This window comes from Trachypithecus francoisi, unplaced genomic scaffold, assembly GCF_009764315.1.
Source record: "Trachypithecus francoisi isolate TF-2019V2 unplaced genomic scaffold, Tfra_2.0 Lachesis_group2, whole genome shotgun sequence".
Lineage (NCBI taxonomy): Eukaryota > Metazoa > Chordata > Mammalia > Primates > Cercopithecidae > Trachypithecus > Trachypithecus francoisi.
In genome coordinates this window covers 113,335,923-113,480,101 of record NW_022681465.1, presented here as the reverse complement: position 1 = coordinate 113,480,101, position 144,179 = coordinate 113,335,923, and the positions used below count along the sequence as shown (strand labels likewise).

Here is a 144,179-nt window from a genome sequence, read left to right as displayed (position 1 = left end):
TTGGGAATGCTCTGGTTAAGTGAGTTCACCAGGACAAGACCTAGAGCATGGTGAGCATAGGGCTTGCATGCTGAACACCACCACAGTGATTTTCAAGCAAAACCCACCTGGATTGGGAGAAACCAAGACACAGGAATGAGGCAATCCTCTCATAGTGGAAACCAATGTCAGTGCCTAGAAGTCCATATTTTGGGGGAAACTGGCACAAGCAGCCACCAACCAGAGTAGATTCAGCATTCACTCTTTGGTTAATGGATGGAAAGGAGATAGGGGAAGTAGTTCCAAAGCATAGGAGAATTTTACTATTTAAGCAGCTAGTACCACTAACCATGCAGATAAACATAAGTTGAATGTTAACCTCAGAGTCATATTAATGGCCCTGGATGCATAGGAAGAACATGGACAGCCACAATGGTCTTAAGAGATCTGATGTATGTTTTTAACAATGTTTTCTGAATATAATATGAAGAAAAAGTTGAAGGAAATCAAGACTGGAGGCAAGGAAACCAGTTGTGATACCTTTCAGGGGTTCAGGTTGGGATATGAGAGATATTTAATGTGTGTAGTTCTCAAGACTTGGTGATAAATTAGACATGGGAGGTAAGGAGAAAGAGGAGTCAAGGATGACTCCTAGGTTTCTTGCTTGGGAATTTAGAAAGATTAAGTCACCATTTGTCATGCCCCCACAGAAAATCAGGAGACAGGCATGTTTGGAGAGGGGCTATGTTCAGTCTGGTGTTGGATATGTTCAGTTTGAAGTACCTATAACATATCTAAGCAGAGATCCAGTAGGCAGTTGGAGATATGGGTACCGCACAGAAAGAGGCCTGGCTGGAGATGATGATTTTGAAATCCTTACATATTGACTGCATGAAATTGCTGAGAGAGAGAGAATACAAGTGAGAAAGGCAAGGGTCTGAGTCCTGAGTAACAACAGCATTTAAAGAACAGGTAGAAGATAAGGCACCACAGGGTTAGGAGAAAACCAAAATATCATGCTTTAACAGAAGGCAGGAGAAAGGTGTGTTGGGTATGGTGAATGGGCACTTAGCATCCATTCCTACCTTCTCTGCTGTCTATGTTGTCTTCTTGGACAGCTCAAGACTACTTTTCCCAGATTCCTTTGCAACTAGAGGACTGGATGCAAATTAGTTTCCACCAATTACGTGTACATTCAAGATTTTGAAAGTGAAACTAAGGCAGAGGCTATAGTCCCATTGCTTTTGGCTGTTTTCCATTGACAAGCACAATGTTGAAGATGCAGAGCTTTTCCCAAGCATTGTTATGGTATCTAGTCATTAACCTCATGATTACTCAGTTGTCACAGTGGTGGTAGCAGCTTCCTCATCCTAGATTGTAGCCGTAGTAGTGTGTTCTGATTTCTTCCTGTACCTTCCCGAATTTGGCAAAGGTCTCACCCCCTTGGCAGGTCAGTTGTGATGGGCATTCCCAGAGATCCAGCTACATCTCAAAACCTTCCAACTTTTTTGTTTTTGTTTGTTTTGTTTTGTTTTTGAGATGGAGTCTTGCTCTATCACCTAGACTGGAGTGCAGTGGCACGATCTCAGCTCACGGCAACCACTGCCTCCCAGGTTTAAGCGATTCTCCTGCCTCAGCCTCCTGAGTAGCTGGGATTACAGGCGCCTGCCATCACACCCAGCTAAGTTTTGTATTTTTAGTAGAGACGGGGTTTCATCATGTTGGCCAGGATGGTCTTGAACTCCTGACCTCGTGATCTGCCTACCTCGGCCTCCCAAAGTGCTGGGATTACAGGCGGGAGGGCTTAAAATGTCAAGACTGACTTCTTTTTTTTCTTATTGAAGCCTGAATAATACAGAATATTTCAGGGAGGGAACGGTTGACTGTATTAAATACTGCTAAGAGAGCAAGCAACGTAAGGACTGGAAAAGTCCACTGGATTTGGCAATTTAGCTGTTGGTCATTTTGGTAGCAACTAAAGCAGTCTTATCGAAGGTGAAAGAAATATGCACAACATCTAATTCTTCTCCCTACTTCAGAAAAAACCTCAAAACTCTTATAGGTTGACATAGTGATGTTTTGTGGAAGAAGCTCTAGAGTCAGGAGACCCACGTTCTAGTCTTAATCTTGTTGCTATCAAGGTGTGTGAATGCAGTGGAGTCACTTAGCCTCTCATCTCCTCAGCCAGGTGTCCATGCCAGAACGTGCACCATTCTTGCTGCCTCCTAATCCCTTCTCCAAGCTGACTCTTTACATGTTTCCCTTAGCTCTCCAAAGTATAGCAACACTAGGTGGTGGCGTTTGAGAATACTCAAAAGATTTGAGGATAGCAAAACAGAATTACAAGATAGAAATGGTAAACTTAAAATAAGATATCAAACTATACTTCTGGAAAACATCAACTATGCATCTTGCAGTGATTTCCAGTGCACTTATATCATTGCACACCAACCAACTGACCTAGGCAGGAATTCCTTTGACCCTGTTCTAAACCTCTGGGTCCAGAATCCCAGCTCTTCATTTTCCTCAGGAAAAAGGAAGAAATCCTCCCTTAAAATATAATACATTCTGTATCAACATACTTGCCCTCAAAGAAGACGACTCACTTTGTCAGAGCAATTTCTTTCTTCATTATCTCTATGTTGTTGTTCTAGAAAAGGCTTTATGGTTTATCTTGCAATAATCAAAAGGCTCATGGGAAGGTTCTGCTCCCCTGACATTCCCAAAGCAATCTTCTCCCAAATTTGAATTTGAACCTAATTTGCATCCAGTCCTGTAATTGCAAAGGAATCTGGGGAAAGTAGTCTTGAGCTGTCCAAGAAGACAACATAGACAGCAGAGAAGGTAGGAATGGATGCTAAGTGCCCATTCACCATGCCCAACATGCCTGTCTCCTGCCTTCTGTTAAAGCATGATATTTTGGTTTTCTCCTAACCCTGTGGTGCCTTATCTTCTACCTGTTCTTTATATGTTGTTGTTACTCAGGACTCAGACCCATGCCTTTCTCACTTGTATTCTCTCTCTTCCTCTCTCTCAGCAATTTCATGCAGTCAATATGTAAGGATTCCAAAATCATCATCTCCAGCCGGGCCTCTTTCTGTATGGTACCCATATCTCCAACTGCCTACTGGATCTCTGCTTAGATATGTCATAGGTACTTCAAACTGAACATATCCAACACCAGACTGAACATAGCCCCTCTCCAAACAAGCCTGTCTCCTGATTTTCTATGGGGGCATGACAAATGGTGACTTAATCTTTCTAAATTCCCAAGCAAGAAACCTAGGAGTCATCCTTGACTCCTCTTTCTCCTTACCTCCCACGTCTAATTAATCACCAAGTCTTGAGAATTACACACATTAAATATCTCTCATATCCCAACCTGAACCCCTGAAAGGTATCACAACTGGTTTCCTTGCCTCCAGTCTTGACTTCCTTCAATTTGTTCTTCATATTGTGTTCAGAAAACACTGTCAAAACCACATCAGATCTCTTAAGACCATTATGGCTCTCCATGCCCTTCCTATGACATCCAGAGCCATTAGTATGCCTCTGAGGTTAACATTCAACTTATATTTATCTGCATGGTTAGTGGTACTGGCTGCTTAAATAATAAAATTCTCCTGTGCTTTGCAACTACTTCCCCTAACCTGTGCATTTCTCTGGGCATGATAGTGGCTTTCTAAATTTTCCTAGAAATGTGTTTGCCTTTAAATGTTCTAATATTTATATGTCTGGCTTCCAAAAGGAGGAAAAAAAGGAAAATGAAGGGGGCAGAGAAATACACTAGTCTTTTAAATTTCCTAGAAGTTGCTTTAGTCAGAGAAGGTGGGGCTTGCAATAATGGCAGTGAGGGTTGCAATAAGGCTGCTCTCTTATATCTGCACCTCCACAATCATAAATAGCAATCAGCAATCAGGGCACAGATCCTTGATATTTGGAGGAGAGGTTCTTTATTGACCAATCTGGCTCCCACAAGCTGTATGCATGCTCCTGGAACATGTGCACAGCTGCCTGCCACAAAGCTGGGGGTGGCAGGGTGACAGAGGGATGTTCACACCAAAAGCTGAAATTGACCAAAATTAATCACAGTTTACTACCTAAGTCTTCCCATAGAAGTTGCAACCCTTCAAAAAGACTCCAGAGTTTCAAAACAGTTACTCAGATATAGTTTAATAGGAGAACACTATGATTCTTTAGAAATGAATCCTGACATATTTAAGGGTAAAGAACCATGATGCCTATAGCTTTCTTTCATATGGTTCAGCAAGCAAACAATAAAAGTATAGGTATATAAAGAAAAGATGGCAAAAAGTAAATACTTTTTGAATCTATGTGGTAGGTATGTAGGTATTCATTGTCCTACAATTTTTTCTGTATTTCAAATTTTTTATAAAACGTCATAACAACTAGTAGATAGGGGATGTGGGGGAAGCGATTTCCTGTTTGGGTACTAGCTTTGTGGCCAGATGGATGGCAAGAACCATCCAAATTTGCACATGCCTGATTTAAGCATGTCAGAAATAGTGGAGACTGTGTGACTCCATTCACTTAGAGGCCAGAATCTTCAAGGCCTATTGTACCACTCTAAATAGTTTCTAGTTCATCCATGAGCTAGCAAAAGCCCATAAATAGTTTAAACATAAGAATGACAAAAGCATGCTTGCACATATTTGAAACATCATTCAGGCTGGGGAATGGTTGGAAAGGTAGCAAGAGTGGAAGGGGTGGGCATTTTAGGGATTGTTGGTCAGTCTTCTGGGTCAATTATAATGAAGCCTAAACTAGCACAATGACCATGGAAACAGCGAGATAGAACAGATCCAAGAGAACTTCACAAACATGGACCGAAGAATGAGACATCTCAAACTTCTATTAACCTTGGTTCAAACTGAAGTCTTAAGTCGTCTTGATATTTGCTGAAAATCCCTGGAAAGAAGTCATCCTGTTGACCTAAGTACTTTAAGAAATTAAGTGCTAAGTTACTTATTGCCCATCTCAGCAAGATAAGGAGACAAGTTTATAGAATATTTACATCTTAGCAATAATGGGAGTATAATGAAAAAATAATCCAGGCAAGGCAAAGATCTCAAGATTAAAACGTACATGTTCTGAATCATGAATTATTATTTCAGTTCCTCTCTACGCTGAGAAAGAGCAAGGGGTTTGCCAAGTGTTTGTAGCACTTTTATGTAACCTCTCGGAAATATAACCCTTAAAGCCTTGTGATAACCCCAGAGGATAGGAAAATACTTTCTTTTGAGAAATTGCTTATCTGTGTCATAAATATATTTGTTATGGGAAAGTGAATTATTTGTGTAATTGTAGGTGAAGTAATTGTATTAACTAAACTACCATTCAGTGTATTATATTAGACAGAAAGCACCCAACTTTCTAGTTTAATTTTCTTTTTATAAAGTGCTGAAGTTAAAACATGCCTTTGACCAATTCTGATCCAAACACATGGCAAATCTTTATTCTTCTGTATGTGGTACAACAGTCAGGACAAGGAGGTTGGTTTGAAAGAGTGAGCCAGGAAGAATTTTCAAGACTGATGCCCGGGTTGCTGGCTTGGGTAACTAGGTAGATGGTGAAGCTATTCAGTGAGTCAGGGCACACAGGAAGAGGAACAGCAGGTTTCCAAGACAGTGAGTTTGACTTTGAACATAAAGAATTTGAATTACCTGTAGGACATCTGAGTAGAGCTGATTAATGGGCAGATGGAGATATGCATGTGGAACTCAGGAGAAAGATCTGGAAATTTACATTTAAGCCAACTGCACATGACTCAGGTAGAGCCACTCTCAGTTAAATGTGGGACCCTTGTAATATAGCCTGAACCAGGAAAGTGCAAATGTTTTTTGACGCCAGGATGCTTTCCTCATTGAGAATAGAACATGTTGACTTTGAAAGAAAATCAGTATTCACTTTGGTGAAATATTGCCGCTGGGTAATTTAAGAGGAAACCAGCCATAGCATTGATGTTGAATGACCAAAAGGGCACAAAGAACCCTCCATCTTGCCCTTACCATGATTCAGATTATAATAAGTACTCAAAAATTATTTGTTGAATGAACAAATGCTGAAATATCCCCATTCCCCACAGCCTGCTCCCAAATATGTCCCTATTACCTAATGAAACAGAAAATGCACTGGATGGAGGTATTTTCTTAAGTAAAAGATGACCCCCAGGTACTTCTGGGATGAGTAATACTTCAACCACCACCAGTCACACAGTTCTCTGGGGAAACAATTTCTGGAAATGGGAAGAGGAACAGTCATGGGGGAAAGTGGGAGGAATGGGAAGAGAGAAGAGGCCGCAGAGGTCAGGCTGCTTCCTTCACATCTTTTCTTGGGGTGGATCTGGCCTGGGCTGGAGGCCCTTCACCCTGAACTCTTAAAGGAACAAAAAGTATCCTTCCTGCGCTTTCCATTACTTGCTTTCAAATATGTTTCTGGAAACCCTCTGGGGATAGCAACAGAGTTGAGGCCTACTTCCCACCTCCACTTATTTTTTGTTACGTCACAGCATTGATCTTTGTGATTAAGTGGCAACTCAAAAAGCTCAGGAACAGCACGCCTTCCTCAACAGTAATTCTGCAGACTCTCAGGAGAGGAACAAGATCCAGGGTTTGTCAGTGGTGCCACTTGCAATGGCTGTGGAGATGGGAGGGTGGCAGGGAGAGGAAAGCCTTTGCTGCGGCTGCAGAGATCTCATCAAAGGCCTGCAGTTCAGGTGGAGTAAAGGAGTTGCAAACCTTGGGGATGGAATGCCCTCACCCTCCGCTCTGACTTTGACCATTGCTTATTATTATGTTTCAGTTTTTCTCCTTATGTCACTGTTGGCTTCTGTCTTGATAAGCAGCAGCTCAGAAAGCATAAACCTGGGCTGTGTGGAATGTCACCCTTTAGAGACTAAAATGGGATGTTTCTGGAATATGCTTTCCTCTCAGGTCTGCACACAGCCCGAGGCACAGCAACTCTGTAGCTGGGGAGTGCAGAGTGAGGCCACCACCCTATCATTGAGGCTTGCCAATTGCTTTTCCATGATACAAATAGATAATTAACACAAACCTATTTGGGAAGAAGGAAAGTTCTGAATAAATGGGTTAACAGCCTCCATCACAGAGCTCTTCCTCACCAGCTGCTATCCTCAGATGGCAGGTGCTCGGTAAATATTTGCACTATGTACTAGGGGTTGAGTTAGGTTGGCATGATTGACGTGAAATGCCAGTCAATCCATCTTACTAATTCTGCTTTGTTCCGAGAGTTCTAGGGCCCTGTCTTCAACAACAGCTGGGGGAAAGGCTCTACCAGATTTATTCTCCTCATCCTCCAAAATCCTGGTGAATTCATCACCTGAGTTAAAATTACCATCCTCTTGCAAAGCAGACTCTATAGACATGAACCATCCTAACTCCAGCTGTTTGCTACAGGCAAAGCAATCTGAACTTAATTTAAACGGATGAGTGAGTGTTGGTGATGAAAATTACTCTAAGAATGACCAAAGAAACAGGTTCTAAGATTCCCTGAATAGTGCTTTGGTCTCAGAATATGTAGAGGTGTGGGGAAATGTTAGGTGCACCCCATCTGGGCAACATCTGTTGTTTTGGGAGCTGGGAGTTTATTTGCTGAAGCATATCTGAAGGGTGTGATTTGGTTTTCCTCTTTCCATTCTGGGTTCTGGTGCTTAATTTTGCTTCGTGAGGCTCTCAAGGGACAGGTGCATCCCATCTGCTGACTTCCTGTTGGCTCTGAGGTGACATATTCTCATTAAGACGGCTCCTATTTAAATGCTGTGTCTTCTGCTGTTGCTGTCTCCGCATCTTTCTCCTTTTCGGTTTTCTTTCTCTCCAACTGGTCCCAGTGGACTCAAATGGACTATTTGACATTCCCCTGCTTTCAGTCCTCCACCTGTATTCCATCAGTATGTTATATGATAATTACTTCATATTTTAATTCACTGGACTGCAAACAAGAACCAGGGAAAGCCAGAAACTCCATTTTCCACTGGAAAATGTGCAGGGGTTAACAAGAGAAGTGTTCACAGGAAAGGAAATTAATGGCTTGATGAGATTTCAGGGTGTGTACTGGACAGGCTCACCCAACAGGAAACCTCTTCCCTGATGCTGAGACCACGAATACATTCTGTACCAAAGCAGTATCTGAAGTGCAGATACACACGTACCTCATATTTCACTATGAGAGTTCCTTCTTAAGCATGCTGTTAAAAGATGGGTATTTAACCGGGCTAGAGCATTTTGTTTCTCAAGTGAGAGGAGTCGAATAGACTAGAAATTATATCATTACCATCATGATCATTGTTTTTGTATATAAAAGAACATGACTGGCCTTTGTCCATAGTCTCTGTGAGCTAGCCTAAGTTCTTGGATTTTCCTGAGTGATAGGAATGTCTTTGTTATTCATGGTGGGCCCCCTCAGACCATACCTTAGTTTATGCTAATACTATAGCTCAGGATGGGATCTAACTATGCTAGAAAGACTAACCATGTGATGAGAGGGTTGAAGTTTTGAGCCACGTGATATCAACCCAAACTCTGGGGAGGAGAATGGAGCTAGAGATTGACTCCAGCCGTACAGAAATGATATAATCAACCATGCCTATGTAATGAAACGCCAATAAAAACTCTGGACACAAAGGTTTGGTTGAGTTTCCTGGTTGGTGATACACTGATGTGCCAGGAGGGTGACACATCCTGAGGACATGGAAGCTTTGCATGTGAGCCCTTCCAGACTTTGCCCTATGGGTCTTTTGTTTTGGCTGGTCCTGATTTGTATCCTCTATAATAAAACTATAGTCATAAATATAGCACTTTTTTAAGGTCTGTGCATCACTCTAGCGAATTATCAACCCTGAAGAGGTAGCGGGAACTTCTGAATTTGTAGCCAGTTGGTCAAAAGTGCACACGGCCTGGGAGTCCTGGAACTTACAACAGATGTCCAAACTGAATGGAGCCTTGTTAGGTGCATGCCCTTGAACCTGTGGAGTCTATGTTAATTGCCAATAGTTAGTGTCAGAATTGCATTGCAGTCATCATCATCATCATTGCCTCACTTTATTGAGTTATTACCAAATGGTACTTTGTATATGTCATGGGATCCCCAAATTTATGCAGTATACTCAAATATGCAAAGAAAATGTTGCTCTCACAATGGATTTTATCTAACGATCTTCACTTTCTTCCCCAGTCATTGAATAGTAGAAGAAAAACAGAATTTAAACTTGATAATTTATAGCATCAGAGTCTCTTTCATTTTAAATTCTTTTAACTCCATATTTTTAGAGCATGTACTTAGCCTTCCAGATTCCCCTTTCCCACCCCCAATCCTCTTTAGAGTGAAATTTAGAGTTTTGGGCAGAATCATGGCCTAAAGGCTGTCAATGCTGCGTCAGCAAAAGGGACTCAAATCCTTGGAGCCATGCTGCCCTTAGGCTTGAGCAAGAGCTGCCCTTGGCGGGTGGGGGGTGGTTCTTGCTCTGACTTTTCTCTTGTCACAGCCCACACCAAGGGGCAGGGTGTCCAGGCAGCCAAGGGGATGTGCTCACCAGAGTCTGTACCTCCACTACTGCGCCATATTCAGGATACCCAGGACACAGGAATCCCTTCCTTCCCAACTTCTCCAATGCACTTTCAGGGCCTGTGCAGGCTTCCTCCTTAGGTTTATCTCCTGCCGGTGGACCCCACAACAAGTATGCATACCCTTAGGCCAAAGAGGTGGCCAAGGAGAAGCTGTAGCAGAGTGGGATTGGGGTGAAGGAGCCTGGACCTGCAGCCTGGGGGTCTATGTGCCTGTGTAAACCTTCCAGACAAAGTTGGGGTTGGGAAGAGATAGGAGCAGACTGGGGCTGCATTTGTACTCACCTCAGGCCCTGCTCTGGATCCTCATCAGCCTCTGATGCACTGTGACTGCCCTGATCCAGCTCCTGTGCTGGTGACCTCTGAGGTGTCAGGCCTTTGCAATGATGCACTGGCATCCATCACTGGAGTCCATGGTCCTTGATGTTTACCTTCAGTCATGAAGTCCACATATACAGGGTTTATTTGTCTTGACTGCAGGACTTGGCCAGCAAACCAGCCCTCTCATCTTCTCCTATCCCCTCATGGAAGCACAGAGAAACCTCTAGAACTCCTGCATATCATATGTAACTATGGGAAATCAGGAACATTGCCACCTCTCTGCTCCTCCTCTGGCTACCATTTATACTGTACTGGATGTGGCCATATGTGAGGCTTCCCTTAAAGTTTCGTCATTCAATATACAGTTTACATATGGCATGTAGGAGTTCTAGAAGTTTCCTTATGCACTTGAAAAGAGGTTAGTCTGAATTGAGATGTGCTGCACCAAATACACATCGGATTTCAAAGCCTGACCCCCCAAAAGTAAAATATCTCATTAATTTTTTCTATTGATTGCATGTTGAAATGATAATATTTTGGATATATTGAGTTAGATAAAATATATTATTGAAATCAATATTATCGATTTTTGTTTCTTTTTTAGAGACGTGATCTTGCTCTGTTGTCCCAGCCAGAGTGCAATGTCACCATCATAGCTCACTGCAGCCTCTAACTACTGGGCTCAAGCAATCCTCCCTCCTCGACCTTCCAAAGTGCTCAGATTACAGATGTAAGCTACCATGCCTGGCCTATTTCTTTCATTCTTTTTTTCCTTTTTTTGGTAGGATTTTTGTTAATTTACTTATTTGTCCTAGTTTTCTGGCAATCTAAGCAGTTAAAGCAGAAAGCTTTTAGGGCGTTAACCTTGAGCCAATGAAGCTAAATGGATAACTCTTTGTAAATGGCAAAGTAGCTGCAGTACCAAAAAAAAAAAAAAAAAAAAAAAAAATGACCAGATTGGCCTGGTTCAGCAAATGGCCTAGAACCAGGGAGCCAGGACTGGCTAGCCATTGGTTCATTACCTCTTCTGGAAAGCCTTAGGGAGCCTGCCTCACCCACAGTCCCCTTCTGAGGGTGACTAAGAGTGATGGTACATGACCCATGATCCCATCACATTAATAGAACAAGGAAGCTATTGTTGGATTAGCCAGAGCCTGAAGGTGGCCTTCAGCAAGAACTCCTCCACCTGGATGTTGAAGGCTGTCCAACCAGATGCTCTATCAGGGCATTCAATATAGACATACAGAGAAAGTCTGTTGGTAAAGTCAGGGGCAGCAGGTGCAGAGGCAAAATCTATGCATCATCGTCATGGTGGAGCCCCAGAGCAGGGATCCACAGATGTCCAATTCTGAAGAGTTGCCAAACAGATATTGTTGTAACGGTGTCACCAGAGCTACTAGTGGAGTAATGGGGCTACAGCCCCTTCCTGGACCATGTTTTTGTTTCCATGGAGGCCTGACCACATGGTCTGAGACAACTTTCTGTCTCCTTAATTTTCCTAAGTAGGCTGATATAATAATTAACCCTCATTTGTGGAAATAACCTAAGGACACGTCTGTATCTTGAAACCTTGAAACCAGTGAATCTGACATACAGGCACATGCTACAAAAAGAAACAACCGAAAGGATCAGGCCACAGCTTCTTTTCTAATGAAGGACTGGTGGTTCACATCAGCCCCCAAAGTGGTTCTTTCTAGATGTCACCAGTAGGGCAGCTCATTCCTAATCCTCTTCCACGTTGCCAGCCTCCAATTTAGAAACCGGAACAGGGAAATGCTTCTTTCCCAACAATTTTGCAGCTAAGCATCGCCTGTTTCTTTTTGCTTTAAAAACGTGGCCAGCAGAAAAATTGAAATTACATATATGGTTCACATTAGATTTCTACTGAACAGCTCTGTCCTAGAGACTTGGTGGCCCAGCCAAACTGTCTGAGGCAAATGGCATTTGCCTCCCCAGTCTTGTAGTTCCTCATACATGACCTCTTTGCCCTCTTCTTGTCTCTCGTCGCCTTTGTCATTCCATCAGAGAAGAAGGGCAGACTTCCTCCTTCATTTTCCTGTCTCCCGTGAACTTCTCCTGTGTTCTAGCCTCTTTCCTTCCAAAGCCTCTAAGCCAAGCCTCACAGCTCAGCCATAATGATGGAAAGGGAGTCTGCTCTACCCTTTGAAAGAAACTTTATAATCCCTGTCAGTTAGGCTTGTTCTGGATGAGCAATAAACAAAATTTGATTTTTTTTCTTCTTAAAAAAATTTAAAATTTCTTCTCCTTCTGTGATCCCCCTTCCCTCTCCAAAGTCCTACTTCGGATGTCAAAAACTACATATAACCTCCCACTTCCTCCTTGGTTTCCTTTTGTAATACTCCTAACTCTCCATGAGGCATCTCTGGATGAATGGGGTGAATGCAAAATGAGAAAAACATATTCATAAATTTTAAATCTGTATATCTGTTATGTGAATGCAGTCATCCTTCGGTATACACAGGGGATTGATTCCAGAACCCCGTATGTAACCAAATCCAAGCATATTCAAGTCTCGCAGTCAGCCCTGCAGAACCAGCATGTAGGAAAAGTCAGCCCTCCCCATACATGGGTTTCACATCCCAGGAATGCTATACTTTCCATCCATGTTTAGTTGGAGAAAAGCTTCTGTAAGTAGACCTGCACAGTTCAAACTTGAGTTGTTCAGGGGTCAACTGTTATCTCATATCATCATCAACAACATATATACCCAAGAAGTAGGTATAATTAACTATTTTATATATGAAGAAATGAGACTAAAAGGTATCAGTGGCAAAGCCAAAATTTCAACTTAGGCCTTTGGACCTTTAAAGCCTCATTCATTCAATTCAATGAATCTTTATTATCCACTTTATGCTAGGCACTGTTCTAGACACTTGGGCTGTATCGGTGAATGAAAAAAGCTCTCTGAAAGCAATTTTCTAGCAAGTGGGGACAGATTATAAACAATATGGTTGGCAGAATAATGCCTTCCCAAAGATGTTCATGTCCTGATCTCCACAACCTGTGAATATGTTACACTGGATGGCAAAAAGGACTTTGCAGCTATGATTAAGGTTATGAACTTTTTTTTTTTTTTTTTGAGACAGAGTCTCGCTCTGTTGCCCAGGCTGGAGTGCAGTGGCCGGATCTCAGCTCACTGCAAGCTCCACCCCCCGGGTTCACACCATTCTCCTGCCTCAGCCTCCCGAGTAGCTGGGACTACAGGCGCCCACCACTTTGCCTGGCTAGTTTTTCATATTTTTTAGTAGAGATGGGGTTTCACTGTGTTAGCCAGGATGGTTTCGATCTCCTGACCTCGTGATCCACCCGTCTTGGCCTCCCAAAGTGCTGGGATTACAGGCTTGAGCCACCGCGCCCAGCCAAGGTTATGAACCTTGAGATGGGGGAAGTATCCTGGGTTATCCAGTTGGGCTCAATGTAATCACATGGGCCCTTGAAAGTGGAAGAAGAAAGCAGAAGAATCAGTAAAGAGACATGGAATGGAAGAAGAGGCAGGAAAGATTTGAAGCATGAGGCGTACTTGACCTACTGTTGCTGCCTTAGAAGATGAAGGAAGGAGCCATCAGCCAAGGAATATGAGTGGCCTCTGGAAACTGGGAATGCCAACAAGGAAACAGGAACCTGAGTCCATCAATCACAAGGAACTGAATTCTGCCGGCAATCTGCGTAAGCAAGAAGACAGATTCTCCTCTAGATCCTCCAGAAATGAAGGCAGCCCTGCCAACACTTTGACTTTGGCTTTGAGAGACTCTAACCAGAGAAAGCAGCCAAGCCCACCAGACTTTTGACCAATAGAACAATAAGATAATAAATCTCTGTTGTTTTGAACTACCAAGTGTGTGGTAATTTGCTATGACGGTAATATGAAATGAATACAAGCAATACATATAATAAATAAGTGTATCAGTCAGTGTCCAATGAGGAAAAGAAAAACCACTCTCGATAATCAAAGCAAAAAGAGATTTAACGCATGTAACTGGTGGGAAAATTTTGGGAAGGACCGGAAGAACAAAAGAAGGAGGGGAATATTACCTGTATGGCAGACTGATTGCATTTATGTTCCTAATCCTTTATCCTTCCCCGTACCCAGACCCTTTGGCATGTGAGTTTGGGGTCCCTCCCATACAGTGGAGTGCATTTCTCTACCCTGTGTGACTTGTGGCGCAGAAGTGATGATGAGCCACTTCTAAATCCAGGCTCTTGAGGCTCTGCACGTTTTCACTTGCTCTTTCTTGGATGCCTGCCATCACCACAGAACATGCTCAGGCTCTCCTGCTGGAGGACAAGAAAACCATGTCTCAGAGTCTAGCGGCCACAGTCAAGGCCAACCCATCCAAGCCAACAACCTGCAGAGTACACAATCACTCAGTCAACCCCCAGCCAACCCTGGGTAGGCAAACACTACATTCTTTTATTTTTGAATGCTACGAAATTGTTATGGTTGTATGTTTCATGGAACTATTTTGGCAATAGGTAACTTACATCCCTGGAAATCAGGAAATTATCATCACTCTTGACTTAGAGGGTAAAAAGTGGGAAGGGGTGTTACTCAGAGATCAGGAAGCTGCTGCCACCCCTAGCTGATGCCCATAAGCCCAGTATTTATCACTGTACTGCTGCAGAGACTGTCGCTGCTACTAACACTGATGGACACACTATTGCTGACATTGCTGGAAACACTGCCACTAGAATTCAGAAAGTGATTCCCACCCCATGGTTGAAGTTCATGAGTCCACAGTGTTGGAGGCATACTTGTGTTAATGAACAGAAGACAGCCTCTGCCTCCATCTTCTTATCTTCAAATCTCACATTAATGCCTCCCAAGAGCAGATACTAACAAGCACAAAACTGACCAAGGAGTACAGGAAATATAGTTTACAGCCTTTTGGCCCCAACAGTACAAGGGAAATTAGAGAAGAAGCCTGGAGAGAGTTGTGTGCTAAAGGCATTGTCTGACACAATAAATAAATTATATGATAATTTAGAATAATAAGTACTATAGGAATAAAACAGAAAAAAAGCAGGATTTAGGTAAATGAGCATGTCCTTAATCACTGTTTTGCTACCTCCCAGGAAATACATCCAGACTGTTTAGTTTATCTAAACCATTCCCACCCTTGGTAGATAGATAATAACAAAATGGCAAAGTTTTCTTCTGGGAAGGAGGGGCCAGTAGGGAATAGAAATACACGTTAGGAAGAAGTAGGAGAATGGGAGAGGAGTCTTGCCTGGCACATGCAGGCTAAAAAAGAAAAAAGTTGCATAAACTTTGCAGGGATTTAGATACCTATTTAATTCTGTTTAATAAACCATTTCTTCCTACCTATGTGCCACAAGGTACCATACCATGAACTTTGAGGAATTCAAATATAGCCTGGATATCAACAGTCTGATTGTCCCCCAAGTCCTGCAAACTGCAGGTGTCAATTTGTCTGTTAGGATTTGGTTAAGTTGCTTTACCTCCCATTCTATATACTGTGAAAACTCATCAATATCTACCTATCTGTCTGGGTTCTCTTGGGGTGCCTGAGGGTCTGGTCCTGAGTTCTTTCTACCGTATTTTTGGTTTCTGCTTGGAGTTTTGCCTCATGTATACATTATCAACCAACATAAAGCAAACTCTGTAAAATATTCAAAGAGGTTTATTCTGAGCTAATGTAAGTGACCGTGGCCTGGAGACCAGTCTCAGGAGGTCCTGAAAAAGTGTGCTTGAGGTGGTCAGGTTACAGTTTGGTTTTATACATTTTAGGGAGACAGAAGTTACAAGCAAAGGCACAAATTAATACAGTTCAGTCCCAAAAAGTGGAGCACCTCGAAGGGGCAGGGGCATAGGGGCAACTCACAGGTCATAGACGGATTCAAAAATTCTGTGATTGGCCATTGGTTGAAAGAGTTAAGCTAAAGACACAAAGTCAGTAGGAAGAAATGCTTGAGTCAAGATAAGAGGTGGGGAGTCGTGGAAGCCAAGGTTCTGGTTATATCGATGAAGCCTCCAGGTAGCAGGCTTCAGAAAGAATAGTTAGTAAATGTCTCTTTGCGGAACTTAAGAGGGCTTAGGCTTAGTTAATCTCTCCTAGATCTGGGAAAGGCCTAGCTGCATGAATGGAGATTCTCTATAGATACAGAATTTCCCCCACAAAAGACCACTTTGCAGAGCCATTTTAAAATATGTCAAAGGAACATATTTTGGGGTAAAATATTTTGATTTCCTTCAGGGTCTGCTATCTGTCATGGGATGCTATAGTAGAGTCAGGTTGGAATTTGGTAACTTGTTGCCGAAGAGTCTGTTTTGTCAGTCTTATGATCTCTATCTTGCTCAGTTGTGCCTAAACTCCAAAAGAAGGAGTATGAGGAGGCCTGTCTGACCTTCTGCCCTGTCATGGCTGGGAATTTATTCCATTTTTCAGGTTGTTCTGGGGTCCCCTTGGCCAAGGGTGAGGCTAGTTCAGTCACTGGGTGGGGATATAGGATTTTATTTTTGGTTTACAATATAATCCAAATGCCTTTATTATATCAGGTCAATACATCAGACATTGCCACAGTTCCTTGCAGCCCCAAAGTACCCACTGCCTAACGCTGTGTCTGGGCAGATATATCTGGGCGGGCTTAGGGCCATGGAGGGAGCTTGGCAATGCAGAAATGGAAACCTGGTGTATAACAACTTAGACATCCTTATCCCAACTCATCTGTCAGTCTTCTCCCCACCTGGAAGAATTTTCATTTACATCTTGCCGACATTCCCTTTTACTTAGGTTTCCTTCTCCCTATCTCACTTCCTTCCTTCCTCAGCCAGTTATAGTTTGACCTCCCACCAAAATTTCTGTTAAGTGGAGCAATTGAGCTGTCTTTGTTTTACCACGTGACCGTTATCTAGGTAGGCTACCCCACTTTCCCATTAAGGTGTGTTCCTGAACAAACACATAGTTCCCTCCTTAAACAAAATTTTGCAGTCAGCTTTTAAAATCATTTTCCTCCTTCCCATCAAGTCAAAGATAATAAGCCAGTGCTTCCACATTCACAGGTACTTCCTGGTATACACAGAGGAGTTGCCTACAGAAAATGTCCCGCAGAATGTTCCTGGAATTTGATCTCCACGTACTGTTCTGAGAGGCTAGCCTGCAGAGAACAAATGTAAGGAGGTATGTCATAAGATCAAGATATTTTGAAAATATGTGCCCTCATTTCACATGGTAAATGGGAAATTAAGTATTTTCTTTTAAAAATGAACAACGAGGGAACTTTTGTTTCTATAAGAAAGACTAGGTAATTTGCTCTTCTTTATTTTTTAAATGTTTTTATTTTATTTATTTTTATTTTTGTGGGTATATAGTAGGTATGTATCTTTATGGGGTACATGAGATATTTTAATACAGGTGTGCAATGTATAATAATCACATTGGGGTAAATGGGGTACTCATCACCTCAAGCATTCCTTGTGTCACAAACAATCTAACTATACTCTTTTAGTTATTATAAAATGTATAATTAAATTATTTTGGGCTATAACCACTTTGTTGTGCTAATGAATACTAGGTCTTATTCATTCTCTCTTTCTAACCACTTTTTTGTACCTGCTAACCTTCCCCACTTCCCCTTCCCCATTACCCTTCCCAGCCTCTAGTAACCATCCTTCTACTCTCTAGCTCCATGAATTCAATTGTTTTAATTTTTAGCTCTCACAAATAAGTGAGGGCATATGAAGTTTGCCTTTCTGTGCCTGGCTTATTTCATTTAACATACTGACCTCTGGTTCCATCCACGTTGTTGCAAGTGACAGCATCTCATTCTTTTTTATGGCTGAATAGTACTCCATTGTGTATAGGTACCACATTTTCTTTAGAGGACTAGGTAATTTGAGCCAAGCCTTTGACTGAGGGCAAACAGAAAAGCTGGATGAAAAAATACACACACACACACACACACACACACACACACACACACCACACACACACACACACACACTTTAAAATATCAGAGAGCTAATAAGGTAGCTAAGAATTATTTTTCTATGATCTAGGAAAAGACAGAAATATATAGAGTTGAGCCTGGCAAATAGGGCTTTTTTCCTTGGAAGTGTTTGATGACTTCTGAATAGATTGCTGAAAGGCAGAGCAGAATTTTGAGTGGCTTCAGAGGCTAAAAGATGAAAAGTGGAGTCTAGGACCCTCTAAGATAACCTATTTCCATGCTTTGAATTGGAACCATCAAAGTCTGAATTCTAGGAGTAAGGATAAATCAGAAATATAAAACAGATTTATAGAGAGAGTGCTAGAAAAAAGAGAGAATGGTACAGAAAACATAGTTTAAGAGAATTTTGAAGAAAATAGCCTGGTAATTTTCTAAGAATGATGAAATCATCCAGCCACAGATTTAAGAAGTATCATGAACCTCAAGAAAGCTAAATATAAAGGTCATTTAAATTATATATAAATTGTGATAATTTCTGCAAAAGTATGCTGATTTAGATGCATAGAATTTATAGACCAATTTGGGATGATTAACATCTTTTTAATTTTCTTATTTATTTATTTATTTTTTTGAGACAGGGTCTTTCTCTCTGTTGCCCAGGCTGGAGTACAGTGGTGCAATCTTGGCTCCCTGCAACTTCTGCCTCCTGGACTCAAGCAATTCTCCTATCTTAGCCTCCCAAGTTAGCTCAGACTACAGGGCCAAGCCGCTATGCCCAGCTAGTTTTTTTTGTTTTTTGTTTTTTGTTTTTTTGAGGCGGAGTCTCGCTCTGTCGCCCGGACTGGAGTGCAGTGGCCAGATCTCAGCTCACTGCAAGCTCCGCCTCCCGGGTTTATGCCATTCTCCTGCCTCAGCCTCCTGAGTAGCTGGGACTACAGGCGCCCGCCACCGCGCCCGGCTAGTTTTTGTATTTTTAGTAGAGATGGGGTTTCACCGTGTTAGCCAGGATGGTCTCGATCTCCTGACCTCGTGATCCGCCCGTCTCGGCCTCCCAAAGTGCTGGGAGCCCAGCTGATTTTTGTATCTTTCGTAGCGATGGAGTTTCGCCATGTTGCCCAGGCTGGTCTTGAACTCCTGAGTTCAGCTGATCTGCCTACCTCAGTTCAGCTCATCCTGCTTCCCAAAGTGCTAGGATTACAGGCGTGAACCACCGCACTGGGCCAGAGATCATTAACATCTTAACAAAATGAATCTTCCAATCCATGGAGACAGTATATTTTTCCATTTATTTAGTTTTCCTTAAATTTCTCTTATCAGTATGTGCACAATTATTTTTAATCGTATTTTTGCAAAACAAATCACTCACATGTTCATCAATAGGGTAGCTGTTAAGTAAAATTATTACACATACATACAAACAATGAAATTTTATCCGGCTTTTAGAATGATTCAAAACTCGCTTATGAAGATGGTAAAGTAAAGCCATATCACAGAATTTGTCTATTATCTAACAAGGTGATTTTTTGTTGCAAAAACATGGATAAAGAGCCCCAAATTTAACCAAACAAGAAAAGGGGCTCAAACTTATGCTATAAACTTCAAAGAGTACTGGGCAAAGAAAATGCAGAAAGTTCAAGTGCAGGCATCGATTCTAAGGCTACTCCACCTCCATCTGAATCAGTACTGGGGTAATGTTTTGAGTGAGAGAAACCCTGAGAATTTTGAGCAAAATCAACCAATTCAAAGAGAAGTGGACTTACAGTTGATAAGGTTGGCAGATAATACAGCTTCAGGATAATTGGCTCTACTGAATAAAGCAATCCAATAAAGAAGGAGCAAAGGGAGCATTCCAAATTCTCAAAAAGAAAGTACAGAAAATATCCTTGAAGTGAAGGATAAAAAGATGTACACTTAAAGGCATAGTCTCTATCTCAGAAAACTGACATAAAGCAATAGACATCGACACACTGGTTAAGTTGCTAAACATGAAAGAATTCTTCAAATATTCAGCCAGAACAAAGCAAGTCACCAAAAGAAGGAAAATGTGAGATGGTTTCCAAATTCTCTACAGAAACACTTATTACAGAAGACAATGGAGCAACGTATAGACATTTTCCAGGGTTAAAGAATGACTCAAGGATACTTGGCACAACAAAAATTGTTAATCATGTGTCAAGGAAACAGGCATTCATTTTCAAATATGAACAGTGTGTGAGTCATTGAAAACCATTTTGACAATGAAATCTAGCCAATCAAGAACTAAATAAAAATTAATAATCCAGGAATGGAGAAGTCATAGAAAAAGGATTGTTGTAAACAATTAATTCAGTTATGTAGAAAATGAAACTAAACATCTGGGAAAATTCTGGTTGCAATACAGAATTTAATGTTATCAACTTGGGCAAATTAAGAATAACATAATTAACAACAACAACAAAATACAGATGCGGGGCAGGGGGGTGGGGAAGGAAAGAAGAAACAGATGCATACTGACCTATTCACTTTTCACAATCAGGAGTCAACTAATGCTGTTGGGAGAAAAGGCTGGGTGTGATGACTCACACCTGTAATCCCAGCACTTTGGGAGGCTGAAGTGAGTGGATCAGTTGAGGTCAGGAATTTGAGACCAGCCTGGCCAACATGGTAAAACCCCATCTCTACTAAAAAATAATAGTAATATAAAAAAAATTGCAAAAAAAGACAAGTTTGAGACTAATCATTTAATTTTTAAAATATCTTAACCTTAAATTTTATAGGAATTAATAAAATTTCTTGTAGTAAAAGATTATTGATCTAGTATAGCTATTTCTTTCATTTTCCATCAGCATATTTTTCTTCTGTTAAATTTAAATTAGATTTCCAAAACTACACGGATGAATGTCACAGACTCACCTTGTGCAAAAGAAACAGATACAAAGGAATACATACTGTATGTTTCCATTTGTATAAAGATCCAAAAGATGAAACAAATGTACCCCTGCATGGTGAGGGCAAGAGACTAGTGACTGGGCCTAGGCATTAGGGAGCCTTCTGTTGTATTGTGAATGTCTTATATGTGGGTTGCATACCCATGGGTGTGTATATATACATACAAATCCACTGAGGTGTACACTTAACATTTGTGCATGTTGCTGTGCATATATAGGTATTTTAACATTTAAAGTAAATATAATGCTTTTTATTTAAAAATAGCATAGATAGTAAAGTTTAATTTTTTTCTTCTACTTTAAGTTCTGGGGTACATATGCAGGATATGGAGGTTTGTTACATAGGTAAACATGTGCCATGGTGGTTTGCTACACAGATCAATCCATCACCTAGGTGTTAAGCCCAACATCCATTAGCTGTTCTTCCTGATGCTTTCCCTCCCCATGCCCCACTCTTACAGGGCCCAGTATGTGTTATTCCCTCCAATGTGTTCATGTGTTCTCATCATTCGGTTCCCCATTATAAGTAAGAGCGTGCAGTGTTGGGTTTTCTGTTCCTGCATTAGTTTGCTGAGAACAATGGCTGCCAGCTCCATCCATGTCCCTGCAAAGGACATAATCTCATTCCTTTTTATGGCTGTATAGTACTCCATGGTGTACATGTACAACATTTTCTTTATCCAGTCTATTACTGATGGGTATGTTGGTTGATTCCATGTCTTTGCTATTGTAGTTGCAAGGAACATACGTGTGCATGTGTCTTTATAATAGAATGATTTATATTCCTTTGGGTATTCACCCAGTAACGGTATTGCTGGGTCAAATGGTATCTTAGTTCTTTGAGGAATTGCCAAACTGTCTTCCACACTGGCTGAACTAATTTACATTCCCACCAACAGTGTAAAAGCATTCCTTTTACTCCGCATCCTCACCAGCATCTATTGTTTCTTGACTTTTTAATAATTACCATTCTGACTGGTATGAGATTGTATCTCACTGTGGTTTTGATTTGCATTTCTCTAATGATCGGTGATGTCAAGCTTTTTTTCATATGTTTGTTGGCTGCATGAATGTCTTCTTTTGAGAAGTGCCTATTCTTGTCCTTTGCCCAGTAAAGGTTAATTTAAATTTTTTTTTTGAATTTATCTATTCTTCTATCTATGCATATTTTCAATCTGTGCATATTTATATATTCAAAGAGGGAGATCTGGAATAAATGTCCAGTGGTAGAAATCGGTAATTTCAGTGTGAAGGGATTTGGGTGATTTATTGCTTTTTTTTGTACTTTTCTATATTGCTTTGAGTCTTTATAATCAGCATAATTAGTAAACAAAAAAGTTATTTTAAAATAATGGTTCAGATATGTATTTGTGGATCCCAAAGTGTCTCAGACATATTTTTAATGTAAAAAGATTATAGGCCAGGCGTGGTGACTCATGCCTATAATCCCAGCACTTTGGGAGGCTGAGGCTGGCAGATCACTTGAGGTCAGGAGTTCGAGATCAGCCTAAACAACATGGCAAAACCCCATTTCTGCTAAAAATACAAAAATAAGCCGGGTGTGGTGGCGTGCACCTGTAATCCCAGCTGTTAGGGAGGCTGAAGCAGGAGAATCGCATGCACCTGGGAGGCAGAGATTGCAGTGAGCCAAGATCGTGCCATTGCACTCCAGTCTGGGCAACAGAGCATGACTGTCTCACACACACACATAAAGATCATAAAATATTATATTATGATCCATTTTTAATTAAAACAAACAAACATAAACACTTATGTCTATGTGGTTTTTTTTAATGTCTAGAAATAAAGACTCCAAAAGAGTCTGGAAATCCCAATACAAAATTTATTGGCAGCAATAAATTAGATAATTATTTTTCTTTCATCTTTGCACTTCTTTATATCACATTAATTTTTAGATTTTTTCTGATTATTTAAAGTTTTTTATAATAAAATGTATGTGTTACTTGTATAATGAAAAAAATTGCTATTTTCATTGATGGAATAAAGGGAGAAGGGAAAAAAATGGAAAAATAATCCACTAGGAAATAGAATTGAAAGAATCCCATTAAGGAAATGACTAGACTTGGAGTGCTGGTAGGAAAGCCGGGCCACATGTGTGAGAAATTGTTTCTGGAACTGGACTCCTGTGGACTTATAAAGAATCTGACTTTTGCAAAGTATGGCCAAAAGACTAAAGAGAATGAGCGTATGTGTTTGGCACATGTGAAGGCAAGCACGATGCAGTTAAATGGCAAATCTCCAAACAGCTGGGCAGGGTAAGTCTTGACATTTGTAATGTCAAAGTGAGACCCCATCTCTACAAAAAATTTAAAAAATAAAAACATAGCCAGGCCTGGTGGCACACGCCTATAGTCCCAGGTACTTGGGAGGCTAAGGTGGGGGAATCACCTGAGCCCAGGAGTTCAAGACTGCAGTGAGCTGTGACCACACCACTGCACTCCAGCCTGGGTGAAAGCTCAAGACCCTGCCTCTAAAACACACACATGCACACACACTCTCACACATGTACATACATAGATGCAATATGTCTATCAGTAGTTTGTTAAAAGAGATTATGGTACATTCCCTGCATATGGACTAAAATGCAACCATTAAAAGTTAATATGCATATCTGTATTCTTTGTGGCTACAACACATTGATAAATAAGCAAGTAGCAAAAAACATGCATAGCACATTCTCATTTTAATGTTATGTGTGTGGCTATGTGTTTGTGTCTGTGTCTATGTATATATATACAGACACACACAGAAAAGAAAGTTTGGGCAGATATCTGGCCAATGTTAGCAGCTATTCTGTGAGGTGAAATTACCAGTGATATTCACATTTGTGGTGTTTGATTTCTTTTTTTACAATGAATATAGACTTATTTCATAACCTAAAAGAGCTAGTTTCTTTCATTTGTTCTTTTTATTCTTTCTTTTTCTTTTTCTTTTTTATTTTCTTTTCTTTTTCTTTTTTTTTTTTTTTTTGAGACAGGGTCTTATTCTGTCACCCAGGCTAGAGTGCAGTGGCATGATTACAGCTCACTGCAGCCTCCATCCTCCTGGGCTCAAGCAATCCTCCCACCTCAGCCTCTTGAGTAGCTAGGACACAGGTATGCACCACTACACCCAGTTTTTTATTATTTATTTTTGTAGAGATTGGGATGGGTAGGGGTCTACCCAGGCTGGTCTTGAATCCCTGGGCTCAAATGATCCTCCTGCCCTAGCCTCCTAAAGTATTGGGATTACAGGAATGAGCCACTGTACCTGGCTTATTATTATTATTATTTGAGACAGGGTCTCACTGTGTCACCCAGGCTGGAATGCAGTGGCATAACCATAGGTCATCTAAGCATAAATGATCCTCCTGCCTCAGCCTCCCGAGTAGCTAGGACTGCAGGCATGAGCCACTACTACTGGCTTATTTGTTCTTTTTTTGATTTTTCATCCACCACTAAGAGTCATGCAAGCAAATTTCATTTTTGAATTTTAAAAATACAAACCTTTAGAAATTTCAAACAGAGAAGTGACAGTTCTCTGTAATTATTATAAAGGTCCTGATATAAAAATCTACCATTTCAAATTTTTTTAACATGGCACAAAAAAACCAGGAAGATAATGAAAAGTATCAGTGAAGGCTATAGAATGGTGAACACCTAAGTGAGAATAGTTCACATTTTGTTAACCACATGGCTAAGGATTTCACCCTAGCCTCATAAAAAGAGGTAATTGAGGTTAACCTCAAAATCACACTGACCCTTTTTATGGTAGGTTACAAGGATATGTGTGCCTAAATTAATTTTAAAAATATTTGGAGTGTAGAGCCAGCCACTTCCAGATGGATGGAATAAGGACTTCCAATATCTGCTCCTTCATAAAAGCAAGGAAAACTCTGGAAAAAAAAAAAAAAAGTCAAACATTTTCAGAACTCTGAAAATTAATCTATTATGCAAAGCATTTATTGAAGAGAATGGCTGAATCTCAGTAATAACAGTGAGCTTTGTGATGTTTTACTGGCTCCTTCTCATGCTTTTTCCCCAACTCTGTGGCAACCTTAAAAACCAACAGCCTGGTAATGGTGGTAGCCAGGAAACCCAGCAGACTGCCAGCCACTGCAGGGAGCAGAATGGGTTTGGAGCTTCCCAAAAGCTCTATCCCCAGAGAGTTGTCACTATTTGACCTATCTGTCAGTTTCCTGAAAATTCTCATTCGCAAGGCTTCTGATGGTTAATTTTATGTGACAACCTGAATGGGTCATGGTGCCCAGATATTTGGCCAAACATTATTCTAGCTGTTTCTGTAAAGGCATTTGTTAGATGCTATTTAAAGCTGTGGACTTTGAAGAAAGCAGACCACCCTCCATAATGTGAGTGGGACTCTAAAAAGTTGAAGACCTTTATAGAACAAAAACTGATCTCCCCCAAGCAAGAAGAAATTCTGCCAGCAGGTTGCCTTTGGAATTCAGACTGTAATTCTTCCCTGGGTCTCCACCCTGTCAGCCTACCCTGCAGATTTTGTGCTTTGTCCCTCCACCGTTACATTAAGGAATTTAAGCCAATTACTTAACACAATTACAAAATAAATCTCTTTCACTCTCTCTGTCTCTCTCTAACTGTGCACAAATAACAGTTCATGTTAGCACACAACAAGATGGTGCCTTCTGAAAGCCGAGGGCCCTCACCAAGAATTGAATCTTCCAGCACCTTGGTCTTGAACTTTCCAGCCTCCAGAACTGTGAGAAATAAATGTCTGTTGTTAAGTCACCCCATTTATGATATTTTGTTACAGTAACCCAAGTTGACTAAGATACTTATCTCATATCGCATACAAAAATTAATTTGAATCAAAGACCTAAATGTGTGAGCTAAAACTATAAAACTGTTAGAAGAAAACGTAAGCCTAAATCATAATGATCTTGGATTAGGCAATGGTTTCTTAGGTGTGATACCAAAAACATCATCAAAGTTAAAACCTTTTGTACTACAAATAATACTATTAAGAAAGTTAAAAGACAACATATAATTTGGGAAAAAATATTTTCAAATCAACCATTAGATAAGGAAATTATCTGGATCATATAAAGAACTCTTGTCGAGTCACTTCCAAGATGGCCAAATAGGAACAGCTCCGGTCTACAGCTTCCAGCAAGACAGACACAGAAGATAGGCTGCATTTCCAACTGAGATACCTGGTTCATCTCATTGGGACTGGTTGGACAGAGAGTGCAGCCCACAGAGGGCTAGCCAAAGCAGGGTGGGGTGTCACCTCACCAGAGAAGCACAAGGAGTTGGGGGATTTCCCTTTCCCAACCAAGAGAAGCTGAGAGTGACTGTACCTGGAGAAGCTGTACACTCTCGCCCAAATACTGTGCTTTTCCCATGGTCTTCACAACCGGTAGACCAGGAGATCTCCTCTTGTGCCTGGCTTGGCAGGTCCCATGCACATGGAGCCTTGCTTGCTGCTAGCACAGCAGTCTGAAATCAACCTGGGATGTGGGAGCTTGGCAGGGGAGGGGCGTCCACCATTGCTGAGGCTTGAGTAGGTGGTTCTATGCTCACAGTGTAAACAAAGCAGCAGGGAAGTTCGAACTGGGTGGAGCCCACCCCAGCTCAGAAAGGCCTCTCTAGAATCCACCTCTGCGGACAGGGCATATCTGAACAAAAGGCAGCAGACAGCTTTTCCAGACTTAAACGTCCCTGCCTGACAGCTCTGAACAGAGAGCAGTGGTTCTCCCAGCAGGGCATTTGAGCTCTGGTAACGAACAGACTGCCCCCTCAAGTGGGTCCCTGACATCCATGTAGCCTGACTGGGAGACACCTCCCAGTAGGGGCTGACAGACATCTCATACAGGCAGGTGCCCCTCTGGGACAAAGCTTCCAGAGGAAGGATCAGGCAGCAATACTTGCTGTTCCCAGGCAAACTGGGTCTGGAGTGGACCTCCAGCAAACTCCAACAGACATGCAGCTGAAGGGGCTGTTAGAAGGAAGACTAACAAACAGAAAGGAATAGCATCAACATCAAGAAAAAGGACATCCACACCAAAACCCCATCCATAGGTCACCAACATCAAAGACCGAAGATAAAACCACAAAATGGGGAGAACCCAGAGCAGAAAGGCTGAAAATTCCAAAAACCAGAACGTCTCTTCTCCTCCAAATGAACACAACTCCTCACCAGTAAGGGAACAAAACTGGATGGAGAATGAGTTTGAGGAGCTGACAGAAGTAGGCTTCAGAAGGTCAGTAATAACAAACTTCTCCAAGCTAAAGGAGCATGTTCTGACCCATAGCAAGGAAGCTAAAAACCTTGAAAAAAGATTAGACAAATGGCTAACTAGAATAAACAGTGTAGAGAAGACCTTAAATGACCTGATGGAGCTGAAAACCACAGTATGAGAACTGCGTGAAGCATACACAAGTTTCAATAGCTGATTCAATCAGCAGAAGAAAGGATATCAGTGATTGAAGATCAAATTAATGAAATAAAGCAAGACAACAAGATTAGAAAACAAAGAGCGAAAAGAAACAAAGCCTCCAAGAAATATGGAACTATGTGAAAAGTCCAAATCTACGTTTGATTGGTGTACCTGAAAGTGATGGGGAGAATGGAACTAAGCTAGAAAACATGCTTCAGGATATTATCCAGGAGAACTTCCCCAACCTAGCAAGGCAGGCCACCATTCAAATTCAGGAAATACAGAGAACATCACAAAGATACTCCTCGAGAAAAGCAACCCCAAGACAAATAATTGTCAGATTCACCAAGGTTGAAATGAAGGAAACAATGTTAAGGGCAATCAGAGAGAAAGGTCGGGTTATTCACAAAGGGAAGTCCATCAGACTAACAATGGATCTCTCTGCAGAAACCCTACAAGCCAGAAGAGAGTGGGGGCCAATATTCAACATTCTTAAAGAATTTACAGACAAGCAAATGCTGAGAGATTTTGTCACCACCGGGCTTACCTTACAAGAGCTCCTGAAGGAAGCACTAAACATAGAAAGGAACAACCAGTACCAGCCACTGCAAAAACATGCCAAATTGTAAAGACCGTTGACGCTATGAAGAAACTGCATCAATTAATGGGCGAAATAACCAGCTAACATCATAATGACAGGATCAAATTCACACATAACAATATTAACCTTAAATGTAAACAGGCTAAATGCCCCAATTAAAAGACACAGACTGGCAAGTTGGATAAAGAGTCAAGACCCATCAGTGTGCTGTATTCAGGAGACCCATCTCACGTGTAAAGACACACATAGGCTCAAGACAAAGGGATGGAGGAAGATCTACCATGAAAATGGAAAGCAAAAAAAGCAGGGGTTGCAATCCCTGCTTTTGGTCTCTGATAAAACAGACTTTAAACCAGCAAAGATCAAAAGAGACAAAGAAGGCCATTACATAATAGTAAAGGGATCAATTCAACAAGAAGAGCTAACTATCCTAAATATATATGAACCCAATACAGGAGCACCCAGATTCATAAAGCAAGTCCTTAGAGACGTACAAAGAGACTTAGACTCCCACACAATAATAATGGGAGACTTTAACAACCCACTGTCAATATTAGATCAGTGGGACAGAAAATTAACAAGGATATCCAGGACTTGAACTCAGCTCTGGACCACGTGGGCCTAATAGAGATCTATAGAACACCCCAAATCAACAGAATATACATTCTTCTCAGCACCACATCTCACTTATTCTAAAATTGACCACATAATTGAAAGTTAAACACTCCTCAGCAAATGTGAAAGAATAGAAATCATAACAAACTGTCTCTCAGACCACAGTGCAATCAAATTAGAACTCAGGATTAAGAATCTCACTCAAAACCACAGTACTACATGGAAACTGAACAACCTGCTCCTGAATAACTACTGGGTAAATAATGAAATGAAGGCAGAAATAAAGATGTTCTTCGAAACCAATGAAAGCAAAGACGCAATGTACCAGAACCTCTGAGACATTTAAAGCAGTGTGTAGAGGGAAATTTATAGCACTAAATGCCCACAAGAGAAAGCAGGAGAGATCTAAAATTGACACCCTAACATCACAATTAAAAGAACTAGAGAAACAAGAGCAAACAAATTCAAAAGCTAGCAGAAGTCAAGAAATAACAAAGATCAGAGCAGAGCTGAAGGAGATAGAGACACCAAAAGTCCTTCAAAAAATCAATGAATACAGGAGCTGGTTTTTTGAAAAGATCAACAAAATTGATAGACCGCTAGCCAGACTAATAAAGAAGAAAAGAGAGAAGAATAAAATAGATGCAACAAAAAATGATAAAGAGGGTATCACCCCTGATCCCACAGAAATACAAACCATTGTCAGAGAATACTATAAATGCCTCTCTTCAAATAAACTAGAAAATCTAGAAGAAATGGATAAATTCCTGGACACATACACACTCCCAAGACTAAACCAGGAAGAAGTTGAATCTCTGAATAGATCAGTAACAGATTCTGAAATTGAGGCAATAATTAATAGCCTACCAACCAAAAAAAGTCCAGGACCAGATGGATTCACAGCCGAATTCTACCGGAGGTACAAAGAGGAGCTGGTACCATTCCTTCTGAAACTATTCCAGTCAATAGAAAAAGAGGGAATCCTCTCTAACTCACTTTATGAGGCCAGCTTCATCCTGATACTAAAGCCCAGCAGAGACACAACAAAAAAAGAGAATTTTAGACCAATATCCCTGATGAACATCAATGCGAAAATCCTCAATAAAATAATGGCAAACTGAATGCAGTAGCACATCAAAAAATTTATCCACCATGATCAAGTCAGCTTCATCCCTGGGATGCAAGGCTGGTTTAACATGCACAAATCAATAAATATAATCCATCACATAAACAGAACCAATGACAAGAAACACATGATTATCTCAATAGATGCAGAAAAGGCCTTTGACAAAATTCAACAGCTTTTCATGCTAGAAACTCTCAATAAACTAGGTATCAATGGAACCTATCTCAAAATAATAAGAGCTATTTATGACAAACCCACAGCCACTATCATACTGAATGGGCAAAAACTGGAAGCATTCCCTTTGAAAACCGGCACAAGACAAGGATGCCCTCTCTCATCACTCCTATTCGACATAGTATTGGAAGTTCTGGTCAGGACAATCAGGTAAGAGAAAGCAAAAAAGGGTATTCAGATAGGAGAGGAAGTCAAATTGTCTCTGTTTGTAGATGACGTGATTGTATATTTAGAAAACCCCATCATCTCAGCCCAAAATCTCCTTAAGCTGATAAGCAACTTCAGCAAAGTCTCAGGATACGAAATCAATGTGCAAAACTCACAAGCATTCCTATACACCAAGAAGAGACAGAGAGCCAAATCATGAGTGAACTCCCATTCACAGTTGCTACTAAGAGAATAAAGTACCTAGGAATACAGCTTACAAGCGATATGAAGGATCTCTTCAAGGACAACTACAAACCACTGCTCAGGGAAATAAGAGAAGACACAAACAAATGAAAAAACATTCCATGCTCATGGATAGAAAGAATCAATATCGTGAAAATGGCCTTACTGCCCAAAATAATTTATAGATTCAATGCTATCCCCATGAAGCTACAACTGACTTTCTTCACAGAATTGGGGGAAAAGCTACTTTAAAATTCATATGGAACCAAAAAAGAGCCCACATAGCCAAGACAATCCTGGGCAAGAAGAACAAAGCCAGCAGCATCATGCTACCTGACTTCACACTTTACTACAAGGCTACAGTAATCAAACAGCATGGTACTGGTACCAAAACAGATATATAGACCAATGGAGCAGAACGGAGGCCTCAGAAATAACACCACACATTTACCACCATCCGATCTTTGACAAACCTGACACACACAAGCAATGGGGAAAATATTCCCTATTTAATAAATGGTGTTGGCTAGCCATATGCAGAAAACTGAAACTGGACCCCTTCCTTACACCGTATACAAAAAGCCACTCAAGATGGATGAAAGACTTAAATGTAAGACCTATAACCATAAAAGTCCTAGAAGAAAACCTGGGCAATACTATTCAGGACATAGGCAAGGGCAAAGGCTTCATGTCTAAAACACCAAAAGCAATGGCAACAAAAGCCAAAATTCACAAATGGAATCTAATTATACTAAAGAGCTTCTGCACAGCAAAAGAAACTATCCTCAGAGTTAACAGGCAGTAGAACATTTTTGCAATCTATCCATCTGACAAAGGGCTAATATCCATAATCTACAAAGAACTTAAACAAATTTACAAAAAAAAGCAAACAACCACATCAAAAAATAGGCAAAGGATATGAACAGATACTTCTCAAAAGAAGACATTTATGCAGCCAACAGACATATGAAAAATGCTCATCATCACTGGTCATCAGAGAAATGCAAATCAAAACCACAATGAGATACCATCTCATACCAGTTAGAATGGTGGTGATTAAAAAGTCAGGAAGCAACAGATGCTGGAGAGGTTGTGGAAAAATAGGAACACCTTTACACTGTTGTGGGAGTATAAATTAGTTCAACCATTGTGGAAGACAGTGTGGCAATTCCTCAAGGATCTAGAACTAGAAATACCATTTGACCCAGCAATCCCATTACTGGACATACACCCAAAGGATTATAAATCATTCTATGATAGAGACATATGCACACATATGTTTATTGTGGCACTATTCACAATAGCAAAGACTTGGAACCAACCCAAATGTCCATCAATGATAGACTGGATTAAGAAAATGTGGCACATATACACCATGGAATACTATGCAGACATAAAAAAGGATGAGCTCATGTCCTTTGCAGGGACATGGATGAAGCTGGAAACCATTATTTTCAGCAAACTATCACAAGATCAGAAAACCAAACACCACATGCACTCACTTATAAGTGGGAGTTGAACAATAAGAACACATGGACACAGGGAGGGGAACATCACACACCAGGGCCTATAGGGGGTGGGAGGCTAAGGGAGGGATAACATTAGGAGAAATACCTAATGTAGGTGACTGGTTGATGGGTTCAGTAAACCACCATGGCACGTGTATGCCTCTGTAACAAAACTGCACGTTCTGCACATGTAACCCAGAACTTTAAGTATAATAATAATAACAAAGAATTCTTACAACTCAATAGTAAAAACACAACTCAATTTTTAAAATGGGCAAATGGACCAATAATGAGTTCTGAAATTGAGGCAATAATAAATAGCCTGCCAACCAAAAAAAGCCCAGGACCAGATGGATTCACAACTGAATTATACCAGATATACAAAGAAGACCTGGTATCATTCCTACTGAAACTATTCCCGAAAATTGGGAAGGAGGGATTCCTCCCTAATTCATTCTATAAGGCCAGCATTATCCTGATACCAAAACCTGGCAGAGATACAACAAAAAAGAAAACTTCAGGCCAATATCCTTGATGAACATTGATTCAAAAATCCTCAACAAAATACTGGCAAACCAAGTCCAGCAGCATGTCAAAAAGCTTATCCAGCACAATCAAATGGGCTTCATCCCTGGGATGCAAGGTTGGTTCAACATATGCAAATCAATAAATGTGATTCGTCACATAAACAGAACTAAAGACAGAAACCACATGCTTATCTCAATAAATGCAAAAAAGGGTTTTGATAGAATTCAACATCCCTTCATGTTAAAAACTCTCAATAAACTAGATATTGAAAGAACATACCTCAAAATAATAAAAGTTACATATGACAAACCCACAGCCAACACCATACTGAATGGGCAAAAGCTGGAAGCATTCCCCTTGAAAACCAGCACAAGACAAGGATGCCCTCTCTCACCACTCCTGTTCAGTATAGTATTGGAAGTTCTGGCAAGGGCAATCAGGTAAGAGAAAGAAATAAAGGCATTTAGACAGGAAGGGAGGAAGTTAAACCATCCCTGCTTGCGGATGACATGATCCTATGTATACAAAAACCCATCATCTCAGCCCAAAAACTTCTTAAGCTGATAAGCAACTTCAGCAATGTCTCAGAATACAAAACCAATGTGCAAAAATTGCTAGCATTCCTATACACCAACAACAGTCAAGCTGAGAGCCAAATCACAAACAAACTCCCACTCACGATTTCCACAGAAAGAATAAAATACCTAGGAATACAGCTAACTAGGGGAGGGAAAGATATCCACAAGGAGAACTACAAACCACTGCTGAAAGAAATCAGAGATGACACAAACAAATGGAAAACATTGCATATTCATGGATAGCAAGAATCAGTATCATTAAAATGGTCATATTGCCAAATCAATTTATAGATTCATTGCTATGCCCATTAAACAACCATTGACATTCTTCACAGAACTGGAAAATACTATTTTAAAATTCATATGGAAACAAAAAAATGGCCCGAAGAGCCAAGGCAATCCTAAGCAAAAAGAACAAAACTGGAGGCATCACATGACCCAACTTCAAACTATACTACAGGGCTACAGTAATCAAAACAGCATGGTATTGGTACAAGAACAGACACATAGACCAATGATACAAGAACAGACACATAGAACAGACATAATTTCCCTAGAATAGGGAAACCAGAAACAAGAGCACACACCTACAACTATCTGATCTTTGAGAAATCTGACCAAAAAAAAAAAAAAAGCAGTGAGGAGAGGAAAGGATTCCCTATTCAATAAATGGCACTGGGATAACTGGCTAGTCACATGCAGCAGATTGAAACTGAATCCCTTCCTTACACCATATACAAAAATTAACTCAAGATGGATTAAAGACTTAAATGTAAAACCCAAAACTATAAAAACCCTGGAAGACAACCTAGGCAATTCCATTCAGGACATAGGCATGGGCAAAGATTTCATGATGAAGGCACCAAAAGCAATTGCAACAAAAGCAAAAAATTGACAAATGGAATCTAATTAAACTACAGAGTATCTGCACAGCAAAAGAAACTACCAACAGAGTAAACAGACAACCTACAAAATGGGAGAAAATTTTTGCAGACTATGTATCTGACAAAGGCCTAATATCTGGCATCTATAAGGAACTTAAACAAATTTACAAGAAAAAAAAAACAAAAATCCCCCTAAAAAAGTGGACAAATGACATGAACAGACACTATTTAAAAGAAGACATACATGTGGCCAACAATCATATGAAAAAAGGCTCAACAACACTGATCATTAGAGAAATGCAAATCAAAACCACAATGAGATACCATCTAACACCAGTCAGAATGGCTACTATTGAAAAGTCAAAAAATAACAGATGCTGCAGAGATTGTGGAGAAAAAGGAATGCGTATACACTGTTGGAAGGAGTGTAAATTAGTTCAGCCTTGTGGAAGACAATGTTGCATTCCTCAAAGACCTAAAGACAGAAATACTATTCAACCCAGCGATCCCATTACTGGGTACCTACCCAGAGGAATAGAAATCATTCTGTTATCAAGATACATGCATGTGTATGTTCACTGAAGCACTATTCAGCAAATATATGGAATCAACCTAAATGTCCATCAGTGATATATTGGATAAAGAAAATTTGGTATATATATGCCATGGAATACTATGCAGCCATTAAAAAGAACAAGATCATGGCCTTTGCAGGGATGGAGGACGGAGCTGGAGGCCATTATCCTTAGCAAACTACCACAGGAACATAAAACCAAATGCCTCATGTTCTCACTTATAAGTGGGAGCTAATGATAAGAACACATGAACACATGGAGGGAAACAACACGCACTGGGGCCTTTTGGAGAACAGAGGGTGGGAGGAGGGAGAGGATCAAGAAGATCAACTAATGGGTACTAGGTTTAATAGCTGGGTGATGAAATAATCTGTACAACAAATCCCCATGACACGAGTTCACCTATGTGACAAACCTGCACTTGTACCCCTGAACTTAAAAGTTAAAAAAAAAAAATGGGACTTGAATAGAAATTTCTCTGAGAATACACACTAATGGCCAATACATACATGAAAAGAAGCTCAACATCATTAGTTATTAATGGGAAAACAAAACCCAATGGGATACCACTTCTCATCTACTAGGAAGGCTATAATAAAAAAGACAGATAATAAGTGTTGGCAAGAATGTGGAGAAATTGGAACCCTGAAAACATTGCTGGTGGGAGTGTAAAATGATGCACCTGTTTTGGAAGACAGATAGGCAATTCCTTAAAAAGTTAAATGTAGAGGTATCACATGGTCCAGCAATTCTACTGCTCAGTATTTACCCAAGAGAAATGGAAAAGCATATGTCCATACAGAAAACTTGTTCATAGCAGCATTATTCATAATAGCCAAAAACTGAATATAATTTAAATATTCATCAACTGCTTAATGGTGTATAAACAAAATATGGTATATCCATTCAGTGCAATAGTATTCATTTTTGGAAAAATAAAATACTGATACTGACTATAACATGGATGGAACCTTGAAAACTTCATGGCACATGAAAGAAGTCAAACACAAAAGTCATATGTTATATGATTCTATTGACATGAAAAACCCAGAAGAGGCAAATCTGTAGAGACAGAAAGTAGATTAATGGTTCCAGGGATTAGGCTGAGGAATGGGGAGTGACCGCTAAAGGGTACAGGTTTCGTTCTGCAGAGAAGTAAATGTTCTGGAATTAGGTAGTGGTGATAGTTGCATGACTTTGTGAATATACTTTAAAAAGCCACTGAATTGTACACTTAAAAAATAAAAATTTGGGGAATTTTTTAAGAAACCATTTGTTTTTTTAATTGCACAAATACTTTATATCTTTTTAAAAACCCAGAAAATATAGTATGCAAAGAAGTTAATGATCAATTATGCTACCACTCTGAGATAATGGGCTGTTAATATTTTGTCTTATATCCTTCTGTATTTTTAAAATTTCTTTTTACAAAAAATAAGTACACAGAGAATTAAATATCAAATATATCTCTTTAAGCCATTGTTCAATTGTCGTCTAGAACTTCCCTCTGTTGTTATCCTTGCCATTCCCTTTGCCATTTTCATGGCTGTGTTCTCTGTGTTCTTGGTTTCACATCTTCTCTCTTGCTTTAATCACTTTTTTGGAGGGTAGGAGGGAATGGGTGACAGTCTGAGCAACATGCCTGTCTCAGGTCACACTGCTGTAGTTTGGGTTGGTGGCCCTCAGACTCCAGTGCTCAGTGGATGTCCTGGGATCTTGCTTTACCATCATCCTGAAGAGCCCCTTGTTTCTCTCCTGTGGTGGATTTCCAATTTATTTTATACCAAGTCTTCCTCTGTCTGAGTTTAATCCTTTATTTTGGTGTAACAATCCTCCACTACTATCCTGAAAAAAAAGATGCTTGGAAGGTAACTTCTTTGAGGCCTTGCATATTTCAAAATGCGTCTAATCTATGTTCATGCTGAATGCTAGTAAGGATAGATTGCAAATGCTGGTTCAGGGTGGTAAAAGTGCTGCTTATTACTGTCTGGCTTCTAGTGCTGGCATATGATGCGCCATCCAATCTGGAAAATCATGTGCTTCAGTCTGGGAACTTTCCTTGAATCATTTCATTGGCAATTTTCTCCCCTCCCCTCTGTTTTCTCAGTTTTTCTGTTTTTTTTTTTTTTTTTTTTTTTTTCTTTTTGGAATTTCTATTCTTTTGCTTTTGGATCTCCTAGACTAATCCTTTAAACTTTCTCCTTTTTTGTGTGTGTATTTCTGCTGGGGTTCAACTTTATCTTCCAACCCTCCTAATGACTTTTCTTCTTCATTTTGCTGTCACCTTTTTAATTTCCGGGAGCTGCTTTGTTCTCTGAATATTCCTTTGCCAGGAGTGAGGGTGGGGTTGGACACATATAATGTCCTGTTCTAATTTTATGCATGCAGTATCTTCTCTTAGCTCTCTGATATTACTCAAAATTGCTTGTTTTTTAGTATTCAAATTACTTATCAGATACAATATCCACTATTTGGGTAATGGGTACACTAGAAGCCCAGTCCCCATCACTATGCAATATACTCATGTTACAAACATGCACATGCACCCCCTGAATCTAAAATAAAATAAAAAGTATTCTTCTCCCCATTTTTTAAGTTGCTTTTTCTCTTTTTGTTTGTTTGTATCTATATCTTCCAAATTAAGGACTTCCTTAGAAGTCTAGTATTCTTCAATTGACTGCTTATGATTTAGAGATGAGGACTGACCTGGTTTGAATGTGTGTCCCCTCCAAATCTCATGTTGAAATGTAATCCTCAGTGTTGGAATCACTGGTGGGAAGTGATTGGATCACAGGGGTGGATTCCTCATGAATGGCTTGGTGCCATCTCATTGGTGATGAGTGAGTTCTTGCTCTGAGTTCACACAAGATCTGGTTGTTTAAACGAGTCTGGGACCTCTCCCTTCTCTCTCTTCCTGCTGCTCTCACAAGGTGACATGCTGGCTCCCCTTCATCTCCCACCATGATTACAAGTTTCCCGAAGCCCTCACTAGAATCAGATGCCAGCTCTATGCTTCATGTACATCCTGCAGAACTGTGAGCCAATAAACCTCTTTTCTTTATAAATTACTCAGTCTCAGGTATTTCTTTATAGCAACACAAAAACAGACTAACACAAAAACGAAAAGTCTGCTTGGGAGCTCTGAGTACATAGTTTGAACTTGAGAAAACTATACTTTACTGTAGGGTGATGGGAGTAACCCATCTGTTGGGGAAGACCTATCTTAGGTCTTTCCTTTGGACTGGCCAAATAAGCCAAAGAGTTTTCTATCTCCTTCCAAGAAGGTAAAGGTCTGAGTGCCATCATTCTGGCACTGAGTGAGGGAAGGGCTGGGAGTTTCTACGTTCAGCACTGAGAAAATATACAGTCACTTAATTCCCTATTTCAGGTACTCACTGTGCCTGTCAATCCATTAACGCCTCCAGTTCCAGAAGAGTCTGGTACTGCTTGTTCCTGTGACTTTCGGTTTAATTCTAAGCTTATACCAGCTCTGGTTTAAGATTATTCTTTCCTAGGTTTAAGAAGGAAGAGTTATTATGACACAAAAGCTGAGGGCAAGAATCAAATCTTAGCTTTGACATTTCAAAAATATAAACCCTAAAGGACTCAGGACATAAAGTTTATGACACTATGCAGGAAAAACTATCTAAAACTTAGAAATAAGGTAAATGTAATGGCTGCATGCCCTTTCTAAATAGTCTGTGAAGGGTCATCTGATTCACTCAGGGAATGTGCTTTTGATCATGTCTCAATCCTGAAAAGTCAGAAATGAACTTGTAGAAAAATGATACTGTGTGGTGATTTTTGAGGGGAGAGAAGGGAACTTGGTAGAGAAGATAACTCCAATGCCTGCATTCGTGTGTGTGTGTGTGTGTTTTAAATCTATAGAGCATTAACTTCTCTTGTATCTATTTAGCAATCTTATTTCTATATTCCTTTCCCCACTAGCTATATAATCCCTGTTCCTCAAATTTTTTTCAAACTAGCTCTTATTTTGTTACTGGTTCCTTCATGAGCTTGTCATTTATATGTATGAGAATTATGTTTCTTAACAGTTTGAGAATTATGCTTTAATACCATGTCTTAATCCATTTTGTGTAGCTATAATAGAGTACCTGAGACTACATAATTTGTAAACAAGCAATAGAAGTTTGTTTGGCTCATGGTTCTGGAGGCTGGGAAGTCCAACAGCATGGTACTGGCATCTGGCAATGACCTTTGTGCTGTAGCGTCCCATGGCAAAAAATGGAATGGCAAGCATGTGCCCAAGACAGAGAGGGAATGAGGCCAAAAGTTCACAGTAACTAGCCCATTCCTAAGATAATAGCATTAATCCATTCAAGAGGGTGGAGCGCTCATGGCCTAATTACTTCTTAAAGACCCCACCTGTCAACACTGTTATAATAGCAATGAAATTTCAACAAGAGTATTGGAGGGGAAGTAGAAGAGAGATGTCTACATGGAGTGCCTGGGGAAATGGGTCTAACCCAGCATCCCAGAGTTTCTGTGGAGCCCAGTATGCTTAAGGGATCAGTCAAATGTTTCCCATGTATAGAAGTATCTAAAGGAGAGCTGACCTGATGCAGCCTTGTGGTCATAATAAGGAAGACAACCTGTGTGGACCCAACAACTAAGACAAAGCTGGAATAAAGACAAGTCAACACCAGTCTGTGTAGATTAATGATGGGAAACCAGATATCCCCCAACCTGGCCTCATGCCAATATGATCTGTAAGTGTCTGGGAACTTAGATGTGAATCCAGGAAATGAGAAGAAACCATAGATTCACTGTGATGAAGTTTGCTTCAGTCGGAAGAATGGGAGCTTTAAATAGAAATTGAATTACAATATATAAATAATTTACCTTTTTTCAAAAGTGGATTATACTGTACTTACTATTGCATATTTCACTCAATAGTATAGCATGACTAGCTTAATAGGTCAATAAATCATCTATTACATCATTTTTCTCGTCTTTTTCTTTTTATCTTTTGAGACAGAGTTCTTGCTCTCTTGTCCAAACAGGAGTGCAGTGGTGCAAACATGGCTCACTGAGGGCTTGATCTCCTGGGCTCAAGCAGTCCTCCTACCTCAGCCTCCCAAGTAACTTGAAGTACAGGTCATCTCTCTATTTTTTGTAGAGAGGTTGGGGTCTCACCATATTGCCCAGGCTGGTCTCAAACTCCTGTTCTCAAGCAATCCTCCCGTCTTGGCCTCCCAAAGTCTTGGGATTACAGGTGTAAGCCACTGCACCAGGCTGACAACACAATTTTTCATTGCTACATAGCATTCTACCATGCAAACTAGTTTAATAATTTAGAAAAACTATACACATTTCTCCTTCCTACTGGTAGGCACAATCAGTCTCAATTATTTTGGTTATTAAGTACTTAGTTAAAAGAACATAGACTTGGTGGAAAGAATCCTAGACTGGATGGACCCCGCTGTTAGTCAAGGATCTGGTGACCAGAGTTGGCAAAACCAAGTTAACTTCTTTTTCAGAAAGCCCCTTAATGAAGCTGGTCATATTTAATTTTGGCTGGCCATTCCAGAGCAACACTGATTCAGCTCCTTACAAGGAGAGCTCTAGGAGTGGAGAACACCTGTTAGGGGATGTTCCATAATGTGTGTCATAAGTGTAATACCAAAAAGCAACTATCTACCCACCCCAAGTTCTGTGTTCATGCAGCCAGCCACTGGGAGGCAGAGATGTGCCTGCTGGCTGTAGGCTGGTGCTGGGCTCCTTTTAGCCTGTAACACAAACTAGTAAATGGGCTTGCTTTAAAAGACATGGGGGAGGCCGGGCGCGGTGGCTCAAGCCTGTAATCCCAGCACTTTGGGAGGCCGAGATGGGCAGATCATGGTCAGGAGTTCGAGACCATCCTGGCTAATACAGTGAAACCCTGTCTCTACTAAAAAATACAAAAAACTAGCCGGGCGACGAGGTGGGCGCCTGTAGTCCCAGCTACTCGGGAGGCTGAGACAGGAGAATGGCGTGAACCCGGGAGGCGGAGCTTGCAGTGAGCTGAGATCCGGCCACTGCACTCCAGCCTGGGCGACAGAGCAAGACTCCGTCTCAAAAAAAAAAAAAAAAAAAAAAGACATGGGGGAGACTGATGTGGGCTTCCATATTTGATGAAAGTACTTTTCTCGTGATGGGGCAGAGATACCAGTGTCTAAAGAGCTTCCATTCCATGGCGGTACTTGCAATGCTCTCAGCAACCCCTGCAATTACACAGGGGAGCAGAGGTCTCAGAGTTGATCAGTTACCTGTCAATTACCCCAGGATGCTGGTTTTCATCATTTCCTATTTTTTTGCGGGGGGGGGGGGGGCATAGGAGGCTTGTATTTACCACAAATCAAAGCTCCTCCCATTGAGATTTATTATATATTGAGGTATTGTTATTATTGTGTTGTTGTCGTCACTGTTCATTTGCTTGTTTTTGTGCCTGTAGCTTTGAAAAACCATAGTGTGTTTGTGTCAAACAGCAGCATTTTAATCAATATGATCTGGTCAAAACAGATTTTTATTTGTTGTTGCTATTTTGTACATTTTATCCCAAGGATCAAAGAGAGATAATCTATTCAACAAGGTCACAAGAAACTTTTTAAAAGCTTGTTCCAGTGATAGAAACAAAATACAAATGCCTGGTTTCTTTTTACAAGAGAAACAATTGTCATTTTCCCCGCAAGTGTTGAGAGAAAAAAAAAGAGTATTTACAATATAAATTCTGATACTAGACCAATTACAGGCAAAAATGTGGCTATTGCACTGCTATTTTATTGTTTTAATAGTGTTATGTTATATTCAGGGCATATTATCTTCATTAGTTGGAAGAATAAAATTAGAATCATATGCAGACTTTCTCAGTAATTCATGTAATTTCCTGTTTTCTATCTTTTTGGTGACTTCTGTAGAAGGACTACTTAAAAAGTTTCCCCTTTGAAAATGGCCCAACTGGCCGGGCGCGGTGGCTCAAGCCTGTAATCCCAGCACTTTGGGAGGCCGAGACGGGCGGATCACAAGGTCAGGAGATCGAGATCATCCTGGCGAACACGGTGAAACCCCGTCTCTACTAAAAAATACAAAAAATAAAAAACTAGCCGGGTGAGGTGGCGGGCGCCTGTAGTCCCAGCCACTCGGGAGGCTGAGGCAGGAGAATGGCGTGAACCTGGGAGGCGGAGCTTGCAGTGAGCTGAGATCCGGCCACTGCACTCCAGCCTGGGCGACAGAGCGAGACTGTCTCAAAAAAAAAAAAAAAAAAAAAAAAGAAAGAAAGAAAATGGCCCAACTAGTAAAGAAAACTTCTATTTTAATGCTTTGTGAGTCGGTGTGAAGAATGCATTTCATGAAGTCTAACTTCCATTCCAAACAGTGACCAAAGTGGACTGGAGTGAGAGAAGGTAGTAAGGGCAAGGTGGTGGGTGTGAGGGGCAGAGGTTAGGACTCCTGTGCTTCATAAAACATAGTGACAATGTGTTTTCCATGCGTTAAAGGCTAAAATGAGTGAAGTGAAGCCCAGTTGTCTTAACGGGGTCAGAAAAATAGCATCAACTTCAGAAACTGAACAGTAGTAGGCAACTCATACACATCAGAATATGAAAATTATCACGCCACTAAAGATTTTAGAAAACGGGCCGGGCGCGGTGGCTCAAGCCTGTAATCCCAGCGCTTTGGGAGGCCGAGACGGGCGGATCACAAGGTCAGGAGATCGAGACCATCCTGGCGAACACAGTGAAACCCCGTCTCTACTAAATACACAAAAAACTAGCCGGGCGAGGTGGCGGGCGCCTGTAGTCCCAGCTACTTGGGAGGCTGAGGCAGGAGAATGGCGGGAACCCGGGAGACGGAGCTTGCAGTGAGCTGAGATCCGGCCACTGCACTCCAGCCTGGGCGACAGAGCAAGACTCCGCCTCAAAAAAAAAAAAAAAAAAAAAAAAAAGATTTTAGAAAATAAGATAGCTCTTCCCCTGCTTGGAACAGAATACCTAGGCTGGCCAGAGGAACAGATTTCAACTTTCCAATCCTTCCCTTCCTGCCCCGCTGACCACACAGATCCCATAGCCTGGGACAATTGGCATTGGTAACCAAGGGAGTTGAAATGAATAAAACAGTTTTATCTTGGATACCTATGCCAGGCATTCCCAGAAGACTCTGGCCTTTCCAGGCTGTACGACCCACCTCTTTCCCCCTACTTTCCTGCAGGAAAAAAGGAAGAATCCAGATAGGTGAACAGTGGGCTGCTGAGAATATTATCTCCTTTTACAAAGCAGAAACTCTTCAAGAGATGACCTTCGGTGACCTTATTGTTAAATGTATTATACCTTGTGGGAGACATTGGTGGTGTCTGGGTTTGAAGTACAAATGTTGTTGATTCCAAGGGGGCAGGCATCTTTGCTAAGAATAAGACAAGGAGTTATATCTACGCTTCATCCTTACCCCTCCCCCTTAAAAAAGAACTGGAATACAATTAAAGGGTACATCTGGAATACAATTAAAGGGTACATGTCATAAAATCTGATTTGGAGAATACATGATGAAATTTTATCCTCAAGAAAAGAAAATGTTCTGTTTTCCCCATTATAAATGCCTTTAGTTCCTGCCAAACCTCTTCTTTCCTGAATGTCTTAGAATAACTTGGTATAACACAGCACAGATAGGGCAGCACAAACACTGAGTTATAATTTAATTCAATATATACTGATGGAGAAGAGTTATACTAAGAATACCTCCCTCAAATCCCTTCCCCTGCCACCCATGAAATAGCTCATGATATTAGGAATCTTTTAAAAAAATTATCCCATTAAAAATGTTTCCATTTGGACTTTGCCACAGGCACACTGGACTGGAAGTGGAAAATGTGGTCAGTCTTTCTCATGATGGGGCAGATTCTCATGGCCAGTCCGGGGCCTGGAGGTGGTATTAGGGACATGCAGAGGGGCCAGCCTGGCCATGTCACTTCCTGAGGCCAGGTGGTTGTGAAGGACCTAGAGAGCAGGACTATTGGTACCTGCCATGACATAGGCCGTTAATAAATGTTCAATGTTGAGATAAGCCCTTAGGATCTGAAATCTCAAAATCTGAATGATCAATATTCACTTTATTGGCCTATAAAAATAAACTCATGGAGGGGGGTTGGGGAGAGATGGGTCAAAGGATACAAAATTTCAGTTAGGAGGAAAAAGTTCAAGAGCTCTATCGTACAGCATGGTGACTATAGTCAAGAACATGTTGAAAATTGCTAAGAGAGTAGATTTTAAGTGTTCCCACCACAAAAAAATATATAAGTATGTGAGGGAATATATATGTTAATTAGCATGTTTTAGCCACTCCACAAGGTATACGTATTTCAGAACATCATGGTGTTTACCATCCATATATATGTATAATTTTTATTTGTCAATTAGAAAAAAAAAAACTCATCCCTTCATGAACTGGCTCAGAGACATTTGAGGACTTGAATATTCATGTAGTAGAGGAGGTTTAAATCAAGCAAAGCTCTGTTCTTTTTTAAACATGCAGTCCTTTTATTGTGCTGTTCTTTTTTTTTTTTTTTTATGACTTTGATTTCTCCTTGCATTGCCTTAGTCGTTTGAACAGAAGGGCTCCTCTCTGAGGCTCTTTGAGTCTCATGCAGAAGACTCCATTCAGCACCTCTACTTTGCACAGAGGCAAGGGTATCTCTGCCACTCCACGATCCATGTCTGTGTCCAAAATTCTCATAGCAAGTCATGGGAATGGCATTGGTTTCCATTTCTATCTTTCAGGCAACCAAGGAAGAAATTACTTTTTTCCCCCAAACTCATTTTTAATGTTTATACTTTGTCTAGTACTTCTTTACAATGTGCCGTGGGAGGGGGCATATCTACTTCAGCTCAGGCTCTCTTTACTGAAGGAAGTTGTTTCCAACTCCTTTACATCATGAAAGAGATTCCACTGAATTCAGAGATCTTGTAGGTGCAAAGTCTGGTCTTTAAGGAATGAATTGCAACAAAATCAATACACTTAAAGTATAACAGACTAAGTTGATATTGATCATATTAACTCTGTTTCTGCATTCTAGGTTCCAAAAGCTAGATTCTCACATCATCATCATAGGTACCATGACTTCCAGGAAGAATTCTGTTTCTTAGAACCATTAGAAAGACTTTCATCACTGGAAGGGAAACTTAGCAGCCTTCAAGGCCAGACAAGTAACACAGATGAGTGGGTCTGGCCGGGTGTGAGACAACAAGGAGTAGTGCCGACTGTAGTAAAATAGAAACCTCAAGCCCCTTCTAAGAGGTATTCAGATTCCATTTTAAAAATTACTGAGGTCCAAAAAAATCATGTGCAGGCTGAATTCAACACAAAGCACAACAGCTTACCGGCACTAATTAGTCTGATGTTCTTCATTATGTAGGAGGAAATGAAATTTAGACAGAGTGAATAAATTGCTCAAGGTCATACTACGACTTATTAAAAAGCCAGGACTAGCCTGGCCTCAGGTTTCTAATTCCCAGATGCAGTCCTTTCCCCTGCCCCATGCTGTCTCTGGCTCTTAAAACGCCCCTTTAAAAATTAAAAAAAAACCCACTTGCATGTTTCTCTCATTAAATTAAATGTCGTCGAACTCCTTTCCCCCAGATTTCCTTTAACAACAAATTCTGAATAGCATCAAAATATGGATAAGTTGGTCAAAAGCCTGAGCAGAAGGGAAGGCCAGGCCTGTTTGAATGAAAAGGTTGATGGCTGTTACGTAAGTGTGCAGCTCAGATTTCCCCAACTTAGCAATGAACCTGAACAACCACAAAAAGCCTTGTAAATCACTGAGCAAGTCAGAAACTCATACCTGTCTCACTCAGAGAGGGCTCCAGAAGCCCTGACACCATCACTTTGCAGTCACGGCATGGCTAGGGGCCAGACTTTCTCCTACAGAGCACCCTGAGTAATGATTTTGGTCTGATCGGTGAAGCCTGGCCAGAATCACTTCTGACATATAGACCCTAGTTGGCCACGCCATGTGACCTGGTGCAGGGCCAAAATTGACTTTTAGCCTCTCAGAGGCATTACATCTGTCCTGAAAGAGTTTGAGTTGCCAGGAAAGGGTCAGGTGGTGTAGTGGCAAGAACATACTTTTGGAACAAGACAGATGCACTTCTGAATGCCCTGTCTACTGCTTCTTTCAGTCAGTCAACCAACCTTTCCTGTGTGCCCACTGTGTGTCAGGCACTGTTCTATACCCTGAAGAGACAATGATGAACCAAACAGAAAGTCCCTGCCTTCTGGAAATTTACATTTCAGTGGGAAGGGGAGATGGATAATAAATAAATGGTTCAGTGATCTAGTGCGTCAGAGGGTGATGGGTGCAGTGGATGAAACTAAGAAGGGATGGAGAATGGAGAGTGTAGTGTAAATGGTGTGCTCAGGGAAGGCTCACTGAGCAAGGACTTGAAGGAGGTGAAGGAGTGAGCTATGGAGACATGCAGGGGAAGGGCTCCATGGAAAGACCCTGAGGTGGGAGCATCCATGGAGTGTTCAGGGAACCAGGAAGCCAATGTGTCTGGAGGGGGCCAGGTGGCCTGCAAGTGGCAGAAGATAGTTGATAGAGGCAATGAAAGGTGATCAGGCCACTGCAAGCACTTACCTTGAGTGAAATGGGCAGCTGCTGTGGAAAATATCTGGAAGAATTTTCTGATGGATTGAATGAGGGATCAGAGACAAAGAATCACCAAGAATGACCCAAAAATTTTTGGCTTAAGCAACTGGAAGAATGGAGGTGCCATTAACTGAGCTGGGAAGGCAGTGAGAGGAACTGGTTGTGGGGAGGGGTAGAGAGAGGACCAGGAGTTCATTTCTGGAAACATTAAATGAAGATGATGAATAAACAATCATGTATGAGTCTGAAGCACATGAGAGAGGCCTAGATGGAGGATATAAATTTAAATGGTATTTAAAACTGTTGAACTCAATGGCATCACCAAGACTTATGGTAGGCAGGGAAGAGAAGAGGTTCCAGGACCCAACCCTGGGACACTTTACCTTGAAGGTGCAAGCTGCCATGTGGGAGCTGGGTGGCCACAGTGGGTACCCAGGTCAGAACCGAGGCTGAGGTCACAGTCGAACCCCCCTCCAGGGACAGCTCTCAGTAGAAGGGGCTACCTTGTTTCAGGGACAGTATATAGGCAGTGACTGGTCCATCTGGGGTGCAAAGCCTAACCCCCTTATCTCGATTTACAACTCTGAGGGGCTTCCCTAGATCCAGAGTGCCCCATGGTATCAGCTGAGGCCACTGTTTCACCTGCCTTGCTGTTCACCTCTCCCTTGGCCTGCCCCTCACAGGGATGTGTTTTTAAGAGCATTCCCACGCACAGATTTCCATTGCAGTCAATTTCCCAGGGAATCTGTCCTAAACAGTGGCTTTGAGCATAGCACTTACTTTATGGTTTGCTAATTTGTCACATGATAATTCTATCCACCTGGTAGGATTGTTGTAGGGATAAGAGACTGATATGTGGAGTAGCTAGAGCAGGGCCTGGTTAATCATAAGCCTCAAACAGGAGCTAGTCTCTGAGAACCAGATTTTCATTATTCCGCCTTCTCAAACTTGGAAGATGAGAAAAGGTGCCATCATAGTGCTCAGGAGGGCAGCCTGTCTTCTCCCTGACTCTCTTGACTACATGCAGATGCTCCTTGTATGTGCTCTGACGGTACCTTCCACTTCTCATATCATAATTATATGGTATGCTATTCTAAACTGCAGTTGCGTAGTTCATTTTCTTCCACTCCTCTTTCCTGTAAGCTCCTTGCCTGCCTTTTCCGTGGTTGTAGCTCCAGGGACAAGGACATTGTAGGTATTCCACAAATATTTATTGAATTGAACTGACATCTGCCTGAGTGTATGGACTGAGGCCTGGTTTGACTCTGTTCTGGGAATTATGTATAGACTGAGGCCTGACACAGTTTGACTCTCTTCTGGGAATTATGTATAGACTGAGGCCTGGCACAGTTTGACTCTGCTCTGGGAATTATATATAGACTGAGGCCTGGCACAGCTTGACTCTGCTCTGGGAATTATGTATAGACTGAGGCCTGGCACAGTTTGACTCTACTCTGGGAATTATACACGCAAACGACCTAATGAGAAATTTGGTCTGATTTTCTGAAGTCCCAAGAAGACTACACATCTAACAATCCATCCATCTATCCATCACCCCCCAAATTATTATATGATAAAGCATATATTATTATAGAGCATTGCTCTGTCAGGAACTAGAAAGGCAATAGAGAACTAAATTGTGTAGTTAAGCAATAAGATAAGCAATGAACAATAAACCCAAATAATTAAACAACCATCAAACCTTCTGTGGAGAAAAAACAAACAAAAAAAAAAACAGGGAGAGAATGGGCAGGAAACCTCATTTAGGCAGTCATCAGAGACTTCTAGGAAGAGAAGAAACTTAAGATGAGACCTGGAAAATGGGTAGAAGCCAGCCATGGGAAAGGCAAAACTGTTTCACACCAAGAAATATCTTGAGAGGGGGAAAGAGGTTGATGCATTAAGAAAAGGAGAGAAAGCCAGTGTGCACGGAACAGAGTGAGGGAGGTGGCGGCTAAGCTGGTAGGGCAGGAGTAGTTCACGCTGAGCCTTGGACATTCCATGCAGAGCAGACACAGCCTAAGTGAGTCATTCTTGGTCCCGCCTAAGAGAACGAATGATAGGGGAGCAAGGGTGTGGATAGGAGGAACTAGCTAGAGGTTGTTGGAAGAAATGATGACAGTACAGATAGAGGAAAGGACATCTCTTCTATGTGTATTTTGAAGGAGGACATGATGGGGCTTATTAACGTGGGAGATCAGGGAAAAGAATGACTCAAGATTGGCCTTAGGTTTGGGGCTTGGCCAACCAAGTGAATGGTGATGCCAGTTGCAGAACTGGGGGAGGCTGAGAGAAGAGGGCAAGATGTTAGGAGGGAACTAAGAGTTCCTTTTTGGAAATGCTACATTTCGGAAACTCCAAAGCCTGAAATGGGACAGCCGGCTACAGTCATCTCCCTTCCTGGTTCTGTCCCAGACAAGAACAGAGACCAGACTCTCTTGAGATTTCCTGAAGTTCTTGGGGCCCCAGGGAATCCTGAGAAGAAAAGGCCTGCAGTGCTGGTGGTAAGTACCTAGAGAAGAGAGCGTACAGCAGCATAGTCTCCAGCAAAGACCAATACTCAGTGTTCTTGGGAACCAAAGCACAGGAACTTCAGCGCTGATGGCCAATGACCAGGAGGAGAGGTGTTACCCAACCAGGAAAGCAGCACCCATCCAGCTCTTGGCATGTTGCCCTCAGTTCCATGAAGAAGGGTCCTTCATCCCACACGCCACTGGAATGGAAAGCAGATTTAAAAGCAAGCACAGGCCTGCCAGCTGGGTACAATTCAGACATCTGCCTACAATCAGGAGCCTCCCGCTCACGACTGGCTTCATGCTAAGAAAAGCACATTTCTTCAGTGGCCACTGGTGTGTCACATCCACAAAGTATGTGATGGGGCTTGCTGAGCTTGTGGGGTTTTAGGATGGATGAGGAGAATGGCTGGAGCGCTGTCCCCTAGCTCAAGTCTGGCAGATACAAGAGCACTGAGACCACCAGCCACTTGTTTTTAGGCAAGTGTCAGGAGCCACTCACATCCTAAATGCCCTTTGGCTGTGAGCACCAAAGAAATCTTGTCACTGGTCAGCCTGGGTCATAGAGCCCTGGGGGGCTCTCTTCTTACCACTGTGTTTTGGCTGGTTCTCAGTGCAGCTCAAGAGTGCAGGGATAAATGAAATCTTCTATTTATTTCCACTCTACTGTGCTGGTGAGATTGTCTTCAAATACTACCCAACCATCACTGTTTTGCCCCTGTGTTAGGACTGTTCTCATTAGCCATGAGAGACTTCGTGGCAAATGGACAATGGCAAAACTATATATAGAAATCGAACTCTGACCCACAACCTGCAGCAACCTCGCCAAGAAATCTACCCCTTATCTACAATAAACAGCCCAGGAAGCCAGCCTGCTGTAGGTCAAGCCTTACAGGAAGCCAGATTGCTGTCTCAAGTGGTAATCCACGAAGCTAAACAATAACCTCTGTAACAATAAGCCCCAAATGGCTAGGATTTGATGAATAACCAACAGGTTTTCTAATTTGTATCCCTGCTTCCAACTCAGGACCAAACAGGGAAAGCCAAATAGGCGCCCCTAACCAACCGCATAGGATACCTCACTTATAGTTGGCCTACCTGCAGTTTTGCCATGCCAACAGCCTCCAATCATTCCTGCAGCTTTCCCTTTTTTCCACTCTCAAGCTTTCCTACTCCTCTTCCCGCCTTTGAGTCTTTGCCCAAACATAAGTAATGGCTGCTGATTCCCTTGCTATAGCAAACTCTGAGTAAATTGTCTTTGCTTTTCTCATTCGGTTGGTCTGCATTTACTTACACAGCCATTTATTGACTTTTCCTTTATGAATTTCCAAAGATGATTTAATAGTGCATTTGGGCAACCATATTGAGCCCCAGTGTAATGGGTACAAATTAAACTGATGTATCAAAAAGACCCCACACCATGGCCCAAATATAACAGAGGTTCAATTCTCTCCTGCATGCCTGTCTGCAGATAAGGGGTGGTCGAGGGTGGGAAGGGGAACACTGTTCCTGAGGCCAGTTAGGGACACAGACTTCCTTTTCCTGGTTGCTCTACTGCTCCCTGGGATGTTGTGCTCACCCATATGGTGGGAGCTGACTCCACCCCACCACGTCTGTGTTCTGGTTACAGGAAGGAGGAAAAGAGGACGAGCAGCTTCCCTTTGAAAGATGATCTGGAAGTTGTACACGTTGCTTTCTCTTACAACTGGCCAGACTTAGCCAAATGACTTCAACCCGCTGTCATGGAGGCTGGGAAATGGAATCTCTACAGGCGCCTTGCTGAAACTTAGTCTTATTACTAAAGCAGAAGGAGAGAAAGTAGATATCGGCGCGCAGTTGATGGGCTCCGCCACACCCACATGATGCTGGGTACTAAAAGATGCAAATTATACATCCTTTTTGCCCTTGGAGGTTACCAGTCAATGATGATTCATGTGTAGTGTGAAGACTAGCTCTTCTAGCCAGGCATTTGAGGCCTGCCACACTGATTACCACACTTACCCTTTCCCCAAAGATCCCCCTTCCCTCCCATATGCTCCTGCCAAATACAGCCATCCTGCCCTGCCTGCCTCCAACCCAAGCCATCTTGCTCCTTGTGCTGTGGATAAGAGCCACTTCCAAATTCAGATTAACTCTTTCACAACTGTATTCCATCCAATTATTTAAAGAGTTTTAAAGCCCTGCCCCTCCACGCTGGTGAGGAATAGGAAGAGGGTGGCGGAGGATTTCCCCACCATGGCACTGACCGCAAGATGTTGTCATTAACTCTTCATTGTCTGCTCTTTTGCCTAACTGTGAAGTCAGCCAGGAACAACAGCCTGGATTTTCCAGGAGCTGTCATTGGAGAAAAGCCTCTCCATACAATGTGGACTGCTCTTACCTAACCCTATTATTTCACCTGAGGGCAGCCCCTGAGAGTCCAGACAGAGCACTTTGGAGGAATGATGGAGAGGTTTAAAGTCATCACATCACAATCTACGTGAACCAACTAGAATATCACAATCTCCAAGAAGCTCCCGGGGTGCCCATACATGAATTAAAGCTTTTCCCCTATAGAAAGGGGGCAGCTCTCAGGCCTGTGAGGTCTGGCCACTGGCATGTGACTTTGATGTGTTAAGCCTATTCCTTGGAACAGCTTGTTCTGTAGCTTATTTTGACTTGGCACAGACTAATCCCCTCTCTTTAGATCCTGTCTCTGAATTCACAGCCATTCTGGGGATTCAGTGGTCTCTGCTCATCCCACCACCACAGAACCTCAAGCCAGGGCATCCCAGGCCTGTGTGGGTCCTGAGCAGTTTGGGACCTCTTCAAATCAATGAAAGATTTATTCAACATCTATTTAGAGAAGAACACTAATTAGCAGCTCTGTGTGGCAGACTGGTGAATATGAAGGCTTCCTGGTGGTGGCATTCTGCCTCTCATCTCTTGGTGTGAGCAATTCAGCTCTGGCCTCAGCTTGCATCCTCTGCTCAGGCAATAAGCCCTTCATGTAACTTTTACTTGAAAAAGTCCCTTAACTGTCTCAACATCTCCCCTTTAATTACCCTCCAGCAGCTGATCAAGTGATTGTTCCATTTCTCTTCCTGAAAAAGAGCTATGATAAATACCATTTTCTCCATCCCATTCCATTTCCAGGAATCTTTTAACATTTTATAGATTGCTGCCAGACCCCTAACCCAGATCTCACCTCAGACAGCTTAGCTCTGCTACTGTTCCCTCAGCCTGGCTGCGCAACCCTACCCCATCGGCGCCAGCCAGAGCTAATGCCTCTCTGTCTCTCCTACTCTCTCCTACTCTTTCCCCCCAGCCCAGCCTGGGAGCCTAGACTTGCAATTGTCTTCCTTCCATCATGTACTACCGTGGCAGATTGGTGGGAAAACTGAGCAGCAAAAAGTCACCTGTATATTATGCCTTCCGGCCTCCAAAGAAGCAAATTAGGGTTTTAATATAAGACAAACAGGGCTTGAGTAGGAGTGGGAAGACTGCCAATTACAATCTCTCAACTCAAGGTTGCTCGTTAAAAAAAAACACAAAAAAAGACTGGAACTGTTTCCATTTTTAAACAAAGTGAACTTTTGATGTTAATTCTGACCTTAAAAAAAAAAAAAAGGAAAAAGAGATGCCTTTCTCCTCATGATTTCAATTTCAAGAGTTGTGTGAAATCAAGCCCTTCGTAGTGCTAGGGTGTAGGGTGGAGGCATTTTCTGATTCACATCAGCCCCCAGCTGCTTGAGGATTGTGAAACCCTGCATGAGTTTCCACAGCACACCAAATCCATGGACTTCCTCGGCTCTCCCTTCAAGCTCTCCCCAGCTCTATCTATGTAGTCTCAGTAGTCACAATAATTTGGGGTGGAAGTTATTTAGCAGTTTCTTTACAATTAAATAATTACATTGTTCACATTTCCACACCTGCAAATACAGGAGAGAGTCCCAATCTATTTCAGTTATCTCGCTTATTAGCATTTCCAGCTTTTCCCATTTGCTAATAAGAACCAGAACTCTGGGTTGAGGTAATCCCTTCAGAAGTTAAATTATTTTGTGTATTTAGTAACCATTCTGGGATTATGACCACACTCCACTGACATAACAGAAACATAAAGATGATGAATAGAAGTTGCATGCTTTGCAAGTGCAGAAAATAATTTGGCTTATCCCTCTCTCCAAACAGGCTATATATAATTTTTAATATCTGAATTTTAAAGGCAAAGACCAAGACGGTAGAGGATTTGTTAATGACTTAAGATATTTAGTATAAGTACTGCTCTATGAATCACTATACTGGTAGGAGCAGGAAGAAGTGGGGAGATGGATACGAGAGAATTGGGGAGTAGGTGGGAGAAAAAGAGGAATGTGTGGGCTGTTTGAGAATGTTTCAGGCAAGTACCTGGGATAAGGTGCATCTCAAACCCATGCTGATTCTTCATCATGGTGAGTAGGGTGCTAGCATTTCCCCCTTGTCCACCCCCTTCCCCACCCCACCCACCACCACACAGAGATGTCAGACTTCCATCGAGGCGGGGGTGTGCTATGTCTTCTGGCTCTTCCAGGAGCCCATGAAATTATATACCTTTCAATACTAGTGCTGCAGGGATATGCACCCAGCAAAGAGGGAAGGCGGGAGTAGTGACTCATTCATGATGAAATTTTCACAAGTCTAAAGTGAAGTGAGAAAAACAAGAATAATTATTTATATGTGGATAGATAGATGGATAGATGGATGAAAGGATAGGTAGATGGATGGATGGATGGGGGGAAAGAGAGAGAATAAAATTACTAACTCATTTTGGGAAAAAAACAATTGAGGTTATGCTTTTTTCTTTTTCTTTTCTCTCTCTCTCTCTTTTTTTTTTTTTGAGACGGAATCTCATTCCATCACCCAGGCTGGAGTGCAGTAGTGCGATCTCGGCTCACTGCAACCTCTGCCTCCTGGGTTCAAGTGATTCTCCTGCCTCAGCCTCCCGAGTAGCTGGGATTACAGGGGCACACCATACCTGGCTAATTTTTGTATGTTTAGAAGAGATGGGATTTCACCATATTGGCCAGGCTGGTCTTGAACTCATGACCTTGTGATCTACCTGCCTCGGCCTCCAAAAGTGAGATTATGTTTTTATCACTTATTTGGGGTCAACAAGTTCTGCTGTGATAAAGATGTGACAAAGAGGGGCTTTTGGTTTTTGTTTTTAGTTAATCTGTCATTTGGCAAAATTAAAAGTTAACTCCCTATGTAGGTCCCCTCTCGACTTGTTTTTTTTGTTGTTGTTTTTGAGACAGTTTCACTCTATCTCCCAGGCTAGAGTGCAGTGGCATGATCTCGACTCACTGCAACCTCTGTCTCCCGGGTTCAAGTGATTCTCATGTCTCATCCTCCTGAATAGCTGAGATTACAAGCATGTGCCACCACGCCTGGCTAATTTTTGTATTTTTTGTAGAGATGGGGTTTGCCATGTTGGCCAGGCTGGTCTTGAACTCTTGACCTCAAGCGATTCACCCACCTCAGCCTACCAAAGTGCTGGGATTACCGGCGTGAGCCACTGCGCGCAGCCTCAACTTGTTTTTTAAATTTTACTTATTTAGGTCTGAGAAACCACTGGCCTAGAGTTCCATTTATCAGTGGGCTCAGTGGGCCTGGGCCCTCCAGAGGGCACAAACACCCAGATGTCCTCTGAGCTTGCTTGGAGGATGCCTCACTCTGACTTTGATCTCTTTCTTTGGTGAAGGCAGCCATTTGGCATTCTTTGAAAATGAAGTTTATAAAAAGACTAATTAAGCTCCAGGGAAGCAAAGGGACCTCAACCACAAATCACAGCTGAATGCTTCTGCCATCCATTACAGTATTAGAGAAAAGTGAGGATTTAGCAAGTTCCCTTTCTTACAGAATGATGATGAGGCCAGGTCAATGGGGGAATTGCTTTTATATTTGATTTCCTTGGTGGGCTACCTAAACTGTTTGAATGCTTAACTAGATAATTGTCCAAGAAATGTATCACAAAAAGGTGTTTCTCTTTTATTGTTTGTGTGTCTCACAATGGCCTATGCAGATGTACCCTTAGCCATATGAATCCAGTATCTACCGCCACAATAGCAACTGCATAACAACCAACCACAGAACCTCAGTGGGGACACAATGATAAGCACAGGTTTGCTCACAAGTTTGCAGGTAGGTGATTTAGGTTGGGCTCAGATGGACAGTTCTTCTGATCTCCACTGAGCTTGCTCACCTAGCTCTGACTGAGAAGACTCAGCTCTGCTGCCCCTAGGTCTTGCTCCTTGAGGTTAGCTTGGGCATATTCTGATAATGACTGCTGAGGAGCAAGGGAGTGAGTGCAAAGGCACAGACACTTTTGCCAGCCTCCGCTAGTCTCCCATTTGCTAACATTCCACCAGCTAAAGCAAGCTATAAAACTTGGTCCAGAACAGAGGGAGGGGGTGCTATGGAGTTACCTGGCAAAAGAGGTGGACACAGGGAGGGGTGAGGAATCGGGATTATTTTTTTTTTTTCTTTTGAGACAGAGTTTCACTCTTCTTGCCCAGGCTGGAGTGCAATGGTGCAATCTTGGCTCACCGCAACCTCTGCCTCCTGGGTTCAAGTGATTCTCCTGCCTCAGCCTTCCGAGTGGCTGGGATTACAGGCATGCGTCACCACACCCGGCTAATTTTGTATTTTTAGTAGAGATGGGGTTTCTCCATGTTGGTCAGGCTGGTCTCGAACTCCCGACCTCAGGTGATCCACCCACCTCAGCCTCCCACAGTGCTAGGATTACAGGTGTGAGCCACCGCACCCAGCCAGAATTGGGACTATTAGAGCAATCAATCTTGCTACACTAGTTAGGTTCCTATTAAGTGTGAATCTGAATTTGGGAAGGCACAGAAGTCTTAAAAACAACACTTTTTTTTTCTTTTCACGTCTCTGCCACCCACTGTGCTTCCCTAACAGGCAGAACCATGAAGGCTGCATAAGGTGATGGATGTGTTTGTGGATAATTATTCATCAATAACAACCACAAACACCTCCCTGGGATCCCCCAAGATATGGAGAGGAGATGCAACCTATGGTTACTGTTTCTGTGAAATAAAGGTGTCCTTCCCATCCCTACACACCGACATTTGCAAAGTGTTTACACACAAATCTGATTCAAGCAGCACATCTGTTGCCAGTCTTCCGCAGCTGTGTTATTGTAGCAGCATTGTTGCCTCTCCGGCTTCCACCACCCTCAGCAGAATCCTTGAGTGCCTGCAGGCTGGGCGACGGCATTGTTGAGTGGAGATGCTACTCCAGGGGTGGAGGGAACAGCGTGGAGGGGTTGGGGCCTCATGGAGCCATGCGCCATTTGGATTTGGTGTCAGGTTCTGTCACTTCCTGGCTCAGGGTCTTGGGTCTCTTTGATTTCTAGTAACTGTAGCCAACCTCAAACAAGATTAAGATAAGGGAGTGTCTCATGGGATTCAAGAGTGGGACCACAGGCCGGGTGTGGTGCCTCCCGCCTGTAATCCCAGCACTTTGAGAGGCCAAGGTGGGTGGATCACCCGAGGTCAGGAGTTCAAGACCAGCCTGGCCAATACAGTGAAACCCTATCTCTACTAAAAAATACAAAAATTAGCCAGGCATGTTGATGAGCACCTGTAGTCCCAGCTACTTGGGAAGCTGAGGCAGGAGAATTGCTTGAACCCGGGAGCCAACACGGTGCCACTGTACTCCAGCCTAGGCGACAGAGTGAGACTCTGTGTTAAAAAAAAAGAGTAGGACCACAGCTGAGCCTCAGGAAGGAAGCTTATCAGGAAATGACAGGAAAGAGCAGGGCATGCTCTTGGCTTTTGTTCACCACCTTCCTTTGGGCCTTCTTCACTAGCTCCTGTCCTCATGGCAGGCAGGCAGGCAGGAGACGGTGGCCTCACAACTCCTGGACATGTGCATTATAGGTCCAGCTGCATGTGAATCGTGACGATCAGTCCACGATTCTCTTCCCCAAATCCAATTTCCTGGGGAAGAGAATCTGACTGGCTTCACTTGGGCCAAGTTTCCACTCCTGCACCAAGAGGCCCCGACATGGGACAAGCAGTGCTGCAATGGACCCAACCAGTTTCCAAAGAGGGTGGATTCACTGTTAGCAGCACAGATGACCCCAGGTATGCCATAATCCTGAGCAAGTGATTTAGCCACTCAGAGCCTGTTTCCTATGTATGTAGGCGCTCACAAAAGGCTACCCCAAAATACGGCACCCTGGAAATTTAGAAAACAGCAGGGGCAGAAAGACCACTCTGATATTCCCCACCATTCTGTGTGAGAGCAGGCCATAAAGGAATTCTTTGACCTACCTTCCCTGAAAGTAGGGTGATAAGCCCCTCATATGGTAAGTGTCTTGCCTTATACTCAAAGGATAGGCTGTCTGCTACACAGGGAGGCCAAGAAGATTCTGAACGAACAGGATTTGTTAGGCTCCCCCCAGCTTATTACCATTAGATCATACTCTTCTAGTCTAACCATATTTCTATACGATTGTCCGTTTTCCACCAAACCTAAGTGTACAGATTTCCCTGGACCTTTGGGTCTTCATTTCTGAAGTTTCTGTGTCGGTAAAACTTTGTTTAAATAAGTTTGTTATGCTTTTCTCTTGTTAATCTGACTTTTATTATGGGAGTGTTAGCTATGACCTTTGCAACGGGGGAAGAAAAGGTATTACTTTTTCTCCCTTACATCTGTAAAATGGAGGAGATGTTAGAAGCTATCTCTCTAGACTGTTGTGAAAATTAAATAATTTCAAAACATTAACAAAAGGAAATCAAATAATAAAACAATAAAGACAAACACCTCTTCGTGAACTACAAAACACTACAAAATGTTGATATAATATATCTTTTATATAAGTCCTTTTTTCAGATTCTGTGAAACTACTGAAAATATAAGAATGGATAGGTCTAAGATCAGGCAGGAATACCCAGAGGGACCTGTTGCTGCTTCTAGATCCTTGCTACATTTATTCCAGCCATTCCCAAAGACAAAAGTGACTTATCCAAAGTTATAGAAAATATGTTTAAATTATCTTTAGTTTTTTCAAACTATAGAATAGTATGTTTTTACTGTAAGCATCAAATAATATAGAAAATATTGAAATGTACTCAATAATAAGTAAAATATCTCTCATTATTCACTCCTGCCCCAATCATGAGAAACTCCAAAAACAACACTGCTATAGTTTGGCATTTAACCTTATATGTGGTTTTTATGCAAGTGCACACACACACACACACTCACTCACATACACACACACACACACTCAGGGATGCTGTTTTCCTGTACAAATGAAGTCATACAGTACATGCTTTCCTGAACTTGCTTTTTATTATCTCTTCCCATGTCAGTATATATAGGGTCTTGTAATCTATAACCACTGCTTAGTACTACTTTGAATGACTGTACCTCAAAGTATCTGTTGTTAGATAGATACTGCTAGAGGACATTAAAGTCAAAACCAAAATTTGTTTTGTTTTTTTTTTTAAAAAAAATTTTGTTTTCTCAGAACATTCCAAAAGCTTGTGGAAAATAGGGAAGTGGTAGGAAACTCCCCTTAGAGGCAAAGGCAAAATCAAATGCAATCCCTCACCTGGTAAGTGGCTGAGCCATGACAGGATGCCTGGCCCATTGCAGTGCTGGTTGACCCTGTTAGAACTTCAGGGCTCAATGAATTCATGTTGAAAATATAGTGGCTTCAATGTATCTTCACATGTCAGAGTTTAGTATCAAGACATGTTTAAAGACACAGTGCAAATGACTAGACTGGAGGTTTCCACACATTGAGATATCTTTTTTCTGATGTCGACAAATCCATCCAAAATTCACACTCTGAATCAGATGGGCTATAAAGAAAGACAACTTTGCACTGTGACAAGATGGGCCTTCTCTCCACCTGCCAGGACCCTTCCCAGGAAGCAGAGCATTTACTCAATTTCCCTCTGGCACCTTTTCTTTATCAAACCCTGATAACAGAAGAGGTTTCTGGCAAGGCAGAGAAAAGTGAGTGATGCTGTTAACATTCTACCCACCAGAGTGATGCTAAAAGAGACGCAACCTCATCCACAGCCAATATGTGTCGACTGCCTGCCATATTCTTAGCCCTGCTCTAGGCACTTGGGATTCAGCTTCCCAACTGATGGAGTTTTCATTCTATTGGGGAATATAGACAAAAGAGAAATTAAAAGGTATGTTATATGGTATGTTTTAAATGATAAATGTTATGAATAAATCAGGACAGGCGTAGAGAGCACTGAGGTTGGGGGTTCCCTATTTTCCATAGATGGTATATTCATTTCCAAGGGGTGCCTTAAAGTACCACCAACGGGGTGGCTTAAAACCACAGAAAGGTATTACCTCACAGTTCTGGAAGCTAGGAGTCAGAAATGACATGTTCAAAGGCCACACTCCCTCCAAAACTCTAGGGGAGACTCCTTCTCTGCCTCCCCTAGCTTCTGGAGGTTGCAGTAGCCCTAGATGTTCCTGGCTTGTTGACAGAGTAACTCCAGTCTCTGCCTCCACTGTCACATGGCCTTCATCCCTTTGTGTCTGTGTCCAAATTTCCCCCTTTTTAGAAGGATCCCAGTCATGAGATTTAGGGCTCACCCTAATCCAATGACTTCAACTTAATGACATCTCCAAAGACCCTATTTTTTTATTTTTATTATTTATTTATTTATTTATTTTTGAGACAGAGTCTCTCTCTCTCACCCAGGCTGGAACTGGCACAATCTGGGCTTACTGCAACCTACACCTCCTGGGTTTGTGCCTCAGCCTCCCGAGTAGCTGGGATTACAGGTGTGCACCAACATCTCTGACTAATTTTGGTATTTTTAGTAGAGACTGTGTTTTACCATGTGGGCCAGGCTGGTCTTGAACTCTTGGCCTCCCAAAGTGCTAGGATTACAGGCCTGAGCCACTGCTCCTGGCTAAAAACCCTATTTCAAGTAAGTTCGTATCTACAGGTACTGGGTATTAGGACTTCGACACATCTTTTGGCGGAGGCGGGGAAACTTTCAACCCACAACTGTTGTTAGGACTGTGTCACTGAGAGGGTGACAGCTAAGAAAGTCACATGAAGTGAGGGAATATATCATGCAGCTATCATGAAGGAAAGAATTCCAGGCAGAGAGAATAGCAAGTGCACAGGCTTGGAGTCCGGATGGTAACTGGAATGTTCGCGGAGGAGCTCGTTGGCCATGGTGGCTAGAACAGCATGGACATGGACAAGAGGAAAAGGTAGTGAGTTCAGAGAGGAAACTGGGTGGCACTGGCTTATGCTAGGTAAGGTTTTGGGCCGAGTGACAGGATCTGACATACATTTTAAAAGGCTCTCTTGGCCAGGCGTGGTGGCTCACACCTGTAATCCCAGCACTTTGGGAGGCCGAGGCGGGCAGATCATTTGAGGTCAAGAGTTCAAGACCAGCTTAGCCAACACATAGTGAAACCCCGTCTCTACTAAAAAATACAAAAATTAGCTGGATATAGCAGCACATGCCTGTAGTCCCAGCTACTTGGGAAGCTGAGGAAGGAGAATCGCTTGAACCCGGGAGGCAGAGATTGCAGTGAGCCGAGATTGTACCACTGTACTCCAGCCTGGGCGACAGAGAGAGACTCCATGTCTCAGAATGTTTCAAACAACAACAACAACAAACTCTCTTGCTGCTGTGTTAAGAGTAATTGAAGGGGGAGACAGTAATGGAAGTGGAAACAGGGAGACCAGTAATTAAAGGAAAGGTTGGTTTGCCTTTAGTTATTTCGCTTGGAGGCACCTGAAGAAGCTAAAGCTGCTCTCAATATTCTGATCCATTGAGGGAAAATATAAACAATCTCAGTAACATCTCCAAAGATGTGATCCCTAAGAACCAGGATCTTGGACACTAGAGAACTTGGCCCACAGACCACAGATAGAAGTAAGACAGGGTGACCGGGGTTCCCAGGTATCTGTCCAGGGGAGATTCAATGCCAATTCACTGAGACAAATGAGAGACGTCTGTAGCTAGAATGTCTGTTCCACAAGGACAGGAATCTTTGTTTTTATTCTAACTCAGAGCCAAGTACCTGACACATGGTAGGCACTTAACAAATATTTGTTGACTGACTGAATCAATGGGAAGTAAAGAACTCTTTTTTCTCTTCTATCCCTGGAATCCATATGTGCTTAATTAATAATAGTAAAGTTTTTTTTATAGAATGGACAGTTAAAGGTAACTAAGACCTGGCCGGATGCAGTGGCTCAAGCAGCCTGTAATCCCAGCACTCTGGGAGGCTGAGGTGGCTGAATCGCTTGAGACCAGGAGTTTGAGACCTGCCTGGGCAACATGGTGAAACCCCATCTCCACTAGAAATACAAAAAAAATTAGCCGAGCATGGTGGCGTGTGCCTGTAGTCCCAGCGACTCAGGAGGTTGAGGCAGGACAATCAATTAAACTCAGGCGGCAGAGGCTGCAGTGAGCGGAGACTGAGCCACTGCACCCCAGCTTGCGTGACAGAGTGAGACTCTGTCTTAGGGAAAAAAAAGAGAGAACTAAGACCTTACAATAATAAATGTCTATAACCATAAGTAATTCCAAACCCAGTCAAAGGCCTACTTATTTTCAACAATAATTGGTTTTGCATAATGCCCTAGCAAGGGAAGAATTGGTGCTGGTCACTGCAGTTGGCTTAAGGACGTTTAAGGGACATGTCTAGGGCAGTGGCCTACCCAGTCTCCCCAGGACCTCACTGCATGTGCACTCCAAGATTAGCAAGGACATGCTGGGTGCGGTGACTCACCCCAGTAATCCCAGCCCTTTAGGAGGTCAAGACAGGAGGATCGCTGAGGCCAGGAGTTTGACACCAGACTGGTCAACATAGCAAGACCTTATCTCTACAAAATATTTTAAAAATTAGCTGGGCCAGGCACAGTGGCTCACGCCTGTAATCCCAGCACTTTGGGAGGCTGAAGTAGGTGGATCACTTGAGGCCAGGGGTTCAAGACTAGCCTGGCCAATATGGTGAAACCCCATCTCTACTAAAAACACAAAAATTAGCTGGGCATGGTGGTGGGTGCCTGTAATCCCAGTTACTTGGGAGGCTGAGGCAGGATAATCACTTGAATCTGGGAGGAGGAGGTTGCAGTGAGCCAAGATTGCGCCATTGCACTCCAGCCTGGGTGACAGAGTGAGACTCTGTCTCTAAATAAATAAAATAAAATAAAATAAAAATAAAGAATTAGCCAGGCACTGGTGGTACACACCTGTAGTCCTAGCTCCTCTGGGAACTGAAGTATGAAGATCGCTTGAGCCCAGGAGTTCAAGGTTACAGTGAGCTGCGAGTTACCACGATACTCCAGCCTGGGTCACAGAGCAAGACCCTGTCTCTTAAAAGGCAAAAACGGCCGGGCACGGTGGCTCAAGCCTGTAATCCCAGGACTTTGGGAGGCCGAGGCCGGCGGATCACGAGGTCAGGAGATTGAGACCATCCTAGTTAACATTGTGAAACCCCGTTTCTACTAAAAAAAACACAGAAAACTAGCCGGGCACGGTGGCGGGCGCCTGTAGTCCCAGCTACTTGGGAGGCTGAGGCAGGAGAATGGCGTGAACCCAGGAGGCGGAGCTTGCAGTGAGCCGAGATCCGGTCACTGCACTCCAGCCTGGGGGCAGAGCGAGACTCCGTCTCAAAAAAAAAAAAAAAAAAAAAAAGACAAAAACAAGATTAGTAAGGTATAGGAGGCATGAAAAGCTGAGAAAAAAAAAGACAAAAATATGCAAATCTGCAAAAGAAATGAATGCATATAGGAAATGATGATTAAATTTGGCTCCATTAAAACACACACACACACACACACACTTCTGTACCACAAAATACATTATTCACAAAGTTAAAAAACAAGGCAAAGCCTGTGGGAAAATTTTAGCAATGCATATAAATGACTAAGGTTTATTACCTAGAACATAAGGTAATGGCTCCTAAACCTCCCCTCCAAAAAAAGAAAAATAAAATAATATGAATAGGCAATTTACATAAGAGAAAATACAAATAAACTTAAGAAACCTTGTTGAGTCTCACTGATATTTATGGAAAAAATTAAAACAATAATATGTATACCCCTCAGATTGGCAATAATTTAAACATTTGATACTATTTTGATATGGCCAGGGTATGAGGAAATGGGTATGGCTCACACAATCCCAACAGAAATGTATATTAGTATAGCCCCTTTGGAGACCAGTCTGGTAGTGTCTAAAACAAAATTTAAAAATTTGCATACCACCTGACCCAGCAGTTTCACTTGTCAGTAACTATTCTCAAAATATACTCATCCTTATCCACAAGGAAGCATACCCAAGGTGTTCACTGCTTGTAACAATAAAAGGCAGGAAACAATGGAAACATTCAACAACAGAATATGCTTTAGAATTCTGCGCCATGTTAAAAAGAAAATGATACTGAATGGATAGGTCTTCAAGATATATTATTGAGCAAAAAAGGAAGATGGCGGAGCCTGAAAATATGATACTATTAATAAAAATAGAAAAGAAAGCAAAAGTAAACACTATATAGTATCTATGAGTGCATATGAGTAAGTGCATAACAAAAATATCTTTAAAGAAACACACCAACTGGTAATAGTGATTTAACTCTGGGAAGGAAGGGAGAAGACTAGGGGTGATTTTACTTTTACAAGGAGAATTTATTCACGTTATCACTGGAGTGTTTGAACATAAATTATTCAAGAATCCAAAAATCAGTTATAAAAGTTATAAAGAGATCGATACAAGCATATGGGCCCGTTTTGGTCCGACGGTGTTGCTGAGTTTGATGAGAGGAAAAATACCAGCGTGGGTCATCAGGAGCGCTCTGCAGAGGGGTGGGACCTGAGGCCCAGGGGGGTCACTGAGGGCAAGAAGGAACAGGAGGGGGAGAGAGCTGCCTTAAACAGGATGTATTTGGAAAACATAAAAGGGCCCTGCCTCGCTGGGCTTTCCTAAAAATGACTGTGTAATTTTTCTGATTATTAAATAATCCGTGTTTATTGTCCAAAAATTCAACTGACACAGAAAAATGTAAAGAAGAATTAAATATCCTTCCGCATGCCACCTCCTAGAGAGAATCACCATAGACATTCGGGTGTATACACTTTCCATGACTGCTCAAGCACTGCCCATCAGCTAATGCCTCTCTCTGCACAGCCCTACCAACAGAATGACCAGCCCCAGGGCTCAACCAAGTCAGGGTGCAAGCAAAGCCAGTCTTCAATTGTATCCCTAATTAGGCTCCAGCCAGGAAGAAGCTGCCTGAAAATTCACAGGGTTAGGGATGAAGGTGAAAATCTATCTTCTAGACAAGAATAAATGTCATTTCTTTTTTCATAAAGAGAAAGAAATATTTATTCCTCAAAACTACATTTTACCCCATTAAAATGTCCAGTTTGTATTGCCAGTCAGCAAAAGGCCAGTCTTCAGCACCTTCTCCTGGAGGGGAAGAAGACAGCTTTATGGTGACTCAGGGCATGGGCTGAACCTCCTGGGCTTGTCTCAAAGTCATCCCAAGGTTCTTGGCCAATAGTCCAAAAGCAGCTGAATTTGAAATGCTTGGATGAAAAAGTGCTCTTCCTCATTCCCATTGATAACTCCTGAGCCTTTTCTGCCAGATGCTTGTCAACAAGAGATAAATGTGTGCAGTAGTTTAGAAGGGAGGGGGAGCAGTTGCTGAGATGTCCAGAATTGGGGCAGGCCCTGGAGCTGCTTGACAAGCCTACATTTAGGGCAGACACCTCTCTCTCCTCCTTAGAAAGACAGAGGACCGTTTGAGTACCCCTGTAATCCCAGCCCCTTGGGAGGCCAAGACAGGAGAATCGCTGAGGCCAGGAGTTTGACACCAGACTGGTCAACATAGCAAGACCTTGTCTCTACAAAATACTTTAAAAATTAGCTGGGCTGGGCACAGTGGCTCACGCCTGTAATCCCAGCACTTTGGGAGGCCAAGGTAGGTGGATCACGAGGTCAGGAGATCGAGACCATCCTGGCTAACATGGTGAAACCCCATCTCTACTAAAAATACAAAAATTAGCTGGGCATGGTGACATGTGACTATAGTCCCAGCTACTTAGAAGGCTGAGAGGCAGGAGAATTACTTGAACCTGGGAGGCGGAGGTTGCAGTGATTCGAGGTCATGCCACTGCACTCTAGCCTGGTGACAGAGTGAGACTCCATCTCAAAAAAAAAAAAAAGAATTATTGATTGAGGGTAGAGAAGACCTACCCCTTACCTGATGAAGAGAACCTGCAGGATCCCTTTTCACTATGGTGACATCCCATGGCAGCTTCACATTTGGCCTCTGCTGGTGAGTAGAGGGGTCAGGGTGGGTGCATTGAAGTTCTTCAGCCCCATCCTTGCTCCCCTTCTTCCTAGCTACACTGGGAGTCACTACCCTGCTACCTGTTTCCTCTACCATATTTCCCAATTTAGGCCTTAGCTTGAGTCTGTTCCCAGGTTTGAGCAGCCCTGGATAGTCTCTGTCTTTTGAATCTCTCAGAAACAGTGTTGGGTGGGACTCAGGTTATGATGTTGCCCTGTCTAACCTTGGAATTGCAGGCCTGGATCAATAGCATGTGGTGATTAAAATGACCCTCTGCATGTCCCCAACTGTGCCTGGCACCAGAGCCCACATTTCAGTCCTGGGCTTGAAGCTTCTTTGGAAGCCCACAAAGACTCTTCCCTTCAGAACCGTGAATAATTCTTGATTTCATGCTTGTCCTCAAAAGAACTCAGCTTCCTATTGTCAATGTGTCATAGGCTCCAATTTTAGTTATTTTTTTAAAACTTTTTTCCCAAGAATTGGAAGACTTTTTCTGGGGGATCCTCCCCCAGAGTCCTCTGAAAATATTAGCTCCTTGGCCCCTTTCCCTGTCAAGCATCGTACAGGCTGTCAGATGCAGGGACTCCACGGAAGGTTTTTGGAATGACCTCTAATTCTCTGACCTTGGAAGAAAAAAGATCCAGCGACAATTTCACAATGCCTCCACGAAGACTGCAGCCCTTGATTCAAGGAAGGTGCCCTCCGTAGAGGCAAGAAAGATCCCTCTAGAATCCCTCAAGCTGTGGCCATTCCTCCTCTAGCCCCTCTCCTGTTCACCCCTCACTACCCACCACCCTTCCATCCAACTGGAGAGAAGGAAGAGCCTATGGTCCACAATTATGAGGTTCCATCCATGGCCCACGGCCCACTGCATGCTAGAGGTTACTGGACTTTAGTGCTCCATAGAAACATCCTACTTAAAAAGCACTTTGGCCAGTCAGCATACATTTTATCTTCTTGGGGTTGCACCACCCAATTTTCTTAGGGAACCACCTTTCTTCCCATCATGCGTGGCTGGGAAAAAAATGTCAACCAGTGAGCCCTTATCTACCTTCCTCAAGGGGTGGCATGTGATGCGGGCTAGACCAGTTAGATTGGGAATGGTAATAGGAGGAAAACAAGGAGTGGGGAGGCAGTGGGAGCTCATTCCTTACAGAGGCGCCCACCACTGTCCCCCAACAGACCACTGATTATAAATCCTGTCAGCTGGACCCTGATGCTGTCCTGGTTCTGGTCCTTTTTCAAACCTAGTTCTCCAGTCTTTCCTTCAATTCCGTGAAGTACTAGGTATTGTAGGAATCTATCATTGATCTCTTTTTTTGGTTTTTTTTTTTTTTTCTTTTGAGATGGAGTCTCACTCTGTCACCCAGGCTGGAGTGCAGTGGCACTATATGGGCTCACTGCAATCTCCGCCTCCCATGTTCAAGCAATTCTCCAGCCTCAGCCTCCTGAGTAGCTGAGACTGCAGGCATGTGCCACCACGCCTAGCTAATTTTTGTATTTTTAGTAGAGCAGGGGTTTCATCATGTTGGTCAGGCTGGTCTCGAACTCCTGACCTCATGATCCGCCCACCCAAAGTGCTGGGATTACAGGCACAAGCCACCGCGCCCAGTCAACCAAAGCATTTTAACAAAGGATTTCTCTGATTCCACCCTTTCACTCCGTGAGAAAACTGGAGGACCAGATTTGGTCTTGCCTGGAGTCACACAGCAGAAGAGAACAGAGCTAGAAAGAGCTCAACCTGCCCAGTCTCTCTGTCTCCCTGGGGGTCTTCCTGCTTCACCAGGCTGCTCGTGTGTCTTTGGCATTCAAGGCAAGGTTCAGACAGAGGAGCTCTGCCCCTCTGTCGCTGGGCAATGGTGGTCCCATAGCTCTGGAAGTTTGTCTCTTCATCTCAGGTGCTGAAAGCTAAGGAGAATCTTCAGTGTCTCTGATGTAATCCATTTTCTTCTTGCTCCTCTTTGAACCCAGGTTACTAAGCACTTACTGAGAAAATAGCTCTGCACCAGACTCTGAGGGAAGATGTGAGGGGTCATGGCACAGGGGAAAATGCTGCCTTATTGCCTAGAGACACAGAGACAAACCTGGGCTTTCACCTCTGCCATTGATTGCTGTGTGGAAGTTCAGCTGCCATGATGGCTGGCCCCTCCCAGGAGCGAAGCCTTCTGGGTGATGGTGACACCCCACTCCTCTCACCTCTATGGGTCCTCGTTTGTGTCCCCACCTCTCCATTTCTGGAGCCACCCTCTGAGCAGAGGCATGCACCATTTGTCATCTGGACATGTTTCAATAGCCTTCTCTCAGGCCTCCCTGCCTCCCATTCTTTCTTATTCCCTCCACACTCTCATGCTGGCAGGTGATTGGCAGGGCCGATCACACTGCACTCCCCAACCTCTTCAGCGATTAGGGGCTTCCCATGTCTGTGGAAGGAAGTCAAAGCTGGAAAGGTAGACAGAGCCTTCTCAACCCCTTCCATCCAGCCTTAATTTCCATTCTGTGATGCTGCTGCTCTCTCTCTCTCTCTCTCTCTTTGTCTCTCTCCACCCCTGCAGCTCTGCTTTCTGTTCTCCCTCAGCACACCATGTCCTTTTCACCCAGGCTGTGCTTAGCTCAACCCCCTCAGGATTCCCCGGGTTGAACCCTTTCTTTATCTCTTCCTTTAGAGAGTCTTTCCTGTCTCATAGCTGAGTCCACACTTCTTGCTTAAAGAATCTTCTGATCCCATCCTCCTCCTCGCATGTGTGTGGTCTCTCCCCTGGTGCTCCCCACAGTGCTTTGCTAATGCCTGCATTTGTGCTAGTGTTCCCATTCGATTTTGCATGGTCATCTGTTGTGGGCATTAACTATCTTTCAGGGGCTCATAAGTACCTTGAAGACACAAACAAAAGATCTTTATCATCTCTGTGTCCCACCCATAGTGTCTGGCATATAATGCTCCGTAAAAAATGTATTGAATTTTTCCATTCAACAAATATTTGTCGAATAGCGAATAGTAGACATATCAACCTAGATTGAGTGCTAGCTCCCACCATTCTCTTCTTCCCCCAGTAGATTTTTTCTCATTTTTCACCAAGAAACTCTGGTTCTCCTCTACCCACCAGCTTCCTTCTGCCCTGTAGACTTACTCATTGCCTGCTCCCAACTTAAGTCGTAACATTTTGTCACATTTGTGTCATAGGTTTTAAAGAAATAAAACATTATAGGTACAATTATTAGCCACTGGGATGCCTTCTTGATCCCCTTCTCTTCTCTTCCTCCCAGAGATAACTACTCTTCTGGATTTAATATTTACTGACATATTGTACATGTATTATCCTACACATGGTCAGGCCTATTAAACTGGAATCTTGAAGAGGACTGATGCTGAAACCACCTCTGCAAAATTATAACTGAGGAAATATTGACAGTGAAAGAAATCAGACCTCACTGGCTCCATCTTGCTTCTAACCTTCAAGCTGTCCTTCTTCATTCCTGGGTGTAGGCAGGACTAACTTTGGGGAGAAATTCAGTTCATGGTGTGACTCTGAAACAAAATTGATAATAGCCCTATCCCGAAAAGACCCCCTTTTTGCCTGCGGACCAGGCTGCCTTTGCAGGATTAACAAACTAGCTACAAGCTTAGAATTTACAATTTAGGGGTCATGCAGCCTCCGGCTCCAAGAGTTTGAACCTCCCCAAATTGCTCCTGGGGATGACATCACTATTGTAAAGCCTAAGATCAGTGCTTGAGATATTTTGCAGACCCAGTACTCGATGGATCAGCTGACATCAACCAGAGCTGCAATCTGGCTCAGTCAGTGCTGCCGTCACACCCAGGAACAGAAGACATTAAGAAAACCTAACTTCAACTTCCAACCTGACCAGTCAGCACTTCCTAAGCCCCTAGTCACCAAATTATATTTAAAAACTCTGATCCCTGAATGCTTGGGAAGACTGATTTGAGTAATAATAAAATTCCAGTATCCCACACAGTCGGCTCTGTGTGAATTACTCTTTCTCCATTGCAATGCATCTGTCTTGATAAATCAGCTCTACGTAGGCAGCAGGCAGGGTGAATCCATTGGGCAGTTACAATGCTTCAGCAAATAAATAAAATGTGAGTGTTGACAACTGTGGTGTAGCAAGAAATCCCTGTATGACAACATGTTGGCCCCCAGCCAGTGGGCCCACAGGTAAGAGACCCTCTTGTCAGGGGTTTCTTCTCTCTATGAGGGCTGTTGAGACCACAGAGCTTCGGGCATGCGTCCCTGAGGAGCAAGGGAGGTCCGAGCAAGATGACTCCCCCTTCTCACCTCCACACGGGTCTAGCAGGAAACCAGTGTGGGAGTCCTCCAGCCAGCCCTCCAGAGTCAGCCTGGACCAGTCTTTGTAGTATAGTCTAGCTCACTGTGTATCCTTAATCTCAATACAGTGGATTACGTTTGTATATTTTCGAATTTTATATAAACAGTGTGCTATTATTGTATGTATCACTTTGCAGCTTGCTTTCTTTCTTTTTTGCTCAACTTTGTTTTGAAAGCTTATAACCATGTTAAATCTTTAAAAAGTATTCCAGTGTTTGTATATAGAAAAATTCGTAGCATTTTTTCCTAGTGAAAATTGCCCGCTTTTAAAATTCTGACGAACAATCCTGCAGGGAATGTGCTTGTGTGTGTCTCTCTGTTGGTATGTCTGGGTATTTCTCTCTTCTCACTTTATGCTCTATGACAATCTGCTGGGTGTATGAAGTGCTATCTTCTTGGGGATGTAAGTTATGTTGTTTTATCAGTAGAAAGAGTTGGACCATTGAGGCAGGGGACAACAAACTTTTTCTGTAAAGAGCCAGATGGTAAATACTTTAGACCATACAGCCTCTGTCGCAATACTTGACCCTGCCCTAGTAGCAGAGAAAGAAACCACAGACAATACGTAAGCTAATGGGCATGTTCCAATAAAGTATTATTTACCCAAATAGGCAGCCAACCAGCAGGCTACGGTTGTCCAGCCCTGTTCAAGATGAGCTATCTGAAAAACAAACAATAGAAAAATAGGCAAGATCTTAACAAGCAACATGAAGAAGATAATGCCCAAATGACTGGTAAATATACAAACAGTTCAGCCTTCCTAGTTTCCCTTCAGGGAGTTTGTGATCAAATTTCCTCCCTAACACAGCCCCAGAGAGCCTTCAGGTACCTCTCCTAGAGTGTCAGGAGGCATCCATGTAAAGGAGACCAACGATCAGAGCATGCTGAGGCAGCTCTCCCTGCCTGGAATGAGGGAGACGGGCCCTGCCTCTTCTCTGTTTACACCACAAGTGTCCAGGAACTTCCTTGCACCCTGAGACACACACAAAAAATGCATCGCATGCTGTTGAACAAGTGGAGGGGGCAAGGATAGCATCTGGTGAAGTCGTTGATAAGGGACAGAGATCATTTCCAAACTATCCTTCTTGAAGGTTAAATTCTTTCTTTGTGAAGGGAGAGTAGGACAACGGAATCACAGAGCAGAGGCAAAGAGATTTCCAGAGGTCTTTTTGCTTGGTCAGCTGAAATACGTTTCCTCTGAACACTGCTGATAGCATACATTTTCAATGACTCCAGCTTAAGGAGAGTTTACCATTTGAAAAACATCCCACAACCCTGAAGTGTGATCAGTAGGGAAACTAATAGCTGCAGAGTTTGCAAAACATTCCATTTTCCCTGGATTAAGTTTGCAACCTGGGAAAACATGAGGAACAGATGGTTCGTGATCTGCGTTTAACAACCTGAGAGGAGCTGAATTTCTGCCTATGACAACCTAATGGAGGAAGCCTGTGCACTGCCCGACTGGGTACCTAGGAGGGCCCTGATTATGTGGGTCCTAAAGTCAGGAAGGACCCCAAGAATTGCGGCTTTAAAATTTTAAATACAAGATTATCTAGCCAGTTGGACAAAACTAGTCCTGCTCTAAGCTATCCACGATGAAGGTTTCATTACTGCAAATGTCAAACAGTTCCTAGCTGGGTGACATGGCAGATGCCAGGGGCCACATCTGACTTAAGATTTGCACATAGGCCGCTCTCTTCCCCCAAGAAACCCCAAACCATATGCCATTCCAGAAACACCACTGTGAGACAATCCTCTCATCCTCACCCCTCCCCATACTGCAAACTGAGCCCGGGAGCAAACTGCCCGAAAAACATCCATCTGCTGACTCCACAGCAAAGGCCTTGGGGAGACGAACCAGCCAGGGCTTCAGTTCTCTGTGTTACTTAAATCTGATTCCCTAATTAGCTACTCTAGTCAAAATTCCCTGATACAGAACATTTACTGTATGACATCAATTCAATTCACCAAGGAAAGCAATAGAAGGATATGCTGTAGCCCTGACAACTGCTTCTAAATAAGCGTCTTCCTCAGGAACTGTTTTCCTTAAAGCTTTTGACCCAAGTCATGCCTAAGATCTCATCAGAATGCAGGAATAAAGGGTGTCAAAGTGCTAGTACTAACTTGGATTACACAGGCTTTTATCCATTCCTGACTTGCCCCAAATGAGTGTCCCATAACCAGTACTGACATTCCCCAGAGGTGACTCACTCATGCTCCCAAACAAGTCCTTTTCTACTCCTGGCATGACTACCATGCCTGCCAGGAACCCACCATCTCTCACTGGGCAGCATCTCAGCCATGGCCCCACTCTGCCAGGGGTGCACTCATACACATCCCGCCAGGCCCCATGGGCATAGTGGTCCCCTGCTGACTGTTCAGGGGATGCACATGCCCAGACACATCCTGCCTGGGCCCTTCACAGTACTGAGCAGTGGTTAGCCCATTCGCTGACTCTGTGTCTCACTCTACTTCTTGTACTAAAGTAACGCCACTTGTACCCTCACGTCCCACTGACCCTTTCATAAAAACATCTCCTTCAGCACGTAAGATATGGCTGATACCATAGGGTCACCATTGTACAGTCCCTTTTCTATTCTCTCTCTCCTGCATCCCACATCAGCTCTCCAACCTGCCCAGGGGCCACCATCAGAAGCCCTCCTGCAAACTACCTCATACAAAGTGATGCCCTCCAGGGCTGCCTCCCAGCTTGAGATGCACCCACATTTGCCAGAACATCAATTTGAGCTCAAGGTTAAATACTTATGTCACTTATGGAAATTGAACCAGCAAAAGCTCACTAGACTGAAGGAAAAGTTGTCTGAACTACTAAAGCCTAAATCTCATAATTTTAAAGAAATGTATTCACTCATGTATTCACCAGCAAAACATTATTGTGCATTTGCTGCCAGAAGGACAGACACGTAGCAAGGCACGTCTTCACTCCCACACTCCTGTGGCCAACACTGCTAGTCAATCAGTTACCTTCCCACTGAGTCTAGATCAGTCAGAGTCTTTCTCAATATAGCATTCCAGGCAACTACTACCAACCCATAGGACTTGGCCTGTGAAATACAACCCATTTGCCACTTCTAATCAACCGCACGTTGATGACATTAGATCCTGGAGATATCAAGATGAGTAAAAATACAGTGCCAACTTTGAGCAACAGCTGGGTAGCCAGACATATGGCATCTAACAATCAATACAGAGTTTGAGGGAGAGGGGCTTCGGTAGCCAGGGGGGGCTTCACTGTGGAGGAAATAGCCACACACACAAAAACAATAAACTAGCACAGTGGAAAGGAGGAAGTAGGGCAGTCCAGGCAGACAGCAGCATGATCAAAAGCAAGCAGACATGGATGTCTATGGTGGGCTGGGGAAAGTCTCAGGGGAACAGATTGTGGCACCAGAAGGTAAGGTGGGAAATGTAGGCTGGATCCAAACTTCGAAGGGCTTAAGGAGGGAGAATGTCAATCAGAAGACAATGAGGAGACAATGGATATTCCTGAAAAGGGTAGTGATCAGATCAGAGCTGAGCCTTAAAAATTATTTATATTATCATAATGGATAGTAGATTATAAAGACATAGGACTGGAGCCAGAAGACCCAATCAGGAAGCTAAGTTGATAGGCTAGGGCTTCAGTTAATATGTATCGAATGAATAAATGAATGAATGAATGAATGAGGGAGGCAGGGGGTGAGCCAGCAGGGATAGAGCCCCAGCCTTGCTCTAACTAAAGCAGCTCTCTTTGATGTATAATCTGGAGTTTCTTATAGATTTTCTTTGAGGAAAGTATTCTGTAATTTTTGAAAAAGAAATCTGAAAACCATGCTTTGACCAGGGGGAGAGGAGGGCCTGGTTGAAGGCAGCACCCACGAGAGAACTGGGACTGAAGGTGTTTACGAGAGATTTCCAGGAGCGCACAAAGGAGGCGGTGACTAACAGAAGGCGAACATGGGCTCATTTTATTTCTTTTATTTTTTACTCTGAAGACCAGAATAACACAAACAAGAGTGCAAAATAAGATCTACCTGAATCTGTCTCAAAAACATTTGCATTTGTAAGGCAATTTTATAGTTGAGCATTATTTTAAAGATCATATTGTTAAGTAGATTGAACATTTCCTTGTAAATTGGTTGTTAGTTTTGATTTGCTTAGTTGACCCCTACAACCTCTACTCATGCCTCAGGAGATAGTCGTTCCGACAGAATTATTAGTCTCTACCTGAAATAGCCTATATATCTTATTACACCCAGTTAATAAACTCTAAGAGGGGTATTCTTGGCTCACCCAGAATTTGTCTTCTAAATCATTAGAGAAAGTTAACAATTCCAGTTACTAAAAAGATGGGTGTCTTTTTATTGCTAAAAAGATGAGTGTCATAGAATGAATGTTTGTGCCCCCCACCCCCCAAAATTCCTATGTTGAAATCCTAACCTCCAATGTGATGGTATTAGCAGGTTGAACCTTTGGGAGTTAATTAGGTCATGAGGGTGGAGTCCTCATGAATAGGATTAGTGCTCTCACAAAAGGTATCCCTGAGAGATCCCTCTGCTCTTCACCACGTGAGGATACAAAGACAGCCTCTGTCAACCTGGAAGTGGGTCCTCACCAGACACCAGATCTGCTGGCATATTGATCTTGGACTTTGCAGCCTCCAACACTGTGAGAAATAAATTTCTGTTGTTTAAGCCACCCAGTCTGTGGTATTCTGTTACAGCAGGCTGAACTAAAACAACTAGGGACCTCCAATTCCCATCTGCTTCCTCAGTTCCCCTTTCACCCCTTCCAAAGCCCCAAGGAGTGAACATTACAGCAAATTGCCTTCTGCCACTCATCAGAGAAATGGGCAGGTGTTGAGCAGTGGTTCTCAGAACTGGCATTCTCAAAATTGCCATATAGGATTGCCACTATGTTATTTTTTCCAAGAAAGAATACTAAGAAAACAAATAGCATTTACTACAATCCATTTCCAAAAAGACAATTGAGCACTATTAAAGTGAACTAAATATGGCCTGAGAAGGATTCCATACTTCTATATTTGAGTCCTCATGGACGAACCGCAACCTAACTTAATAGGTAGACAAGGTTGAAAACCTAACTCAGGAGTATGGGCCTGTAACCATAGCTAAGGGTTGGCCAATCCCGGCAGACATACTTCAACCATTCATACACTGCTGAGTGTTCAAACTGCATTCAAATAAGGCAAATGCTGAGCTGTAACCAATCCAGTCATTCTGTACCTCACTTCCGATTTCCATATGTCATTTCCCCTCTTTTGTCTATAAATCTTCTTCCAACACGTGGCTGTACTGGAGTCTCTGTGAATCTGCTGCCCGATTCGTGAATCATTCATTGCTCAGTTAAACTCCTTTACATTTAATTTGGCTGAAGTTTTTATTTTATCAACACCAAAAAGTGAGAAAACTATCTCCAGAATCAAGGGTGGTTCTTTAAATGGAATACACTTTGCTTTGTGAAAAACTTTCTGAACTAGACTTACATGTTGTATTTCACTTTGGACCAGTGAGACCATTGCCAGTGACCAGTGCAATCCAAGGGCTGGGTTTAGAGGCAGCAGAGTAGATCTTTAGCAAGGTCGCAGAGTTCCCACTCATTCGCCTGATTCCAAGACCCTGGAATCCAGGAAACTGCAAGGGAAACTGTGATCACTTGAGGAAGAAGCTTTGTTGCTGCCATCTGAGTGCCTTCGGGGCCTGGAATTTGTCTCTCTTTGAATGAAAGAGTTACAAATCGTGGTTTGTTGCAATTGGAATAACAGGAATAGTCAGGTACTTCAGGCAAAATTGTATGTTAAATAAGCTTCTCTAAACTGACCTTGGAATTTGAACCACCATTTATATACCATCATTTCTGTGTGGAAGTGTAATGTGATTTCTAAGCAAATGACTTGGAGATGAATTGTGAGCAAAGTCTGAACAGAAGTTGGAGGCAGCCTAGATTCCTTTGGCCTCCTGGTCCCTTTGGCCTGAACGTGCATTGTTATCCTCATTCCTAATCCCCAGATACAAATATTGATTGATGTTTAAATGGCAACTTTTCATTAATGAGCTTAGAGCACTTTCTGCAAATGTGTGCTCTTGCCATCTCTGGGACATCCGCCTAAGTTGTGGTAAGGGTTCTGGCTGGGAGTTAAGAGCCCTGGTTCTAGTTCTGAAGCTGCCATACATTAGCTTAAAGCCTTTAGGCAAGAGAGAGGAGAAGAGCAATACCTTTGAGGTCCTTGCATTGCCAACGTTCTATGATTTATGATTTTATGGTGAGTAGATCAGAGACAGTGACAGGATCTTTCCATAGCTCCCTTTTCTGGTCAAAATGCAGCACGAATAGTCCAACCACTTTATTAGGATGTCTTTATTTTTATGGCTTTTCCACCAAATGCATTGCTTTCCTTAGCTGGCCTGGGTTTTGGGGACAGAGATTTGGCAATTATGTCCACAAATGCTCTTGACAACAGGCAATGGAGGAGGTAGGAGCCAGAAGTTTTGTAAGTTTCATAACTTACAGTTCCTGCTGGGATTTTGATTTGATGAACCTGTGTCACCTTAATAAATTATGAAGGCTTCTCTTTTCCTTGACTCTTTCCTTGTGTCTTTGTTCCAAAACGGGCCAAAGAATGTGCTCTAGAAATTGGCCATCTCTCTGTTTTGAAGGTGAAAGATTGCTGGGTGTCACCCCCAAAAGGAGACCTCTCTATTATATGTTTCTGTGGTTCCAAGCTCACTGTGAGCTGTGCCTTTGACTTGGCAAAGGAATTCATCGTTTGAAAAGCTATTTCTAGCCCAGCACAGCTGTTCACTGCTTAAGTTCAGCAAATGCCACCACTTTTGCAGACTGTCCTAATACCCCCAGAGAAATTATGGCAACCTAAGTGTGTGACTTTGATGAGTGAACAAAGAATGACCACTTGTCCAAGGTCTTGCAGAAGTCATCCATTGTACATTTGATTATATTCTGTCTTCTCTTATCTGGTGCAATGTAGGCTCTTAAAAGCAAAAACTCAAAGAGGTTTTTTGCACTAGGTTCCTTCCTGATCTTTGTGAATCAGATGATAATAGTGATAATACTAATAACAGCAACAGCAATTCTCATTTATTTGGTGCTTCTATGTGGCAGGTAATATACTAGATACTTTATAAAAATTATCATGCTTATTTACAGATGAGAGAAAAGAGGCATAGCAAGATTGTGTAATTTGCCAGAGAAACTTCTTAACTAGGAAATATCAGATGTGGAATTTAAACCTGGGTTCACCTTGGTAAAAGGCTCATGATATTCCACTATGGCACGTGGATTAAAATATGGATGTGGAGATATGGATGTGGATGAGGAGCTCTGTAACTGCCCTGGCTCCATTTAGCTTACAGATCTTTGTTAAGGTTCGTTAACAGCTTGCCCCTAATTCTGCTAAAATAAGAGCCACCTCTCTATCCCATTCCCAACCTACACAATGACAGAATTTCTTCCCTCAGCCTTTCTTCTGTATCTCTGGGAATACCTCAGTGGCAGTGGCAGGAGGTTGCTGCACACATAACTCACACCATTGCTTGCCCTTCCCTCTGCTGGCCCCCTGATCACCTAGATGATGCTGTCTGGAGCTCCCGCTTCAGAGCTCCCACCAACCTGCTAAAGCTCTGGGACCACCTGTGACCTCTAGTTGACCTTGGGCCATCTCTCCTCCCTTCTCCAGCTGCTTACAAGCCCTTGATGTCCCTGCTAATCCCAGGTCTCTCTCTGGCTGGAGGGGAAAGAACTCAATCTTCTATACCCTGCCCTTACGTGTGTTTCATTTTGTGTGTGGATGGGAAGGTGCAGGCCAGCAGCAGCCTTCCCGGGGCCCACTCTGGGGTTCCAGTTTGTTCTGTTTCTCCCTGTACTCCTCCCGTCCAGTGCATGTAAGCCCCGGGGGTTCTGGATCCGAATGGTTCACATAGTGGAGCGCTGTGCTCAGACGTGTGGGTTTTTTTTTGGTCCTGCTGCTGAGTGACTCTCCAGCGCTCCTTCTTCTTTCTCAGTTAAAGGTAAATTTCTCTCCCAGGGCTCCACGGTGTACATGTCTGTATATGAAAATCCACAGACTCCGGGAACCACAGAATCAAGAAATGTGGCTCGAGGGAGTGAGGTGGCATTTCCTCACAGACACTGGGTGTCCAAATCCCGGGGGAAGTCAGGGGAGGTGTATGTGCGTGGAGTGCTGGCTGGATCATATTTTGAGCTAGCTAGCTATTGTGATTTTATCCATTTCATCCCTGTTTTTTCTTTTGCCCTCCTGCACTGGCCCCCACCCCCACCACCCATTCAAGCAGATAATAGCTGACTCTGTGCTCAGGCCTCACAGGAGGTTTGTAGTAAGGCACAAAGCAAAGACTTTGCTTCTAAGCTTTGGAAACAAAAGCCTAAGCCCTTAGCAGAAGAGGATTCAATGGAAAAAAAAAAAGCAAAAGACAGATTATCCTGAAGAAACATGGAAGGAAAGAAGCAGTTTCCCCAAACTAGAAAGAGATCCCATTTGGTTAGCAGGAGGTGAAGGCAGAGGCGACAGAGAGACAGATGGGCCTCCAGGAGCACAGAACCGAGCACTGCTCCCTGGGAGAGTGACGTCAGCATGATTCAAAGGCGGCCTCAGCAGAGATGCTTGGGGAACCGGGAGTCACAGCACAGAGTGACTCGGCCTGAGGGGTCAGGCCGGCCAGGCAAGGGCAAGGCTGTCTCAGGGACTCAAGGATCTGTAGACAGAGAAGCGAGGACCAAGTGGGCCTCATCCCAGGGGCCTTGGTGCTGCGTAAGCTCCAGAAACACTGGCATTAATAACCATGGACGAGGGACTCCTGGGAAGGCTGAGGTTGTGCACTTTTTGTTTATTTTTTATTTTTTCTGCCAGCCGGAAGAAATAAGAGCTTGGCATTAGAAATTAAGTTGTTACAGAAAACAAAAGAAAACTCGTAAACCTTGTGTTTGTGGACTGGGATTCATGACCTCTGTCACCTGCCCTTGTACCCCTTGTGTTCACCCAGAAGGGGAGAGGAGAGCCTGTGCTCATACTCTATCCTGGGCATTTGGCTAGACTCAGGCCTTCTGTCCTGGACCCCTGGACCCCTGGTCAAGGGGTAGCCTTGACCACGAATGCTTCATATTCCACTTTCTTCTCCATTTCAGTAATGATTCAACAAAACAGTTTTAAATGACAAGCATTCGGTAAACATTGTTCAGTTTTTCCAGGACCTTAAACTTCAGAGGGATGCCACAAAATCATCTTCAGAGAAGTTTATGGTGCTTGTAAGGCTGAGAAAACAAGAGTCCTTAAGAAAAGCTCTAATTAAACATTGTAGACCATTGTATTTCCTGCCTTGTAATTGTGATGGATGGTATGGCTTTGTTTTTAAACAACACCTCATCTTTAAAATGACTCTGCTGAGAAACCTAGCATTTTTTTTTCAGAATATGTCCACTGTGTATATTAAATTGCTAAACATTCAGAAGAAGGAGCACAAATCAGACCCAGGAGAGTCTGTTGCAAAGTATAAGTAGGAGAGAGGAGATGTTACCAATACTGAAAATACACTAAAATTCTGATGAAAGTACCAGATTCAATCCCATTCAAGCCTCTTAGGAACACTCAAACTGTTGAAAATAAAATGGAAAAAAGTGATTACACACTGGCATCAGCATCTAATTGTTTAATGAACATTACATGGCCTGGATCCTATTACTGATGTTTCTCTTCTTTGACATATGTCCACTGATGAAGGAAAGTTCTTTTTGGGTTGCAAAGTGGCTTTCAGAAGTTGGACGCTCTGAAAGATGACAAACAGGCAACATCTTTTACTTCTTGCTCACAAGTAAATTTCTGGCAGTTTTCGACAGGTCATAAACACACATGAAATGCTAAACTTAGTGGGTTGTTAGATGCTTTCCTTAAAGTTGAAAAACATTTTTAAAATAAATTCCCTTATGTCTACTTTTTTCCACATTCTCAACTCTGACATTCAAATGCACTTCACGAACTAACATGTAATAACATTTGAAAACCAAATCTGGAAAACCTTCATGAATTCAGACTTCACTCTTAGAGAATTTTCAAATCATTCTTGAGACAAGCAAATGGAGGCTGTGAATAAGATTATTGAGAATAATGCTTACTTAAGAGAAATATTCATGTTTGTTACATATTCACAAGCAGTTAATTACATTTGGAGTTGTGCTTGTTTGGGTCCTTTTGTGAGAGCACTGACATTGGTTAGAACTTTCTAGAAAAGCTTTCATCCATTTGTTTCTGTGACTTCACTCTTCCTTGTTTTTCCAATGGGCTCCCTGGACGCATCTTCTCAAGCTCTTTTTTGGGCTGTTCTTCCTCACCCAGCTACTTCAAAGGTGGAGTTACTTAGGGTTCCATCTGTAAACCTTTTGTTTTCTCACTACACAAACTCACCCAAAGGTTTGAATTAATTATATGCAGACAATGCTCATGTTTATGTCTCCAGCCTCAGTCTCTTCCTTGAGCTCCCTCATGTGTATCCTATCTTAGTGGGTGACTCCTCTGTCTATTGCTAGTCTAAGCCTTAAACCTGGAAATTATGCTTAATTCCTCTCTCCTTTCCCATCATTGTCCTAAATATCACTTTAACCATCCACTCTGTCTCTTCCCACTGTCATCAACTTATTCCTGCCACCATCCTTTCTTGTCCAAATTTCTATAGCAATCTCTTAATTGACCCATCTGCTTCTAAAACCTTTCTCCTGCTAAGACCACAGGGATTTTTCTAGAATGCAAATCTGAACGTGTCACTCCTCTGCTAAAAACCTTGTTCGTGGTCAGGCATGATGGCTCACGCCCGTAATCTCCGCACTTTGGGAAGCTGAGATGGGTGGATCACCTGAGGTCAGGAGTTCAAGACCAACCTGGCCAACATGGTGAAACCCCGTCTCTACTAAAAATACAAAAAAAAAAAAAAAAAATTTAGCCAGGCATGGTGGTGGGTGCCTATAATCCCAGCTACTTGGGAGGCTGAGGCAGGAGAATTGCTTGAACCCAGGAGGTAGAGGTTGCAGTGAGCTGAGATCATGCCATTGCATTCCAGCCTGGCGACAGAGTGAGACTCTGTCTCAAAAAAAAAAAAAAAAAAAAAAATTGTTCAGGACTCTCATTGCTCTCAAGGTAAAGCCCACACTTTGCTTAGGCTGACAAGGGCCTTCATGATGGAGACCACATTCCACCCTCAGTATAACCCTTGCACACCAGACTGAATGCACTGTTGGCATTTTCTGTTTCATCTGTTTAGAATGCCATCCCCCTCACCTCCACTCTCTCCTGAATCTATAAAGCCTTCTTCCATCTAGGACATCACCTCTCCTGGGAAGCTTCTCTGCCTTCCCAAGATTGAATAAGGGACTCTCCTATGTGCTTCTATAGTACTTACATTTTATATTATCTATATCACAGCACTCAATACTCTGAATTGCAGCGGCACCTTTACTCATCAGTTTTCTCAGATGATTGTAAAAACCTTCAAGGAAAGATGTGTCTTGCTCATCATATCTCCAATAATCAGCTCTTTCTAGATTCTGAAAAAACATTTGACAGATAGATTAATGCAGTTACTTTACAGACCTGTTTCTCAGTTTCCTGATTCTAAATTCTGAACAGGGAGAATCTAATTTGCCCAGCTTGGGTCAGTTTCCATCCCTGGTCCAATGAGCTGAGCAAGGGGTGTGAGAGTATGGATGGAATCTCTTAGAAAGGGGTGTGGGGTTAGAAGCAATGGGTGGCATGCATACCCGAATTATACCTTCATTGAAACAATAAAACTGCATTTTAGTTTTTAAAAGTCATACGTTATATATTTTTCATTAATTCATGAGCCTCCTTTCATTAGTTAATTATAAAAAGGTATCACTGTACCTTTATTTTAATACATAAAATAAAAATTATACAGTCACTTCTTATTTATTATTAGGGACTCATTCATCCAACTGTTCACAAATATTACTAAGTACCTACTATGTGCGAAGCTCTGCACTAGGGACTCGGTAGATAGCAGGAAATAAAATGAAATCCCTGCTGTCGTGGTGCTTACTTTAAGAAATGTAAAACACAGATGTAGCATTTTAAATTAGAAAACTTAATAAGAAAGAAGACAATAGGATGCTATGCGGAAAATAACTGGGGGGATGTGATTTAGTTATGAGAGCCAAGGAAGGATTCCCAGTCTGGGAAAAAATGATGTCAAAGCTAAAATCTGGCTTCTCTGGGAAGAATGACTGGAAGCAGAGAGTTGAGGGAGGACAAGGATGGAACTGGAGATCCCTGTGGAGCTATTATGATAGTCTCAGCAAAAGACTATGATGCCTATGACTGCTGATGATTTCAGAAGATTTTGGGAGCCAGAACTGATTGCACTTTGATTGTTTCCATGTAGGGTGAATTAAAGGGTGGTGCTAAGAATAACAGTTGGGGTAGAGGTTAGGCACATGAACGCTGAAGCTAGATTGTCTGAGTTTAAATTCCAGTTCCATTAGTAAGCTATGTGACTTGGGCAAATTACTTAACCTCATTGTGCCTTGGTTTCCTCATCTAAAAAGTGGGTGATAATAATAGTAGCTAACTTGAAGATTTCTTGTGAGGATTAAACAAGTTAACATGCATAAAACATTTCAAACATTGCCTGCTTGTCAGTTTACTTACAAACTGAAAAAGAGAGGTAAGTTTCCATGCTTCTGGCTTGAGCAATGGAGCAATACAGGTAACATTTATTGAGACGGGAAAGACTGGCAGTAAAAGAGACTTTGACGGACTGAAGATCAGAGTTTAGCCTTAGATACAGGCTTGAGATTGCGCAGACCTCTTGGACATCTCTCTTTGGGCAGGTGTCTGATCTCAGAAGAGATCCCTGGGCTGGAGATGTCAATCTGTAAGACTTCCAAATACAGGCAACATTTGAAGCCCAGGAACAGAAAAGACAAGCAAGGAAGAGTGTGTAGAGTGAGCAAAGTGTGAATACAGGGCCAAGGACTGACCATGAGAGTTCTGAAAGCCAAGTAGAGAAGGAGGGGCCAACTACTGGTTTATGTGCAGTGCTGTTATACACGTGCATTAGATAAGTGGAAATAGAAACATCTGGTATAATTTGAATATAAGGAATATTAAAACAAAGGACATCCTTGTATTTCTATTTTAATGGAGCTTAAAACTCTAATTTTCTGTTTAGGCCTGTTACATTGATTTTGTGACTTCTCCTATCCCTCATTGGAATCTCTAATCCAAAGATTTAAAATAAAGTCTGGAGAATTTGGAGATATGAGTAGTGTCATGGCTGGATCTTCAATGGTGAAGACAGAAGGTGGGGCATAAACTAGAACCAGGTGATGAAATGTCTTATAAGCTGTCATAGAGTTCGAACCTGATAGCAATAAAGAGTCATTCAAAGTGTTAAGCAACAGTGAAGCATGATTATTTCGTATTTGAGAAAGATCTCTGTTGAACAAGGTAGAAAATGCATTGAAAAGGAGCAAATCCAGAAGCTGAGAGGCCAGTGGTGCATCTGTAACAGTAACCCAGGAAAGAAAAGGCAAGACAAAGGCAAAGAAAAGACAAACCAGGACTGTGGGGGAGGCCAGTGGTTCCAATTCAAGTAATGACCACAGCAAGAAGCAGATAGGACGAGGCGACTGACTAGTTAGAGAAAGTAAGAGAGAGGATGACGCTATAGCCTCTGCTTTTGTTCAGACTATTCTGTGCCTTTAAAATATTACATTTTTCCTAACCCATCCTTATGCTCCATGCAGCACCCTCAATGTCTTCTATAGGGATAACCCTTTTTTTTTTTTTTTTTTTTTGAGGCGGAGTCTCGCTCTGTTGCCCGGACTGGAGTGCAGTGGCCGGATCTCAGCTCACTGCAAGCTCCCCCTCCCGGGTTTACGCCATTCTCCAGCCTCAGCCTCCCGAGTAGCTGGGACTACAGGCGCCCGCCATCTCGCCCGGCTAGTTTTTGTATTTTTAGTAGAGACGGGGTTTCACCGTGTTAGCCAGGATGGTCTCGATCTCCTGACCTCGCGATCCGCCCGTCTCGGCCTCCCAAAGTGCTGGGATTACAGGCTTGAGCCACTGCGCCCGGCCGGGATAACCCTTTAATTTTCAAATATGTTCTCATCCTGTCTCCTGGTGAATGCATGCAGTCATTAATTAGCTCAAGTGGAAAATAAAGATGCAGACTTACTTCATATGCACTCTAGGTCCCAGGCCTGGGTAGAAAAAATATATATATGACCTAAACCACAGAAGCTAAAATCCTCCAGAAAGAAGAAAATACCCCAGTGATTGACTTGGTCTCCATATCATGTGGCTTCACTAAGTATGGAAATACAAATATGCTAGACCTTATTTATTAAAATAATTTAGCTCATCATTGTGAGAGAAAGCCCATGTTTCAAACAGCAATCTTTTTGTAATAAATAAGAAGTCCCTCGACAAACCCTGTTAAACCCCATGTGGATTTCTGTTAATGGGGAAGTTTTCCCAATGACCTAGCTTAACACTGCTGCTGCACATTAATTTGCTTTCCAGCTATGCATAAATAAATAAGTGGCTGCCTCCTTGATGTGAGCTCGAGGACCCAGGGGAAGGCATTTTTATTTCTAGATATCTTCCCCAGACTTTTTATGCTGTTTATAATGATCATATTCATCATTTTTTTCTTCTCCCTCTTCCCAATTTCTTTCTTCCTCATCTCCCTTGAACCTATTCCTATCAGTCTTATGCCCCCACTATTCCATTAAAACTGCTTGTCAAGGTCACCAATGACCTCCATTTTGCTGAATCCAATGGTCAGGCGTCAGTCCTCATTTAATATGATCCATCAACTGCATTCAGTGCAGCAAATCGTTACCTCTTCCTTCACACACATTCTTCATTTGGCATCAAGAATAACACATTATTTCCATTTTTTCCTACCTCATTGGGCTTAGCCTTCCTTGCTGGTGTTCTCCATGGTCTCTTAGTGTTCAGAATACCCCAGGGCTCAGTTCCTAGTCCTCTTCTCTGTAACTTAAACCCTTGATGGTCTCATCCAGTCTCGTGGTATTAAATAACACCTTTACCCTGACCACTCTTCAGTTGGTACCTCCTGTTCTCTAGCCTTACTCAGCATCTCCACTTGGATGTCCAATAGACATCTCAAACTCAATGTGTCAAAAGTAGAACTCCTCATCTCCCTTCAAAAACTGTTCTACTCATAGCCTTCCTTATCTCAGTTGATGGCAACTTGATTAAGCCAGTGCTCATGCCAAAAATCTTGAAGTCATCTTTCTTTCTCTCACAATCCACATCTAATCTTGTTGATAGTGTCTGCAGGGTACACCCAGAATCCATTCTCTTCCTACCTTTCCACTGCAACCACCTGATCCACCATCTCTTGGCTCAAAGTCACTGCAATATACTTCCAGCTTCTCTTTCTGCTTATACGCCCTTGTCTAGTGCCAGCACCATAGCTCAAGCAATCCTTCTTAAAAAGTAATCAGTGGCATCACTTCTTTAAACTGCAGTGACACAGAGTAAAAGCCAAAGCCTTACAAATGCCTTCAAGCTCCTACCTGGTCTGCTCCCTCCCCTGAATTTCAACCTCATCTCGTGCTCTCTACTTGTGCCCTCTGCCTTGAATGCTGTTGGATACTACAGGCCAGCCCCACACTTCTTTCATGCCTTTGTTCAAATGCCATCTTCCCAATGCCACCTATCCTGCCATATTTCATACTGTCACTTGCCCCAGCCCCAATGGTCCCAGCCTCCTTGCCCTGCTTTACTTTTTTCTTTTTCCATGGAACAAATATTTATTGAATTAATGGACACATCGTTTTAGGCTTCAATCACAGGGGGCTCCTACTATAAGGCAAATATTACCAGGCAGGTGATACATTCAGCTTCAGGCTTCCAATCTGAGCCATTAACATCTCTTACAAGCTTGAATGAACTACAAGTGAGATGTCTTTGATCCATTTCCTTTCTAGCTCACTTCTTCAACACATTTTTCATCCCAGTGCTCTGGTCCTCTCCTCAGGATAGGGAATAGATACAGTCAATAGTATCTGCTCAGAGTTTATCCTCCCTAGAGTAATTTGGTCCTCTTTCTCCTTATCCCCATGGAATCCTCACTGTGATCCAATGTCTCACTAAAATATGAGAACTAGTGGCTCCATTTAAAAAAGTATTGCAGATTATAAATTAAGCCAATGCTGCTGTTGAACCAGATTTAGCTCATTGACCTCTAGAGGAAATACAAACGATCGCCAGAACTTTACAGGAAGACAGAAGGATACGGTATAGTGGGAAACCCAAGCAAAGGGCTGGGTTGGGAGCTCTACATTCCTAGAGGCTAACGTGAATGTCCCAGAGGAGCGAGGAAGAGGGGCATGACCGGAAGGGACAGATCATGGGCCACACATCTTTGCCTAAGGTGGACAACTGGGCTGACTCACCAAAGGTTTTGTGAGCCCCCCATCGTGCTGCAGGCACCCAGAATAGCCGGGTGGAGGCTTCTCCAAGAATTCTAATACCCATGGAATCAGAAATGCCCACGCAGATACATGGCAAGTGATATCTCCCACTGGAGCTCTTCTGGAGACCTTGGGCCACTTCCACAATGCTTTCTACACTGAGAACACTCTACAACATTAGGATCAACTAGAGGTGGGTTGAGTTTTTATTTCACTAAGTACCCAAGTTCTTGTGCATAATTAATCCTCAAAAAACTCTAATTTCTTTCACAGCACTGAATTAACCTTGGTCAAAAAGAAATCAACATGATAAATACTAGGCACATAGTGGGCATTTGACATCCTTCTTCCTATGTCTCTCATTTTCCTCTAGTACCCGCCCTCCCAACCTCCTTTGAGATGACTGTTTTCCATATTTGTCTCTTTCATGGCATATCTGTATTTCTTCATATCTGGCCCCAGATGTCAGATTGGCTTGCATTACTCCAGGCTGAATCATTTGATTTCCTGTCCATGTTCCTAACCTTTCCAGATCCTCTTGTATCATTTCTCAGTCACTCCCGCTGTTTACAATACCTCTCAATTTAAAGCCATCTGCAAATCTCATTAACAAACCACTGACTCCTTCTCCCTCACGACCGTAGGACATGTTGAATGAAACAAGACCTGACAGCAATCCTCTCCATTTGAGGCATCACTTCTCTGGGTTACTTTAACTTATTATCATTTTTTTATATTATATTATTATTACACATGTACTCCCAGTCTAGGCAAATCTGATATGTGAAAATCAGTATTCATCATTTTTTGAAATTCAGTTATTCACAGGCTGGGCATGGTGGCTTATGCTTGTAATCCCAGAACTTTGGGAGGTCGAGAAGAGTGGATCATTTGAGGCCAGGAGTTCCAGGCCAGCCTGGCCAACATGGTGAAACCCCATCTTTACTAAAAATACAAATGTAGCCAGGTGTGGTGGCACATGCCTGTGGTCCCAGCTGCTTGGGAGGCTGAGGCATGAGAATCGTTTGAACCCAGGTGGTGGAGGTTACAGTGAGCTGAGATCTTGCCACTGCGCTCTAGCCTGAGTAACAGAGCAAGACCCTGTCTCAAAAAAAAATTTTTTTTAAGTTATTCACCTTACAAAAAATCTTAATCCCTTTACTAGTGACCTGTCCTAGTATACTTAAAATATTTTGCTTACAAACTAATAATTACCCAACTTTTCAAGGCTGGTTACAGCCTTGAATATAGGTGTTTAATACCCTTTAGCTACATCTGTCTGTAAGAAATTTTTTCCTAGTAGAGTTTTTGAATAAGATTCAAATTCTTCCATATCAATATTAGTAAGCATCTGAGGAACACACCAGTTTTCTCACACAAGATTCATTGGATCTTGGCTTCAACTTTTCTCACCCCTTTTCCTGATATACTCAAAATATTTCCAAATCTCACTATTCTTCCTTCCTTAAAATTTTTTGTGTCCCTTCTATGTGCCAAGCACTGTGCTCAGTGCTGGGGTACAATAAAGAAAAGAGTCTCCATCCTCTGGAGCTGTTAATCTAAGAAAAAACATGAACGGAAATAGTACTTTTGAGTACCTGCCATATTCTGGACCTGCAACGTGTATAATCCCTTTTAGACCCCACAGAAACCCCATCTGATAGCTGAGAAAACAGGAGTTCAGATAAGTTAATTAATTTGCCTGCAATGCAGAATACATATAGACAATTTACAGAAGAAATACAAATGGACGATAGATATATGGAAAAAATACTCAACCATACTAGTTATTAAGTAACTGCTTTATTACGTAAATAAAATGCTACTTTTTTACCTATCAAGGTGATAAAGAGAAAAATAATACTCTATGCTGGTGGGGTTGCAGTAATACAGGCTCTCCTGCATAGGGCTGCAGGGAACATAAAGGGGCATAATCCTCCTGAGAAACCGTATGATAATAGGTAACAAGGACCATTATAAGAAGAACTCACCTTAATGTCCATCGCAAGGGAAAGAAATAAACGATGTTACATCCATTCAGTGAGATTGTACATAGTCACTAAAAATCATATAGAATATGTAATGACCTAGAAAGATTTACCAAATATTAAATAAAAAGGCATATTATAGAATAGTAGATACTATTGGATGACAATATATACAGGATTGTGTGTGAGCGTGGAGAAAATAAAAGACTGCAAGAATGGATAATATGTTAATAGGGGTTATTCATAAAAGATGGGACAGAGTTCTTTCTATTGGTCTTCTACATTTTGATAATTTAAAAAACCCAAACATAAAAATGTTCATACATTCAGATCTAGTTATGCAACTGTATTGCAATAAACAGCAATGCAGACTAAGAGTCAAGTAACTTGCTCAGGACCACCCATCTGGTATGTTACATTAAGTCTTGCTTTCTAAGTCTGAAATCCATTGTCTTTCTACAACCTACTCATTCAGCTCCATAACCCCAATTATAGCCTAACTAGAGTAATCCCTTGATGGCCTTTCTAGTTTCTAGGCTTTTTTGTCATGAGATTAATTTCTCCTACCAAAATAGTTTGCTGTTCTAAAATCTTTACACTGGCACTCTTTCTGCATTAAGCAACCCTTTCTTTTTTCAAAGCCCGCTTGCTGGCAGGTCATCCCGATTTTCATCATCTGCTTTTGTTCTGTGAAACCTGATGAGGGCTTACGAGGTCTTCAGCATCTCTCAACAGCAAACATTGGTATTTGGGTTTGAATAATTCTTTGTTGAGCAGGGCTTTGTTAGTCCTGGCCAGTTTAAATGCCTTCAGGGCTTCCCTGTGACAACAGAACTGCCACCATACATTTCCAAACACATCCCAAGGGTGGGCAATTGAGAACCACCCTATGATCCACCACAGCTAACCCTCTGATCTCATCTTTCTCTACTCCCTGGCTCTCTGGCTCCATCCCAGACACCCTGGGCTCCTTGCTGCCCTTCTCATAAGCCCACAAAGGCAGGGATTTGGTGGTGGGGAGTGGGGTGGAGGGGTGTTCCTTTCATCTGCACAACCAGTTCCTGTATTCAATTCCCTCTCTTTTAAGCGCTTGATTGTTTTTTGATCCCTTTTAAATTTGATTCAGCTTCCCCAACTGTAAATGAACTAACCAATGAAACTAATCACTGATTCCACATGTTCCCAAGCTGTGCACCTCTACCGTAGGATCTCAGGGTCTTCCAAGGTCTGAACTGAAAACTGCATCTGCATTTCCTTTTGCCTTCTATGTTTTGGGAAGGTATCTCTAAACTATCTCTTTGGGACAGAAGAGAAAAACCACATGGATGCAAATCAGTCGCACTGCATTTAAATTATGTGCATCTCTCTTATATTTTTAGCTCCTTGAGGGCAGTCTTTGTAACCTTCTCTTTATATTCTTCCCAAATAAATGAGTGCCTGGAAATCACAGGTACTCAAGATCTCCACAGCAGCCTCCTCCCTGAGAGGTTAGGTGGCTGGAATGTAATTATTTAGACACGTGGGCATCTCCAGGCTTCCACACAGCAGTCATTACTGAGTGATGGATGTCAATCTTAGCATAAACGTGATTTGCAAGGCTCCAAAACCAGAGATTGGATTAAATTTGCTTAAATTTCCATTAGGCTGTGTGTGCGTGTTCCTTATTTTTACTTCCTTTTTGGTCTTTTTCCTCTTAATTTCTACATCTGCTATATATACTTCCCACTCCCCACCATTTTCTAAACCATTTTAGCAGTAGTCAACCTTGTGAATTGGATGTCATATGCAATACAAAGTGTAAATCATGTTCATTAGATGAAAAATGCAATATCCCCTTCATGGAGAAAACTGGGACAACACATATCAGAAGGGGCACAATATGACAGTCTTGAAACAAGTCAGTGTGCTTCCTGCATTTAAAACTGAAATCTGTTTGGTCTTCATCGTGATATTTGCAAAGTGTCATGCAAATCTTCTACACCAAAAGATTTCTTAGCTTCTTCAAAATGTGAATTCGAGAGCGGACTACCTTCTCCAAACTAGGATCTGGGGGAACCAATCCTAATTGTATTTATACATGTTAAAGTTCCCCTGTTCTTCCCACTCACTCAAGACGCAGGATAAATAAAATAACTTCTCTTCTACTTGGAAAAGCACAAGTTTTGGAGCCTTGAGTTGGCTGCACTGGAAATTAGAAATATCTTTGATGATGCACAGCTGTCTTCATTTCTTAGTCACAGATGTCTAAAGCATTCCAGGAGGCTGACTCATCTACCTGGAGAGAGGGACCACGGTTTCTCATTCTTTCTCCTGAAGTCCTTGTCTGGTCAAGAGGAGACCAGTTTCTCCTTTGTTCTACAGCTAGGAACTTAACTACAGGATGATCTTGAGTAAGACAAAACCTGACGTTTCTTCACCACCATTTCCTTTTTGTTCTCTTACATTTGTCTCAAACATAATTTGCAACACTTAGTGATCTTTCTGCTATGGAGGCTCACTGAAGACAAGACCCCAACATGGCAAAATGCAAGAGTTTTCCCACCAATCGCTGCTATATGCAGCAAAGGAAAGAGAGCACCTTGTGTTGTAGCCTACCATTCACTGAAGGAGATCAGTATGGACATCCAGGAGTTTCTGAGCTCCCCAGATAGTCTCAGACGAAAGTCAAGCCTCTAAGATGAGCAACGAAGAACAAAATTTCTGAAGCTCTTTGTCATATGGTTCCCAGCTTTGTGACTCTAAATAGTGTCTCTCCACAAAAGAATTCCATTATTCCACAACAGCACCTCCTCTTTTCTGTTCTTTCGCAGCAAGCAAGTGATCATTACTCACCACCTCAATCCACCCAAGGGCTTTCACCTGGAACCCAAAGTGCATCAGTAATTAAGATTTGTGTTCTTTAGGGAAAAGAATATTGACAAAGATGTAGGTGGCTTCTCATGTGAGAAAAGTACTTACATACCTGCACAGTTCTACTTGGAAGGTCTATGCATTTTACTATAGGTAAATTACACCTCACTTTTTAAAAATTCTACTCGCGAAGACACCCATTCTCTCAGGGAACTTGCCCTATTTAACTTACAGCTATAAATAACAGGGTTCTCTATAAGCATATACTTTGTCCCATAAACACAAAGCAGTAAAAAAAAACCTGAATATCTTCCCTCCAACTAAAATTAGATTATTTTTCTCAGTTAAATCTTCCATTCAATTACAATGAACTATCACTGTACTGTCTGGGTGAGCAAAAGGTATAATTTACAAGAAACTTACAGAGCTGAAGGGATGACAGAACTATAACCCTGCAAAGTTGCGTGAGCATCTGAGATCCTACACAAACCGGTGGCCTAGAGAACAGACCTCTAACCTCCCTTAGCCTAGAGTGGCAAGAGCACAAGTGGTCTCAATGCATAACAAAGAATGGACATTTTTTGGCCAGGCACGGTGGCTCACGCCTGTAATCCCAGCACTTTGGGAGACTGAGACGAGTGGATCACCTGAGGTTTCAGGAGTTCAAGATCAGCCTGGCCAACATGGTGAAACACCTAAAAAAAAAAAAAGATTAGCCAGGTATGGTGGCAGGTGCCTGTAATCCCAGCTACTTGGGAGACTAAGGCAGGAGAATTGCTTGAACCTGGATGGCGGAGGCTGCAGGGAGCTGAGATCGCACAATTGCACTCCAGCCTGGGTGATAACAGCAAAACTGTCTCAAAAAAAAAAAAAAAAAAAAAAAAAGAATGGACATTTTTTAAAAAACCGCTATGTCTATAGCTCAGTCGCAGCCATGAACAACTACATTCAACCACCAAAAAATTCTTCCCAATGAAAAGATTTACCTCAAAGAATAAATAACATAAAATCAAGAATAAGCAGTCAGATTTGAGATTTTTATTGAGAAAATAGCTATTTTGACATTATATCCAGTTTCTCATTTATCAGAATAAATTCTTTACAATATTGATCACCATCACCACTTTAGAGTATTTATACATAGTCTCTGAGTAAAATATATTCACACTCGGCAAGGCTAGAATATTGAAATTATGGCCAACATTGCTTACTTTAAGATTGTTTACTTTATAATGAAGCTAGAGTAGTTGTGCAACTAGAACAGATGTTTTAAAAATGTTTGCCATTCAAAGATAGGCTTGATGGGACAAAACTAATATGCATACTACGTACATATATTACTTGTCTTCTTTACTGTCAATCTTTCAGAACAATAACGTGACATTACAAACACCTCAAATTCCCACTTCAAAATGAATAGAAAAATGGAAAAACATCTCCCATTTCATAAAATTAAAAATCAAGTCAGAAGAGAAATAAAACTCATTTTTATGCATTTAACTTAAAAGCTTGAGTACACGACTCCTCCTAGAGAGAAGCCAGAACTGCAGAAGTAGCCAACAGTCCAAAGAACGAAGGGCCCCATGACCTTCTCTATGGTTCATGACTTATTGAGGGCTGATGCAAACTCTGGCAAGTTATTTTTCATGATTTCCAAGGATCTGGGATATGTAAACGAAATGATTAAAAGACATTTCTCTGAATTTGCGAGAAGACTGAAGAATCAGAACAAAGATCCAACGGCCTTTCATGTGGCTACATGTTCACCATTACACCACAACTCAAAACCCACAGGCGAGCTTTCTCTCAAATACACACTCAAAACGGTGTTCCAAATAATGCAACTGTATACATTGCAAAGACACACAAAATGCTTCCTTACACATGATTAGTAATCTGAATCTGGTTTTAGACTCTGAAGTGATATCAAACATATTTAGCTAACCCTCTCGAACTTGCAGGCCTAGTGACGTTTAGATGTTTTAGGATACAGAATCTGCTTAGAATTTAGTGAAAACTATGAACCTTAGACTGTCTTCAGTAATGAACAAAACTGGAAAATATTAAACTTCTTTTGCTTTGTCACTGAAGCAACTATAGGCTTTCTATGATGTATGTATCATACTAGCTTGTATGTGACTTTAATATCATAAACATCCTTTGCCTTTTTGTCACTTTTAAAGCACAGCCAGAAAAGGTTTGTAAAGTTGTTCTGGAAATACAAGTTGGTTCCCTCTGCCTCATGGATGCCTAGGAACTGGGTAGTCCTCAAACCACCAGTTCAGACACCTGTACAGCTGCTCCCGGCCAACTAGGATTCTAAGGAAAGGGGCTGGAATAGTAGCCAGAGGCCTCCCTCACAAATGCCTAAATAACCAAGGTATCTATGCTGACAGCCATCCCTCTCTCAATACCATGGTCCAAGGAAGTCTTGACCTATCTCTTCCCATTTTACTACCACTGGCTAGAGGGGCACCCAACAATAAGAAACCTTTGCAAAGAGTATAAACTAGCAAAAACACCACAGGGGAGCATTTCCTTAGGTGCATCTCTCAGAACATAAATCCCACAAGATACCTACTTTAAAAAAAATCCGGCAGGGGGCAGTGGCTCATGCCTGTAATTCCAGCACTTTGGGAGGGTGAGGCAGGCAGAATCACCTGAGGTCAGGAGTTCAAAATCAGCCTGGTCAACATGGTGAAACCCCATCTCTACTAAAAATACAAAAATTAGTTGGGCGTGGTGGCGGGTGCCTGTAATCCCAGTTACTTGGGAGGCTGAGGCAGGAGAATCGCTTGAACCTGGGAGGCGGAAGTTGTACTGAGCCGAAATTCCACCACTGCACTCCAGCCTAAGCGACAAGAGCAAGACTCCATCTCAAGAAAACAAAAACAAAAAAATCCGTATTAAAATAAATTAGGGAAATGATGTATAAAATAGAGGTGCTTCTTGGAGATTTAAAATGCATATTAGCATATCAAAGGTCTGAAAGGCCAACAGTAACTCAACTTTGTCTAACCCACTATTTCCCAAACTTACTTGGCCACAGAACCCTCTATTCACCTAACAGTATATTCTGACAAAACACTCCGTTAGGAACTGCTTCACCCAGAACCAAAAAGGTGATTTTTAAAAAATATTATAGCATAATTTCAAAGGATTAATAAGGATACAAAGAGACTTATTTTCCTGTCTCTTGTTATTTTGTCTATTTTGTTCTGAATAATCTTCTATCACATTTCCCTTTCTATTCACAAACCTTCAACTCAAGATACCCTTTCTGATACCTTTGTTCAAGAATGTTAATTCTTATCAGAATTAACTAGTCTGGAAAAAAATAATTTTGTGTCTTTTTAAACTCCTAGAGTACCTCTCCACTTCAATCACAATTTAAGTCCAGGGCAGGTAACCTGGGGTCCTAGCAAACACTATACCCCAACAAGAGTTTGGGAGCCAAAACAAAACTAAAACAAATTTATCCTTGTATCTCTGTGAAAATTCGCATTTTGAACATCTAATGAAACTACAAGTTTGAGGATAATGGGATTACTGACCTACTGACCTTTGACTTCACGTAACTAACAACAAAATTTCTTTAAAATCTGGTTAAGCAATATGAAAACATTGAAAAGTAAACATAAATTCCACAAAGTTGAATGGCAGCAAAAAACATTTAACATCAAGAACATCCACAAAAGACTATCATTACCACCCAAATTATCTCTGTTGCTCAGGATTTCAGTTATAAAAATAGCCAAATCAAGACAAAGACAATTACAGCTTAAAACGAAAAGCTACACCTTCTTCATTAAAGGTGAGCATCTTGTGAAACTGTGCATCTGGAGAGAGAACAAGTAGAGAGAATAAGTACAAGGCACGGGAGAACTACCACGTCAAGGGACAGAACTTTTTCAAAATATTTTATCCTCAGAAGTAAACCCCACTACCATAGAAAGAAAAAAATATAATTAGATATTTTAAGTCACAGCATTTTTGACATCCTAGGGAAAAGGAGTTTTTGGTTTTAGGTTGTTTTTTTCTTTTCTGGTAAGGCAAAATAGATCTTTAGATAAAATCATTTGTTACAAACATGAGTTTTTCTTAAGTACGAAATAAAAATTCTATTTAACTTCTATCATATATTTATTCAACTAAGTTGAATACTATGTTTGGAAAATTAAAGTTTTAAATCATAGTTTATATAGATAATGATACATTTAATCTATGAATTTACTTTAAAAGCACTTTTATTTTGAAATACTTAGACTCACAAGAAGTTATAAAAATAGTTCAGAGAGATTCCAGGTACCCATTTCTTAGCTTCCTGTCTTTACATGTAAGCATTTATATCTAGATTTTAAAAGGGTCAAAGTTTTTGACAGTTGATGAAAAACTGTCAAAAAAAATGTAACAAGCCTGGTAAATGCATATTTTTGGAGGAGGTTGTAAGGAAGCACTACCAAGTTCAAATACTACTTTTATCACTGCCTTAACCAACAGGGTTTCTAAGATACTATCTCCGTTACCTATTTTTGCCTCTTTCAATGGTGTTTTTCCATTTTTACAGACTTCTGAAAATTTTAGCTTTGATTGAAATATTTCCCCATTCCTTCACATTAATATATCTAGCAATATTGAATGAATACGAATTATAAACAGAAATAAAAATGCTTGCTTTTATAAAATCTCCAGTCTTGCAGCACCCCCAAAATAATACACAGACTTAAGTTGAAATTTGGTTTGTTAATGCCCACCTTTTGTGTGGTCAAAACACAGTTTTGAAGGAATGACCACCTTCAATGTTCTTTACAGCTTCTTTAGTGTTCCTTAAAAAAAAAAAATCAGTCTTATGGATGATTGATGGCAGTTTGTTCATGGAAGATCTTCATCTTATGGGAATTATCGGACCAGTTTTTCTAATCATATACTACCAACAAAAATAAACATAAGCATGTTCCCTTTAATCATATTATCCTCCACCATCACTTCCAAAAGGCATTGGCTCACAGTATTCTGTTTAAGATTGGGACCATTTATCCCAATGAACTCAAACGTTATCCAAAACAGACTGGTCTAGCAGTCTGTTCAGTCTGAAAAAATGTTCTGTGCTCTGTTCAGATTGACAAATGTTCTTTATTGGCCAGGCGCAGTGGCTCATGCCTATAATCCCAGCACTTTGGGAGGCTGAGGTGGGTGGATCACTTGAGGTCAGGAGTTCGAGACCAGCCTGACCAACATAGTGAAACCCCGTCTCTACTAGAAAAAAAACAAAATTAGCTGGGTGTGGTGGCACATGCCTGTAATCCCAGCTACTTGGGAGGCTGAGACAGGAGACTTGCTTGAACCCAGGAGGCAGAGGTTCCAGTGAGCCGAGATCGCACCACTGCACTCCAGCCTGGGCAACAAGAGCGAAACTCTGCCTCAAAAAAAAAAAAAAAGTTATTTTCTAAGAGCTTCCTATATGTGTGGTTGGTCCCTAAAGTACTTTGTGCTCAGTTACAGCTTCCTGTCATCTCATCTGCTTATACACAAATAGCTCAACTAAGTAACCCAACATACAAACTCTCACTAAAATCGCATGTTGCATCTTAGGAAAGGTGATCTGGAAGCATTATGGACTATAGTGAGAATGTAAGGCTTACGGCAGTTCGAAGTAGGGATGACACAAAAGCAAATAAATCATATTGACAGTCATTCCCTCTACTAAAAAAGACAAGTACTTGTTATGCTAAAATGACCTCTTTTGATTAAAATTTCAGTTTATGAAACATTACAGTATGCTTCTTTATCAAAGTCTACATATCAGAAGAACATGAGCTCCACGTTCCTGTAAAACTTTAAACACATTTTTCTTCCTAATGGACATTAGCAGTTTTATTGAAAGAAAAATTGACATAACCTAGCATTATCTTTTGACTTCGCCCATGGAGAAACTTGGAGTTAAATTTACCACTTAATTTTAGAATCTGTCAGTGTTGATATTGTTCTGCAAATTTTTAATTTTTTTAATTTAAATTTTTTAATGTTTTAATTCTTTAAAATTTAAAATTTTAAAATTATAATTGTCCTGTTTTACATGTAATATGCTTGTAATATACATGTTATATATGTTATAACTGTAATATATTTCAAATACTTTTTGAAGGGTCTGATATAAATCATAATTAAAAATGACTGGCCTTGACCAAAGCATAAACAGATGTCTGATGAATGTGCTAATCACTCTTCTCCAATATACATCCATCCCAGAGGACAATAAAGTCTCACAGTCATGATTTCCAATATAAAATATTTAGATTTCAGGCTGCTGGAATCAGATTTTAGACTGCTGGAATCTAATAATCTGCCTTTGAAGATGCCTAATACACACACACACACACACACACACACACACACACCCTGTTGTAGAAGTAATGTGCAACTCATGAGGTACTTTCCCTAAATACATCCAAACAGATGACCAAGATTTTGAAGACTACCTTATTTCTCATTTAGTTAAAACTTTCAAGAAAAAATATTTACAATAACTTAAAGACTCCTGTATAAATAACTACCTAAATACAGAACAAATTGGGAGGATGTGGGTCAAACACAGCTGAGCTCCACTCAGCTCAAATTAGATGAGTCTTTTGACTACAAAGCTTGTTTTCTTAACATATGGGTTCCTAAAGGACTTGATAAGATTTGCTGAGCACCACAATAATCTTTTAAGACACTAATCAAAAACATGGTTCTACATTTTGAAAACCTCAGAAGTGGTTTTAGGACAACAGAAGCACCTCAACCACTAAAATAAGCAAGTTTCTATTATAAGTAAAATTACCACACAGCAAATCCCTTAACAGTTCAGCAACCAATAAATAGAAAATATTTGTTAAAAGCTGCTATTTCTGATTGTTCCTTTGTATTCTTTGACTGTAAGTGAAACATATGGAAAATAATTGGTTGTCAGAAAGCTTCCGACTACATGATATGCATTTTATGAAAGAATATTAGCCTGAGCCAAGCATAAAAACTTGGACCAGATGCACAGTATTTCTACTACCCTGGCCATGGGCTCCTCCTGAGTAGTGTCTAACAAGAGGGCAATTTCAGTAAGATTTTACAGCCTAGCATAGTAATGATGACCAGTACATTCACTTCTTCTGGAATTAATACAAGAAATACAACTAAAGATGCACTACAAAGACATAGGTCTAAAACTGCCACATTCGCCCAACTAAACTAAAAGAACCCTTCCTAACCTATATCAAACACATCAGCAAAGACCAATGTTATACTTAAATGAGTATTATCAGATGTTACTATATGTAACCACCTTTAATGTTTGTCTATGTGCTACTAAACCCCCAAAAGATTAGACTTATGAGAGCATAATTAAAAAGCACGTTCCTCATCACTTTTTAAAGCTAAATATAGTCTCTTCTACTGAAGCAATTTATCTTTTTCTGGTTCCTAAAATAGGCATCAAATTTCTAAACAGAAGTAAAAAGCCTCAGCCAAAGAGCCACATATTAGGTATTCAGCCTGGTCTAAGAAAACTAAGTTAATAAACTGAATAAATTAAATAAATTAGGAGTGCACATTCAGAACAGAATTGTAGCTTTTGGTCAGCAACATATGAACCAAAGGCAAAAATCTGCCATGATTAAGGCAGTTTTTTGTATACAGTACGATGTGTTTTTCTTCCCCCCACCCACCAAGTTCAATTAGCATTCTCTTTGATGTTATTAAAAACGCAGTGCCAAGCTAGAATACAAGCTTCCTAATAATAATAATAATAGTAATAAAAATAGATGTCATAGAAAGTTCCTTTTGGTTTAGAGTCTTCCTTAATACCTATTATGGTATCTTCTTTTTGCCTTTACACACTTGGTGTAAGAGATTACTGCAACGATCATTTGACTTTGGCCACAAACCATGACTACTGTCAGGGTGAAAGCCGTTGGAAGGAATTATTTTCTTCTTCTGCTGGAGTCAATTTAAGTGTTGGTAGTTTCCGAGGAGGAAGCTGAGGGCTTTGGCGAAGATTGTCATCCATCTGTAGAAAGTACAAAAGATACATCTGACTAATGCTGTGGCACCACTTATGTGGACTGTGGCCTCCCCATCCAAACTATAGCCTAGAAGAGTACAGAACCATATGTTTCCTGGGCTGCCAGAGAAACCTTTTTCTTACAAATAATCTCAAGAATTCTAAATGTCATACCTCAAATACCAGCTGACTCAGTTTCTGTAAACAGCAATGTGGCTCATTCCTGACACCTTCACAGAATTACAGTAATTCCAAAAAATAAATATTTTACTGAACTCAACCATAGCATAACTTAAAGAGATCTTCTGTTAGTAAGTGTAAAAGTGGTACTGTTACACTAAGCTCCAGTTTGCAAACTATGTTCACATACAATATCTTATTTGATCTTCCCAATACACTATGAAGAAATGCAGACACAGACCTTCCCTGTTGTACAGATAAGCAAAACGAGACTCCGTAAGGCTAAGTGATTTGCCCCACGTCACAAGCTAATATGAGAGCTGAAACTTGAACCCAGGTCTTCTGATTCCAAAACTATTATTCTTTCAACTATACTTCTTTGCCTCAATGAAAATGACCTGTATTCCAATCAAAAGAGACCAGCTTTTTAAAGCTGAGAGTATGTAGACCAAAGGAAGCTAGGACATTAGGCAAAAAGAAAGATAAATTCTTTAAATCTAATCAGTGGTTTTCTAAACACTGGATCAGTTCTAAATGAGGTAACCCACATCAAGCTCAAATAACACAGTGCTGGACCTCAAAAACTGTTAGCCAGTATCATCAGGCCTCAGGCCTCACTGCCCTATGAATTTGTAAAATAATAAGTATTACTATTTGTATCAGGAAAAAAAAAAAAAAGGCAAGCTTATCAGTTACTGGGGAAAAAATATGTAACCTCTTTGTATTTTTCCTACTAGAATCGCCCTTGAAATTCCTTTTGTTGGCTAGAGCCCCTACCCAGTTCCTCAATGTTTCTCTCATGAAAAGAACACCCCAAGTGGCAAAATATCTACACTGGTGAAAAACTATATACTCTATCTACAGCAGAGAAGAACAAGAAGGAGAAAAAATAAAACTTTCATGTGGAAAGAAGAAAAGAACATTATGGTGCTGTTAATAAGAAAGGATAAGGCCGGCGCTTACAATCTTAAGAAATATTAACTTAAGAGACAGAGAGGCAGACATGCAAGCAAGAAGTGTTTTTGCTTTGTTTTTTTAAAGCAAATCTTTTGGATTTCCTAGCTTAAAGGGTACTAATTGTGTGGCAAAAGTAAACCCAATACTCTTATCTGATCTTTCCCCAATCAGGCCACTACTGGCTTCAAAACACTATGTTACATACAACTTTAGTGAAAGTATAGTTAAACAGTTTTCTGAAAAATAAACTCTAAAAAAACTAAAAGGGTACAGTTAATGTGTGACCCAAATGACAATATTAGCTACAGAAAGGAAAATACTAAGCTATGATAAAATGATTGAAGTAGACTTGACCTTTTCAATCAAGTTGGATTCCTTATTTACAAGTTGTGTGAGTTTCTGAAGATTTGCATCTACCGTTTCTTGTCCAGCTGGAGAGATGCCTAAGAAGCCAGGACAGAAATCAGAGAAAGACAGGAAATTTTTAAAGCCTTTAAAGCTATTTAGATTGAAAGAATTTTGAGTTTATCCACCCTGTCCAGTGCCCCACCCTCCCCAAAAAAGGCAAAGAGGAAAACCACTCTGGGTTTAAAGGCGAAGAGAGGGATTTGAATGCTCCAAAACTAAACCCTGAGCAAAACGGACGAAAATTTGTCCACTAAGTACACAATGCTAACCAAGTGTTCTGCAACTGGCCACAATAATTAGTATTTAAAAAAAAAAAAAAAGGCACAGTAGTCCTCATTTCCTTCTCAAGTTTAAGCCATTCCTTTCTTGCACCCATTTCAAATAGGTCTTTGGTCACAACTATCTGGATAGTTTTCCAAGGCAGTAACTCCCAAAAAGTTGCCCAACAGACATCCAAAGTATTTAGAAGAACTTAAAAATACAAATTCCTAGGACTGATGCCTAAAAGATTCTAATTTAGCAAGTCTGGAATAGGACCCAAGATTTGTTATCTGTCAAATAATCAGGTTTGCTAACCACTGCTCCCAAGTTAACAAGGTTGAACATTACTTAATTTCATGACTCCCAAACTACTAACCCCTTCCTGTATACAGAACACACAACCCACCATAAAATAATAAACTGTCCACCTAAGCCAGCTATCTTTATAACCTGTTTCTTAAAAGGACAATTTCAGCCCACCCTCCCAATAGAAATTTAGTATCTGAATCACTTAAGCACAAGGCCCCACTCTCTCAATGAAGCACATCCTAAGTAACAGGTGCCCTCTATTTACTATACCTCCATTCTGATGCAATCAGTTTTCAAGTAGTAGAATCATGGGAGTGTACCTCACCAAGATCAATCTGCTGCTGATTTCTGTTCATGCAGGAAAATGCTAGAAGCAGCAGGTAAGAATCATTTAAAGTATTTGTCCATTTGCATCAGGATAAATACTCTTTTTCAGTAAAGACTTAATACTTGTGGTTTTAACCTTTTAGAAGAAAATGACCCACTTCAAAGGGGTAATATTTAAAGAACAAGAAGCAAGAAATGTAAAAATTCAGAGGAATAGATAAAAGGCAAATATCTATTTCTCTATTTAAATAAAAACTAACGTGAGAATAAAAATGAAGTCAGAAAAATATAAATCCTTGAAGTGCTATAAACCACTATTTAAAGACAATACACAAACTTTTAAAATTAAAATAAGTAATGGATTTTGCTTATACATACATAGGAGAATAAGCAAACAAATATTAGCTGAAGAAGAGCCAGCTTACCTCCAAGACTAAGCCTAAAATAACTGCTCAGGATGTCATCACAAAAGCGACAAAGGTTGGAGAGCTGTTTCAGATGTTCCTGTAGCTGAACTTTAGGAAACCGTACTTTGTAAAGAGGTGCAAGAAAACCAAAAACATAGGCATCCAAGGTAGAAGGCCTAGAAATAAATTAAGGATTTTTTTAAGCACATAAGACAATATTAACCAAAGGCCGGATGCAGTGGCTCAATGCCTGTAATCCCAGCACTTTGGGAGATGAAGGCGGGCAGATCACTTGAGGTCAGGAGTTTGAGATAGGCCTGGCCAACATGGTGAAACCCTGTCTCTACTAAAAATACAAAAAAGCCGTGCATAATGGCGAGGACCTGTAAACCCAGCTACTTGGGAGGTTGAGGCAGGAGATTTGCTTGAACCCAGGAGGCAGAGGTTGCAATGAGCCAAGATCATGTCACTGCACTCTAGCCTGGGCGACAACAGTGAGACTCCATCTCAAAAATAATAATAATAATAAAATAAATAAATAAAAGAAAATATTAAATTAAGGATTTTTTAAAGCATATAAGAAAATATTAACTTGGGATGGTGTTTAATTTTTTTTCAAAATTCTCAATTCTGAATTACACAATATAGTCTCTTAAAAGGTTTACAGTCCATTTTAGTTTATAAAAATGACGCAGGCCGGGCTCGGTGGCTCAAGCCTGTAATCCCAGCACTTTGGGAGGCCGAGACGGGTGGATCACGAGGTCAGGAGATCGAGACCATCCTGGCTAACCCGGTGAAACCCCATCTCTACTAAAAAATACAAAAAACTAGCCGGGCGAGGTGGTGGGCGCCTGTAGTCCCAGCTACTCAGGAGGCTGAGGCAGGAGAATGGCGTGAAACCGGGAGGCGGAGCTTGCAGTGAGCTGAGACCCAGCCACTGCACTCCAGCCTGGGCGGCAGAGTGAGACTCTGTCTCAAAAAAAAAAAAAAATGACGCAACTAAGGTTTTACTCATTGAGTAGCTTAGACTCTAACTATTTAGAAGAAAATGAAATTGTCATTATAGATTCATTTTCACTCACAAATGTTAAATAGACGGGAAACAGAGTGGGAATAGTCTTAGATGTTTTAAAGTCACATATGCAGCCTACTAAGTCAACGTTAGATTATCACTGGTAGAAAAAGTTTCCTATAATAAAAGCCCATTAAATTTTTTTGTTTGTTTTGTTTTGTTTTTTGACACAGAGTTTCGCTCTTGTCACCCAGGCTGGAATGCAGTGGCGTGATCTCAGCTCACTGCAACCTCCACCTCCCAGTTTCAAGCAATTCTCCTGCCTCAGCCTCCCAAGTAGCTGGGATTACAGGTACTCACCACCACGCCCAGCTAATTTTTTGTATTTTTAGTAGAGACAGGGTTTCACCATATTGGGCAGACTGGTCTTGAACTCCTGGCCTCAGGTGATCTGCCCACCTTTGCCTTGCTGGGATTACAGGTATGAGCCACCACACCTGGCCTAAATCTTTTCTTTTTTTAAGTGAAAAACTCATCTTTTGGAGAGATAAGAGGACTTGCTTTAAATAGCTGTTCATTGAATATATGTGCACAAAATATCAAAATGATTTTTAAGGGAATACTCACGTATCTCCAAAGAAAAACTGAGATGTTCCCAATCTGTTTGATAGAAGATTTAGGCACTCCTTGGCATCTCTGTATATCTAATAAGGATGAAATTATATCTCAAAAGTAGAAAAGATACTCTAAAACTACTTTTGAGGAAGGCATCTCTAGATAAACTCATGTCTGCGATTTTTCTTGTCCTTTCTCTCTAGGGCCCTTGCTTGAAGAATAATCCACACTATACCTGTGCTTCCACTTCTCGGAGGTGGTAGAGTGGAGGCTGTCCTCTGGTCAGGAGAATCCTGTTCAGTGCTCCCTTAGACATTCTTCCAGGTAGGATCAAACTCAAAGGAAAAGGAATTTGTGAAGCAAACCATGGCTTTGTCACAGTAAAGTAATTGTCACTCTCAACCCAGAATGTGTGAAGCTGCAAAGGGAGAGAAAAAAACACTACAAGGATGTTCTTTTATTAAAAGAAAGATCACTCAATCAACATGAGAGTTTTTCATAAATACCTTTATATGAAGTGACTTCATACAAATTTTCCAATTAGAATGACTCAAGATAAAACAAGATTATTTTAAATGTGTGAATTTTGTTGACTGCTATATTCCAAGCATCCAGAACAAGGCCTGACACATAGCAGGTGTTCAATAAACATTTGTTGAATGAATGAATTATACCCAATTCTATACATGCAGCAAAAAGATCCATCTCCCACAAAGAATTTCCAACAAGACATTTTCTTTTACTTTGTTGTTTCACATACTAGTTGAATGCCTAATAGATCACAGTAATATGAAAGAATTAAGATTAACATATAAGTAAAATTTTCTCTTAAGACTTTTCTCATTGGTTTTCTTCTAAACAGACTATGTACATTTGCAACTAGGCCACTAAAATACTGTAATATTGAAGAACACTCACCACTGCAGGGAGAAGCTTCTCTTCAAGGAGAGCAATGTAAGCCAATGTATCTGCCCCTTGTTTTGCTGAGAGTTCATAATCAGCATTATATTTCTATTAAAAAAAAAAAAACTCAGAAGTCAAAGAGCAGCCCCAAAACAGTAAAACTAATCAAATCAGGATTCATATTTTTCCTCACAAAGAGCAAATGTGGTATTAAAATGGGAGAAAGAGAAATACAAATCCAGTGAAACCTATTGCTTAATGCACATAAAGTTCTTAGCACGGCATCATATATGCAATATGGTCAATAAATGTTATAATATTAACTACTATTATTTTCATGCTTGTTAATGACCTAGTTCAGTGCATGGCATGTAGTACAAAATAAAAGCAACTATTATTTTTAACAAGAAGGAAACAGTTCCAGTTGGCTGTGTTTCTCCCCATGAAAAAAGAAAAAAATCTTCCAATTTATAAAAGTTCAAAATGTTATTGACACAATTTTTTTTAAGTACAGTATTAGTAAAACAAATAACTTTTGCATTTATATAAATCTTTACATGTTTAAACATTTTGGATACATAACTCTCTACTGTTAAAACATTTAGATACATTATTCCATAAAACTGCTATAAGAGCTTTTTAAAAATAATATAGTTGCTAGTTGGTGAGAATTCAGATGTCATGCTCAGCACAAAATGTGTACCAACTATGTGACAAAATAGACAATCCTATCAATAAGTGTAATAGTGAAAATGGCTACGTTAAATCTACTTACATATAAATTTCAATAAAATTCAAAGTTTATTAAAATATAAATTGACTACCTCTTCATATGACTTTCAAATCACAGAACTCATGCTTCAGAGCAGTGATTCTCAACTCTATTTTTAAATCTTATCCCAGGTATCTCCAATTGTCTAATGAGTTGGCACACACACACACAAAAAAGCCCAACATGCAGGCATCAACAATCTACTCATCTACTTTTTCAAAGTGAACCACCCACCTGTTTTCTTAAAAAGTTTAGTATTTTTGCTGGCTGAGAAACCATATTGTCTTCAGTTGTCAAAATTGGTACATCACCTATAATCAAAAAACAGTTTACATACAAGGACACAGTGTGATTTCCTCTGAAGGGATTCCAATACCCTAAAAACTATAGCAGTTGCACATTTAGAGGGGAAAAAATGAGTAAGCTTGTCTTGGTTTTTTTGCTGTTTCACAAAGAGCGGTTCTAGAGAACATTTTCATTTCTCATAATTTCCAGTGATTTGGCTTGCACTTTGAGGTATTACTCAGAATGATCAAATCATAAACAACACAGAGCCAAGGTCACGGTAAGAAACTAAATCCTCAATATTATAGCTATTTACCTCACAGCTTTAAATACAAGAAGAAAAAAAACAGTGCAGAAAGGGGAGTGTAAAGGTTTACACTATACCTCTTGAACCTCTCCAGGTGTTATCTATCACATTGACTTTCAAGGGTGCACCACAAAATTTGGCATAAGCCTGAAACAGAGTTTGCAATCAAACATTTTAGACCAAGTGCGTAACGCAAAGCTGCAGAGCAGCTTTACTTTACAGCCCCATCCCCCAAAAGCAGAAGGCGACTGATACTGAGGCCGCATCCCTCCCCGTTATCTCAAGTAGGCACGCGGGCGCCAGCCACCCGGCTTTCGGGGACTTTGATCCCCAAAAGGTCCTGGGGACGCAGAGTAGGGAGGGCGCGCCCCCTTCTTTGGGGTTTCACTCCACCGCCCAGACAGCTTTGTGAGGCAGACAAAACTCGGAATCAAGCGGAGAAGCCTTGACGTTGCCGCCGGCCTTCGGCGAGGGTACAGGCCAGGTTGGGACTCGCCGGTGGGAGGGAGCCCGGGGCGATGCAGCGTGCAGCGGCCCGGCCCTCCTGGACCCCGCAGCGCAGCGGGAAACCAGGGCAAGTCAGCCTCTCGCCTCTAGCCCCGCCCCTTCTTCCCGCGCCCTGGCCCGCGAGGCGGCCTCACCATCACCACCAGGGACTCGCTGTGAACTGATGGGAGCCCCCAGCCACCTCCCCAGCAACTGAGTTCCAAGGGGGCCGCCATCTTGCGGGGGGCCGACCTTTACTATCCCGGAAGTAATTTTCCACCTAATTTCCGGCACGTGGAAACGCGGGGGCGTGGCGAAGGGAGAGAAGGGCAGTTTGGGGGCTCTTGAGAGATAGGGGCGAGAATGACTGGAGGGATTAAAAAGAACTCTTAGGAGCAGCTTGGCCTAAAGGGTAAGAGTTCTGCGCCTTAAGTCAGACAGACCCACCAGTAATTCTTCAAATATTAATATTTATTAGATCTCTAGAGTGTTCCAAACCCTTTGAACATTAAATCTGTGTGATGCCTAAATTAACTGTTTGTAAAATAGGGATGACTCAGTATTTACAAGATTGTGGTGTTTAAAATGTCATGGAGGGAAAGAACTTGGCACACAGGAGGCACTCAGTAATTGTTCAACCCCTTTTCCCATATATATGGCCTCTGCCTACCTTTCCAGCCTCAATCTGTTCTCACCCTCATGTTCACTGGCACCATCCTGCTTAAAAGTTACAGTATTTCTGAACGTCAGGTAAATTCTGCCCACCTTCAGTGCAGATCCTTCTGTCTGGAATATCTTTCTTCCCTATGCAACTTCTCCCTCAAAAATGAGCTTAATTCACATTCCCAGTGATGCTTTTACAAAGTTAGGAGCTCTGGGTTCCTGCAGCCGCTTGTGCATACTTGAATTGTAGCTTCTCTCCCTAGCTACAAACCTTTTGTCTTTCACAGAAGAGGGCTAGCTTCATAGGTGTGGGACCTGTGCAGCCACACAAGGCTCCATGCTTAAAAGTACTCCTCATTTGGCTGATGCTCTTCAGTCACTGTCTTGAAATTCTTAAGTTTTGAACAAGGGGCTCTGCATTTTTATTCTGGGCTGGGCCCCGCGAATCTTGTAGCTAGTCATGTCTGTGGGCCTAATGAGCACGGGCTAAGTGTTTCTTGACGTTAAACCTGACAGTTTCTCAGAAAAACTATTAAAGAGGAAATTTTGGTCTTGGAAATGCTATGATCCAAATGTATGACTGGGTCTCAGAGTTAGAACTTGGGTGCTGGGTCTTTTTTCTAGAAAGCACAGTAGTCTTTCTTTGATACCCTCCCAGTCATGCCTCTGAGTTCTTTCCTCTATCCCACTGAGATGGTCGAGTCTTCTTAAACAACTAAAACTCAGAAGAAACCCCTGCAACTTTTCATAAAATTACTATTCAACAAATAATTGCTAGGCACTCCCTTACTGTTTACATAGTCATCCAAATTACAGTGCCAGCCTGCTAAAGTCTTTTTTACATGTTTCAAAAACAAGAGTTCTCCGAAATGGAAAAGAGATATATCAGAAATGAGAATTAATTAATAATAACTGTATAACTGGAAAATGTTATATGTACCATTAAAACGATCGAAACATTTATTGAGCAGGCCCTATGTCTTAGACATCATAAGGCTCTGAAACAATACAGAAATATATAAAACATGAATTCTGTCCTCAGGAGTTTACAGTGCACAAAGGAGACATACACACACCAAGGTGTAACAAGTCAGATAATCACAAGTAGGGTTAGAAATATAAGCAAAATACTACAGAAACACAAAGGAGGGACAATGCATCCTCTGTGTGATCAGTGGAGACTATCTGTTGAGTCTTCAGTATAAAGAAAGTAAAGTTAATCAACTTTTAGATTGTAATGGAACCTTCCTGTTTTGAGGGTTAAAAATGCCAAGCCATAGACTGACAAAGGCAAAGCAGGGAAAAAGAAAAAAAAATCCTAAGCCATAAAGCTCAAGGTCCATATACTACAATGAGACATTTAAAACAATCATACAGAAAGAATGTGGATTTCCTGAGCGTTGTTTGTAGCAGGACTGAGAGGAGTGTGTGAACATTCTTAGTGGACACGTAACACAGTTACTCAGTTTGGCCTTCGTCTGTACTGCTGCTGCTACATACAGTGATTTCATTTGCATTGAAGAGAAATTAAATCTCTTAGTGTCAAATTGAGACCAGAATAGCATGTCATTGCATCTGATGAAAGAATCCTTACACACATGTTTATTAGTGCATAGATAATAGCAATCTTTTATTGCTGCAGTTCCTCTTGAGAGTCTGTATCTGTTAGATTGAATTTAAAAACTCTAACATAGCTAATTGCACAAACAGGCTGAATACTGTTGCAGAGAACCGCACAGAAAATTGAAACCTTCAGAAATTATGCCTGGTATGGTTAGTTGGCTCTTGTGCCTTTTCCTGGCTGCTTTAGAGTATTGTTCAGAGTTCATCAAAATCATAATTTCAGATTCCTACTGGGAAGAATACTATCTGCAAAACATCCATGTTTTTGTGGGATGGCCTGAATCACAGCTTTATAATGAGTATCCCAGACAATGTTTTCCCCAAAAAAGAAATCTTATTTTTCAAAAGATGATCATTAAAAATGGTTTCATGTGGTGATAGTCATCTGAACTCAGGCAACCTGACCTTGGCATCCATAACCATCCTTCGCGTGTTTCTTAACTTGGGGGCCACCATGCAAGGTTTGTTAGGCACTTTTTGTCTGGATGATTAAGAATCTGGGAAATGGTGCTGTTGGGAAAGATGAAAGGTTTGTGACAAGTGATGGTGCAATATATGGTCCCTTATGGGAAAATTAAATTGTAAAGTCTTAAATATCCCTTTGAACTTGAAGATTCTGTAGTTTGTGTTCAGATATATAATCCTTAAGGAGGGTAAAGAACAAACACTGAATGGAAATCAGGAGAGCTGAGTTCTTGACTTGGCCTCTGATTAGCCATATGCACTTGAGCCAATCATTTTGCATTGATACCTCTGCTCATTCATTTATAAAGCAAAAGCTCTTTTATCTCTGAGATGCTATCATTTTATGTGTAATGAACATTTAATAATTTCAGACATTTATGGAGCAATTTCTACATGCCAGAAGTTGTTTCAAGTATCTAACATAACTCACTTGATCTCCATAATGATTTCATGACACAGGTACCTTCCTAAGGTTAACTAACATCTTTGTGTCCCTCCTTGAAAACAGAAGAAAATATCAGTACCCATATAGCCAGTAGGTGGTAGAACCAAGATTTGAACCCAGGCAGTTTTGGCTTCAGAGTTTTTACTCCTAACCACTGTGTCATACTGCCTCATGCAGCCTCCTGTGTAGTCCATTAAAAAGCCCAGTTTCACTCAAAGTGGAGATATCAATGCCATGATATTACTGTTATTATTTATGTAAATAATATTTGTTTAGTATTACACCATTAAACAAATTTATTAAGCAGCTTCTGTATGCCTAGCACACTGTAAGGCTGTCAGGGAATAAAAACTCATGTTCACCTGTAATCCTAGAACTTTGGGAGGAGGATTGCTTGAACCCAGGAGTTCAAGACAAGCTTGGACAACATGATGAAACCTTGTCTCAACAGAAACACAAAAATTATAGCTGGGCATGATGGTGTGTGCCTATAGTCTCAGCTACATGGGAGGCTGAGGTGGGAGGATCGCTTGAACCCAGGAGGAGAAGATTGCCGTGAGCTGTGATTGTGCAAAAACTTACGTTCAAGCTTTAAGAGGCACAGTTGATGAAACAAGGCCCACATATTTGAACTAACTAGAGACTATTAGGAAGTACCATTTTTGTCAGGAAGACAAGTCTAATATGGTTTTAGACAAAGACCTGAATGTACTGCAATGCTTGGCAAAGCTCTAATGAGAGAAGTAAGATGCTAGCTGATCTCGAAGGGTGGGTACATTGCATTTAGATTGGCACAGACAGAGTAAGGCATTGCATGTGGGCTGTGCTATATAAGAGTGAAGGTATAGAAATGGGACTGACTATGGCAAGCGATCTGAAGATGAGTAAATGAATGCTGGGTTTGGTTATAAGCTGGAGACTGCTCAGGGAGAGTATTGATTGACTAACTTGAGAACCAGAATTGGAAGGCGTGGGAATTTGTAGTTTTGAGAAAGTAAAGACAAGTAAAAGTCCAAATACAATATTAGTGGATTTATGTAGTCAAGGATGGGAGGTAGACAGCTATTGTTACATGGACATTATAAGAAGAAGTGTTTTATAAACCCATAAACTGTATTACATAAAGTAAAAGTGTTATGGAAAATGTTGCTGAATATTATTGGAGGAAGGTCACTTGGCACCCTTCTGCTGAGCATATTTGATAGAGGAGGTTGTTAGAAATCCAGTGGCAAGGGATTACTGGAGAAAAGGGTATAAACAATAAGGACAGGTCTAAAAGCATCAGGAATATGACTGATAAAGGAAAAAGAGAAATGGGACAGGAGTGAAAGACTCAAAGTTTTTGAAAGAGATGATATGGTGAATCTACACACATATGAGGACACAATTGGCTATTAGTGAGTACGAGTCTGAAGATGCTGGAGAGAGGAAGGATGAGATCCTAGGAATTGCCCTAAGAGTTGAGGCTGAGATCCGGAGCTTGAGCAGTGGGGCTGGCATTGAAAATGAGAGACATGCTCGCTTTCTGACACTGGAGGAAGTTTCAAGGGAAACTATGGGGGGCTGAGTAGATCAAATCAGTTACCTTCAAATTTCCCTATTACATTAGAAAACAAACAAAAAGTGCCTGAGAGAAAGAGATTGGGGATTTAAAAAGACAGCTGGGCACAGTGGCTCACACCTGTAATCCTAGCACTTTGGGAGGCCAAGGCAGGCAGACCACTTGAGGATTACTTGAGGTCAGGAGTTCCAAACCAGCCTGGCCGACTTGGTAAAACATGATCTCTACTTTAAAAAAAAAAAAAAAAAATTAGCTGGATGTGGTGGTGCACGCCTGTAATCCCAGCTACTCAGGAGGCTGAGGCAAGACAATCGCTTGAACCTAGGTGGCAGAGGTTGCAGTGAGCTCAGATCATACCACTGCACTCCAGCCTGGGTGACAGAGTGACTTTGTCACAAAAAAAAGACAGGGAATAATTTAGAGACTATATCAGGGGTTAGTAAAAAGTAAATGGGAGCATTGCTGACAGTGGTAAAAGTCAAATGTAAATTAGGATTAAAGCCTAAATCAAGGGAGAGCCATGGACAGGCTAATGATTAGGTGCCTCTTTAAACAGATATTCTTTAAGTATTCATTCAGTTTTTTTAAATGGAAATGAAGTTGGCCCCAGAATGTAACAAGGTCAATTTATATTTTACCAATTATGTTAAAAGTTTTATTTGGAAATCCGGATTTTTGTCCCACTTAAAAGTTGGTCCTGAGGATGATAGAAGAGGGATGGTACCCTAGGAGTTGCCCCAGGAATTGAAAGAAGATGAACTCTGTAGCTTCAGCATGATGGAGGCTCAACCATCCTGACGTCTAGCTAAACTTGTACAGTTGTATGGCTTCGTCTTTGTTACCCAGAAGCATAAAAAGCCAAGTTCATGTATTTGGTAGCTATGTGAAGGTGATCAGGCCATGATATATACTGTTAGGGATTCATTTTGCTCCTCCGGCATGGTAAACCTGCTGTCTTTTGTATGAAAAAGAATTGAATGAAACCAAAATGATAATATTATCATCTGACATTGTGCTCAATTTATGTTGAGGAAATAGGACAATTATACTTAAAAAGTGAGGTTTGTAAAGGGTCTTAGGTGGAAAAAAGGACCTTGTAATGAAAGTAAATAATGGAAATAATAAAGCCTTATTTCTGCACTTCACTCAAAGTGGTGAAACCCAATATACCAATAGACTATGATGTTAAATATGTATATTGTAATACTGAGAGTAGCCACAAAGAGAACTGTGCAAGTGATATACTCAGAAATACTACATAAATCAAAATAGTTTTTTTTTTTTAAGTCCAAGTAACCCACAAGAAGGCAAGGGGCCAGCAGGGGAGTGATAGGTTGGAGATGGGGAGGTAGTCAGAGAAATGAGAAGTTGAGAATAAACAGAAAACAGGTAACAAAATGTCAGGCTTAAATCCTAAAATACCAAGACTTATTCTAAATGTAAAATTGATCTCAATACACCAATTAAAAGACAGAAATTGGCAGAGTGGATAAAATACCTAAGTCAAATGTATGCTGTCCATTGAAACTTCCTTCAAACATGACATTGGTAGATGGAACCTAAAAGGATAGAAAAGTTATACCTTGCAAACACTGATCAGGAAAAAAAAAAAAAGTAGTGTGTGTGTGTATATATACACATATACACACATGTATACGTATATATATATATATATATCAGATGAAGTAGACTTCAGAGAAAAGAAAATTACTAGATACAAGAAGGATATTACATAATGATAAATGGATCAGTCCACAAGAAGACATATTAATCCCAAATGTGTGCACCAAACAACAGTGTTTCAAAATACATGAAGCAAAAACTGATAAGAGGTGAAAGAAGAAATAGACAAATCCATAATCTTAACTATAACATATAAGCTATAGTTATACTCAACACTCAGCAATTGATAGAACTATTAGACAAAAAATAAGCAAAGATATAGATGAATTAAACAACAGGATCTAACAGACATTTATAGAATGTTCCACCCAGCGACAGCAGAACATACATTATTTTTAAGAGCCTATATGGCATTCACCAAAATAGGCTATTGTGAGTCATAAAGCAAACCTCAACAAAAGTTTTTAATGAAATAATGCAGAATGTATTTCTTGACTATGCTGGAATTAAACTAGAAATCAATAATAGACAACAGCAAAATCTCCAAAAACTTGGAAATTAACAAACTTCTATGTGATCAGTAGGTCAGAGAGAAAGTGTCAACAGAAAAGAAATATATACAATTGATAATAAAAATACAACATTTCCTATTAGGAGAATGACAAGAAGCCACAAACTGAGAGAAAATAATTCACAAAACATATATCTGTTAAAGGACTTGGGTCCAAAATATACAAATAACTCTTAAAACTTACAACAAGAAAACAACCAATCATACTGGATTAGGATGGACTCCAATCCAATGATTGGTGACTGATATGGTTTGGATTTGTGTCCCTGCCAAATCACATGTCAATTGTAATCCCCAGTGTGGAGGAGGGGCCTGGAGGTTTGGTGGTGGCATTCACCAAAATAGGCTATTGTGAGTCATAAAGCAAACCTCAACAAAAGTTTTTAATGAAATAATGCAGAATGTATTTCTTGACTATGCTGGAATTAACTAGAAATCAATAATAGACAACAGCAAAATCTCCAAAAACTTGGAAATTAACAAACTTCTATGTGATCAGTAGGTCAGAGAGAAAGTGTCAACAGAAAAGAAATATATACAATTGATAATAAAAATACAACATTTCCTATTAGGAGAATGACAAGAAGCCACAAACTGAGAGAAAATAATTCACAAAACATATATCTGTTAAAGGACTTGGGTCCAAAATATACAAATAACTCTTAAAACTTACAACAAGAAAACAACCCAATCATACTGGATTAGGATGGACTCCAAATCCAATGATTGGTGACTGATATGGTTTGGATTTGTGTCCCTGCCCAAATCACATGTCAAATTGTAATCCCCAGTGTTGGAGGAGGGGCCTGGTGGGAGGTGATTGGATCAAGGAGGGATTCCCCCCTTTGGTATTCTCATGATAATGAGTTCTCATGAGTCCTGGTTGTTTGAACATGTGTAGCATCTCCCCCTTCTCTGTCTTCCTCCTGCTCTAGCTGTGTGGGACGTACCTGCTTTCCCTTCACCTTCCACCATGATTTTAAGTTTCCTGAGACCCCCCTCAGCCATGTTTCCTGTACAGCCTATGGTTGTGAGTCAATTAAACCTCTTTTCTTCATAAATTAGTTTCAGGTATTCCTTTGTAGCAGAGTGATAACAGCCTAATAAAGGTGACCTTATAAGGAAAAAGAGACATAGAGAAACAGACATAGACCCAGACCCAAATTTAGTGAAATCTGAATGAACTCTGTGGTTTGTACCAATGTCATTTTCCTGGTTTTAATATCATACAATAGTTACAGTAGATGTTACAATTGGGAGAAGCATCCCTGTACATTTATTTTACAACTGCCTGTGAGCCTATACTTAATTGAAACTAGATGTTTTTAAAAAGAATTAAAGGTAATGTAATGGCATGTGATGCAAAAAATGGGCACATGAAATATCCAGAGCATTCAACCAGATGGCAGCTAAAAATGTGGACCATCTGCCTTCATGGAACTTTGTACTTCGGACATCTTTTCATTAGCAAGACCATGCCATTTAAATGTTTTCCCAGAAGTGGTGCTGAGCTATGTTCAGTGGCCACATGGCTCTCTAGAATCAGGAACAATGAATTAGGATGGACAACCAGGAATAAAGATGCTCTTCAGGAAATCATCTTAGGACTGGGTAAACCGCCCTACACCCCTAGGATTCAGTCAACCTTGGAAATCACTGGAATCCTTAATATAATCTACAAACAATCCAGCATTCTCTATTTTGTCTGAAGATAGATTTCAAAGTTTGCTTTAAGAAAAACAAAAGCAATGTATTAAAACGCTTTTTTTGAATATATGTATATTTGCTGGATCACTAGTTCTTGCAGCCATATTGCTGAAATTAAGGGGCTGTGGCATAATACGAATTGCTATAATTCTAAACCCACTAACAGTTTATAGCTTATCCATTTCTTATACTATCCTTGTGAGGAATAATTATATCAAGCTTTATTTGTCTACACCAAACAGGGAAAAAATAGATATATTTATTCATATTTTCTCCATTGGATTAGCCAAGTCTACTAGGGAGCAAAAATACTAAATTCACATGCCTCCTTTTTTATGGTAGTAATTGAAAAGTTATGGATATGATCCCATTTTCTGAAATGTTTAAAAATGACTGTATAAAATGATCTTAGTTATTTTCAGAATTTAAGTCATTATATGTATTGTTTAGTTTATAGGGAGTTATGTTACTTTTCCAGATTAATAGGCTACCATCGATAATGAAGAACAAGTAAATCCTGCCTTGTGAAATGCTGTCATTTTAAAATTTGCCTAAGGAAAGATTCATTATTGAAAGATTCCTTGCTTTATACATAAATTGCTTTAAACGGCAAACTCCCCTAGCATTTAAAAATAATCCATATATAAAAATTCTCTCAATCCGCAAGCATATCAGTTGTGTAAAATGAGATATATATGGTCTGATACCTCAATTTATGGAACTTTCTCTTGAAATGTCAGTCATTACTCAAATCAGTGCTTTAAATGCCATTTTAGCAAACTAAAAGAAATTAGTGTACATTTTGAGTAGTGAAAGTGACTTAGGAAGAGGAAAGAACAGGGTCCAATGAGTTTGAAATAGTGTTTACAGCTGGATATTGTTCATAACTTTTGGAACTGTCTTGCTTCCCCTGTTCATCAAGGTACTGAGCAGAAACATTAAAATCAACCCAAGAAGTATACTGAGTAGGTATATGGGAGAATGGCATATTGTTAACTTCTTGATAAAATGTCTCAGTATGTAAATACTTGTGAATTATTGTTAGTTTGTATTACTGTACTTACACCATTTGATTACCCCTGCATCAAACTGCACACTCATATTTACTTCAAATGCAGGGACTAACTCTTATATCCCCCACAGCATTTAGTAGGCACATAATAGATGCTTATAGTTGATGGACACAAAGCATATTCAGCTATTAAAAGAATAGAACTTTTATTGCTTCTTCAGTTTCCAGTGTCTCAAAGTTACCCTTTGCTTTTGACCACAAAGTCTACCCCTCCTTATGGTGGTTTCCTCAGGTGTCTGTGTCCTCCCTCCATTGCATTTTCTCCTCCCACGTCTACTCAGTAACTGGAGCCTTCCTCCTTTTGCTGACCCTTGACTACAAGGCATTTCCATCTTTTGGCTTCCTAATATGTCATGCCTTCTGTTATTGCCACCACAGCCTTCCATTCCCCAGCTCTCATTTCCATCCTAGGACAGCCTTATTGTCCCATCCCTAGGATGAATAAGCATAATTTATATGCCTTTTTCTCCATTTGTTGGTATGGATAATTAAGTGACCTTCAACTTTCATTCAAGGTTAACCGTAGCACTGAAAGCCAAAAGGATAAGAGGAGAGTGAGCAAATCAAGTCCAGAGAGGTGTATTTCCAGTGTGGACCAGTGACTTAGTATGAATATCCAGGAGTGAGGCTTCCAAGAGAGCATATGTGTGTGCACTGGTGAGGGGAGGAAGGGTTACGGGTGGGAATTGTAGTAGAGGCTTCCTCAGGCCAAAGAAAACATTCCCAGAGGGTCTCTATTCTAAAGAAAAATTTTCTTTTCTCTGATTTTTTAAAATGTAGATGTCTTCATTATATATTTGGACCTGTTTTTAAAACAGCTTAGTTTTAGATTTATTCTTCAAGATAACTTGTACCTATAGACATTGCCAACGACTTACAAAAATTAGAGATACCAGTTGACTCTCAGTAAAACTTCTCACCTGGTCCATGAGCATCGTCATCTCTTTATTTGGATTCCATAAGCCAAACGTTATCTTAAAATTGGCAAATTTAGTTACATCTCTGTTGAATGTATTTTTCTCCAGAAAATGTTTGGAGTACAAAAACGACATCTAGAGGTGACTGTCAATATATCTTTTCTTTGCACATACTACGTATTCGTTGTTGTGTTTTAGAAATATTTTAGGAGAAGTTTGGGTAACAGAACTAGCAGTGGCATTTATTGAATTCTTCCTCACAATAACTGAAGGGATATACTCCTTTTGCAGATATAACCCTTTCAATCCAACTAATATTTACTGAGTTTACTAAATGCTGGCACCAATGATACCAAGATCAATCAGATGTAGCTCTTGTTACTGAATGGCGTACATGGAGGAGATAAACACAGTAACGTCCACTCTGTGTGATGAGTGCTGTTGGAGATCAATTAAGTGGCATGAGGTTATAGAAGAGGAATTATTCACCCATCTGCAGAGGGCTTGGGGACGAAACAGAGTCAGTAAAGCAATCCTGGAGGAGGTGTACCAGGGGAGGTGTTCCAGACAGAAAATAGCTGAAGTAAAAACATGGAATAGAGCAATAGTATATTGTGGTCTGAGAAGTACGTATAATTCAACATTTCAGGAGGGTAAAATGAGCAGTAGATAATGATGAGAAATAAAACTGCAGGCACAGTCAGAGGCCTATTTACCCACGCTAAGGAATTTGGAGTTGGAGGCACCAGGGGGAAATATCTTGTTTCAAAAAGTGATTACATGAGGATTTTTACCCAGTTCTGTTTGTCTCCAAAGCCATGATTTTTACATTAAACCATATTTTCTTCATAGACGTTCTTAAAATTAACCATTTACCAAAGATGTAAGTAAGTTAGAAGAAAAACAATACGAATTTGGAAAATACTTAAAAGCATTATTGGAAAAAGCCAGTGTAGTATCTCTATTTTCAATTTGAACTTTGAGTCCAATCATTAGACATTTTCTAGTCCCATATTTTATACCATACCATGCACTCGCTTTTGTTAACTATCATTAATAGTGAAATGACAAACTTACCAGCATCTAATACTGGGGTTATTCTGGTGGGTACCCTACAACAGGCGCTTTGTTCTTTGGGTGTCCAGCCACTACCTTCAGTTGCTGACTGACAAAGATGTGAATCTGAAGCCACACTACCTCAAGGGCACCTCTACCAACACACATCTGCTGGGCCTAATGAAAACAGAGGTTTTTCTCAGCCCTAGCATTGGAGATTGACATACCCTCAATGGATGTCAGGGGAGACCCAGTCGCTAAGGATGACTCTCCTGCCCCTAACCCATTAGCATGTCCCAAAAAGAGACAGGAGACCACTTTGCCTTGTATAACAGTCTTGCTGCCTCGGAAAAGCTGGCAAGTCCCCTCTTAATGACCCCATGCTCTTTCCTAATGTGAACGATGTTCATGCTTTTTCATCAAATCTTTTAAATAGAAAGGGTGCAGAGAAAGTCAACTATAATCACTTGGTGCAGAGCAGAGTGCAGGGAGAGAGAGCATTTCATATTCAAGAAGAAATTGTCCAAGCGGTAAATGTCACTATGGCGAGTCCTGTAACTGGAGATAGTAGAGAAGCACTGGACAGCTGAGGAAACTCCAGAAGGAAAAAAAAAAAAAGGAAAACCTAAGAACAACATAAAAGAGCCTAAAATTTACACAGAATCAGAAAAAGACTTCTGAACAAAATAGCATTGATGGTGCTGGGAAACTTAATTAGTGCATACCCCTTACAGCAGGAGGTAGGTAGAGGAACTGTTATTTTAATGAAAGATAATTTGGAAAAAAAAAAAAAATTTTGTCTTTCTCTTTAAAATTTTAACTAAATTCCCCAATTCTTAACAGAACGGGGAATATAAATTTTTCACTAAGAACAAGTGTGTTTTCTTAAAATTCCATGTTATGATCTGTCACAGGTGAGTGGGTGGCAAGTAGAGTATTGTGGTTAACTCCTGGGATGGAGAAGGGGTAGGGGAATCGATATTATTAGGAGAGGGATATAGAGGAGGCTTCAGTAATTTGCAGTTTGAATACTGCAAACTTTAGTTAAGTAGTAGGAACTAATGTTTCTTGAGTTATTCCTTATACCTTTATAAATGCCTAAATACTACAAACATTTCATAAACTTTTAAAAGTGAATTGGAAGTCCAGGCAATATTTAGGGAAACGAGAAGGAGCAAAAAAGAGATCAGAGGGGCAGAGGATGAGAGGAAGAGGAGAAGTAAGTAGGGAGAGAGAGAAAAAGAGAAGGAATGGTTTTGAACCTAGTGAGCTTTTGGAAGGGTTAGGTTAGAGGTCACATCTAACTAATTGATGTGACACAATTAGTTAGATGTATGAATGAACCTAAACCAGCTCTAAACTACTCCCCTTTGGGGACAGAAGCAGATGCCTTTGCCAAATTCAAAATGAAATCCTATATCTCTGAAGACCCCTTTTCTTGTGTTACTGTGTAATTTACATGCAAGTTGTCTGCATAGTTAATCACCCTCTGTAGCATCTGGTATTTGTCATCAAAAAGCAGCTTGTTGAGAGGTTCTGGAGAAGCTCTTCATGTATCCTGGGTTTTTTTTTTTTTTTTTTTTTGAGACGGAGTCTCGCTCTGCCGCCCAGGCTGGAGTGCAATGGCCGGATCTCAGCTCACTGCAAGCTCCGCCTCCCGGGTTTACGCCATTCTCCTGCCTCAGCCTCCCAAGTAGCTGGGACTCCAGGCGCCCGCCACGTCGCCCGGCTAGTTTTTTGTAGTTTTTAGTAGAGACGGGGTTTCACCGTGTTAGCCAGGATGGTCTCGATCTCCTGACCTCGTGATCCACCCGTCTCGGCCTCCCAAAGTGCTGGGATTACAGGCTTGAGCCACCGCGCCCGGCCGTATCCTGGGTTTTAAGCTTTCTTCTACAAGTCTGTTTCTTTAAAAGTTAAAGGTCTTGCTGAGCACAGGGAAGATGTGGTAGTAAGTGGTAGGGAGGATCATTCATAACTTGGGATGCTGCTAATGTGGCCTGCATGATTCAGGGCCAGAGAGGTGAAGATAAAGGGAACTAAGCATTACAGCTAAAAGGGGTCTGAAAATCTCCTAGTCAGATTCCTCAGTTTCCACATGTGACAGTAGCTTTCACAGGGAACCCCAGCCACCATGACTGAGCTGAAACTGGAAGCCAGGTTTTTAAAGTGTCATTCATGGTTGATTTAGGGTTTTGGTTTTCTCCCACAAAATGGAGAAAATGGAAAAATTCTAGATTATCCATGTTAGAGGGATGATGAATATGTGTAGATGCTATTGTTCAGATTCTGTGAGTGGGACCAGCACCACATTGGACTGGCCTAGGGAAGTCAGGATTCTGCCTTCCAGGTAGGCGCTCCCACATGTTGGTGACCTGGAACATCTCTCTGTGTTCATTCTGGAGATGCAGATCTGGGTCCTGTAGACTCAGACTTTTGCAGGACGCTAGGGTGGCCCCTTGTTGCTTCTCATCTGCTACAGTTTTCCTGCCACTCTGGCCTACGGGTTTGATTTAGAAATTCAGAAGACTAGAGGTGAACAAATAGATAAAAGGTTAGAGATGTGTTTCTCCACTAGGGCAAAGCCACAACTTTTCATGTTATTTAGCTCTTATTATTCTAAATTTTAAATTGTTTTTTATTCTTTCACTTACCATGTGTAACTTTCACTTTTCACTTACACATGGTAAGTGAAAGAATAAAAAACAATTTATTTATTTTTTATTTTTATTTTATTTTTTGAGACACAGTCATGCTCTCTCACCCAGGGTGGAGTGCAGTGGCATGACCGTGGCTCGCTACAACCTCTGCCTCCTGGGTTCAGGTGATTCTCCTGCCTCAGCCTCCTGAGTAGCTGGGATTACAGGCGCCCACCACCACACCCGGCTAATTTTTGTATTTTTAGTAGAGAGGGGGTTTCACCATGTTGCCCAGGCTGGTCTCAAACACTCCTGACCTCAGGTAATCCACCTGCCTCGGCCTCCCAAAGTCCTGGGATTATAGGCATGAGCCACCGCGCCCAGCAAAAAAAAAAAGAAAAAGAAAAAGAAAAAAAATTTTAAATTTAGAATAATAATAAGAGCTCAGAAAATGACAGTAATTAAACAACGTTCACATGGAAAAGTTGCCCTTGATGTATCTTGGGACAGGGTGAGTTTTCCTTATTGTTTTTCTTAGCTCCTTTTGTTAATATTTATTTTAGTGCCTTAATGCTACTAAACAGAAAATTCAGAAAACATTGTAGATGTCTTCCTTTTTACTCTGATATTCTCCAGCTTTTCATGCATTTGCAAAAAGAAATAGATTATTAATTTCTCAAGGTTTAGCAGCTTGTTATTTCCATGTGTAATACAAATAAGCATAATTAAAGGTTAATTAGCAAATTTGCAGTTATCTGAATTAAGTGTACTTCAAATTTAATTTACAAGACCTGACAAGTTTGTGAATAAGTTAATTCATTTCTAATGTATTTTAATATACCCAAACCACAAAGCATCTTAAACTTTGTAAAAAGAGTGTGCACAGAGGAATGAGCACTAGATGTGAATTCTCGAGAACTGGGGTCCAGGCTCTGCTGTATATTGGCCTGAGCAGTTCTCTTAACTTCCCTGAGTCTTGGTATCCTGTTTTGTATAAAGGGGGACCTGGTCCCTCTTCTGCCTGGCTGGCAGAGCACCATGAGACTCTGGAGAAATGACACATGTTAGAGATATTTATAACCTGGAACACAGGGCACAGTATGTTTTGTTTGTGACATTGTTTGTTTGTTTTTGTTTTTGTTTTTGTTTGAGACGGAGTCTCGCTCTGTCGCCCAGGCTGGAGTGCAGTGGCGTGATCTCGGCTCACTGCAACCTCCTCCTCCCAGGTTCAAGCAATTCTCCTGCCTTAGCCTCCCAAGTAGCTGGGACTACAGGCGTGCACCATCACGCCCAGCTAATTTTTATGTTTCTAGTAGAGATGGGGTTTCACCATGTTGGCCAGGATGGTCTCAATTTCTTGACCTCGTGATCCACTTGCCTCAGCCTCCCAAAGTGCTGGCATTACAGGCATGAGCCACCGCACCCAGCCTCTGGCATTGTTTTTAGAATAAAGCATGTATTATAGTTTTCTTGAAAAGTAAAGATTTCCAGAAAAGGAATTGGGAAACTCTTTTACCCTCATAGTTATAAAATATGGAGGTTTCCTTCCTCCAGGTTGGTCAGCTTCCCTCTTGATATGGTTTGGCTTTGTGTCTCCACCCAAATCTCATTGGATTGTACTCTCCCAATGTGGGAGGGACCCGGTGGGAGATAATTGAATCATGGGGGCGGTTTCCCCCGTACTGTTCTCATGGTGGTGAATAAGTCTCACAAGATCTGATAGTTTTATCAGGGGTTTCCGCTTTTGTGTCTTCTTCATTCTCTCTTTGCCCGCTGCTATCCATGTAAGAGGAGACTTGCTCCTTTTTGCCTTCTGCCATGATTGTGAGGCTTCCCCAGCCACGTGGGACTATAAGTCCAATTAAACCTCTTTCTTGTGTAAATTGCCCATCAGCAGTGTGAAAATGGACTAATACACCTCTGCTCTAGTTTTTTTGGAACTAGGCCTCTTCCCTTTTATTGTCTTGCCATTCACTGTCAGATTGGACATTTCCCCACACTGGACCTCAGCATCACCCTGCTGGCAGTCCCACAGGAGTTAAAATATCTGAAGAGGGAACGGCCCAAAAAGGAGTCTCACTGCCATTGCAAGAGCTGGTTTAGAATAAAGGGGGCACTACCGTCCACCATGTGTGTCCTGTCTGCAGGACGTAGCTACTACTCAGATCCTGGTTCTCACTCAAGTTCTACCTCAAAGCTCGAGCTCTGTCAAGTGATGCACTTCTTGGGGTCTGTCTGCCTCAGGGATGGAAACTATGAATAAAACTGAAGCCCAGAGAATCATTGAGAGACTAGTTATAAGGCAGTGGCAGAACCTCAACCAAAATGCCAGGCTTGTGACTCCTAGCCCTGGGCTCATGCACGTACCACACAGTGCTCTGAAATATCATTGAGGCGTTATTGTCACTTTTCTTCTAGTGATGTGGATGGCATGTCAATGTCAATTATTCAGATTATTCTCAAATAGTAATTAGTTGGTTTTTAGAGTAAATGAAGCAGTAGATGCTCCCACAAGAAAAGAGAATGAAAGACACCAATTTGTGTATTTGGGTCAAGATCTTACAGCAAACTGAGCCCAGGTCTGGAATAAATGTGGACAACTTCTAGCAGAGCATAAAAGCATTAAAACGTTTATTAACACATCATATCGGTGTCAATGAAAATCAAATTGGTATAATTTTCAAAGAAGAAACTAATGATATTTTAAGGCTGTGTTCATAGTAATATTGTCTTTCTGAAAGATACTTTATGTACTATATTAACATAGAAAAATAGTAAGCAGTTTCCAGGTACAATCAGTGGTTTAAATTAAGATATAAATGTGGGTCTACCAGTGAGAAACTAAGGCAGATGTCTCCATCTAAGACAGAGTTGCCAGATAAAATATAAGATGCCCACTTAAATTTGAATTTCATATGAATAATAGGTAATTTTTTATTATAAGTAAAAATTTCAAACTTAACTGGATCTCCCACTTTTTAAAATTTTTATCTTTTATTTATTTTTATTTTTTTGGAGACAGAGTCTCACTCTGTCACCCAAGCTGGAGTGCAGTGGTGCAATCTCGGCTCGCTGGCTTCCCACATTTTTATTTAAGTATGGCAACTATAAAGGATAAAATTTGCTTCCAAACACTGCCTCTGAATAATATCCAGAGTACATATGATGGCCAATTAATTTGGAAAATACATCAATACAATTTCAAATCTCACGGAGGCAAGGTTTCTCAACATTGGCACTATTTATTTTGGGCCAGTTAATTCTTTGTTGTGAGGGGCTCTTGTACATTGTTTGATGCTTAACAGCACCCCTGGCCTCTACCACCAGATGCCAGTAGTAGTATACCCTAGCTGTGACAACCAAAAATGTCTGGATATTACCAGATGTCTGGTGGGGAGGGGGGGGTCACAAAATCATCCCTGGGTGAGGACCCCTGTTCTGAGGGAAGAAGCTTATTTATAAGTACAGTATATGTATTAATATCTTAGTAGAAAACTAGCTTGTCCTGATCTTGAAGAAAGAAGAGGAAAGCCATATTTTATGTAGTCTTTATTTTAAAGTATCTTGGGAGAAGCACCAATGGAAATGGTTGAGGAACTGGAGAACTGGTAGACATGGGATTGTTTTGCAGTCTGAGGCTCTATGACAGAAGCTTCTGTTTGCTCCAGCAGCTTTGAGAGAAAAAGGCAGTAGAAAGTACTCATGACGCGGCTCAGGTTCCCAATATAGACTTCATCCAAGGCTTTGAAAGAACAGTTAGTACAGAGTCTGCTGATTTCTGGAAAAGGAGTGTTTTATTTAGATAGCAATAACTGAAATTCCAACCTAGACCACCTAGCTGAATAATTATATGTGTGTGTCCAAAACACAAATTGCCAAGAGATGAATTGAGAATCAGAATAGGAAAACTGTTTACTCTTTGATTTTTCAGAAAATAATTCAACAGGGAATTTTGCTAAAGTGTTGTTCCTTCTATTTTGCCCAGGAAAACGTAGTTTGCTGTCTAAACCAAGAAACTATTAAGGGGAAGTTTTTAAGGAATTAACCTTTAGAGTCTTTGTGGCTCTAATTACTGCTCTTCAGTTGTATAGTGAGAGTCACTAAGCATTCCTTCCTCCAAGGAATTTTCAGCATAATCCTATTTTCCACTCAAATTCTTTGTGATTGCCAGATTGGAGTGAAAAATCAAATCTACTTCCAATGAAGAAAAACTAAAAAAAAAAAAAAAAAAAAAACAGTGATTCAAACAAGTTTCCAAAGAGAATACATGAACTTCTTATTCTGCCTTTATTAATTGACATCTATAATTTTGTATTTTTGTCAGGACAATGCAAAAAAAATTCTTTTGAGTCATTCTAACTAAATGTAGGGGCCAAGTGTCCTAGCTATATTGCTTTTTTTAAAAAGTTATGTTAAAGCTGCCAGGCTTGGTGACTCAAGCCTGTAATCCCAACACTTTGGGAGGAGGAAGCAAGAGGATTGCTTGAAGCCAGGAGTTCAAGACCAGTCCAGACATCATAGTGAGACCCTGTCTCTACCCGCATCCTACTCCCCCCAAAAAATTAGCTGAATGTTCCTGTAGTCCCAGCTACTCAAGAGGCTGAAGCAGGAGGATTACTTGAGCCCAGAAGTTGAAGACGGCAATGAGCCATGATTGTACTGACAAAGCAACTCAGTTCTGGTCTACAGTTCATTCTTTGGATAAACATAATACACAACACCTAGAGATACAGCAAAAACCCGCTACCCTTAAGACAAAGTCCAGAATCCTTACTGCAGTCTACAAGGTCCTAAATTATCTGATTGGAACAGACTACATTTTTCCCAACTCCTAGGGTGTATGCTAAGCTGCTCTAAGTTAGAGATCAAAAAAATAGAGTGACTCAAATGAGATCAAAATTGATAATTCTCTCACCTATCAGGGTAGAAGTATGCAGTGGTCAGTGGTCCAGAGTTTGCGGGAAGTTTGATCCATGAGGCCATCTAAGTAAGGTACTTTGACCCAAAGACTCTATCTTGTTGCTCCCCACCCTTTAAGACATTCTCCTCATCCACATGGTCAAAGCTCACTCACCATTACGCTCACTCTGTCCCAACCTGTAGAAAGGAAGGCAGAGAGGCCAGCAAATAGCTTTCTTTTAAATTTGTGTTGCTGGGTAGGTCCCCCAGGAAACAGACTCTGAGATGGAGGTTAGTGTACAGGAAGTTCATTATGGTGTGCTCCGTGAATTATCACCCACTGGAGGAAATGAAGGAAGCAGAACTGGGAGATAGAAAGGTTAGGCTGCAGTACAGTCCTGGCAAGGTCTCAACCCAACTGATACTGAGCATTGAGGCTGAGCTGGTCCTTCAGAGCTGGGATGAGACCAGATATTGGCTCCAAGTCACTCCAGGAAAGGGATATGACCTTGAATAAGATGGCTCTTCTTAGCTGAGGCAATTCTCAAAGGGGGCTGTCAGCCAGTAGCCTTCCAGTTGGACAGATGGCAGCACAGCAGAGCATCTGGGACAGGATGTGACCTGGAAATAGCATTGATATGGTTTGGCTGTGTCCCCACCCAAATCTCATCTTGAATTCCCATGTGTTGTGGGAGAGATCCAGTGGGAGGTAATTGAATCGTGGGGGAAGGTCTTTCCCATGCTGTTCTTGTGATAGTGAATAAGTCTCATGAGACCTGATGGTTTTAAAAGGGGGAGTTTCCCTGCACAATTTCTCTCTTTGCCTTCTGCCATCCATGTAAGACATGACTTGCTTCTCCTTGCCTTCTGCCAAGATTGTGAGGCCTCCCCAGCCACGTGGAACTGCAAGTCCATTAAGTGTCTTTCTTTTGTAAATTACCCAGTTTGAGGTATGTCTTTATCAGCAGCATGAGAACAGACTAATACAAGGGTAAACCACTTCCATTCACCCCTCATTATCTAGAATATCTAGAACAGCCACCATAGTTGCCATGGAGTCTGGGAAATACAGTTTCTAGTTAGGAGGCCCTATGCCTAGCTAGCACTAAAAGGAAGAAGGGAGAAGGGATACTGGGGAGCAATCACAAGAAGGAAGGAAAATCAGTGTTTGAATTTGTTCAGCTTATTGACTGTTTTAGATAAAAAACCACTTCATTGAGGAAAGCAACCCACCAAACACAGAAGCAGAAAGAGAGCTAAAAATGGGATAAGAACAACTGAGAAACTGCTCATCCAGTAATATATTTTACATAGTGAGGACTACACCAAACTTAGGTAGGCTTCAGAATGAGCCAGGGACAACTCTCCAGAGCTCTGCAGGAGGGGGCTTCTAAGGACACACTTACAACCTGCACCTGAAACCCCAAGTCGCAAGGACAATTGATATTTAGATGCTTTTTTTCCTAAGACCTGCTACATATCAGAAAAAGTCACTTAAGGTAAAAGATAAAATATACTGAGAAATGATTCTGTTTCTTCAAAAAAAAAATAAAAAGAAAAGAAACCCAAACAGTAATTGTATTGACCCAAGATAGCACTATTAAAATGTATCACTTTTTGTTAGTGTTGATTGGATTTTAACATCATAATGTTCTGTTTAAAAGAAGGAGACCAAAGTATGCTTATTACCTGAATGACAGAATATTCTGAGGACCAAACCCCCATGGCATGCAATTTACCTATATATAACAAACCTGCATGTGTACCCCTGAACCTAAAATAAAAGTTAATAAATAAATAAAATTTAAAAATAAAAATAAAGGAGACCAAGAAATACTTAAGGGCCCACGCCCCGTCTTTCTTAACAAAATAGCCAGACCAGCCTCTGCCATTGATTGAACCAGGGATTGGAAACTAACATAAAGCAACCACCACCTGTAGGATAAGCATAAGATTATCAGTAGCCTATGAGGAAACCTAGTAATAAAACTCTGACTGGTAGTGACACTGTATGAGGTAGTGTGGGCATCTAACCAACTAATGTGATCCTCCTCTTGTGGACAGGGAGAGGGGTATGTGGTGTGTACAACAGGAAAAACACATTAAAACTCTAGAAACCTAAACAGAGGGAGTAGGAGGGACCATAAAATGTCTGACTTCTCAAATGGTTGATGAGCTCCTAGAGGTGTCCTTCGTCTCTTCCCCAGAGGCACATTTCAACTAGAGGTTGAAGCTAAGAAGCTTATCAAGACTCAGGGCTTCTCACTTTCCCCTGACAGGACCCCTCCAAGGCTGTGATTTCCTGGGCTCTCTTTGCCTTGGTTTCCTGGCCATCAGTGTCCATCACTTGAGACAATCTGAGTGTCCCCACAACAAACACCGGAAATACGCCTAATGAGAAAGCCTCATCCCATCTGCAAAGTATGCTGGAACTAAGATCCAGATTCACAACCCAGGAAATTTCACTCTACTTAAGTAGTGGCATTCTATCTTCAGATTAAAGTGTGTTTGAAAATCTCTACCCCAACTGACTGGGGCTGTCACACAAGGTCCCACTGGGCCCTGTCTTGGGACTCTCCTGTGCAGCACTTGACCCTGCTAGACATCCTCTCTCCTCTCCCCTGTGCCCTCATCCCCATCATCTCCCAGAAACCCAGTGCTGGAACACATGAGATTTCTCAGCTGCATATTGGCAGGGCCAAGGGATCCTCAAAACAAGGCAAGTTTCTGCCCCGCTCCCCTATCAAAAGTGTGTAATTTCTTTTTCTTTTTTTTCTTTTCTTTTTTTCTTTTCTTTTTTTTTTTTGAGACAGAGTCTCACTCTGTCACCCAGGCTGGAGTGTAATGGAACAATCTTGGCTCACTGCAACCTCTGCCTCCTTGGTTCAAGCACTTCTCCTGCCTCAACCTCCCAAGTAGCTGGGAGTACAGGTGCCCGCCACTACACCTGGCTAACTTTTGTATTTTTAGTAGAAACGGAGTTTCACCATGTTGGTCAGGCTGGTCTCAAACTGCCAACCTCAAGTGGTCTGCCTGCCTCGGCCTCCCAAAGTGCTGGGATTACAAGCATGAGCCACCATGCCTGGCCAAAAGTGTGTAATTTCTTAAACCCAAAGGGGTCTAGCCGGGATTCTGCATTCTCATATTTTAAGAATAAAGTGATATCTCCATGAAGGGCCCCACTTTGAGCCCTATTTATGTTTGCCTCTGGGATTTAGCTATAGCTGGGCATGTGTGACAGTGGGCAGGTGGCAGCCTGCCCAGGGTATATTTGCACCCTGTCCGTGTAGCCTGGGGTTGAGAAAGCAGGCTCCAGTATTCCACAGGTCTGGTTTTAAACTCCAGCTCTACCATTTATTAGCTTTGTGGCCCTAGAAGAGTCTGTATCCCCTCTAAGCCTTCATCTCCTCATTTGTAAAATAGAGACATAATAATAGTTTCACAAGGCTGTTGTGAGAATTAAATGATGTATAATTCGTTCTTGGCATAGGGCCTAGAACGTAGTAAGCACTGATAAATGACAGTTCTAGTAGTAGATACCCCATAAGTAAGCCTCCTTGAAGGAAGTTTACCTAAGGTAAGAAGAAGGTCAACTTGATCCAGTAACAAAACCCCAGAAGGAGAGATTCCAAACGTAGCTTGGAGCCTAGCTCTTGGCTATGTCTCCTTGCCCAGCTTCCCTGAAATTCATCACTGAGTCCCATGTAGAGGTGGGATTGTAAGTAAATTGTGAAAAGAACTGTTTCAGGAAAAACTCCTTAAGGCTTCAGGGTACAGCACAGTGTTGTCTTGATACCACCACCACTTCCTACAATACATATGTCCCACCTAACCAGGAAAGAGACAACATCTCAAACTTGGCTTCAAATGCTGCCCAGCTTTGGAATCTCACAGTGTCCAAAGCATCGGAGGTGGGACTCAATGGATGTAACAGTGGCCTTCCACAGATATGACCATGGTCTGCAGGTGATGTGCCAATGGTATCAAGTAGACACAGCTCTGGTTCCCAAAAGAGGTACTGATGATTCTGGCAGTCATGACAATGGTCCCTCAAATATGTGGTGGGATCTCTGGAACAAGCAGAATGGTGTTCTGTGAATACAGCAGGACCCTTGGAAGCATCAACATTCTGAGACTGATTGAGATGTTAGGGAGTTCAAATATCTCTTAGGCCCAGTAAGAGTGGTACTCGAGCCCAAGGATGTGGTGTTAGCCAGTACTTGGGGGAAGAGAGGGAGAAAGTGTCTGATGCCATGGAATAGCTGCTGGTATTTATTTATGACCATGCATGGATTATAGCCAAAGGTACAGACATTTGGGGTATGAAGAATGTGAAGAAGAGACTTTGAATTGGACAAGAGTGAGGAAAATAGCCAAGGAACTATAGAGTTTACTTCTCTTATCTGGGGTCACCATAAGCATAAAACTAAGAGCTTCATTTACAGCCGTGTATTTCAATGAGAAAGTGGAAAGAGCACCGAACCAGCAGTCTGGAGAACCAGGTGTTAATCCAAGTCTGTCAGTTGATCTCTTCGAACCTTATTATGTATAGAAAGGAGGAAAAAGAGTAGCACTCAATAACTGACGTCTTTTCTTTGATAATTTTATTTCATCACTACCAGATTCAGATAAAGCCAAGGTCTCGCTAACACTCCTTGCCAGTTGAAATGTGGTGACTCTCAAAAACTTGGAAATGTCACCATTCTGGTAAGAAATCTTTTAATTGAAACTTTACATCTTCTAAAATAATTAACATTCAGTACTCAACCTTAGAACATTTTCCAAATTTAGATGAGAAGAGATGAAGTAAGATAAAAAGGTGTAACCCTATCATGCTTTTCCTTTTGGCATTGAAATAAATATCCAATTAGGGGATGGGGAAAGTTTTGGTTTCTTTAGTACTGAGTTGGTGGCAGCAAGAGCTAAGTAGGGGCTGAGCATCTCAGGTGTGGACTTCCCCGAGATGATGCAGCTATCAGGTTCAGCCAAGGTGAGTATGCCCTTGTGGGGCTTGCATGGCCTGGTCACAGTGGGAGACCCTCTATAAAGGCCTACAAGTACTTAGGGAGGTAAGAGGACACCCCCTCAAGGGCTGAAGCCTGTCTCACCTTTGAGGGGAGTGAGATCACCAGTATCCCTGTGAGCTGTATAATAGGAGGGATAAGTCCATGTTCTGGTGCCCACCCCTATGCCTTTTGGAACATTTCCCCCTCTGATAAGAAACCTCCTGATAATACTGTGTTTCACTGGAACACCATCATCCTCATCATTAGTAAAATGATTGCTGGTTGTCAGCATTCACGGAGAAGGTCCCTGGGGAAGGTCAGCTGTTGCAGGGAAGACTGGCATGCTGGCTCCCAAGGCAAGTGTTCCTTTCCGTGATGAAGGCACCAGGGACCAGGGTCAGGCCTTCAGTCTCAGAGATGCAGAAACTCTTGTCAGTGCCTGAAAGAAGCTGAAGAATAATAAGCAGACTGCCAGTGTTGTCATTAAAAGGCAAAGTATCTTTTACGAGGTGAGCATTAGCATCAGTTTGGCAAGTACATTGTTAGACAAACTGCAAGGAAGCCAATTTAACAGAAAGTTGCTTGACAAGCAACAAGAGTGATGTTTAATGGGGTCAGCCTATAATTACATGATGCATCCATTTCCACCATGTGCTTCTGTTTGCCTCTTGTACCAAAAGGGCTGTCTTTGGGACCAGGAAGACCCTTCCCTGGACAGTATTCATGCGTCCACTGCCAGACTTTACCTCACTGACTCTTCCTCTGTCACACATTTCCAAACCTCAATGACTCACTGATTCCCTTTCTGATTGTCATGGTCTTGCCTTAAACGTGTTGATGTCTTTAATCAAGACAGATTAAAGTGAAGTTTCTTTTCTCTGGAAGATGGGACTGCCTACTGTTTTGACTCATTATATGTGCTCAGCTGGCGAAAGGCTGTGTCCTTTCATAGCCTAATTCTTGGGTCCCCCCATTGTTGCCTTCCTCCCATATAACACCTACGCTGTAGTGTTGAAATGTCATCATGTTTTATTTCATTTCATTTTTATTTTCTGTGTTCTTTTTCTGTGTTCCACTGATTTTTTTTGAGTGGGATTGGTCTGCGAAATGGCATTATTTTTAGCACAAAATGAATCCAGTGAGACAAAATCTTATAACAAATTCAACTGTTTTATTGTATGAAAGCAGGGCAGGTTCTTTACTGATGACAATTTCTGTTTGAGAGACCAAACTGAGTTCTTGATAAATGATGAATGAATAATATACACATATTATTGTGTTTAGAATTATAGTACTGCTAGCCCTAAAAATTGATCAGTGAAGTATTGGCAATGTGAGGTGATAGGTTTTTGTTTTTTCTTTTCATAATAGATTTTGCCTGTCCTGTTAGTGATTTGCACTGCCCGCAGCTAGCCAAAACCTCAAGCATAGACAAACTGCTTAAAATTCCAACCTTGGATGAACTGATTCAAAACAGATAGATTAACCCATACACACTCCCTGTGCTGACACTAATGAAGAAACAACAGAGCAAAAGAGTTTCCGCTTCCCAGATGTCAGTCTTCTATTTGCTTTAATCATTTTATATTTATTTATTGATCCATTCAATTATGTTGGTTTATTCCTACTTAATTTGTTCCAAAGCCTTTAAAACAGATATAAAACACAAGATAAAAACCAGGATTAAGAAAAATAAAAATAAATGTTAGATGATAAAGATGGAAGGAGGAGTTAGAATTAGAAAGATGTATAGAATGCTAGTTCCTACATAATTATTAAAATGGAATGTTCAAGCTGGACTTCCTGGTGGCAAAAGCATAAATGAAATTATAATAGGTACAAAATAATACCATAAAGAAAACCTCCCCAAATAAAGAAAGCTTTTTCTTGGCACTCGAATCTATATAAGAAAATCTCAATAATATGGATGACACAATACCACAATATAATCTAACAACATGCAACCCAACAAAACGTGTTTTTTTAAGGAATTTTGTTCTTTGTTCAATTTCTTTCATCTACTGATTTTTAAATAATACATCCTCTGTCTATTCATTTGAGGTTAACCTAAATATTTTAGCATTTAATAAAATCTAAGTTTAAATCTTTTTACCTGCTTCTGAAAACTACAAGGGGATTATAAGACTGTATTGAATTGCTTCCCATGCCACTTTATTGTGTTGTTTTAGTTGAGTGTTTTAGTTCTATTTTGCTTTTTAATTCTACCAATTAAACCCTATTATTATCATCACCATTATTTTATATGGCCAGTGTTTCAGTGTATTGATTTATAAATGTCTTTGCTCACCATTTCTTCTTGCATTTCAGACTTTCAATTTGGATTCATTTTCTGTGAGCCTCAACTATAGCCTTCAAAATTTTCTTTTGTGAGGATCTATACTCAGTTTTGTTTGTCTTCAATGTCTTTTATTTTACTCTTATTCTTAAATGATCTTTCTACTAATTGTGGGATTTGGGATTGATCTTTTTTTTCTTTGACACATTGAAAATAATATTTTGGCTTCCATTAATGCTGTTAGAAACACTGCTATACCTCTAATTTTTATTCCTTTGAGGTGATTTGTTTTCTATCTTTGGCTACTTTTAAGATAGATCCTCTCTTTGACCTTGTTGTTCTGAACTTCCACTATAATGTGCCAAGGAATTATTTTATTTATATTTATCTGCTTGTGGTTTGGCTTAGCATCTTTCCACAATTCTGGAAAACTCTCAGCCATTTTTCCTCGGAATATTGTCTCTTTTCCATTCTTTCTACTATGTTTTTCCAGAGCTCCAATTAGGTATATGGACTTTTTCAAAAACTCTATCTTCCTTTTCTCTTATTATATTTTGAAATCTCATTTCTCTATACTATATTTTATATGATTTCTTTAGATTTATCTTATACTTCACTGGTTATCTCTTTGTGTCCAGTCTGCTGTTTAATTCATACATTGGTTTTAATTTAAATTATATTTTCCACTTACAGAAGCTCCAGTTCAAATATACTTTTTTTTTTCTTGAGGAAGAGTTTTGCTCTTTGGGTCACCCAGGCTGGAGTGCAATGGCATGATCTCGGCTCACTGCAACCTCTGCCTCCTGGGTTTAATTGATTCTCCTGCCTCAGCCTTCCTAGTAGCTGGGATTAGAGGCACCTGCCACCACACCCGGCTAATTTTTGTATTTTTAGTAGAGATGGGGTTTCACCACGTTGGCCAGGCTGGTCTCGAACTCCTGACTTTAGGTGATCTGCCCACCTTGGCCTTCCAAAGTGCTAGGATTACAGGTGTGAGCCGCTGTGCCCAGCCCAAATATACTTATTTTTTAAACTTTTTTTTATTTCTTGTCATTATTTTCAGATGTCTGTTTTATTTCTTAAAGCATATTAAATATATTTACTATATGGTTTACTTCTCACATTTCTAATATCTGCAAGTCTCTGAAAGTGTGATGTTGTTGTCTGCTGTTTCCTCTGGTTCTTACTTGGTGTGCGTTTTGCCTAGTATACTTCATCTTTGTTTGTTGGGAGGGGAGTTCGTATTCTTTAGAATGTTATCTGTAGGATTTTTTGAGAACTGGTTAAAGTTGGGGTCCTTCAGAAAGGATTTTCTTTTACTTCAATTGCCTGGGAGCACTACCAGTTCTTTCTTTGATTTTTTTTTTTTTTTTTTTTTTGTGGTCATGCTTTCCACTTCCACTGCATTTCTCACTGGCTCAACTATAGTAGCATGAATTTGGAACTACAAAACCACAAGAAGCAACATCAACTATGAGGTATTATTGACAAAAATATTTAACTTGAATCTAATCATGAGAAATAATTGATCAAATCAAGACTATAGGACAGAATCTAGGACATTCTATAGAGGCTGGATTCTTTAAAAAAGTCATACACACACAGACAAACACACACACACATACACTTTAATTTATAAGATAACTTAGAAATTAAAAGAAACTACAGAGACAACAGTCCAATGCAAGGCATGCCCTTCATTGACTTCTGGATTTTTTTAAGTCATAAAAGATATTTGGGAGTCACAGGAAAATTAGAATGCAAACTGTATATTAAATGGCATTATGGAATTATTACTTTTCTTAAGTGAGATAAGGATATTGTAATTATACAAGAGATGTCCTTCATCTAGGAGATGGCTGCTGAAGTATTGAAGGGCAAAGTATCCTGTGCTTATAACCGGCTTTGAAACAGACAAACAAAAAAACCCGGTCCAAAATGGCAGCGGCAATGGATGTGGATACCCCAAGCGGTACCAACAGCAGTGCTTTGAAGTAAAAAAGTGAAATACAGTAGCTAGCCCTCTGGGCCTGGGATGTTGTGGTTAATAACTGTGCCATCTGCAGGAATCACAGCATGGATCTGCATAGAATGTCAAGTTAACCAAGAGTCTGCCACTTCGGAAGCGTGTACCGTTGCACGGGGTGCCTGTTACTATGCTTTTCACTTCCACTGCTTCTCTCACTGGCTCAAAACACAACAGCTGTGTCTGTTGGACAACAGACAGTGGGAATTCCAAAAGTATGGGTACCAGAAAAAGATTTCTTCCAACAAGTTTAACTGTTTTGTGATTCATTTAATGACTTGCCCTTCTGTCACTTAATTAAAAATTAGATAGAACTGTGTCTTTTCTGCTTTGTCTTTTCCATTTGCTGTTCTTGCAGCCACATTGTATTCTGTGTCAAATAAAGTCCAGTTGGATTCTAGAGCGAATGCTGTCTCTTGTGTATATGGGGAAAAAGTGAACATAAATGAAGGGGCCCCTCTTCCAAGGCTGAAAAGCCACATTTTGAAAGTGAAATGTGTGTTCATTAGAGCCAGAGCAGGGTTGTCCTGTGAGCGCATCGCTTAGTCAAAGGACTCCAACCATACAAGGGGGGAATGTGGATCACTGACCCTGAAAACAGCAGTCAGCCCTGTCTTCCTCTGGTTTGACAGCAGTGGGCAGCTGAATGAGGAAAGAACGTGGGACTCAGTCATCAGACCCAGCTCTGAGTCCTGGTTGCATAGCCTGGCTACTGATGGCAATCTCGGACAAGTTGCCTCTCTATCTTGATCTTTCCTCCTCTCTAATGTGGGCTTCTAAGGACTACATGGCATTACATGGGGCACAGAAAGAGGCTTTATAAGATGCAAAACCACTATTCAAATGTAAACATTGTGTGCATATGACATGTTGCTTTCTCTTCTTAGCTTAGAAAAATAAGTTTTAAATAATTGTAATATGTAATCTTGGCTGGCAAATGTATGAACTCAATTTAAAAACTGATGTCACCTAAAACTGAATTACCACAAGAGTTCAAGTTTCCTTTACCACCACTACCTCATCACAACTTGTTAAAATGTTTTGGGCCACAGAAGGAATTGCCAATTCTAGTACTAATTTGGTAGCTATAGAGAATCTTCAACCGAGAAATGGTTTTGTTTGTTGCAGTCGTTCTCGAAATATGGTCTGAGGATTCCTGGGGGTACCTGAGACCCTGTCAGGGGGTTCATGAAGTGCTCCCTCCAAATGCAAGTCTATGTGAGAGTAGTTTTTTCTTCATATACTTTAACCAAAGCAGTGCATCAAATGAAGAAGCAGACTTGAGAATCCAACTGTCTTCCATTGTCAGACATAAAAGAGATTTGCAAAAAGGTAAAACAATGCTAGTGTTATCACTAAACTTTTTTTGTTTTGAAAAATAGTTGATTTTAATAAAAGTATGTTAATAAGTGGAAAAACATTATCTATACACAGACACATACACACATATGTATAGGCATATGAGATAAAGTAGTGACTCTAAGAGCCCTGTTCATAGTACTTTGTTTCTTAGAGACAGGGTCTCTGTCATCCAGGCTATGATTGGATGCACAATCATAGCTCACTATAGCCTCAAACTCCCAGGCTAAAGGGATCCTTGCATCTCAGCCTCTACATGTTCCACTACGTCCAGCTTAGATTTTTGTATTTTTTGTAGACAGGGGGTCTGTGTTTTGTACATTTTGTAGAGACGGGGTCTGTGTTGCCCTGACTGGTCTTGAACACCTGGCCTCAAACAATCCCTTCCCTCAGCCTCCCAAAGTCCAAGGATTACAGGCATGAGCAACTGCACTTAGCCTCATTGTACCTTTCTTTCAACTTTTTTATAGGCTCAAAATTTCCACAGATTTTTAAATTTTGTGGGAAAGTGTAAAAACAAACCAGAAAATCACATGAGTTCCCCTAGAGGTGTTCTCCTCTACACCACGGCCAAAATCAGGAGAGGCAAGTTTCTTGTTCTCTCCTTTTGGGAGGAGGGTTTATGTCTAAGCTACTCTACACTGAGGGTGCGACTCCCGAGGTCTCAGTTTTCTGTGAAATATTTCCTGCTGGGCTTTTCACCCTAGGACGACTTTTCTTAATCTCTTCAACCCGTGATGCTGATACAACAGAAGTTTAAGGTCCCAGGTTTTATCAGACACTTTCAGGGTAAAACATAGCTTTGGCACTCGCTTCCCTCTCAGAGCTCAGGCTTTCACTTTATATTTGCTCTCTATACGTTTCTTGCTTTCTTGCCAGCTCAATAATTCATTTAATTTTAAAATTTCTACCCCAAGTTTTTAGTTATTTTCACTGGGAGGATCATTTAGGGTATGTCATCACATTACACTACTGGAAACGGAAGTCTCAGTGCAGCAGCATTTTCAATGGAAGTTAAATCTCCATCACTTTTCTTCCATTTCTTGCAGAGATTCAAATGGTGGTTACAGCCACAAGCAAGAGATTCAAATAGTGGTTACAACCACAAGCAAGTTTTGAAAAACAAAATCCTTACCATAATACTGTAAAAAAACTGGTGGCCTTAAGGCATAAATCCAGCATGTCCACCTTTCAATTACTCAGTTGAAAATATAGTTGTCTCAACACAAGAAAGTGCTCTATCAAACCAATCTTTCCCCCTAATTTTTGCAGCTCGTTTATTCAAATTATTGTGAATTCAGAATTCTATATTATGTACAAAAAAAGTATGAAGATAGGCCAGATCATGAAAAAACACCTCAAAAGTCATAAATACTTTCATAACAATGTGGAAATAGCCCTGTTGACAAGTGCACTACATCTCTCTTTTCATGCTTTTTAATTTGCGAGGACATTTTTATATAAGAAGCAGGTTTCTAAAGCCAAAGTCATTCATGGTTTCCTTTTTATTGTAGTGGGCTTGGGATGCTTGGAACTAGGCTACTGCCTGAGGATGGTCCACTCCTCTTTACTCAAGCCTCCCCTTAAGACCTAGGATAGACCTTTCCCCTGGATAGCTGAGTAGGTTATCATCAATTTCCTGAGTTGCAAGAACACCAGCCTCAATTATTTATTAAAGAAAAAAGTAAACAGACATGATTTTGCAAAAAACAAATCTCAGAATTATAACATCATGTGATAACCCAGTCTCTGATTATCATAGAATAATTATTCCCAAGGGTCAATTACAGGTTGTAGATGCTGGATATTTTCATCCTGAGACCTTGTTTGGCCTGAACCAGCCCTTGAACTCTATTTCTCATCTCTACATTGGACAATATACCTAGCTGTACCTGCACATACACATGTGAGATATATCATATCTCTATATAAAGTAACACAGACTCCACCTGAGTTTGGAGCTCAGTATTTGCGCTGGGTTATGAAAGCAGCTGAAATCACTTTCTATTTGTAGCCAGGGGAATTAAAATTTACTCTAAGTCCTGCTGTTTTTTCCTTCCTTTTACAAGAGGGTTAGGTGCCCCTTCCCTAACAGAGTATGCTCTACTTGTTCAAAGATTGTCAAAATAACCTACAGTTTCCCCATTTCCTCTTATTTAAGCTTTGGGTGATAATAGATTAACAAACTCAATTACAAATGGAAACATCTGAACTCCACTGTCTTAATTCATTTAGTGGTGCCATAACAGAATATCTAAGACTGGGTAGTTTATTTTAAAAGAGAGAGAGGTCTATTTGGCTTATGATTCTGGTGGCTGAAAAGTTCAAGTTTGGGCATCCACATCTGGTGATGGCCTGAGGCTGCTTCAACTCATGGTGGAAAGCAAAAGGGGAAAGCTGGTGTGTGCAAAGAGATCATGACATGGTGCAAGGGGAAGCAAGAGAGAAACCAAGGAGCCAGGCTCTTTCTCACGACCCACCCCATTCTAATCCATCCCCCAAGAGTAAGAACTCACTCACCTTTGCGGTAGGGCATTAATCTATTCCTGAGGAATCCATCCCCAGGATTCACACACCCCTCACTAGGGCCCACCTCCCCACACCACCACAAAGGGGATCCAATTTCAACATGAGTTTGGGTGGGACAAACCATAGCACCCACAAAAATAAAGATAATAGTAAGGAAACCACTATGTGCCAGGCACTGGATTAAGTGTTTATATTCATCCTCCCTCTAAGAACAGTACTATTGGCTTTTCCACTGACCTGAAAACAGGTCCCACTAGCATTTTCATCTTATGAAGGACCACTCTAAGGAACAGAGCCATTAAATGGCTTCCCAAGGTCATATAGTCATGGAGCCAGTATCAAAGGCTGCTGCAGTCCTAACCAGGATGCTACCCCTTCTTGTTTTTACCGGATGCTCTCAGAAATGTTTCAGGATCATGCATCCTGGGAATCAGTTGCAGGTCCCTGAAGTCAGAAGCCCAATGCTGTTCATTGAGAGCCATGATATGTCATGCACCACCCTATAGCTGGTTCTTAACCCATAAGGTAGCTGTCATTCCCATTTCCCAGTGAGGAAAGTAAGACACCATTCCTTTATCCCACCAAGAGCGTAAGGGACTTCCCCCAGGCCACACAGCTAGTAAGTGACTGGGCCAGGTTTCAAACCCAGGTGTGGCTCCACCGTGCTACCTCTCCAGATCGTACATAGCATTATGATTCCTTCACAGGACAGGGCTATATCATGATGTATTATGCTGGTGACCACAACCATTTTGGCAGTGGCTTTCTAAAAATATAGAGAAAAAAAGCAAATACTAAAAAACTGAGTTTTTGGCTTCACATAATATGTGAATAATTGGAAGTACTTTAAATTAAGCATAGGAAATGCATTCTCATGGCTTCAATTCACGTAGTCTGCCCCAGAAGCAAAGTTTTATGCATTGATCAGACATTCACTCTCCCTAAGGCAGTGCAAGCAAGTAGAAGGACACTGTGCCTAGGATCAGAAGACCTGAGTTCAAGTCCAGTTTCTGGCATTTCCTTGGGAAGGTTGTTCAATCTCCCTGACGTTCAGTTTTCTAATCTGTGCAGTGGAAATTATAACTACAGTACCTGCTGAAAAAATTGGTGGGTTATAATTATAACTATGGCACCCGTCTGTCCCACCTCATTGTTGTAAAGATTAGATGAGATCAAATATAAGACAAAGCTTCCTATCTGAATGAGATATTTAAAGTTGGTTATTATTATGATATGGGTTTCTAGGCAGCAAAAACTTACCGTATTCTTCCACAGAAAAAGAAAAAGATGGTGCGTGGGTATATGTGTACTTATACATAAACATGGATATGTATGCATGCATGAATATGATTACAAGGACATATGTATAAGACCGTTGTGTTATGCAAAAAAGATGAGAAAAACTAGTCATACTCTCACAGAAGAAGCCCTCATAAAGCATGCTAGGGCAAGTCTGCAGGCCTCTGATTTTAGCTGCTTAACTATTAGCTATGCAGACAGTGTTCAAAGATTGTGTTCAAGGCACTGCAGCCCTCAGAGAACTAGCCGCAAAGCCCATGACCCCACAAGCAACTTTAGGGAGCTGCTGTGGATGGAGACCTGGCCCTACTGGAAAGACACTAGAAAATGAGCTCTTACCTTGCAGGGAGTGGTCGGGGGAACATCAAGGAAAGAAGAAGGAATCATGAATGGCACTTGGGGCTCACTCAAGAGGAGCTCTTCCTGATAGGTGCTTTAAAGGAATCAGTGCTCAAAGCCTGTGGATGCAATGAGCTCATTCATCCTTGAGGGACCCTCTGTCACCTCTCACCTGTCCTTCTGAGGTCCTCCACACGTCCCCCTTCTCTGTTCTTATTCCAAATTCCTCTACTACATTAACACTCTAGTTTTCCGGGTAAACTTTATTAGATTTGTTACTTCTATTTTCCTTTCCCATTAGTCAGTTTTTAAATGTGGTAGCGAAAATAATCAACATCACTAGTAATTATACCCATACTCAGAAACTCTTTGGGTGAAGGGGGCATGGCAGAACTCCACAAGGAAATCCGGTTGTGAGGATTATATAGGTCGGAAAGTCGTTTTTAAGTGACGTGTGTGATAAAGCACATGCTACATACCAATGGAATTTAACACTCAAATGGAATAATAAATTGTGTTTGCAGTATACATTTCCCTAGATCCATACATGAAATCACATTTCCATTAAACAGTTTTCAAGTCAGTGACCAATTCCCTCCCACTTCTCCTGAAATTTATATGAACCTGAATCATTTTAATACCACTGAAAAGAAACACTATACTTACAAGGAGATGAACAACAGGTTCAATAGTTTTTAGTTTGCGGTACTAGGAGGCAAGATGGTAACTCTAATATCCCGTGTACCTCGACTCCTAGATCTGAGTAGTCGATAAGAAAGTAGGGAAAGGACTACCAGCAAGAAAAGAAGCCCACTAATATGTCCTTCTCCTTCCTCCTGTGTTTTCTTCTGCTTAATAATTGAGTCTAATATTAATGGACAAGGATTGCCAGAAAAGTCATGATCTAGAACAGGGGTCAGTAACCTTTTCTGTAAAGGACTAGAGAGTAAGTATCTGAGACCTTCGCAGGCCACATGGGCTCTGTTACAACTACTCAACTGTGCCATGGTGCCACAAAAATGGAAACAGCATTGCTGTGTCCCAATAAAACTTTAATTATGAGCCTTGAAATTTGAATTTCACATGATTTTCACGTCAGAAATATTAAATTCCAATCATTTAAAACTATAAAAATTATTCTTAGCTCACTGATCCTATAAAAACAAGCAGTGGGCCAGATTCAGCCTATAGGCTATAGTTGCCAGTGCCTGGTCTAAAACTTTTAATACATTGAAAAGAAATTCAAGTCATTTTCTGAAATTGAAGTCATTTTCACTCTTTCCGCCCATTTACTTTTCCCTAAGACTTTATGTTTTTCCCCACACTCTCATTCCCATTCTGATTTACCAGGACATTACTTCTCTCTACCTCACGTATTTGTTTTATCGCACTATAAACCTTACTGGAGAATAAGACTATTTGCCAGAGACCCAGCACTGCAGCAGGCACTAACAAAGCAGAAGACACAGAACTTGCGGCCGATCATGTTGACATGGGCAATAATCCATTCCCTTCTCCCTCTTTCTTCCTGGTAGAGTCCACCTCTCATAATAGAGTCTGAAAAAACCAGACTGTCACTTTTCCACCTTCCTGGCAAACAAAGGAGTATGTCTATGACCAACTCCTGGACAGTAAGACCTGAAGAGAAGTCTGTTGGGGTGATTCTGGAAAAGGTTTTTCTCACTGGAAAAAAAGAAAGCTTCAAGAGCAGAATCCCCACCCTCTCCTTGTTTACTACTTTGGGATGATATCATGTAAAGAGACAATGTTTAGAGCTGCAGCAGCCATTTTGCAACCATGAGGGAAGTCCAGGAATTGGTCCACAGGCATAACATCATTAATCCACCAAAGCACCTCCGTACCTCTCTCCCTCTGGACTTCATGTTGTAGGAAATAATAAATCCCCAAGATGGGAATTTTGTTACCATCTATTACACTGACAGACTTCACTCTTGCACAGCTTACATTGCTAAAGGAGTGATGTGACACATAAAATGAAAAACCATTATAAAAAATCATAAAATATCAGGCAGGACACAGCGACTCACACCTGTAATCCCAGCACTTTGGGAGGCCAAGGCAGGTGGACTGCTTGAGCCCAGGAGTTCAAGACCAGCCTAGGCAACATGGCAAAATCCCGTTTCTACAAAAAAGTACAAAAATTGGCCAGGCATGTAGTGGACACATGTATTCCCAGCTACTTGGGAGGCTGAGGTGGGAGGATCACCTGAGCCCAGGAGGTTGAGGCTGCAGTGAGCCAAGGTCGTGCCACTGTACTCTAGCCTGGGTGACAGAGTGAGACCCTGTCTCCAAAAAAAAAAAAAAAAGGAAGAAAAAGAAAACCTAAAATACCGTAACAACTCCTCCCTCCTTGGCAGCTCTATTCAACCTAAATCAAAATACGTTCATTTCTGTCCCACAGAGTTACTGCTCTATATCCGCCATCTGCTTTACAGACAAGCTTCTTAAAAGTTCATCTATCCTAGCAGGGCACAGTAGTGCACACTTGCAATCCCAGCTACACAGGAGACTGAGGCAGGAGTATCTTTTGAACTCAGGAGTTTCAGACAAGCCTGGGCAACACAGCAAGACATCCCCACCCCTCCACCCCCACCTCCGCCACTGTCTCTAAAAAACCCACGAAGTTATCTACCCTTACCATCTCCACTTCGTATTCTGTTATCCTCACTCCTCAAATAGCAATACTCTGCCCTTCTTTCACCCACACTACTCCATCAAACTGCTTTCAACAGAGCCACCAATGACTTCCGAGTTGATAAACACAAGCACAGTTTTTAGCTCTTATCTGGCCTGACCTCTTCCCAGAGTTCAAAATAGTCAATACTATTCACTATGCCTCTCCCACACCATACTTTTTTTTTTGGTTTGTTTGTTTTGAGACAGAGTCTTGATAATGTCGCCCAGGATGGAATGCAGTGGTGCAATCTCGGCTCACTGCAACCTCCACCTCCCGAGTCCTAGCGATTCTCCTGCCTCAGCCTCCCAAGTAGCTGGGATTACAGACGCCCACCACCGTGCCCAGCTAATTTTTGTATTTTTAATAGAGATGGGATTTCACCACATTGGCCAGGCTGATCTCGAACTCCTGACCTCAGGTGATCCACCCTTCTCGGCCTCTCAAAGTGCTGGGATTACAGGCATGAGCCACCATGCCCGGCCCATGAAACCATACTTTCCAAATTTTATTTTGCATCCTTAAATATTTATTTCTGGCTTCTCCTTCTACTAGGCTCTTAATACTAGTGTTCCCCAGTGTTCCTGTACCACCTCCCCATTTTTTCTTATTTTACACACTCTTCTTATGTAGCCTCATCTATACCTACAGCTTTAGTGAACTAATTAGAGGTAATTTGCAATTAGCAGCACTGATTTTCTGTTGGAAGTTAACTACTAAAATCCTTCGATGTGACAGTTATTTTAGTTAGGATAAACATGCCCCCAGGAATTCAAGTAATACTATTCATTTGCTTGCAAATTCTTTTTTCCCCATAGATGAACTTCAACCCAAGTAAAATCAGGCTATCCAAAATTCCCAGCTACTTGGGAGGCTGAGGCAGGATCCAAATTAATGTAATTTTCATGTATTTTGCAAGTTTGTTTTATGTCATATTATTTCATTACACTCTGCATAGTATTTTCTTAGCAAACACATCTAGACTAGACACCTGACACTCAGTAAGGGATATTCCTAGCCCAATAATTATTGTTGTCATTTGACATTGCAGGAACCACCATATGGATGGATAAATGTGTTTAATGAAGGCAAGCAATTACTTTAAGAGATCCTAGTTGTTAAAAACTCTCTCTGGACTTCAAGTTTGGTATATACATAATTATTAAATGTATACATAATTATTAATTGTAACAAATGTCCTCACAATTGATTTCTTGCTATTTTTCTAAGGATTTTACACTTTATTTAGTAAAATATATTAAAGAGGTTAATGATAATTTTTTTTATAGAGACTCTTAGTAAGATTGAAAATGAGTGATTTTTCACACTTCTTTTCTTGCTTTGCTAATCATCAGTGCCTAATTGCTAAAGCAAAATATCTTCTAAATTCTGGGGGGGAAATTCTACTTTGAATTGCATGCTAATCAAAAGACTCCTGCTTCATTTACTGAGCCCTTATCTGTGCTAAGGAGTTCTTGGAATAGCTATTTTCCTGTCACTTAAGCACCTTCCTTTGTTATTAACAGTGAACTAAATAGGAGTCCAGAGTCTGCCTTTCCCAGTGCTAGAGTGTAAATGTCATCACACAGTAGAATGTAAACATCTTTTTTTTTTTTTTTTTTTTGAGACAGGGTCTTGCTCTGTTGCCCAGGCTGGAATGCAGTGGCATGATCATGGCTCTCACTGCAGTCTCAACTTCCTGGGCCCAAGCAATTCTCTCACCCC

At 41.1% G+C, this 144,179-nt stretch overlaps 1 protein-coding gene and 1 pseudogene across 6 annotated transcripts; one reads left to right on the top strand and one right to left on the bottom strand.

The window, feature by feature from the left end:
• Positions 1–78,762: 78,762 nt before the first annotated feature.
• MTX3 (metaxin 3) lies at positions 78,763–105,980 on the bottom strand. 6 transcript variants are annotated; one of them, XR_004429906.1, is made up of 11 exons: positions 105,823–105,980; positions 105,259–105,328; positions 104,824–104,900; positions 103,833–103,925; positions 103,150–103,332; positions 102,927–103,003; positions 101,306–101,463; positions 99,930–100,018; positions 98,243–98,444; positions 80,498–80,642; positions 78,763–78,874 (listed from the first exon to the last, which is right to left on the bottom strand). XR_004429906.1 is itself a non-coding variant. In XM_033180165.1 (9 exons), the coding sequence occupies exons 1-9, from the start codon at positions 105,901–105,903 to the stop codon at positions 98,334–98,336; spliced, it is 939 nt and encodes a 312-aa protein (XP_033036056.1). In that variant the 5' UTR covers positions 105,904–105,980; the 3' UTR covers positions 91,427–98,333. The 6 variants fall into 6 exon arrangements, 3 of the variants coding, with proteins under 3 accessions (XP_033036056.1, XP_033036058.1, XP_033036057.1); XR_004429907.1 differs by lacking the exons at positions 78,763–78,874; positions 80,498–80,642 and adding an exon at positions 91,420–95,229; XR_004429908.1 differs by lacking the exons at positions 78,763–78,874; positions 80,498–80,642 and adding an exon at positions 100,824–100,920 and having other exon boundaries at positions 98,423–98,444.
• Positions 105,981–105,989: 9 nt separating this feature from the next.
• On the top strand, positions 105,990–134,632 carry LOC117065388 (annotated as a pseudogene).
• The last annotated feature ends 9,547 nt before the right edge of the window (positions 134,633–144,179 follow it).

Coding starts and splice junctions, on each gene's coding strand:
- MTX3 (XM_033180165.1), bottom strand. CDS start 105,903: ATGGCGGCCCCCTTGGAACTCAGTTGCTGGGGAGGTGGCTGGGGGCTC. Junction 103,004..103,149: donor TCCGAGAAGTGGAAGCACAG/GTATAGTGTGGA, acceptor CATCCTTATTAG/ATATACAGAGATGCCAAGGA. Junction 100,019..101,305: donor TTTTAGGCTTAGTCTTGGAG/GTAAGCTGGCTC, acceptor CTGGCTTCTTAG/GCATCTCTCCAGCTGGACAA.